Consider the following 139646-nt stretch of genomic DNA (forward strand, 5'->3'; position numbering starts at 1 on the left):
GTAGCTCATGAGTGCACTGTTCAAAATGACACCCAGAAGTAGATATTGTCAGCCACATATCAATACATCATATTAATAGGAAAAATAAGGATGTTTTTAATGATATTTCAACGCACAGGTGCAAATGTAGATGGTCTCCTCAAGTCATGCTGCACCTCCTCTTCTCTCTATAGTTACACAGCAAAGGTTTGAGAGAAATTACATCAGACACTTTCTGGTATTTCTGAAGATTTCTGAAAGATGCAGTTCTACCACTACCACTTCAAACAGAAAGACTGTTTGCAGAGTGTTAGCAATTTGACATACAGAAAAAAAACTCAGATCATACGTTAAGTATAGCGTCTCTGGCCTCCATAAGGATTTGATGGCCGTCTTTGGTTCCATTCTCCACCAATACCTGTACAAAGTACCAAGAACTGCATTTGGAAACCGTAATTCTGTTTAGATAGCAGTTAATTTAGTATTATTTATATATTTTATTATATATATAAGTATTTATTAATATTTTGAATTAGTTTTTATTTTTATATTTACAATTTTCTTTTTAATTTGAGTAATTTGGTTGTGTTTTTGTTATTTTTAGCTTTAATTCATTTTTATTTCAGTTTTAGTTTCAGTTCAATTTCCCAATTTTTTTTTACTTTATTTCGATTAACAAAAATATTTTTAGTAGTTTTAGTTAACAATAGCAACACTGCAAGATAAAAAAAAAACTATATTCAATGTCTTGGTTCCATAATTTATTAAATTAGTTTAACCGTTAATAACTTGTGCATCACTCACAAGGTAGGAGTTGGTTTTTCTCCAAAGTGTGAAAATAACGTCCAGTCGCTCATTTAGAGTGTCCAGTTCTGTCAAAGAGAAAGCGGCAACCACAAGATCAAACTGCACCTGTGGAAAGGAATACCTTCGTTTTATTCAATTGTGTAAAAGCAATGTATCATTTGGGCAAATAAATTCAATCAAGGATGTCAGCTGAAGATACCTTAGGAGAAACAGGGAGGAACTGGCGGAAATATACTTGTTTGATTACTGGATTATCCTTCTCACTGCCCCCTGTTTGATACAAACCAACATTTTGTCTGTAGATTTGTTTATATAACACTGTGCTTAAAAGTCTGACTGAATAATCTTACCTCTAAGAAGTTCTTCTGCCAAGGTGTTCATGTCTCCAGAGCTGTCTACACAAACATACTCCTTCAGAGAGTCTCCCCAGAGTGAGTGTGATGCCCTGAGTTAAAGAATCAAATATAATATCAATCACTACATCTTAAAACATGCATTTTTCAAAGCAAGTTCATTAATACCACAATAAATCAATCCTATTGATATGCCCCCAATGGGTTCTTTTCACTTTAGAATATTAAAATATTCATATCTAAATCACACTCACCATGTACCTGTTCCGAGTCCTGATCCAAAGTCCATTAGAGAATATGGTACAAATAAAGGATCTCTCTTCTTAATCTAAGATGTATAACAGAAAGACTGTTTACGACAGAAAAACAAACAAATGCAGATAAATGACTGTTACTGTGTATTAAATACCTCATTTAATGCTCTGAGGACAGCAGCATAACCACCTGCTAGTCTAGCAGCCATATACACCAACCCAAGATCTTCATTGTACCTTGAAACATGCCAGCACACCGTCAAAACAAATCCTGAGTTATCCAATACATTTGTCATCAGTCTATGACAAATATTCCGTACAGATTATGTATTTTGTACCTTAGGGGAGTCCTGTGGTATGTTGTTTTTCTCAGTTCATATAATACTCTGTTTTTTATTCGAGCCTTTAGTTTGTGGTCATTGCCATCTGAAGGAAATATTGAATAATAACTGTTATTTACAGTCTTCAGTGTCTACAGTCTCACCTTAACCCACCATAACTCACCTTTAAGGGTATCCCCCTCTTGCTCCAAATATTTCCGCTCAAGAAGGGTGGCTTTCTCTCTGAGTTGTGAGGTTTCTATCGCCCGCTTCCTGCTCCAAAGGAAGTTGGACAGCTTATGTGCCCTTTCAGTCAGACTTTTTACATCTGCCTCTAAATATCAAATAAAGGCATATAAAATCAATTACACAACCACTATAGCGATATGCGATTGATATGTGCAGAGGTGGATCAAAGTTTACTTACTTTGTAAGACAGATTGTGCTGCTACCTGCAATTGCTCTGGCAAGCGCACTGTTTTGAGGTTTGTCACACCTGGGTGCTTTCGATGAGGAGCACCTTTCAAGAAGTCGACCTGTTCCACAGGTGCTGCGGAACTTTGACACTTAAAAAAAAGGAAGAAATAAGTAAGTAAATGCTACAACTATTAAAGTCAACATAAAAGTACATAGCAGCTGTAGGCAGTATTTTGGTATCATTGAGATACTATTAGTTTTTAAGTAATATTTTAAAACATTAAAGTACAAAGACAAAAAAACTTCAAGGGACTCACGTGGTGAACGTAAAAAAGCCTTTAATTAAATAAATAGAAATTTAATTAAATAAATTCACCCATAAATTTAATTTCTGTCATCATTTGCTCACCATCAAGTTGTCCCAAACCTGTATGAATTTCTGTCTCCTGGTGAACATAAAATAAGATATTTTGAATAATATGGGGAACTATACAGTTGATGGACCCATTTACCCCAAGTAAGTAAATGGGGTCCATCACCACATGAGTGCCTTGGAGTTTTTCATCTTTTTAATTTGACTTTTAAGTTATTTTATTTCAGTTAACGTTTATTTTATTTCAAGTAATTGACAGCTAGTTGTCTAAAAGGAAAGCAATTTCTTTGGAATAATCATTCACAATGAGGCCAGGAATAAAGTCAGTTATATATATATATATATATATATATATATATATATATATATATATATATATATATATATATATATATATATATATATATATATATATATATGTGTGTGTGTGTGTGTGTGTGTGTGTGTGTGTGTGTGTGTGTGTGACAGAGATGTGATATGTGTTTTTAAAATGTATTTTCAAAATAGCCTCAGACTCAGGCCACATTCATGTCCAATCACAAGCTTAACCATTCACTGCGCAGCAATTAACAACATGCGCTCTTTTGCTGATTAATATATTTTATTCTTAAGAATTCTGTAAATATAAAAAATTAAGATATATGACGGATTTACTCACCCGTTGCGCTTCTCTCAAACATAAAGCAAAAGGGCATCTTGAACATTTAATATACACTCGGCAGCCCAGTAAATACATGTTTTATTCAAGATTAATACACATAACAACAATTTAGATATTGCATTAATTTAAAGCTGTTTATAGTCGCTATGCAGACTAACATCGGTCACTGTGGTCGCGTGCTCATGTGGTCGTCGGCAACACGACTTCAAAATAAATCCGTGCAGGAAAGAAGCTGTGATCAATTCGTTCCTAGACAACAGGTCCGAGTTCTTTCTTATACTTTTGGCGCCATTCAAAGTCTCTCAGGTTGGTATTGAAAACCGTTTAAATCTTGTGCTTATTTAAATTTCAACAAGAGGAAATTGTGGCTTTAACGTGTGTTTGTTCAAACATTTGTTTTACTTGTTGTTTTTGGCGCCATATTCATGGCTGTGTCGTGTCCCATGCAGACGATGAGGAAGTGGATGCAGACTCATATAATATATTACACCGCCTCCTATCTGAATAATTGAGTTTACTTCATACTGATACGTGAAACATTGCTGACATTTACGGGATACGTTTCCTCTCATTTTAGCAGTTTAATTGAAAGCATGCGACGAACAAGAAGTTGCCGGGGCAAGTCTGTGGCCGACTCAGGCAGTGATGCTTCAGAGACGAAGACGGGTATGATGAATTCACTCTTAGTGAACATGCCTAAACAACTCAAAGTTTCACAATCAGCAGTTAAAGTCTGTTAGTCATCCACTGAAGTCCCATTCACACTAAATGCTTTTCCAAGTAAATGTAAAAGTAGCATACGTAACTTAGCCACACCAATTTGATTGTATTTAATCTCTAAATCTCCTTTTCTGTATAGGTGTGACACAGGTTTAATTTTAGATTTTCATATTTCACATAAGAGTGATTATCTGAATACAATTCTTTATTCTTTCCAGTTTGGCAGTGGAAGGGGGACGATGGTGAGTGGGAACCGTATCCTCCAGCTGTCTGTGTCCAGCTGGATACAGCAAAGCAGGCTGGTGAAAAGTCGGTGTCACTGGCGCTTGGGCCTGGTTATGAAGTGGATCTTGTGAAAATGACTCAGATTAACACTGCCACCAAGTACAAACGAAAAATTCGCCTTCAGAAAGTGAAGTCAGGTACGCCTGTGTGTATTTGCATCTGATTATGCATCCGTATCTGGCACAGAAAACTAATCACAGCTGATTTGTTGTATTGCAGAAGATCTGAATGAAGGGAATGCTTTGAATGGGAATAATGGAGCTGCAGCTGTTGTTCCGATTAAAGAAGAGAAAGAGGAGGAAGAGGAGCAACCCGTTTCCAAGAGACGCAAAGAAGGGAGGAGTCAGAAGGCCAACAAAGCCAAGCCTCTTGTAAAAGAGGAATGTGAAGGTGATCTTCCCTCAACTTTCATTTTTGTCTGATGTTACCAGTCATTTTCAATCCCTCTCCTTAAATCTCCTATCAAATTAAGACACCTTCCACAACTCTTTATATGTCCTGTCCTACATTTTTTTTCTTGTTTATTATTTTAATAATTAATTATACATTTATATTAATTAAATTTAACGGTTGTTTTTTCCCCCCTCATGTTTTCAAGAAGAGGTTGTGAAGACGGTGGTTGTGAAGGGAAAAGCCCCGGTTGATCCAGAATGCAAGGCTAAAATTGGAACGGTAAGACCTTATGTAGCCCCGCCCCTTTTCATTGTTGCACTGTGCTGTTTTCCAGTTTGTATTTTCACAACAAGGTAAGATCTTAAGGATCCATGAAAAAACTGATCGTTTTAAAATCTCCCTAGTCTACTGACATTTGTTATGACATATGCTTCAGACATTACAATGCTCATGATAACTTTCGTGAACTCTACAATAAGTAAATCAATTTCACCAGCTAATAACTCTTTGACAGTGAATGCCATATAAATATACAGAGCGGACAGAATTCTAAATATGGCTGCACGCTTGTTTCTCTGGCGCATAAAGTCTGTAGCAGGGGTGTCCAAACTTGGTCCTGGAGGGCCACTGTCCTGCAGAGTTTAGCTAGAACTTGCCTCAAGTTTCTAGTATGCCTACTTGTCTAGTAAGACCTTGATTAGCTGTTTAGGTATGTTTAATTTGTCCTTTTCTTCAGGACAGATTTAGTTTGCTTTAATACATTCTTCTGATTAGATTTATTTTCTTTGGTTATTCACAGGCCCACGTCTACAGCGAGGGCGCCAATGTATATGATGTTATGCTGAATCAGGTGAATATTGAAGATGTTACAATACTTGTTCAAAAGTTTGGGTTCTGTATGGGTTTTTTTTGTGTTTTTGAAAGACGTTTCTTATACTCACCAAGGCTACATTTATTTGATCAAAAATACAGTAAAACTGTAATATTGTGAAATATTATTACAATTTAAAATAACTGTTTTCTATATTTTAAAATGTAATTTATCCCTGCAAAGCTGAATTTTCAGCATAGTTTCTTCAGTCTTCCGAAATCATTCTAATATGCTGATTTGGTGCTCAAGTAAAATGTATTCTTCCATATATGCTTAATATTTTTGTAGAAATCATGATAGTTTTTTTGACATTGTGTTCTCTTTTAATTTTACTTTTGTGTTACAGACTAATCTTCAGTTCAACAATAATAAATATTACCTGATCCAGCTTCTTAAAGATGACAGTGCAAAATCCTTCTGTGTTTGGATGCGATGGGGACGAGGTATGTGCAGAAACACCTAACATGTTCTTTACCAGGCTGAACTTTGTTATCATCCATGCACCTGTTTTTTTTCTCTTTAGTGGGTAAAGTAGGACAGAACAGCTTGGTTAACTGTGGAGGGAATTTAGCTCAGGCCAAAGACACCTTCAACAAGAAGTAAGTTTATCTTTTTCTTGTATATAATCAATGTTATTTACTCATTTACGATATGAGTGGAAGAATCGGCATATAATCTTCTTATATTCAGATGTTATACACAATGATATTTCCTATACAATATGAGTGGAAGAATCTGCATATCATCTAATTATTTTCAGATTCTTTGACAAGACCAAGAATGAGTGGGAGCATCGAGCACATTTTGAGAAAGTTGCAGGAAAATATGATATGGTTTTTGTAGACTACAGCACTGAAGACAAGGTAAGAAGAAAATTTGGTAGCACTTTTATTTTACAATCCTGTTTCTCGTGTACATACTATGTACTTACTATAGTAATTACAAAAATAACTGGGTAATAACTAGGTACTTACCCTTAACCTAACCTTAACCCATATAGTTACCTTATATTACCCAGTACATTCCTAGGCAAGTACACATAAGTGGATGTACTGTAAAATAAAGTGCAACCGAAAATGTAGCTCCCGATCCATTGCTCTACATTGCATTTATGTTTTATTCTTCTTTCTAGTCATATTAAGACCACATTTTTCCTTTCACCAGGAGAAGGACAAGGCTGTGGTGTCCTCATCTCTTCAAAAGCCCTGCCAACTGAACAGCAAGGTCCAGTCTCTCCTAGAGCTTATATGTGACCTCAAAGCCATGGAGGAGTATGTGCTAGAGATGAAGTTTGATACCAAAAAAGCCCCGCTTGGTACGTGTGTGTGCATTTGTGTACCAAACTGATTAAATGAATCTTGCACATTCTTCGTGATAAAGAATGCATTCAAGCCAAACAATTGCAACTGAAACAATTTAAATAATTGATTTTATTTTTTTCTAAAGGAAAACTAACTACAGAGCAAATAAGAGCTGGCTATGCCGCCTTGAAGAGGATTGAAGACTGTTTAAAGAGCAAGAAGAGTAATAAAGAACTCTTAGATGCATGCAACCAGTTTTACACTCGTATCCCCCATGACTTTGGGTAAGTTACATTACGTCTAAAAGTTTGGGGGCAGTACGATTAAAACAAAAAACTTTTATTCAGCAAGGATGCATTCATTTAATCAAAAGGGACTACAATGTTACAAAAGTTTTCTATTACAAATTAATGTTGCTCTTTTGAAATGTCTATTAATCTAAGAACCCTGAAAAAAAGTCTCAAGATTTCCACAAATATTAAGCAGGACAACTGTTTTCAGCATTGATATTGATTATAAGAAATGTTTCTTGAGATCCAAATCAGCATACAAGTATGATTTCTGAAGGATTGGAGTAATGGCATTACAGCTTTGCAATCAGAGGAATACATTACATTTGAGAATATAGAATTAATAATAATAGTAATAATTTCACAGATATACTGTTTGCTGTATTTTTAATCAGATAAATGCAGCCTTGGTGAGCATAAGAGACTTATTAAAAAAGAAACATTAAAAAAATCTCACCGACCTAAAGTTTTGAACTGTAGTATTCATGGCTTAATGACTTTACATTTACGTGTGTGTTTGTGGTTCCTGTCTACTCAAACCTCATTTAGGTTGCGGACACCCCCCATAATACGCACAGAGGATGAGTTAAAGGAGAAAATCGCTTTGCTTGAGGTGTGACATTGTAATCGCAGCTTGCCTTATAGGGATAATATTGCTGATGCTGAATTGGTAGAAATTATGTGACAATTTATATTTCACTGCGTTCTCATAGAATACTATGTTTATAGTCAGTTTTTACAGACACTAAGGAATCATTCACACCCATTTCTGTCTTTTAGGCTCTAAGTGACATTCAGATAGCTGTGAAAATGGTTCAGTCTAGTGTTCAGAGTGATGAGCATCCTATGGACAGACATTATCACTCTCTACAGTGTCGACTGGAGCCACTGGATTCTCACAGCAATGAATACAAGGTACAGTACATGGGGCTTGCCTCTTTTATGGTTGAAATAGAATCTTAATATATTCAAATGACCTTTTTTAATGAATTTTGCACATCCCAAAACACAAACTGTCTGTCTTTGCATAGGTTATAGAGAAGTATCTTCAGACCACTCATGCACCCACCCATACTGACTACACAATGTCTATTCTGGACATCTTTGCTGTGGCGAGAGAGGGCGAGAATGACAAATTCACCTCTGAGCTGGAAAATAGGTACCAAACCACATTCCTCAATTACAATTAATCACTTAAGTAATGCTTTATGTAAACAGACGGTCCCTTAGATTCTGGTCTAGTGTGTGCCTCATCCCATTTTACTGGATTATGGCAATCTTGCCATGTGTTTCAGATAGTAGAAGTTGTTTTTGTTTGTGTGGATGCAGGATGCTTTTGTGGCATGGATCTCGTCTGACGAACTGGGTGGGGATCCTGAGTCAGGGGCTGCGAGTGGCCCCTCCAGAGGCTCCCGTGACCGGATACATGGTGAGACAAAGAGATACTGAATCATACAAATATTATTATCAATAGAAGAATTCTAATTCAGTGTTTGTCTGCAAGATGTCTGTAATCATTCTTTTTTTCCACCCTCCCCCCCTAGTTTGGTAAGGGGATCTATTTTGCTGACATGTCATCTAAAAGTGCCAATTACTGCTTTGCCAATCAGAAGAACAACCAGGGACTCTTGTTGCTGAGTGAGGTTGGTTTTTCTGCTCCCATTTGCTTAAAGGAGTGATTTCTGAGAAATACTGTTGGTATCTGAAATCCACCTAAACAAACATCCCTTCATTACTCTACCCCCAAAACGCACAAACAAGCAATGGAAGAGTGGATGTCTATTTATCATATCCGAAGCAAAGCAAAAAAATGCTTTGCGAAAAATAATGCTTAGATGACGAACGACAAGGAAGAATAAAGAAATGAACATACATTACACACGTGTATATACAAGCAAGAGTTTGTTGTTGGTCGCCAGCAGCACATCAGCTCCAGACTAGGGCTGTGCGCTTAATAGAAAATCGTAATAAAATCGCAGGTGAGCAGGTGAAATTTCTAAACCTCAGAAAGCAGATTTTTCCGCCTGCCACCTCAGTGTGCAATCTGAATGCAGCACTAAATCCATATGACATGGATGAAATCACTGAAACAGGGATGGTGATTTCAGGGCAGAATAAGGACTTGGCTTTGTAAAGCCTTTATACAATGCCATTAAAGCTACTTAAATCTGTTCATGGTAAGTAAACACTCAATTTGAAATATTGCCAATATAGTCATTGTGTTGTGGTGCTCGGTCTGATCCACTTTCAACAGCGTTTCTCAGAAATCGCTGCACCTTTTAATATGCTTGTGGAAAGCATGATACATTTTTCTCAGTAATCATTGATGAGTAGAAAGTTAGATGAATAGAAAAGAACCACATTTATTTGGGAGGTTTATTTGAGTAAATAATACTAGTTTTTTTTTTTTAAAAGGTGATAATTTACAATTATTTTAAAGATGTAAAAGCAAAAAATGATCAAGATCTATTCAAGTGTTGGAGAATTAATTTCAGAGATGAGTTATTTTGTTCACTTTTCCCACCATAGGTTGCTCTTGGGGATAGTTATGAACTTTTGGATGCGAATTACAGTGCTGACCAACTGCCTTCTGGGAAACATAGCACAAAAGGCCTGGGGCAGACTGCGCCCGACCCAAACAACTATGTTGCATTGTAAGACACCATTGCAATTTGTCCATTTGATATTTTACATGTTTGAGTCATAAGCGCTGTACTTAATATTTTTTTCGCTCAGGGATGGTGTGACCGTACCCATGGGACCCTCAGTGAAGACCGGGGTGGGGCAGAAAGGAGGTTACTCTCTCCTTTATAACGAGTACATTGTTTATAACCCTGCTCAGGTACAGATGAAGTATCTCCTCCGAGTTCAGTTTAATTTCTCTTCGCTGTGGTGAGGCAGAGGGGATTCTTTACATTAAGCACACTGACAGTCTTTACCTACCCTATTGTTATACAGTATGTAGCTCATATTTCATGGATATTGTTCTGTTAATGTCTGTTTTACCCACAGTTGAAGTTCATATGAGTAATTTCCGTTCACATAAATGTAATATGGCAATTATTAATCAAAATAAAAACACTTTCTACTGATATATTATGATTTTTCATTTTTGATGTGTAAGTTGAGAAATATGATCATACATTTAGTATTTACATGATCATTGTATAAACAAGCCTTGCTTTGTGTTTGTGTGTGCAGATTTGAAATGCCGCTGAGTGTCTGTTAATGGGTATTGAATCACTTTCTCTGTGTAAACTGGTATTTCTTATGTAAATATCGCTTTTTCATTTGGAAAAGAATAGTTGTATGAGCAATTGACACAGGATTCTTGGAATAGAATGTTAGATTAACAGAATAGAACAGAACAGCGTTAACTTGGAGTAAAAACTACAAATGATTGAAACCTGCTCAAGTGTTGGTAGTGGCCCAAACCAATGCTTTTTTGAATGTAGAAAAACTGGCTCTTGGTCTAATGAACACTCATCACATTCCCAGTGTTCTCAGAAGCAGAAGTTGCCATTTGTTCCAATATCAAAAGAAAAAAATAGATGATAGTGTTTTCACGACATTCCAAACGAGGGAAAAATATCAAGAGATTGAATACAGCAAAAAAAGGTAATTTGCCATTGTATTAGAAACACCCTTGCGGCAGTGTTAATTCAGTTTTTGTGTTATTAATTTAATTAACTGCTGAGGTAATATAACACAAAGTATAGCATTATAAATGTTTACTAAATTTACTATACTTAAACTGTTACCCCAATAATATAATATATATATATATATATATACTGATTAACCCTTGTGTGGTGTTCATATTTTTGTTATTCAGCCAGTGTTCGTGGGTCTGGTGGACCCGCTGCATTTTGGGATTTTTAATTCAACACAATCAAAAATGTTATGTTAAAATAATCAACAGATGTTTACTTTATCCCAATTACAAGCAATATAAACAGCATTATATGGTTAATATTATCTCTTTACCTTTGTTAGATCACATTTAAGAATTGCAACCTCGTGTGGGAACGGCAGGGGTAGAAACAACTCACTCTTGAACTCTCACACTTACACACAATCTCTCTCACACACGCACGCGTACACACATGCACGCACACACACACACACACACACACACGCACGCACGCACACGCACACACACACACACACACACGGATATGTGGTGTATGGTTACTCTCCATAGGCATAATGGTTTTTCTAATGTACAAACTGTATAATCTATCCCCCTACCCCTAAACCTACCAATCACAGAAAACTTTTGGCATTTTTTTGAATTTCAAAAAACACCATTTAGTATGTTTTAGTATGAGGACACAGATGTCGTCATGAACCATGTTTACTTTGTAATACCCATGTCATTATACACATTTGTGTCCTCATAAACCATATACATGAACAAACACACACTAACAGCAGGCCCTGACAAAAGGAGGACAGAGTAAAGGTACACAGGACCTACAATTTCCACACTTTTATTAGCCCTGGGTCCAGTGGACCTGGGTACAGTGTGTGGTCATTGAAAATGTGTTCTGATATATATTCCTCACAGAAAATGAGCCAAAGCCAATGACTCTCAGTTTTAAAAAAAATATTAATCGTATAATTTTTCTTTTGATAAAAACTGAAAACTGGTCCAACAGACCCGAACACCATACAAGGGTTAATTATTAGATGAGCAAGTGAACATGTTTTTCATGTATTAATGTTTAAAGCCTCACCTTTGTTATACACAGGCTTTCGTTAGTTTAATATCCTCTCCATGCCTACATTTTTGTAAACAGTTTCCAGTGTTCTAAAAGGGTTCACATCATGTCTAAATGTAATGGGGGGATCTGTTTGATTGGCACGTGAATCCAACACAACACAAAAAAAGAGAAAGAGAGAAATGGTTGGTCTAGAATAACTGGTTGAAGTACAACTACACTGTAAAAAAAAATCAGGTCTCCAATTGAAAATGTTCTAGTGAACGATCACATCTAAAAAAAATTGCATCAATTCACAGAAATTAAATTTGGCCAACTGAAAAATTTAGATGTGATCGGTCACTAAAAATGTTCAATTGGAGACCTGATTTTTTTTTTACAGTGTACAGTTTACAATAGTTCACCCTAACCGTGACCATGTCGTTTCAAATTTGTATGCTGTCTTTTTATTTTTAAGGTGAAAACAAAAAGTTTTGAAGCAAAGTGGTCACAACTGCTTATAGATTTTCAAACTAAAAATGGCCACCAAAATAAACTGCATTTTTGGAAGCAACATATAAATATCAAATATTTGATTATAGCAATTTTTCCAGTAAAGGGATATTTAAAAGGATTAAACACACTTTTTGAAGGGCTCTTTAATGTGTAAAATGCAGTATTTGACCTTGAGGCAGCCATCTTTGTTTCATAAGCACATAGTTTTGGAAACAAGCCATGTGACTGGTGAATAATCTGTCACTGGTAAAACATCTATAATACAATAAAACATTTACAGTTTATATGTTGCTTAGATTTAGTCAGAATACACAATTGAATGGCTGTCAATTGGTAAATGAGCTTGTTTTTTGCATAATAGTTTATAGTTACAGCATCTACCAGTACGGGGTGGAGCTGGGCATTGAGATGAATGATAACTCCAGGTATAATATACTTGTTTAGAAGCCGTTTTTTTTATACAACTCATCTGTCAAGATCCAGAAAGGACAAAAACACAATAAAATCACCATGAAGTATAGTCTATCTGAATTGTGTGCTAAATTCCAAGTCATATGGTGACTTTGTGTGAGGAACAGACTGAAATTTAAGTTATTTTGCTGAAAATCTCCCTACCTTCCCTCCTCTTTGTTGTCTTATTTGGAACTTGACACACATGGAACTGTAAACTGTCATTGTGGGAGATTGTTTGAAGATTCTTTAGAATCTGTCTTTTGTGTTCCATGGAAGAAATAAAAGCACACAGATTTTGAATGGCATGAGGAAAAGGTGGCTACACCCTACTACTACAATGAATAATATTACCCTGCCCAACCACTTCTTAGTTCCATATTATCTTCTTCACACTATGTCAAGGCAGAGAGTCTAATTCTTTACAATCAACTCATTAATGGTGTTGAATGTAAAACAAAGATACAGTTCATATGTCAAGGACAATGCATAGACAAGATGAGTCAAAACATTATGACAATATGCTGTTAGTCCTCCACATGCTGCCAAAACAGTGTCGACCCGCTACGGCAAGGACTCCACAAAACCCCTGAAGGCATCTTGTGGCATCTAGTTATTAGCAGCAGATCCTCCGAGTCCTGTAGGTTGTGAAGTTGAGCTGCCGTGGATCGGATTTGTTGGTCCAGCACATCCCACAGATGCTCGGAGGCTAGGGCAACACCTTGAACTCATGTTTCTCAAACCATTCCTGAACAATGTGTGCAGTGTGGCAGGGTGCATTATCCTGCTGAAAGAGGCCACTTACACCAGGGAACACCAATGTCACGAAGGGGTGTACCTGGGTGTGCAACAATGTGTAGGCACGTGTCAAATTACGTCCACATGAGTGGCCGGACCCAGGGTTTCTCAGCAGAACATTTTCCAGAGAATCACACTGACTTGTCCAACACACTTTCGCCAGTTTTTTGTTTGTCCCTCCTCGGGCCACTGTTGGTAAATTCTCACCATTGCTGATTGGGACTAATCCAGGTCTTGCCATATCAGAGATACTCTGACCCAATCGCCTTGCCATTACAATTTGGCCCTTGCCAAAGTCACTCAGATCTTTATTCCTGCCCATTTCTCCTGCATCTAACATTGATTACGAGAACTGATTGTTTGCTTACCATCTAATCTACCTCGACCTTAAAGTCCCTGTAAAGGCAATTCTGAGATTTGTTTCTAAACACATTATAAATGTTAGAAACGTATTGCAGAAACACGTTACGAAGACTGTGAACTGTGTAGTACTGAATTGTGGAATTAGAGCGTTAAACAGTTTTCACCGTTGCTGTGTTCAGGATTTTTTAGGCGGGGCTAAAACGGTGTCTCGATGACGCACTGGAGCCACTGAGCCTGGCTCGTCCCTTAACATGATCATAACTAGATATAATATGTGGCCTTGTTCAGAGATGATCAACGATATTCGCTTCACCTGTGGCTGGTCATAATGTTTTGGCTCATCAGTGTATATTTAGCTTTTCTTCATGAGATTGATTAGAAACATTTTGTCAAATTGTTAATGTCTTTTGATTCTGTCATTGCAAGTGTAATAATCAAAACTAGATTAAAAAGTTTGTCGAGACGCTTTAAGTTGGCTTGAAAAAGTATAGCCAGAAACTTTGAAATAGTTTGAAAAGTTTGAAATAGTTTGAGTTTTAGGTAGTTTAGACCTGCTATGTGGTTGCTAGGGTACTCAGGTGGTTGCTAGGGTGGTTGCTATGCGGTTGCTAAGGTACTTGGGGTGTTACGGTGTTATGGTGTTGCTAGGGTACTTAGGTGGTTGCTAGAGCGGTTGCTAGGGTACTCAGGGTGGTTTCTAAGGTCTTATGTGGTTGCTAGGGTACTCAGGTGGTTGCTATGCGGTTGCTAAGGTACTTGGGGTGGTTGCTAGGGTGTTCTGGGTGGTTGCTACGCAGTTGCTAGGATGTTCTGCGGTTGCTAGGGTATTCTGGGCGGTTGCCACGGTGTTCTGGGTGGTTGCTATGAGATGGATAGAAATAGTCAGATGATAGATAGAAATAGTCAGATGGTAGATAGAAATAGTCAGATTATAGATAGATAGATAGATAGATAGATAGATAGATAGATAGATAGATAGATAGATAGATAGATAGATAGATAGATAGATAGATAGATAGATAGATAGATAGATAGATAGATAGATAGATAGATAGATAGATAGATAGATAGATAGATAGATAGATAGATAGATAGATAGATAGATAGATAGATAGAAATAGTCAGATGATAGATAGATAGAAATAGTCAGATGATAGATAGATAGAAATAGTCAGATGATAGAGATACTCGCTAGGGTGTTGCTATGCTGTTTCTAGGGTACTCAGGTGGTTGCTATGTGGTTGCTAGGGTGGTTGCTATGCGGTTGCTAAGGTACTTGGGGTGGTTGCTATGCGGTTGCCAGGGTACTCGGGTGGTAACTATGGTATTGCTATGTGGTTACTAGGGTACTCAGGTGGTTGCTAGGACACTTTGGTGGTAGCTATGGTGTTTTGGGTGGTTGCCACGGTGTTCTGGGTGGTTACTATAAGATGGATAGAAATAGTCAGATGATAGATAGAAATAGTCAGATGATAGATAGAAATAGTCAGATCAGATGATAGATAGAAATAGTCAGATCAGATGATAGATTGAAATAGTCAGATGATAGATTGAAATAGTCAGATGATAGATAGAAATAGTCAGATGATAGATAGAAATAGTCAGATGATAGACAGAAATAGTCAGATGATAGATGATAGATAGAAATAGTCAGATGATAGATAGAAATAGTCAGATGATAGATAGAAATAGTCAGATGATAGACAGACAGACAGATTAGATGGATTAGATAGAATGGAAGTTTAAGTGTCAGTGGTTTAGAGTCTAATGAGCCTCTCCAACTTTCAAAATTGGAATTTTGACAGTTAGAGTTTGAATAGTCTTGGCTAATCTGAAAATTCCGTCAATGAAAGTCTATGGGATTTTTCTGAGTTTTAATTAGCATTTTTAGGAAAACCGTAAATCGGATCAGTCTGAAAAGATAAGGCAACCCGAGTCAGAACAGTTTGAAGGTCTAGTCTGAGTTTGGTAGATGTAGCTTGAACAGTCTAGGAGGAGTAGCAATTAGTTGTTTAGTCTAAGAAGAAAATAAGTTTAAGTACAATATCAGTAAGTTGGCTCTTTCAAGCCAACTTAATAACATGTAAAGATGTATATGCTATATATAGACTAATATATTTTAGTATATTTTTCTTTAAATATTTATGTTAAACATGCCTTTTTTAATAAAACAGAATTTATTGATTTCAATAAAGCATAAATAAGAAAGAGCAGTCACATTATTACAGGGGCATATAAATGTTGAAGTATTTCAAGATTCACATCATTAGGGTGTTTATCACGTAGCGGTCTTTAAGTCATTTAGCAGACTTACATTCAACAAATGGAAACAGTGCAATTTACCTCATGATTATCTGCTAAAAAAAGAAAAGAAAGTGCAACTTGAACAATTAGAAACAACCAGATACTAGTAGTATCAGCGACAGTGAACAAGAGAGGGAGCATAGCAGACGTGCGTGAGAAGGTTGACTATATCATCCAGGCATGTGCAGACTTGGAGTGCCACAAGATGTGCACGTGTGAGTTTAATTTTTGGAACCTCCGCCCATAATCATAAGTATGTAGAGGAATATCATAATGATGTCCAGGTAGATAATTAAGGCAGCGAAGACATACTCTTCAGGATTAAGGCTGTATTTCTGCCTGCCCATCACCAACTGACAGTCCACTGCCAGGAACTACAGAGGGAAAGAGAAACATTGATATGAGAAGCCGATTATGTCATGTACTTTCTTAAACACTTACAAGTAGTTTTAGATTCATGGTCAGCATTACGGAATATTGATTATGCTTTACCAAAGCGTAAAGAAGGGCTCCCAGAAATCCGTAGAGAATTTGCAGAACGTTGGAGTAGAAAAAGATGCTGAAGAATCCAAACATGAGAAAGTTGACGGACAGTACAAGCAGAATGCCGTTACAAACGGTGAAGTCCAAACGAGTCTGAAATAAATCACAGCAAATCAGAATGACCTAACTGGAAAAGAAAAGAACTTGCAGAGCAACTAAGCTCAGGTCAGGCTTTTCTGAATTAGACTTGTTTTCTATAATCTAATGCATTTTCAGAGATTTTAAATTCATTTTTATTCAAATGAGTTTATATCAGATGAGATTGTGTCTCATTTGAGTTTGTCAGATTACTCAGATGACCCCCAAATATGATAATACAGTGCAAGGGATCTAAAATGCAGAGGTGGACAGTAACTAAGTACATTTACTTGAGTACTGTACTTAAGTACACTTTACTTGTATCTGTACTTTACTTGAGTATTATTTTTTCTGGAATTTTTTACTTTAACTACACTACATTTGAAAGTCAAATATCATACTTTTTACTCCACTACATTTCAATCAAGGTCCTCAAAGTCGAAAGTCGTTTCTGTAGCAGCTTTGAAAGTCAGTGGATGAATTTGTTCTTCTTTAAAAGGTTTTTGTTGTTGTTGTTTTTTGCAGACAGCCTATCAGTAATCACTCTTGTATAGGGTCATGTGAAGTTTCCCAACATTTTTTGAACACTGATCAGTTTATAGCAAAATGGAAGAAGGCGGTGCCTCTGCGCAGTGTGTGCCATGGCCATACTTAAAAAGTATGTTTTAGTTTTCTGAAAAGATTAAAGATTAGTTTAGTTGGCATACACTTGATGCATGTCTCATAAAATGTTACAAAATGTAAACGTCTAGGAGAAAGAGAAGATTAAACAGTTTGGAGAACATCGGATGTGTATCTGTATTGGATCCGTGCATTTGGCCTTAAAGTGACAGCAGCTTTTTTTAACTTTTATACAAGTATTGAAATTAGTTTAAGGTAGTCGTATGCTAGCATGTCGGATGGAGCATCACTGACTGGCTTAAACCACCATGGTGGCATAATGTGCATTTATACAACAATGCAACAATAATAAAATAATGCATTGGCATAAAACATTTTTTTTAACTTTTGATACTTAAGTACTTTTAAAAACAAATACTTCTGTACTTTTACTTAAGTAAAAATCTGTTTTTAGAACTTTCACTTGTAACGGAGTAAAATTTGACTAGTAGTACTTTTACTTTTACTCAAGTAATAGAGTTGTGTACTTTGTCCACCTCTGCTAAAATGTAAAAGGCAACTGTACATTTACATTTGGCAGACGCTTTTATCCAAAGCGACTTACATTGCAATATTCAAGGTACACATTTTACATTTTGTCCGGTTTTGCTTTCGCTGAGAATCGAACCCATGACCTTGGCGTTGCTAGCACCACGCTCTACTGTTTGAGCTACAGGAACGCCAACTTTAATTTATTTATAAAGAAACAATTTATACTGTGAAAAATGTAAATTATTAAAGTGTGTAAAACAAATGTGAAAATATTTAGATTCTATAGTTAAAATTCTCCTACTCATTCTACCCCCTCATTTATTTATTTTAATACATTTTCATATTTAATTTAATCAAAATTATTTATGTATTCATTTATTTATATACATTTTTGATATGCTTTTCTCTAAACTTTTCATCGGACTCCCTTGAGGGTCACTGGACCCTAGTTTGAAAACCCCTGATTTATATGTAACTCAACATACCTGGGCCGAGAAAACGATGATGGTGAATGAGATGACCAGAGTCGATCCTAAAGCGATGACCACAGCATCTGTGTCGTGATATGAGGCTACAGTTCCCACCATATAGGACAGACTCAGCGTGACCACTGACTGCAGGCAATACAAGGACATGTTGCATGAAAGGTGAAATATATGTGCACTCTGATTTATGATCAAGATTCAGATTGTACATTTTTAAAAGGGAACTATGTGTATATGATTATATTAATGGGAGGCCACTGGGTCTCATTCATCAAATTGAGATCAAATTTATTATTTAATTTATTTTCTTTTTTAATTTATTGTTTATTAAAGCTGCAGTCCGTAACTTTTTGCGCTCTAGCGGTTAATAAACAAAACTGCATGAGTTTCGCGAAAGAACATTGCAGCCGGAGCTACTTCTCTCTGTTTATGTCTATGGCGAGTCACGCAGGGACTGAGCTCCTCCGCAGCGGTTCCTACCAGTCTGGCCTGAAATAGTCCCAATATAAACACTTATTATAAGTGTACCATAATGATTCACGGTAAGACAAAAACACGGTTTGGAAAATGGATTCATGATGTACATTATCATTATATAATTTTTGTAAATCTTAAACACAAAAAAAGTTACAGACAGCAGCTTTAAACATTGCAAAACCAACGGAAACCAAATGAAAGCAAATGAAAAAAAAAAAATGTACAGCTTTTTATTCCAATTACCAATTAAGTACCAATTAAAAAAAAGTGTGAGATCATAAAGTGTGAGATAAGATGTAAGTAGCTAAACTAAACATTTCATATTTGGCAGCTTAAGATTAATAAAGAATGTGTACTTGTGAATGAATTAAAAAATATATATTTAACTAGTGTTCGTAGCCTTCAGTAAATTATCTTGTCTTAGAAAGTGATTAATAAAGATATTATCAAATATATTCTAATATAAATATAAATAAATATATTCTAAATATAAATTGACCCTAATGTTTTATTGGCTGCTTTAGGAGGGGAAGATAAGGAGAATGAAAGAAAAAGAGATGAGGAGAGAGCAGGAATTGACAAATAATCTACTGCCACTGACTTGGTTTTAAAGCTATTTCTCATAAATTTTTTGGCCTTCAAACATCTTAAAATGCACATATGTATATCACAGAAATAAAAAATGTCTTGGGGGAGCATGCCCCCCAACCCCCCAAACTACGGTGTGCGGGGGTGTGTGCACTCGTGCACGCAGTATAGGCTAAAGAAATAAAGCACCTATATGCTGACCAATTATAAGTTAGTGATCCTACAAATGTAAATTGACTGACTTTGTTAAAACTTCATGTTTCACAACATGAAACAAAAACATGTTAGCTTAATAGTTCTGTCACATGAATTTGTGATTTAAACTGTGGGGAAGTTGATTATATACACTCCACACAGTGTGTGTTTGGACCGAATAAGGTGGTACATGATCTTGGTTAGCAATTTGACAACATTGTAGTAAATATTTTCTGTGGATCAAAAAGCATGCTTGTTAAGAAACCAGCAGACAAGATAATCCAGCGCAAAATTAGTGTATAAAAAGGCACCAAAATTAAGTATTTGAACCTGGGTAAAAAAGGTTCACATTTTTACTAGGCTGGCTACGGGCCTGTAAGTTATAATGGGTGACTAAGGGAAGGAAGTTTTGTCCTGTGTAAACCTATATATTATAGAATGTCATTAAGTATTAAACTTTGGGGAAGATTCAAGAGGAACCAAGAGGAGGAACCAACTTAATAGTGCACTGAAATGCTGCCTTTCAAAGTAAGAGTGTTCAAATCCACAGCCAGTTTTCAAACTAATCCTTCACACAGAATATTGAGAAGAATCAAGAGAAGCATAGAGTGCAACAGTGTCTGTCCACTTTTTAGCGGCCTTGGTTTTGGAAGAGGGTTTTAAAAGAAATCTTAATTTAATCCGTTACATAAGCCATGAATCACCCAGCAACGAGGTGAATTGCAACATTAAAACTATTGATTTGAAGCAACAAAAAAAAGTCAAAGACAAAGACTGTGCACTATGAAGCATTGTAAATGGCATAATTTACTAAAAATACTGACGACATATTAAAACATTGATTTAAAGATGTTGAGTATATATTTGAAGTGTATTGCAAAATATGCATGTAAAACATAAGTAGTTTGAGAGTGTAGGGAAACTGGCTTTATGTCATTCGCAGTGCTTCACGGGTGAGCGATTGATGGAGATTTTTCTGCAGAATCATGGGTTAATCGTCTTCTAACTGTAGGTGATTTTTTGGGGGTGTTGCTGTAATGTTGTACATGTAATGCTAAGCATGAAGACATATTGTTAGCACTTTATTTTACAGTCCTGTTCCCCATGTACATACTAAAATGTACTATAACAGTATTTTTTTTCCTACTGTGGAAGTCAATGGCTGCTGTCAACTGTCTGGTTACCAACATTCTTCAAAATATCTTCTTTTGTGTTTAACAGAATAAATAAACCCATACAGGTTTAGAACAACTTGAGGGTGAGTAAGTGATGATGACAATTTTTGGGGTGAACTATCCCTTTAACCCATGTAGTTCCCTTTTATTACCCAGTACTTTCGTATGTAAGTAAGTACACTGTAAGTACACGACAGTACACAACATATTCATACACAGACACTCACCAGTCCCAACAGGTTCCAGGGATGTGAGCGACTGAATGTGGAGGACAAGGCAAGACATGCGCCCACCACTACAAAGATGATGTATGAACTGAGGTACACCCAGATGTTTCTCTGAACTGCTGTCTTGACTGTTTTTGAGAAGGTGAACACACAGACTACAGTGAACGTGACTAGCAACTGAATCGTTATCACACTGAACACCTGTGTGGATGGAAAGAGAGATTGGAAATGACAATGAGGACCACCGTTCAGAATCATTACATTTATGGTAGCAGGCAAATGACAGAGATGCTCACCTTTCTGATAAACGCTTTCCGAATGGTATCATCCTCAAATGATGACACAAACAGCTGAGGTTCCTCAGGTTGTAATACATCTGCATTAAAGAAGAAAAAACATTATTCTTATGATACCTTCCATGTCATTAGATGGTTATCGTACTCTAAAATATCTCAAACGTTGCTCAGATTGTACCTCCTGGATTTGGTTCTTCTGTTTTGCTGACGCCTGTCTCTTCTGGTGGCAGATCAGGTGGGATAAAGCCGATTTGTGCAGGAACAGGTTGGGGGTACATGACAGGACCCGTAGGATAAGGAGGGGGCATGTATGGAGGGGGATACATCGGTGCTGTCGTTGCATAGCTAGGGTTGCTCTGGGTCATAGAGTCACTCTGAGTTTTTTGGCTCTCTACGTCCATCATCCTAAACAAGATGTGGTTAGATGGGATTGTCTAAACAGGAACTTAAATGTTAGCATTGGGGTAGAAGTGCCACACCTAATTCCGAAACCCATATCAGATGTAAAGTTTCGCCACTTCTGACGCGTGTGCAAACTTTCATGAATTTGAGCATGTTTAGGCCCTCAAAAATGTGATTCATTTCGGAGAAGAAGAATGTTAGACTGAGCAATTCCAATAGGGTCCTCACACCATCAGTGCTCGGGCTCTAAATATGTGAAATTTAGATTTTTTTTTACAGATAGGGGACAAAGAGGAAATTGTAACATTTGTATATTTTCCTTCACAACTAACTACAACAAATTTACACAGAATCTGTTAGCACACTAGATTACAGGCAGGTGAATTTGATCAAGGTTGGAGATAACTCTGCAGGACAGTGGATTTTGAGGGCAAGAGTTGAGAACTTGTGTTAACATATGAAACATGTTCTCCAAAAAGTATAAATAACAGTATACTTTTATATAAAAAAAGTAAATGAATCATTAATTTATTTATATGGAGATATATTGACATCTAAGACTAGATAATTAATTTTTAAAAGGTGTTATATATATATTTAAAGTAATGTATTTCAAAATGATAGCCTATAATAATAATTTCACTAAAAACGAATATATTTATGATTTAATATAAACTATTAACGGCAATACTAATGTATATCTTAAGTTTGTATATTGCTTTACTGTTCACCTAAATCAGTAGTATTGCAGTTCATTTGAATTGGAAAAGCAAATTCTCCAATTTGTTGACTGAAAGTTGAGTAGAGCCATTGAGTGCATATTCAGTGTTAAAAGCTGGCTTTTAGTCTCATTTATATTTCAGTTGGTTATCACTTTAATTCCTTTCCAGACAAGTCATTTGTGTTTTTCTCTTTAGAACAAAACAGTTCTGCAGACATCTAATTTGAATATTTTATATTATTATATTAGACAAAACTGGGAAAAAATGCTTACCTTCTCAGTGTTGCCTTGCTTGATGTATGAGCACTCCGAGTCCGAGCTCTCCGATGTTTAATGCTTCACCTGTGTTTCACACGGGCTGAAGTAGGTTCCACATCCTCTAATTACATCATTTACAAAAAACCCTGTGTGGAAAATCTGCTGTGAAGAAGTTCTGATTGCGCACAACTGGCCAAACGTTGCCAATGTACAAGTTCACACCATTGGCTTCCTTTCTCAGCACATTCTCTGTACATTTTTGTGAGTACACCATAAAATGACTGATTTATATGTGCAATCGTTTAGTTTTTTGTTTAAACACAAAAGTAGACAAAAAGTATACTTTGACAAAAACTTTGTGTGTGGGGTGGGGGGTTAACAAGTTTCACAAATTCAACCACAAAGTGCAAGTGCAACAAGAGCTGTCGAAATATAGGTTATACAGGATTTTGACACTTCATAACTCAAGCACAAATGCTTCCTTTTTAACGGAATTCAAAATGTTTACCATAAAAACAGATGCAATTAATGTGCACTATAACATCCATTTAGAGACTGCAATCTTTTAAACAAAGAAAGCATGGAAGCAGAATTTCTTCCACCACGGTTACTTTCACAATAACAAATGCAAGATCAGATCACTTTCAATTTGCGTGCTCACAACTAATGTTAATATATACTGATCTGATTTATTTACATAAGAAAAGATGATCCAAAGCACAACAAATCACACTTAAGCATATTTATTGTAAAAAATACATATAAAAACAATTTGTCAGACATACAAAAGATTTAGGCATAGAAACAGCATCATGGACAAACAAAAGACAAAGCACATTTTGAAATGCGATACATATTTACACTTTAATAAATAAATACTCAATTGTTCTTTAGCAGAATGAAGGCAGATTGTCTGTTTGGGGATGAGAATATTTGCAAATCATATTGACCTAAATAACATTCCCAACTCGTCCCATTCCCAATTCATATTTGACTGACAACTGTCAAAACACAGGATTAAACGGGTAAAGACCCTTAGCACTGAATAATTACAGAACTTTCTATAGTATTTATACTGTGTATATTATTTATATATTTCAAGAAAACAAAAATCAAACACCACCTTTGGAGTTAGCTACGCCCCAGGTTTGTTTAGTAAATATGGATATTGAGGTATGGCACCACATAAGTTAAAGGGCAAAAGCTAACTTGCAGAGCTTAAAAGATTGTCAAAATATTCTGACAATACCTCCCTCCAATCCAATATGCACTACACCAACACAAAACAAAACATAAGTGTAACTGTAAAAATGACTCCTGCCTTTGACTCACACACACTTGGCATTTCTTGTTTTCAATGGGAAAGAACCGTTAGACTGTCATGTAAAAGGAAACGCATTGCAATACTTTCAAAATTGACGCCTCTCTGAGGCAAGGAAATCTCCATTCAAAAGGTCTTACCACTCAAAATATGAATCCTTGAGCTAAGGCAAAAAGGTAACAGACCAACTGACCGCTACAAGACAATAGAATAATGAACATAACACTCACCCACAATCAAGGAACCCCATAAACCTCCCTCAAAACATGAAAAAAATCCTCTCAAAATATTTAACAAGCATCTCTGTGGAGGGCTGTCAAAAAAAATTACCTTTCCATTGTTCATTCCAAGGGGGTCGATGACATTGTCATAATTACCCATCATCTGTTCTCAATCACCATCCTCAGGCAAAGCATGCGCCATATGGCATTACTGCACCTGACATACATCTCCGCACCACAGATGGCCTCATTCAATGTTGAGAAGGCCTGGTGTAAAGAGCGTAAAGTGACTGGATTTCTATATCAGACAGACCACGTCTGAGATGCAGAAAAGCAATTTCCTCTACTGCACGCAACTTTCCCACCAAGAGCAGTACATGCGGTCAGGTCATCCGCGTCAAAATCTTCTGCATTTGAGTACACACTTGAACACAAACACTTCACTGCAACCAATAACACGTCCAATAATCTAACTAGTGGAAGTATTGCTCTGATCTGTTAACAATATACAGTTCAGTTGAGTAAAAGCAATCAGATCAAGAGGTTAAAAGAGCTTGATGTGGTAATAAGAGGGAGTTTTGCCTCAATAGAGAAGTCAAAATTCATGGTAGATTAAATCAAATGAATCTATTGGAAATTTCACTCTGCCTCTGAAATGTTCCTCTAGTAACAAAAAGGGAAAAGGGTAAACAGAAGATTATCCCCAAAAACATTTTGTATAATTCGAAATATAAAACATCATGCCTCATAAGTAATCCTGTGCAATATTTACGCATGTACAACTCATTTGCGTTCATTCGGGATCTGCCCAACAAACTCAAGTAGTTCATTCAAGCCAATGCAAACCCAGCAGGCTGCACAAAACCAAATGCTAAGCCCAGCATAAATGGCAGATCGCCACGTGTCCATGGTAAGAAGAACCCAAACACCATCCCACTGCGGGAGATCAAGATGTCCACGCGGAGAGGCGTTCCATGTGTAACTTTCCTCTCCTTTTACGTTTGTTTCTTTTCCAAAGTTCTTTTCAGTTTACCAGTTTCTAAAGTTAAAGAGTTAAAGAGAAAAGGCAAGCAGAGCAAACCTGGAGTTCACGCAGGTGCTGCAGAGCAGAGAAAAGCCAAGTCTCAAGAGTCACATCAGATAGTTAAAGCCAGGCTCACTCAGGGCCAGACTGATTAAGCTGACCACAAGTGTTGATGCTTGTTATTTGTTTCTTTCTTTGAATCCTCTCATCAGAAAAGATATGCTTCTGCCGGTGGGGTAGGGGGTGGGGGGATAGTCTCCTAAAAAGATACAACAAAAAATGAAATCTTAAAGTTATAGTTCAGTCAAAAATGTTGTATGCAATTTTTTTCTGAAACAAAATACAAATATATTCAATACAATCCAACATTGGGGTCCAATGTTGAAACATTCACAAAATCTTTTATACAAAAGAAATAGTCATGTTTGGAACAACAAATACAGGTTTGGAACAACATGACGGTGAATAAATGACGACATTTTGATTAATTTTACTTATTTTAATACATCTTTTAAAAAAATTAATGTACTTGAAATAAACAAGCTCACCTGAGTCATTTTCATTGCACGTGAACATGAGTCAATCAAAAGGATGCTCAGGGCAGCATGGCTTCACTTTGCTCCAAGTGTCAATGCAGCTATTTAGAGAAATATCAGCCATTACAAATTTGAAAGCATTCATTTGCACAGAAAAATTATGATTTTTAAAAATGTATTTAGAATGAACAGTGTTAGAGATGCTAACGATTAATAGACAATCGATTAGTTGTTAATAATGATTTAATCGATAAAACACAGATGGACGATTAAGCAAGGTTATCAATAAAATGCATAGTTTTGAAGTACGTGCAGCAGACATGCATGGAAAAAAAGAAGTGAGCGTCCGTAGTTGCGCATTACGCCGTCTGCGCTCTAATCGCTCTCACGGTACTTCACCGTCATACAATATATATAAACATAATTAACCAAGGGTCCAAAAAACCCTCCAAACAAGTTATTTTACTGAACATAAGAACTAGTGTAAAAGCCACAATAAAAACAAACATAGAATAAACAACAAGCAATAATATCCTGGTTAGGGGTGTAATGATACACTCGTGTCACGATTCGATATAAATCACGTTACTGAACTCACAATACGAAATGTATCCCGGTATTTTAAGCCAAAATAAACATCTTTTTTATTTTTTTTATTTTTTACTATTATTAAAATATTATTTTTATTTGTGTATTATTATTATCATCAGGACCCACAAATATTCCCCCACTGCATTATTATAGATTATATTCAACATTATATATAGTCTTTTAATGTAATAATGTCACTGAAACTCTGTAAACTTTCATTTTTTTCCCTCAGGCATTACTCGCCCTTTCAATGCAGGCAGGATTCTCTCCCCATGCTTGCACCTCTTCCGGTGCTCGCTATGTTCCGCCTCTCCTGCTATTAATGCACTACACATATAGAATAAACCATCATGCTACTAAAACTAAATGTGATCTGGTAACTTAAAGGTCCCATGGCATGAAATTTTCATTTTATGAGGTTTTTCAACATTAATACGAGTACCCCTAGCCTGAATATTGTCCCCAAGTGGCTAGAAGTTTTGATCGGTGTAAACCGAGTTCTGGCTGTCTTTCTCTGCCTTTGAGAAAATGACAGCCCAGACTGATATCACTCAGGTTTCATAAAGAATATCTTAATTTGTGTTTGGAAATTAAACGAAAAACGACATGATGGTGAGTACATGATGACAGAATTTACATTTGTGGTACATTTGTAAAATTTGTGTTTGGGTGAATTATACCTTATAAATAGGCCTGCTACAGCAAGTTGAGCCTTGGATAAAAAAACTATATCGCAAATCATTTAGTTTCCATCAACTATACATATCGTCACATTTTTATATCGCTATATATCGTTTAACGAAATATCGTTACACCCCTAATCCTGGTTGATGAGTGATGATCTTCCAGAACAGTTTCAACTGTGGCTTCTATTCCATGGCTCATGGTAAATTAAGACCTGTTAATCTAAGCGATCAAAACAATCTAAGCGCACTCCAGCTGTAAAACAGTGTCCGATTCTTTCTACACACCCGCTATGCTCAGAACACGAGATCTAGTTTCCATTATTTGAACATTGAAATGATGTTGGAAAACACTGCGTCTTGATCGCGATGCGATCGGATCCTCTAAGTCCTATAGCTTTAGCCAAGTAGCATGACATGTCACTCTGTGATCTATGCATTGTCTTGTGTTGTAAACCACTATGGTTTACTGTTTTGCGAACAAACAAAAACGTGGCACAAAATGTGTATACCATCTACATGTGCATCGGCGGTGCTTCTTCATACAAATTCATGCTTCAAAAAAATAAATGCTTCTTGTATTCAGCTAGTTGAGACCTTTCAACGATTTATGACAAATCTATCCGTTATGTACAATGATTTTACAGATCACATTGTCGTGTAAAGCAGCTATTTTTTTCACGCTATAAAATCAGAGCACTTCTAATATGTCTGCAAATTTTAAAGCACTTGTTAAGTGATGGTCATATTCCCTATATTCACTGTAAAGCCAAGCTTCTAGGCTTTAAAACAACACCTATTGGTTAAGAAAGTGGTTAAGTAACATAGTGAGTAAAGAGGCTTGTTAACGATTAATTGATTGTTAATTTAAACAATGATGGATTATGGGAATTTATGTAAATTGACATCCCTATTTACAGTAATTTACAGTTACCTCTTATGGTAGACGCACAGGCAAGCCAGTCGAGCAATGGTTTCTCCCTGTAGTAGGTCTTCGAGACAGATTGAGCATTCTCCACTATCCTTAGTAAGCACATCCGCTGATGAACAAATAAGATACAACATAATTAATAACTATTAATAGATATTAGCAGACGAAAGAAAAACAGTGATGAAAAAAACTAATTGGACGCTCACTGTTATAAGGGAGAGGTGGAGAAGTCAGACAACTTAAAAGGTGTTCCTCGATCCGCCCTCCAGGGAACGGCTTGGTGCAGAAGGGACAGCGAATAGCTGGAAAGGAGAGAAAAACGATCATGCAAGCAACCTAGCATTGCAACTCAAAAATCAGAAAGCATTTCATGACATGTAGGCCAGTCAGAGTAATAAACAGGTGAGTTTGTGCACATGTGGCCCACTTTTCTGAACCTTCTGGCTGGACTATGACCAACTGACCAATATGGTGTAAAACAATTACACAGACATCATTAGTAAACTGAATTTACCTTTGGTCTTTGCGTTTCAATCCATCATGGATCATCCTGTCAGGAATGGCCGAAATGTCTATAAACCCCAAGGCCTAATTACACCACAAGCTCATTAGTCTGGTGTAGAACCATTCATCTCTTTTAATCACCTTCCATGTTTTATATGCTTTAACATACCAGTCAACTTGGATTTGTTGTCTCTTTTATTATGTAAATAAACTTACAGTAACACTTTACAATAAAGGTCCTTTTAGTTAAAGCATTAACTAAAATGAACAGTGGGCAATGTATGTTACAATATGTTTTAAACTTTGTTAAACTTAGTTATTAATACAGGACAACTAAATAATATGAAGAGCTACAACTTTTTATTTGAATAATGTAGTAGTAAATGTTGAAATTAACACTGAAAAAAATGAATAAAATGATAAGTATTATTCATTGTTAGTTCATATTAATTGATGCCAACAAATGGAACCGTAATGTAAAGTGTCACCAAACTAACTAGTTAAAAGCAATATAAGATGACCAGTAGAGACTGGCAATTTAAGTCACTTTCTTTGAAAGTATGAACATAAGTGACTGGGGCTGTCATTCTACTTTTTAGCTGAACTATACTTTTTGAATAACAGTACATAACGGCTTATTTTGTTTAAGTCATAACATGGTGAGCTCCGATTAAACCTTTAAACTGCACTTTTGGTTTTCGCTCACTGTAAAGACTGCAGGTTTAAATGACAGAACTACCTGCTCTTTAACTTACCACCGTGGCGGTTGTTAAGTCTGTACAGGCCGATCCACGCCTCGGAGACTGGCCGTGCGTGGGTGCCTCTCACCCGGGCGGACCTCGCTGTGACGCCGCTGGTGGAAGAATGGCGACCGCTGGGCAAACGCTCCGAGAAAGTGCGCTGCGGTGCACGGCCTATTTCCTCCCCGCCCACAGGGCCTCCGGGGCTGCCATCCTCCTCGCGTTTCTCATCGGCTCCGTTCTCGTCCGTCGGCGAGGCCTGGCTGCTCAGCGACGGAGATGTGTGGCGGTCGGCGGGACTGCCTTCGCTGCTCGCCTGCTGCCCGGTATCCGAGTCGCTACCCTCCTCCGACCGGCTGCGGTTCGTCTCGGCGTCATGGTCAAAACTCCCGGAGAACTCTACCATGAGGCTAGTGGGCCTGGTGCTCCGGATTCTTCGGCAGGATTCTCTCTTGATGCCATCTTTATCGAAAGGTGACGAAGCAGGTTCCTCGTGTAAACGGCTCGATCTCGTCCCCATGTTCAACCGCGCGCACTCCCTAATACCGATCGATCGAAGACTGATCAGCTAACCCGATTGCTTCCGTCACAAAGCCCTTAGGCCATATAACCATATGCCACATTTATTTGTTTTAAAGTCGTAAAGATAATACTAAGATGTGCTGTGGTTTTTTTTCGCTTTCAGTTATGACAACTGCCTACCGCATTTTCCTGGCAGTTATGTCCTATGGTCCCTGTTCAACGGGCAACGCACCATACCGGAAGTTGATCTCGTTCCTTCTTCGTCGTTCAACCGATAGAGTGACGTCACGTTCTAAATTAACTTTTTATCCAATCGAGTTGCAGGCGCATGAATGTTTGAAAAGTGTGTGATTTTATTTCGTGAGAAATAATGAGAATTAAATATTATGCTATAGATCACTCGCAATAAGTTATGTTACGCTACCTTTTTAGTTAATTTTAATCAAAGGGTGCAATACATTTTTCGATATGTAAAGTTATTATTATTATTTTAAAATTGATGCTTTTCATTCCTGGTTATATGTAGCCTACCAGCTAATATATTAAGTAGGCTATGTATATTTGTTTTTTATTAATGTATGTTGTGTGCTACCTTATGGCAATAAAAAGAGAGCATGGACTTCACTGCAATCATTTATTCAAAGTGGCAAAAGACTTTAGCCTATATTTAAATTAATGGTCATACCCTCTTGGGTTGGGAACTTGGGAGACAACAGTGAACACTACATGCAATAGTCTTCATTTAATAAAGTTATGCAGCTCAGTTTCATATCACTTATGCTATATTAAACAATAGGCTACATTTTGTGTTAATACTAATCTAATTAACTATTGAAATAAAAAACTGCCACTTGTTTCTGAACAAAGCACTGGTTTCAAGCAAACTGGGAATATTTCCATTTACAATGCACAGAAATCCTACATTAAGGCATTTGCCTATATAAAGAATATGCCCAAAACAAATTTGAAGTTTGCACTTGCAGGTATTGCGGCAAAAGTTATTATTTGTGACATTTGATTTTCTCACTTAAATACACATTAAAGCTCTTCTGAGTCAGCGTTGAAGGTCCAAACAATACAAGGGTCATATTTACTTTTACAGCATCATGTGGTTCAGAATTGCCCCAAACGGTAGACAATTCAACACGCACCATAAATAAGCCATACAAGATGTTGGCAGCTCAAAAGATGCTTGTATTGCTTTGTGTTGGTATCTCACTGGCACATGATTCAATTACACCAGCACAGTTAAAGAACATCGAGGAAACGCTGAAAGAACTGAAGAGAGAGAATGAAGGTAAATATGAAGTTTTTTTTCATCTATTTTCAAGACACATTGATTTATTGAATCATTTCCAGTCCAAAACTTTGTAAAAACCAATATGGCATTATAACGAAATTCTGAAATGTTCATTCTGAACAGCTTTAAGGAGTTTCACAAAAGACTTAAGTGATAAACTTGAATCTATCCAGGCAGATAATAAAGGTAAATTAAAATAATTGATGTATTTTTTTTAAACCAAGTCTATATATGACCAAAAAACAAAACAATTCCACTTACCTTTTCACAGCCAAAAAGGTTGCCTTTTCAGCTGGACTTTTGGCATCTGGATCACAACAATTTGGACCCTTTGATACTCGGGAAACCCTGATCTACCAAAAAATTTTCACTAACACTGGAAATGCGTATGACTCCAACACTGGTAACCTGTGCTGTTTACATTTCTTTATTATTATGTTAATTGATATGTTAAAGTAGATGTTTACGCAAATATTCAACTTAAAGGCATTTCTTTACCGTTTCTGAATTAATATGTGTATGTGTCTCACAGGTCATTTCACAGCACCAGTGAATGGAGTCTATTTCTTCAGATTTTATGCTCACGGTCACCCTTCTAAACAAATGGCAGTCAGTCTCCATAAAAATGATCAAATCCAATGCTCTGTGTTTTCTCTGAAGCCTGAGACCAATGCTAATGGCAGCAATGGTGTTGTTCTCTCGCTGCAAAAGGGTGATAAAGTGTACACACAGCTGTGGGAGAACAGCTGGGTTTTTGATGATGAAAGCAGCTACACCAGTTTCAGCGGTTTTCTGCTTTTCCCTTTGTGAGTGTCCACTGAATTCAGAATTGGATGTGACAAAAATGTTACTAGTGTCATAATAATAATATTTGTGTGATATTTACATCAATGGAAGAATCATTGTATGACCCTAAACTCCTCTTGAATTTTAACATGATAGGTTACATTTGAAAAAAATTAAAGTCTAAAAGTTTTGCTTCTCTAATGACATCGAACTTGAAAACATTTTAGAAAACTATATTTATCTTTATTCTTTTTTCCCATTTCAAATGCAAATCCATGTATCAGTATGCAGTAAATACATTTTTAACAACCACAAAAAAGCTGGTCAGTGTGTCATTATTTTAGTCTTGATTGTAATTGGTATAAATACACATATTTATCATACAAATCCAGACAGCAAATAATCACCTCAATGTTGAAAATGTAGAATATAAATGGATGTTTTTATGTGGCTAATGTTAATAAGATTTTCTTTATTTATGAGAGCAATAACAATTCATAATCTGTTTCACAGTTCACACACCACATGCCACTCTGAATTACAGTTAATATCATTCCATACACCACTTTTGTAAATAACTGTACAGTCCTCTGCCCCATTATAATCGTTCGGCTCCTTTGCTTTCCAGTTGGTGAAAGTTAAAGGTTGGTTGCTCATATCTACAAAATGCCCTTCTTTCTGTCTGTCTGTTGCCCCAGCATATACGTAAATAGACTTAAGGGCAGCTTGCAGAGATGTTAGAACTTTATTCTCAGCTTCACTTCTTGGCAGGACAATTTTAGCTCCAGCATCAGAGCAGAACCTCTGTGCCTTTTCAAAAGTTCCATTTAGCCCATCGGACACGTAATATTTCTGTCCCACTTTCCTGAATATGCGAAATCCTAGCACTAAAAAACAACAACAAAAATATTCTAATAAAGGATTTGTACTAGCATTTTATTAGAGGTATAGTTTAATGGTAATATTTTACCTTTCTCTACTACAGCGAGTCTGTCTGTTAGGTATTTGACATCTGATTGAAGTTGCATTACTAATGCACTTTGAACACCGGTCCCTGTAAAAGAATACCAGAGTTAAAATCAGAAGCAGAGTATGTGGAAAAAACGAAGAAAAACTATAACTCAACTAAGATATGGTTAGAAGAAAATACTTGATCTTCATTCAACATCATTCATTTTACCTGGCAGACCTGGATTTCCTTTGTCTCCTTTAGGGCCAACAACACCACTGGGTCCTATTTTCCCTGGGGGTCCCTGTGCACCAACTCCTGCAGAGAGAGAAATGATCAAATCTCATTTCTCTGATCTGAGCATTTCTCTCATTTCACCATTAGAACAAATGTTCTGCCACTCCATCAAACTTGAACACAATAAAGCCAACAACTAGAAAAAAGGCGCAAACCTTGATCTCCTTTTTCCCCTTTCGGTCCAGGAAACCCATCTCTTCCATCTCTGCCAGGGCTGCCGTTGTGTCCAGGTATGCCCGGCACCCCAGCATAAGCTGGACAGCTACTTTCAGATGCAGCTAATAGCAGAAGCACAAACTCCATCAGGAGTAGCGCAGCACAGAGGAGATGCTTTAACAGCGCCATCTGCTGCTCACTGTGGAGATGGCAAGATTTCTGTTGCTGCAATGTTGTGTTCAGACGTCAGAGAAGAAAAAAGTCACAATATAATAAATGATATTTAATAACAGCGTGGTTTGATATAGCTAATCTAGGTATATTGAGTGATTTCAAACGAGTTTACTTGGTTAAAGTAAAAAATAAATTAAATTAGACATAGGCCTACATGTCTCACATTGTTCAGTTCTCTTTTGAATGTAAAAGCGATTTTGCCCATTGGTTATGAATTCCCTTTCAACGAAAACTGGACAGCAATAAAACAATATTTACTTCAAAAAGCCAACCAGGAGCATATAAATCTTACCAACAGATCAGACCTGGCGATCAGTGAATACAACTGTACGCAGACCATTCACCAAATTTCAGTGACGTAGTTACCCAGATCAGAGTTCGATGACAAAACAAAAAAAGAAACATAGACGATGTACATTTAGGTTTATTTTGTGTGAATTTTAGATCAATCTCATGTTTTTCTTTCCCGTAATTTATATGCGTGTAATGAAAATAAAATAAAGGGGAAAAAAAACATATCCTGCCTGATTTATGACATCTAGGTCACTTGAAACGGATAACAGATGAGAGGATCCCCGATAGGAGCTCAATGTTTGCCTAGTGCAAATACTATTTGAACATTTGAAAGAACATCAGGAAATCAAATGCTTGAGTTCCAAAATGTACAAAAATAAACTTTTCTCATTAATTTATACACTTTTGGTGTGCACACTTCAAGTTAAATATTGAAGGACTCACTTCCTACTGACTGACTGAATGCAATTAATTACTGGTTGCTTAAATGAAGTTATCCTACTAAATGTCTGTGGTTATATTCAAAACAACAAGATCCAACTCTTGTTTAAATATTAGTGATTGATTTTCTTAGGATAATCAGGAGTGAAGTCATGGGTTTGCATATTCCATACAAAGGCTAAAGTTATGAGGATTTTTACTACCAATGAATAAATAGACAGGATGGTTTGTTATTTTAGTAAAATAAAACAAAAAACGTTAGGCTATACTTAGCATGTCTATAATGATATGAACAGATTTTGTGCACATACAAATCTCATCAACAAATCAGCATGCTAGCCAGTAAATTGTATTAGTTTCAGTTATTTGGTATTCCATTAGTCACACAATTAATGTCAGATTTGCAATGAAATGAGACATGACACATGACAAATAATCATAAGAAATATTTTATTCATTCATTTGAAACAATATAATTTGTATTATTTCATACATTTCATAAAAGTATTTAATGTACTGTGCATTCTGTGTGCATGTTAAATACATTGTTAACAGATCTGTATATTTCTTAATATTGTATCACTGTAAAAATCTTTTTTTTGCTGCTTTACTTAATTAAAACAAGTTAGACAACTCGCTGAACAACATAATTAACTATGCCCAATCTACTTAAACATGTAAAACAGATGTTTACTTAATTTGATCTGGAACTTTAATATTCTTTTTTTTTATGATTCTACATTAATACTTTTTGTAGAAGCGAAAATTAAAATTGGGTTGTTTGTTTTAGTTCCCAGCATGCTTTGTATGCTGGATCAGGACAGTAAATGTTGAAATTAAGTGCTATTTTATGTGTTTTTGAGTAAAAGGAAAGACTTGTTAGTGTTTAATGCCCAGTTATGTTTGACACTTGAAAGAGTTTCTTTTTTATATATATATATATATATATATGAACTTATGAACATGAATTAAAGGGGTGGTAAACCACGATTTCATTATTCTAACTTTAGCTAGCGTGTAATGTTGCTGCCTGAGCATAAACAACATCTGCAAAGTTACAACGTTCAAAGTTTAAAGCAAAGGGAGATATTTGCTTTTAAAGAAATCAGTTTCTAAGAACTACAGCAAACGGCCAGTAGGCGACTACAGACATTCCTCCAGGGTTGGTGACATCAGCAGGCTCAATATTTACATAAACCCCTCCTCCGAGAATATTAAATAAGGGGGGGTGAGGCCATTTTGTATCGCGGCGCTGTTGTGGTAGGCTATAGTTAGGCTGGAGTGTTGTTGCCGCGATGCCAAGGAAACGCTGTTATTTTCATCCGGATTTCATCTGGGGTACTTGCTTTGTTCAGCCTTCCTTGGGACAGGGGTGCGTTGCAGAGCGTTTAACACACAGCATGTTATATGCACGCGTGTATGAGACAGAAGGGAACAGGCGCGTGCGGGGCTCCCGCACCACATTTCACGGAGGAAAACTTCCACAATGTTCGCGAGTTCAATGCAGGATATGCACAACGGCTTGTCCTGAAAGCTGGATTTACAAAAAGAAGCTGTTTACGGGCCACAACCTGTAAGTCTGATTTATTTTTCATCGATGTGTTTTCCTGTAATAGGTTGTAGCAAGGAAGTAAACAGATGACAACGCTATTCTGCAAACCAGTCTGTTAAATGCTCATTCATACTTAATGTTATCCGACGAACACCTAACGTTACAAACACTAACGTTAAAATCTCAACAGCGAACTTGGCATTAGTGTAAATGATTCTTTGATTAGAGCTTTTATGTATTATTTATCTACAGGCTTGCTAAACATGGTTCTGTGTGTGATTTGGCTAACTTACTAGTAAAGCCAGTGTTTAGTGTTCATTTTGGGTTAATAGTTCTTGCGACAGATATTTGGCTATAATCGTTCTAAAAATACAAAAGTAACAGTGCCATTCAGTAGCGATCACTATAGATCCGCAGTCTTTACTCTTGAGGACTGAACAGGTTCTGCTCGATCATCTTCACTAAAATGTTCTGGGTCTGATTCGGGCTCAGATTGGTATGGTTTTATTGACGCCATTGTTTCTAATACTGACCAAAGCACAGCCTACCGGTAAAGGGAAGGGGCGTGACGTTTCCGACAAACGTGCACTGCGGTTAGCGAATCACAACACACTGGGCCAGCTAACCAATCAGAGCCCATCGCGTATTTTTGAGGGACCGGCTTCATACAACCCGGAAACCATCAGACCGTTTTACAAGGAGGGACAGAGCAGTGTAGAATAAAGGTCAAATATATGAAAAATAATGCAATTTTTTTTTAAACGAAGCATGAACACATGTTAAAGTGCACCCCACAAACACAATCAAGCCTTCAAAAGAATGTTTTACCACCCCATTAAGTATAAAGTGTTTGTTGCTCCACTCAATGAGCTTTAACTGTACTTAAAATTACAGTAATTACAATTACAGTAAGTGACAAGTACTTATTTATTCATTGCAAATGTATGTTTGCAACAGAAGCTATTATAAAAGTAAATAACAATCAAGAGTTCATATTACTCATTTTTTATTATCAGATAGACTTTTCCTAATTTCTTTTAGTGTTAAAAAACGAATCATTACCTCAATTTTATTGAGTAGATTATAGGTTTGTTTTTACAGTGTATATTCTATCCTATTTCTATTTCACATATAATAGGATGTTGACCATCACAACCGACATCATCCCAAAGGCCAGAGTCTGTGATACTACCACAGTCTTGTACTCCTTTGTAGTCATCAGGCTGACCATTATGCCAATTGATAAAAGCCAATTGCTTCCCCTCGGTGTCCACAAACTGTCCCTCGGTTTCTTTGTCTGTGACTCTAATAAATGGCTTATTATTACTTAAACCACTGGATACTAACACTTTCAATAGTGCCTGGTTTTCTAAAGCAGTACTTGGCAAAACTATTGCTCCACCAAAGTCCTTGCAGTACTGCATCCCATTATCAAAAGCTGCCTTAAAACCATCAGTGACGTAGTATTTCTGTCCAACTTTTCTGAATGTATCAAAACTCACAGCTTTTTCAATCATAGCTATCTTGGCATTAAGATGCTGGATCTCAGATTTCAGGGAGTCAGTGTTTTCACGTCTAGGCAAGCCTGAAAACAGAATAATTACTATTATAAATTATTTACAGGACAAAAATAAAAGACTTTGCTGAGGTATACAAATCAACATTTCCACACTTGCTGAAACTCTACAGTAATTTCAACATGAGGAGCTTTGAAATATTTAAATGACTTATAAAAAATGCTTCATACCTGGTAGACCTGGGGATCCCTTTTCACCCCTGGCTCCAGCTGGGCCAGACGGTCCTGCTTTACCCGGCGTTCCCTGCACATTCCCTCCTGAGACAGTAAAGTAGGTGTGAAAAACATAACTGCATCTCACAAGAAGGTGAGCCACTGACTCATTCATTCATTCTCTCTCACAGACACACACAAACCTGGCTCTCCCTTCTCTCCTTTGGGTCCAATTGCTCCGTCTTTACCATCTCTCCCATCTCTTCCAGGCAGACCGTTGTGTCCAGGAGTCCCTGGAACGCCACCATAAGCAGGACAGTTCAGGTTCTGAGGTTCAGCTCCATCCAAAAGCTGCATTGCAAACTGAAGGAGCAGAAGTGCCCTGATGAACAACTTTAACAGCGCCATCTGGTGGTAGACAATGGGAAAACTTCAGAGAAAACTAAATTACATTTAGTCGTGTCTTGCCTTGACTTACAGAAATAAAACAAAACAAAAGCTCCAAATAGTTTGAATAGCCTTTTTCTTTACAGTTTGTCTTGTAATGACTCATCAAATACATTAATGTATAACTTACAGGTGTATATTATATATCTTGTGTTATGTGTATTAGTATTGTATTTGGGTTTTGGAATTGCAGTCCATGATTCTTTTTTCCTGGTCCTTATTTGTGTTTGCTCGAAGCCCTTCATTCCTAGCAGAGAGCTTTCTGAATTGCATCTTAAATTGAAGACTTTTAACTGCTCTCTGTTGTTTATTCATCTTTAGAGATCGGAGGAAAATTTGTCTATATTTAATTGTGTGGCAGGATAAAGTTACAAAATGTTGTGAATGAACATTGATGAACCAGAACAGTCCGTTATGCTGAACAGTTGCATATACATTTCTTGTAGGTGTGACTCAATCCCACAATTTTCCCCTAACAGAAACACATCCATAAAACCAAACTTCATTAGTCTCATGAGAATATAAAGGAAATGATTTGTATGCAAACAGGAAATATTTGCCTTAGGCGGACAGACAAAAGTTCCCACTTCCCATACAGTCTTTTCATTAGCCAAATGTTAAAGCTTGCCCAAATGAGATTTTGAGACAAAATTGCCCTGATCAGTTTGTAAATCTTGATTCAAATGAATTTAATTTCCTTGTACAATGCACAATAACGTTAAATAACTATTTATGATCATTACCTTTTAAAAGTTTCTTCATGGGTCATCTGGATAAAGTGGAAGTTATTATTGCACTAATGTAAAATAGCATGAAGTGTTATTGCCATCCCTTTAACATGCCTTTTTATTGGAGGAGTTCAAGCCATTTTTGTGCTTCACTGCTCCTGTTGTTTTTACTTTCTTTCATTAATTTACTACAATGGTTCTCAGCTATTTTAAAATAACATTCAGTACTTACCAGTTTAATGGAGGAGTCCAGGTGACAGCCAATGTATTTTGCCCCAAAAAAATCACAAAAGTGACTGAAGAGAGGAAGGTCTTCTTGCTTTAAATCTGAGGGGCTTGTTCTTGTGAATCTGAAAAACTGATATGCTGCGCATGTGCAATGTGCTTTTAGGGAGATACCTCCCATATTGACACCCTGGTTAACTGGTTGTGTTTAGGGATCGACCAATATGGATTTTTTAGTGCCGATGCCGATACCGATACCGATTTTTGTTCATCAGCCTTAGCTGATGACCGATACGGGCTGACAATTTTCTTGAGCCGATATTTGGAGCCGATACTGCTTTTGCTCTCTCAATTTACATCATAAAAATGACACAATGATCATGATGATAACAATTTAAATTTAAAAAAAGGAACATTTATTGAACTAAAAAAAACTATATTTAACAAAAAGTAAAAACTATAGGGCTGTCAAAAGATTAATCGCGATTAATCGCATCCAAAATAAAAGTTTGTGTTTACATAATATATGTGTGTGTACTCTGTTAATTATTATTTATATAAATACACACACATTCATGTATATATTTAAGAAATATTTGCATGTATATACTGTATATACATTTATATAATCTATAATATATATAAATGTTTTATATATAAAACATTTATTTTTTTCTTAAATATAAACATGCTTGTGTGTGTATTTATATATAAATAATAATTAACAGAGTACACACACATGCATCTTTGGTATGGAGAGGACCCAGCCTGTCCCCTGTGTGCAGGTGCATCCCCAGCAACCCTCAAACACATCCTGGTGGGTTGTAAGACAAGCCTAACTCAAGGAAGGTACACCTGGCGCCACAACCAAGTGCTGAGCTGGCTGCCGAACTTGAGAACAAGAGGATAACCACGAATGCCGTGCCTCTAAATGCCCAAATTATCATCCCGCGGAGAACAACCTTCATGCGGGAAGGGGAAAAACAGTGGACTAAGCCATCACTCCCAGAATCTGGCCCACTGAACGCAGCCCGGGATTGGGAAATGCGGGTAGACCTTTACCAGAGGCTCACCTTCCCACCCGAAATTGCAGCAACCAACCTGCGCCCAGACCTTGTCATTTGGTCCAAGTCCTGCCGGCGTGTCTTCATCGTTGAAATGACTGTCCCATGGGAGGATGCCATCGACGAGGCATTTGAGCGGAAGAGGCTGCGATATGCCAATTTAGCAGCTGAAGCAGAGGGGCTGGAACGTGAAGGTGTGGCCAGTGAAGGTAGGATGCAGAGGTTTTGTAGCCAGTTCTACCACAAGGCTCTTGAAGGAAGTAGGGATCAGAGGGCAGTCCCAACGGAGGGCAATCAAAGAACTTGCCACTGCAGCGTAACGGAGCAGTCACTGGCTGTGGCTGAAACGTATGGACGCAACATGGGCTGACAAATGATTGCATGGTGCCACCACCGTGCGACACACACCCGGGTCTGATCAACTCGTGGTGGGCCAATCCCGGCAGAGGGTGTCTTGTGATAAGTGGCCGAAACACCCAATGAGGTCGGGCACACAACTGAAGATGTGTCGCACTGGTGGCACCATGAGATCTGTGCCAAATTTCACCCCACACAAGTAGACATCCCCATTCAATTGTTGTGCTGAAAGTTAGGGATCTTTAACACCCAGTCCTATTAAAAATCCTGTAAACACAAACTTTTATTTTGGAATGCGATTAATCGCGATTAATCTTTTGACAGCCTTAGTAAAAACAGGTGAGGTAGAACAAGAAAAAAAAGAGTTCAGTGGTGAAAATAAATTCTGAACATAAATATTTAAGCATAAATAAAATAATTACACTATTTGCACGCAGTATCAACAAGCAAGCAGCATAATAAAGTGCACACTGACTGTACTATACTTAATTTTAAAACTATTTACAACCTAGTAATTTAATGGTTACACTCTAAAAAATGCTGGTGGTAAAAAACACGATGGTAAAAGGTCGAAAGACCGAAGTTTCACGTGGAGCATTGGGAGATTTTTTCCTGAATTACCACTGGTGTTGCTCTACAAGATATTAAGTTAAGTACACCTACACTCTAAAAAATGCTGGGTTAAAAATAACCCAAGTTGGGTTGAATATGGACTAACCCAGCAATTGGGTTGTTTTGACCCAGCGGTTGGGTTAAATGTTTGCTTAAAACAACCCAATTGCTGGGTTAAAACAACAGTGGTTCATCTCACAAATATTTGTTAACTAATTGTGTTGCAATAGCTTACATACAGCGCAAGGAAGCTTGATTTCAAATTGAATTTAAAAAGACGAGTAAACAGTAATAAAATTACAAACAATAGCAGAAAATCAGGTAGGTCTACCAGTATTCAGGTAAGAAACTGAATATAAAAAAAAAAACTAAGTAATCAAATTTAAAGGTCCTGTTCTTCGTGATCCCATTTTTCAAACTTTAGTTATATGTGTAATGTTGCTGTTAGAGCATAAATAATACCTGTAAAATTATAAAGCTCAAAGTTCAATGCCAAGCGAGATATTTTATTTAACAGAAGTTCCCTTTCAAAGCCTACAGCGAACGGCCGGTTTGGACTACATCCCTGTACATCCTGCTTTAATGACGTCAATAGAACAGTTTGTTGACTAACCTCCGCCCACAAGAATACACAAAAAAGGGGGCGTGGTCTTGTTGCTCTCCCACGTGGAGAAGAGGAAGTGTTGCGTTTGTAGAGTGTGTTTGTCGCCATTTCGCATGCATCTCATATTGACGCATGCATCTCCCCATTATGGTAAGAGGCGTGACCTTTCCGGGCAACGTGCGCTAAGCTGCTGTCGAATCACAACTGGAACCGCTGGCACAATCAGAACTCGTTACGTATTTCTGAAGGAGGGACTTAATAGAACAAGGAAATCATCAAGACGTTTTTAGGACAGTGAAAACAGCGGTATACAGATAAGTAAATTGTGTGAAAAATAATGTGTTTTTTTACACGCGAAACATGAACACATGTTATATTGCACACTGTAAACACAATCAAAGCAAAAACACAGGAAAAATGGGACCTTTAAAATAACATTGGATAATCTTCATTGTAAAAAATGAAATACAGATGAATCCATTAAAGTTACACAAGCTAATCAGTCATGAGCAGTACATGATCATTTGTCTTTTTGTATTTTGAATAATAAATAACTGCTGTCCCTTTAAGACCTAACGCACGCATGGATCCCAAACACTGTTCCTGTTACACATTCTTCCTGAACTGGTTACGACTGTGTTTATGTTAATACTCACCAAGATGGGCATTGAGATATTTTTTTGAGTGCATTTGACCATTAATAAGCTGGAAAAAGGACCTAATTTTTGCACTTGTCAGAGGCGGCTTTATTAAGGTATGTGTGTGCGCTTCAGATGAAAGCACGAAATCCGTTGGAATTAGTAGAATTAACTTTGTGTGCAAAACCCCCGCGAAATTCAGACCGGTCACACCAATACTAACACGCTGTCATAAAGAAAAAAAAGTGTTCAGAGGGTTAACCGGACTGAATGAGAGGCGGTGTGTGTCAACTCGCTGTCCGTCGGAGAGGAGAGGAGAGCAGCTGGTATCGATACTGTAGAAAATAAGTATCGTATCGTTTAAGATATTTCAGTATTGATACATATCGAAATATTGATATTTTTGACAACACTACTGTCCTGTGGGTTCCTGGTGTTGCCTCCGTGTCTCCTGGGTAGGGTTGGGAACCGAGAACCGGTTCTTATGCAGAACCGATACTGATTTTTGAAAATACCAGAACCGCGCGAAATTACTAAGTTTCGGTTCCGAAAACGGTTCTGGTGCAATGTGTGTGCGAAGCGCTGGTATCCTTTCATAGCGAGCGACAGCTCACCTCATCATGAATATTAATTACGTTGCCTGCCGCTTCCAGGAGTGCAACCAATTAACGCAGTTCAGCACTGAAAGCCCTCGCACTACACATTCACGGTTTTGCGTCAGATATTTTCGCATGGTGAAGAGAAAGTCACAAGTATGTAGACATCCCAAGTCTACCGGATGTTCCTAGAGGCCATGAAAGGTGCCCCATTTGAGCCGCTTCAGTCTGTGAGCCTGAAGCACCTTTCGCTGAAAACGGCAATCTTGCTGGCACTACCGTCAGTCAAGCAAATTCGTGATTTACATGCGCTCTCTGTGAGTGCTTCCTGCCTTTAGTTTGGGCCTAACGACTCCAGAGTCTTCCTCAAACCAAGACACGGTTATGTACCCAAAGTGCTCTCCACTCAGTTCAGAACACAGGTAATTTCGTTATCAGCTCTTCCATCGTCTGAGTATGAGACGCAAATCTACTCTGTCCCATCAGGGCTCTTAGAGTGTATTTAGGGCGTTCGGTCGCATCTAGGCAGTCAGAACAGCTGTTCATATGCTTTGGTGGCCGCACCAGAGGGTGCACGATCACGATGCAGAGATTATCGTGATAGATTGTAGATGCTATCTTGCTGGCTTACAAGTCAAAAGGTCTCTGCTGCCCCTTAGGCGTCAGAGCTCATTCCACTAGAGGCATGGCCTCGTCATGGGCTTGGTCCAGTGGAATACCACTGGAAGATATCTGTGGCGGCAGTCTGGGCTTCTCCGTCCACATTTATTAGATTCTATAACTTGGAGGTTCCTGCTTTGCAAGCTAGGGTTCTTTCCATATTAACAAATGTATAACACATTTGCAATAACTATAAGGCTCGACTCTGTCCGGTAAATTTTTGGTTTAATTCCATCTAAACAAATGTTTAACACATTTGCAATAACTATAAGGTCCGACTCTGTCCGGCCTTGTGGACCAATTCTGGCCCCATCTCTCATCGACCTGTTTGCTGCTGGTGTCGGCAGTGATGATGACGAGGTGGAGATTGATGATAAACAACTATGATGATCATTGATCCATTTAATAGTGATCAATTTAATAACCTTGCAATTGTTATAACAGATATAAATTAGTTTTATGTGACTACATTTGCAAAACAATAAAGCAAAAGTTACGTCGTTATGAGCCTATAATGTGTTATTTACCTGTTTTTCACCAATAGAGTGATTGTACCATGTCCATTTGATTCCTGGTGTCAGAATTATATTAACAAGTGGGTTCATTTGTCTTTGTATGTTGTGTTTCAGGAGTTATGAAAATCTGCGTTTTTCGCCACTCGCGTTGACATCAATTCAAAATGACCACCATTAGAAACCATTAGGGTCCCAAAAAACAGATTACAAAGAACTGCCAAGTGGGTACATGGGAAAATATTTCTCCTGCTAGACTACTTGATTAATCAAAGTTTAACAATGTGACCTAAACATTTTGCAAGAAATCACACGTTTTATGTGTAATTTTACATGTAACGTTACCAAAAATGTCAGGTAAAATCGAATTCTTTTCCATTTCAGTTAATACAGGTGGAGCTGGGAAAGATGGAGGGTTTCTAAAAACACGCTGCAACTACAGCAAATGCTAACAAAGTATTTGAAGGTTGAGCATGACAGCTCATTGGCTACTGATACAGCAATAACCAATCAGCTGTGCTCTAAAGAGAATGATGTGATTGCAAGCAGATTGAGTTTAAGGTGCAATTTTGATAGCGCCCCTCCCTGCTGATTGGCTACGCGTGTGTTTAGTGCTCGGTCCGATCCACTTTCAAGAGCGTTTCTCAGAATATACGCTTTCTGCACCTTTAAGGACCTATCAGCCTGCGCGGCGCCATCTAGAGTTTCAGGACATAACTTTTGATTTGTTTTGGGAAACTATTCCTATAAGCTTCAAGATTGACCTAAATCATTCTAAAGGCCAGAGTATACAGGAGGGTCAGTGTACAGTGCGCATGTCGCAAAATGGTATTAGTAATTAGTTTATCCACAATGTGGCAACTGTGCCCTGGGTGCGTCTATTCACAAGGTAGGCGAAGAAAAACTGCATAAACAGAACAGACCGGAACACATGCAAGCTACAGCAACAATGGAGGCCTATACAGACGAGAGACTGTGCAAAGAGGTTAGAAAGTACCCTCATTTTTACAACTCTAGCATTAAAGAAGAATACAAAGATATTTACATGGGTCGTAACTCGCGGCGAGAGATTGCTCAAAACTGCGCATGTGTCAAATGCCTGTGTAAGTGTACGAGTCAAAAGAAGTATACTTTGCAAGGCTTTGCATTCAACAAAAAATATATACTTTTATTCTAAGGGGTCATATATACAGATCATATATACAGGTCATATATAAAACACTGTATAAATACAGATGAGTTGTCTTGACTTTTAAAAACAGAGCAAAAGAGGCTGTGATGACTTCTTTCCGGTCTTCAGTCTCTCATGTTCTTGCTCAGACGTGGGCCGGCTCTGATCTCTGGTGCGGCGGCTTGGGTTCCTGTCAGGTTGGGGTTGGACTTCAGGCTTCGGGTCAAGTCTCGAGCTCAAGCCCTCCACCAAGGACAGCAAGTGTTATTTCCTATCCAATACAAAGATTATATGAACATGTGACATATGAACACCGTTTCATTGGATCCCGGGCTATGCACTGGCTAATCAGATCACTGCATTCTGTACAAATTTTATTAAGGAGAGAGCTGGTTAGTCATGTGACACGAATGTTGGCATCTATGAAAACAGCATCTGATGAAGAATAATCTGAATGTATTTAAACTTGAAAAATCTTACATACTTCACCTTTACCTGTTTCTAAACAGAGCATTTGCTTTATGTGTGTGTGTTTATCAATGTTATGAATATTTTTCACTCACCTTTGGATAGGTTGGAGTTCTGAAATGTAACTTTGGCTTGTGTGATTTCCGTTCTATTGCCAAAGGGACAACATGCGTTCACCATCTCGTACAACAACACTCCTAGAGCCCAGACATTTGTTGGGACGGTGTGGAATCGAGATTCTGTGAAGACTTCAGGTGGGCAGTAATCCAGTAATCCTGTCAGCAAGACATTTGCACATTGTTGAGTAATTTTTTCAAAGTATCAAATAATCAGAAAGTCACTACATCTAGGTTTCCACCCTCCAAAAATACTCACCACGGTATATTTTGCTCTCGTAGCCATCACCACACTCTAAAAAAAAAAAAGGTTCTATATGGCACCAAAAATGGTTCTTGGCTCGTAATTATAGGGGAACCTTTTTTAGTGCTATATAGCACCAATTTTGGTGCTTCAGTGGTTCTTCAGCGGTTCTTCAGTGGTTCTTCAGCGGTTCTTCAGAGGTTCTTCACCGGTTCTTTGACTAAGGTGCTATATAGCACCTCTGAAGAACCGCTGAAGAACCACTGAAGCACCAAAATTGGTGCTATATAGCGCTAAAAAAGGTTCCCCTATGATTACGAGCCTTTTTTTTAGAGTGCACTAAGTAGCTGACCGCAGCCAAAGTCTATCAACTTGAGCTCTAACGTGTTTGTCTTCACCAGGAAATTCTGTGCATGAACGTCATTATGAAAAACGCCATGCTCGATGCAGTGTTGCACTGCCAGCAAAGCCTGTTGCATGAAGACCCGTGCTATTGTTTCATCCAGTGGAGGATCACGAATGATGAAGTCCAGCAAGCTCTCGCAGGGTTCAGGGAACTCCATTATGAGGTCGAATGTCTGAGGATGTTCAAACCAGTCGTACAGTCGGATGATGTAGGGGCTTATGGGTTCTTACCTCATCATTAGCAGCAGCGCCACTTCAGTAACGAGAGGTTTGGGATGCCCAGGCTAGAGAAAAGTAGTAGACAGAAGGTTAGCTGGGTAAAAATCTGAAGAAAACATATCATGTTTAAATGTACTTTTCTTTGATCTTTATAGATACGATCATCAGAGCCTTTCCAGGTTTACTGATCTATTACATTTACACCTAATGCTTCCTACAGGTGTTTTGACTACAGTAATCAGCACTTAAACAACAAATACACATTCAACTTTTGACCAACTTACAATATCAAGATAACAATCATTGTCAATCTTGCGCAACTGTTTGATGGCAACCTGGGGAAAAAAACAGTGTTCAATAACAGTAACAGTATTCAAGCGCCTGACTTTGCACATAACATTTACGATTTGAGCATCTAAGTATTAACCCATCTGTATTAAATATGTTTTGATGCATGCAAGAGCAAAAATGTTTGTACAATTCAGCAAGATTGCTTTACCTTTTTGCCATCAAATTTCCGTGTTCCCTTGAACTCTCTTCCGAACCCTCCGGATCCAATCATCTCTCTCATGTTATAGAGAGTCTCAAAGGAGTCTGAAAAACAAAATATGAAAAATATATGAGCTTGCTAGATCCTTTGTTTTAAATTAAAAAAATATCAGTGCAAACAAGACAATAATATACTGTTTAAAACAATGTTGGAGAAATAATGTCTGCAGATTGACCGTTATTTGGCTTGACGCCGGAGTGATCTGGATCAGGTGATGATGGACCAGGATCGGGCTCTGGCTCCAGATCCGCTGGAGGAACAAAAGCAGAGGAACAGCAGAGGAACGAGCACCTCATAGCCATACACATGTTCCTGAGGAAAGAACGAAATCCTTTCCTCTTCTCACATTCAGTAGGTTTTTCTGAAATGAAGAAAACAAAACGGAATTATTAGAAACATCTCTGACGTCAAATTAGGCAATGATATAATGACATAACTTACAGTTTACTGTTAAATCTAGAAAGAAAATTTCAGCAAAAGGAAATTAAATGTAACTGTACTGTGACTGGCTGACACATGAAATAGCAAAATCTCCATTTGTACTCTTTACACTGCCCAGCTTTATTTCAGTCTCACCTGTTGAGCTCTCGTTCAATGATGAAACCTCCATAAGGCCATATGAAGTCTCTGTTGACTCGAAGGGAACTTGACCTGGCAGATTTCAAACAAGTTTACTTAGCTAAAGTAAAATTAAAGTAAATTAGTAACTTTTTGTCTCACATTTTCAATTCTCTATTGTTCTCTAAGCGATTTTGCCCAACATTACTGTAGTTCAAGCCGTTTTTTTCTTTCTTTCATGAATTTACTGCAATGGTTCTCAGCTTAAAATAACATTCATGTACTTACCAATTTAATGGAGGAGTCCAGATGACAGTCAGCAGATGTCGGTTGCCCAACATTGGGCTTGTTGTTGTGAATCTCATATTATGAAATACAGATCGTCCTCTCTGGAAATGCTGCGTATGTGTAATGTGCTTTTAGGGAGATTAGGCCCTCCCAACCTCTCATATTAACTGGTTTTGTTGTACTATTCCTTCAAAATAATATGCTAAATTACTGAATTGAAGTGTAGGCCTATATATTTCAATTATGAATTGTATGCATTGTTCTTGGGATAAAACTCTATTTATTTGTGAATATAAAATATAATGTAACATGTTACATGGAATAAACTGCTTCACAATCAAATTTAAACAGTCAATTTTATAAAGATAATATCACATATTTAGTTAATGAGATGACTCCAACTCCTGCTAGGACTTCAGATGACACAAACTCTGAATTAACATGCACCAATGCTACATTTTCTAATATTGTATCATTATATTCACAACATTTAATCATTACTTCAGTGAGCACATTGTTTCTGCTTAAAATTAATACATGATGTTGTAATGCATTTTCTGTACAGCTGCTTTGAAACAATATGTATTGTGAAAAGCGTTATACAAATAATTGAAAATGTAATCAATAGAATATTGAATTATATTCTTCATTTGTATACATTCTATTTGTTGTCTATTTCACATATTATAGGACGTACATCATTACAATTGCCATCATCCCAAAGGCCAGAGTCCTCTATAACACCACAGTCTTGTACTCCCCTAAAATCATCAGGCTGACCAGGACCCCAGTTTGTATAAGTCAAATGCTTCCCCTCAGTGCCCACAAACTGTCCCTCTGTTTCTTTGTCTGTTGCGCCTATATATGGCTTTTTACCACTTAAACCACTGGATAATACTACATTCAATAACGCTTGGTTTTCTGCAGCAGTTCTTGGCAAAACAATTGTTCCACCAACATCCTTGCAGATGTGTATTCCTTTATCAAATGTTCCCTCAATACCATCAGTGACGTAGTATTTCTGTCCAACTTTTCTAAAGTGGCTGACACTTGCAGCTTTCTCAATCATGGCAACCTTGGCGTTAAGATGTTGGATCTCAGATTTCAAGGTCTCCAGAACACTTTCACATCCAGGAGATCCTGAAAATAGAATAATTATTTACTTGATGTTGTTTGTGAACAATTTTAGACTCTGAAGTCTTCACATTTCCACTTAAGGAATTGTAAACTGAGCATTAAAATATCTAAATTACTACAATGTTTAATACCTGGTAGACCTGGTAGTCCACTTTCTCCCTTGGCTCCAGCTGGCCCAGGGGGTCCTGCTTTACCTGGCGGTCCCTGCACGCTTACCCCTGTAAGATAGGAGCAAAAATAATAGGCAATAAGGTAGGAGTGAAATAAACCACTATCTCAGATCCCCTCACTTCACTCATTTCAATTTCTCTCTCATACACACAAACCTAGCTCTCCCTTCTCTCCTTTGGATCCAGGGGCTCCATCTCTTCCATCTCTCCCATCTCTACCAGGCAGACCGTTGTGTCCAGGAGTGCCTGGAACTCCACCATAAGCAGGGCAGTTCAGGTTCTGAGGTTCAGCTCCATCCAACAGCTGCAGAACAGACTGAAGGAGCAGAAGTGCCCTGAAGAACAGCGCCATCTGTTGGTGTTTAACGACAATTTAAAAGTTATTCTCAACAGCAAGGTGTATAGCCTACTTGTTTAGCTATCCAATTTTAGACGATAGGCTAGTTTAACCACTTTTTTTCCTTCTTTTTTTTTTGCAAACATAGCCTATAATTGATTCATGAAAAATCTTTTTCCTTCACATAGGGTTCAATACAAGAACATTTCCCCCAGTGTGTAATTTTGAAGTTTTTACTTGTATTATAGCCTACAAATACTAATAATAATAATAATTTGATGAAATAATAATGCCCCACAAAACAAACAAATAAGAAAAGAACTTCCCCCGTCTTATGAAAATAGAAAACAAGAAAACACGTATTTTAAACAGGAAATATGCCTCAGGATAAAGTGGACAAATGACACAATGACCTTATGTAAAATATAAAAGCTTATTCGAATGAGTTATTTAAAATATGAAATTTTGACTGATAAGATCTAAATTCACTTGTATTTACTTTTCAAAGCACATCGTTGAAATTAGTTGTTGTACCCAGTACAGAAACAATTTGTGCCAAACAATGGCAGTCAGATTGTGGAGTCAGATTGCAGATTTTGTGGAGTCAGATTGCAAAGTCTGATTTCTGTAACCTGCTAGTCTTTTAAGCCTTTTTATAATTGTCTTATATTGTAATAAAACAGACATTTAACAAATATATCAACATAAATAACCATTCAAAATTACATATTACGGCATTAAATGGCAACTTTACACATACAAATTAGCATTTTGCCTTCCAAACAAAGCCAGCAAAGCCCAGCCCATATATTGCTACTAGGTTTCCGCATATATGTATACCGTTATAATTCGTGTTTTATCGTTGTTATATTGTAATATTAATGTTTTTAACTGAGCTGATATACATAGCATAACATGACATAATAAAAACACAAGTATTGTCATCTGTTGCTTTTTGTCCCATTTTATGCCTTTGTTGCATGGTGTCCACATACGTGGACAGCTAAATAATTTTTAAATAAAACTGAATTTTGTAAAAAATGAAAATGGATTTCAATTTTAAGGTCATATTAAAGTAATAAAAAGAATCTTTAAAATTCTAGATAATGTTTTCCATAATTCATGCATGAAGTCTACGTTGAGTAGCTAAAATCTCATACTTGTCCATCCTACATTAAAATGTTAAAATGTAAAAAATTAAGCATCGCATTAAAGAATGCAAATATGCAACGTCTCAATCCACCAGTGGGTCACTGGATTTGAATAAGTAAAACAATTTGAATATGGGTACTATTCACTAGTTCTTGTTTTCCTTTTAAAATACATGCTGTTATTTTTAAACAACGTTCAATTGCTTACCAGTTTAATGGAGCCACCCTTGTTAAAATGTCGACAGCCTTCAAAACAAAAATCACTCATGTGATTTCCTCACTGGCAGACCCCAGGCGGTGAGAGTAGGCCAGTTCACCTCCACCTCCATCACCCTGAGTGTGGGAGCTCCACAGGGCTGTGTGCTGAGTCCCCTGCTCTACTCTCTCTACACCCATGACTGTTTGTCCACACACAGCTCCACCTCGATCATCAAGTTTGCTGATGATACTGTTGTCCTGGGTCTCATCTCCAACAACAATGAGACGGCATACTTGGACGAAGTGGAGCAACTGACATCATGGTGCCAGGACAACTGTCTCTCTCTGAATGTTAACAAGACCAAAGAACTGATTGTGGACTTCAGGAAGAGACAGCATCGGTCATACTCCCCTCTCATGATCAGCGGGACACCGGTAGAGAGAGTGAGCAGCTTCAAATACCTGGGTGTGAACATCTCCGAGGATCTGACCTGGACTACACACATCCAGACACAGGTGAAAAAAGCCAGGCAAAGACTGTACCACCTGCGCCAGCTGAGGAAATTCAGGGTTTCACCAGCCATCCTGAAAACTTTCTATCGAGGGGCGATAGAAAGTGTCCTGACTCAGTGCATCACAGCGTGGTACGGGAACAGCACCAGTCACGACTGCAAAGCCCTGCAAAGAGTGGTGCGCTTATCCGAGCGCATCTCAGGCTCAGCTCTCCCGTCTCTGCAGGACATCTACACCAAACGCTGCAGAGGTAGAGCTACCAAAATCATCAGAGACATTAATCACCCTGCAAACTCTCACTTCACCCTGCTGCCATCTGGTAAGCGCTTCCGTAGCCTGATGGCAAAGACTGAAAGACTCAGGAGGAGTTTCTTCCCCCAGGCCATCAGACTCCTGAACTCAGTCACGTGACTTCACTTCACCCCGCACACGCATAAACATACGGTTTTTTAACATTAACATCCACATACTGCAATTGCACTGCACTTTACTTTCCTATTGTTACTGCGTAACAACCTGTAATAAACCTTGCACATTATACTTCTTTATATATACATATATATATATTTTATGTTAACCACTTATTTTTAAGTCTACAGTTTATCTCACTAATCATATCCACATATTTTTTATATTTTTATTTTATCTTATTTCCTATTTTTATCTTTACTTGATTTATTTATAATTCTACTTATGTTAATACTTTTTATTCTAATTTTATTCTATTTCTATTTTAATTTCTTGTAACTATTATTTGCACTGTCCATGGAGCGGACCTGTTTACATTTCACTGCCAGTTGTATATTGTGTATATAACTGTGTATGTGACAAATAAAACTCTTGAATCTTGAATCTTGAATCTTGAATCTTGAATCATGTGACTGGAGAAACTCTAATCTGAGACGCCTCACTCTTTTATATTGCATCTGTATTCGGTTCATTACGGTAGTGACATAGGCTACGCATAACATGACAGGTGAGGAAGTTGTCAAGTTTCACTGTACAACCAGCAGCTCACCGGTTTACTTCACTTTACACCCATACCTAGTCATAAAGCATTAAAGGTGAGTTGCTGTCTTTATTTTTTAGTCACACCACTGAAAAAACCGTGTCGCACGTAAATATAGTGCAAGTGTTTATTTACAACAGTGTTACTCGTCAACTTTTAATGTCTGTTTTTTGCTATCTGGGATAATCACTGTTTAAGCTAAACGTGTGTGTCTGTCGTCATGAAGAAGGTTTTTTTTATTGCACTTTAACATCAAATTAAATGAGGGGGTGGTGATGAATTTGTACATGCGTGGCAATAAAGAACTGACATTGCGCAAACACATTATTATTGTTCTTCATTCATTATCAGCTAAGATAGTGGACTTTGTCCTGCACTCCAATCGATAGTAAGTGCCCTGCGAAGTGGACTTTATAGCATCAATCAGAAAAGGAGCAGCCTACAGGTCCAGTTCGAAGACACTACAATAAACAGCATGAATAAGCAGTAGGAACATCACATTATTTCATATGCACATTATGCAGTGGAGTGTGGACGATAGGGAGATTTACCCACCAGTACTTAAAGCTTAAATAACCTCTGTGAAAGGGTGAAAAGGAGTGGAGAAAGCTATTGTTTGATTTTTCAGGTGTGTCTACATTACGTTTGTTGTTTGCATAAGACACACCCATGCTTGTCAATGCTAGTGATTGTGAATTGTCACTACATTCAGACAGAACATCTCAGAAAATTTGACAGTTGACAGTGTAGAGTGTTGATGGAATAACCATATTATTATTATTATTAGGCCTATTATCACCCATGCAGTAGATATTTTGTTTTTCTGGCGTTGCTTTAGCTAGAGCCTAATTAAAATGAGGCAAATTATCTAAAATCACAAACTATTTCTTTACAATTTGTGACAGGGTTGACATATAGCCAATTGGGGTAAAGTCTTTCCATGGCAAGGGAAGCTGCGACGGGAAGATTTTGACCCCCCCTCTCTATAGCAAAACAATTCTTAAGATTATCTACAGAAACATACTCACCAGAGACTGCGTGATCTTGTTGAAGAGGACTTTAGGATTTAGAAGATTATGACAGACTTTGGCCATATTTATGTGTTCATGTGATCCTCTCTGATTTGTTTATTTTCAAGTTTCTTATTTTAAAATCCAATGTGCAGGTAAAGTTGTGGGGCATATTTTGTTGCATAGCTCAAGAATTAGTGATTAGAATTGTATTTTTAGCATTTGCAATGTCTTTGGACAAAAACACATTCTATGTTTCTCCTTTCTTCAAGCAAGCAGACATGAAGACTCCGGCTCCTCAGTCTGATTTGAAGGTGAATACGGATGCCAGGCTACAGCAAAACGTTAGCAGTCCAAGGCTGGAAAACCGGTTTCTGGCTCAAGCGCCCTCATTATTGTCTCATCATCAGTACACTTGTCCATCCTGGGTCAATCAGACCTCCACCTTCTCACCATGTCCAGCACTCCAGCCAACCAGCCTGTCCTCCACCATTGCCACCTCATCTCTTTTGTCGTTCACAACGATGAGCTCAACCTCCTCTCATACTTCTCTGCTGAGCACCAAGAATACCCTCCTAATGGAGCTTCCACTCCACCCTTCAGTCTCACCTTCTGTAACCTCTGCCTATTCCCATAATCCTTTACTCTCTTGCTCCCAAAATTCCACTGCCAGTGCCATCCCACCACTCGGCCCCTATCTGCCACTTTTAAAGGAGAATAAAGTTGGCACAAATGAAAAGAGAGAAGTGGAAGACATGCTTTTATCACCTGAAGGCCTGCTGGGATATAGTGAGGAGCCCAGACAGGTATAGAGTGATTGCCTCTGTATTGCTTTATAAAATTGTATGTGAATTAATGTAGCATCTTTTTTTCAGATACATTTTTACACAAAATTCTATTAATATTTTATTAATCAATCATTGCTACTAATTCAACACAACCACTAAACATACATGATTTATTTTATTAATAATTTAATCTTTAGATCTGTTTATCCAGCTATGATCACTACGATTAAGACAAATCTGATGTAGCATTTCATTTAAAACTTTGGTTCTGCATAAATGTGTAGAAGACTTACTTTATTCAGGAAATACAAATGTAGTTAATTATATTGTCTTTTATATTGTCTCTTAACAGGATGCCATTTTGGTGCCTTCCAAGGAAAGCTTGGAGGAGGAAGACCAGATGCTGTCCTCTGAGATACCTGTTTTGGATATGGATTTAGATAGAGAAGGGGAGCAGACATTTGCTCCTTGTGAAGAGTTTGGGGTGATTGAAGCAAGCGAGGATGAGAAACTTGTCGAACTGAGGGACCGGAAGGTGAGGTTTAAATAATGATTAATAATTTGCCAGCCCTGTGTATTTATTTATTTTTAGCTTTATTTATCTCTTATGCTCACCATGGTTGCATTTATTTGATCAAAACTACAGGGAAAACAGTAATATAATTTGTTTCATATTTCTGTTTTCTATTTTAATATGAATGTGCTTTACATATTATATATTATAAAACATATTTATTATATATTTTAAAATGTAATTTATTCCTGTGATGGCTAAGCTGAATTTCTCAGCATATTCAGTCTTCAGTGTCACATGATCCATCAGAAAAATCTCACTGACCAAACTTATTTGTAATCATTCTTACACCACGTAATGGATAGACAAAGTGGTGAATGTGAAGTCGAGGAACATTTCTACATCGTCAGTTCTTTTGTTTGTCCTTCAGAACAACCTGCTGAATATGGTGTGCTGCTCCCTGGTTAATAAGAGCTGTACCCCAGGCCAGGAGGACTGGGATGCGAAGACGAGTGTGTGGGGCATCATTAAGAACCTGGCCACAGAGATTACCACTGAAGACCCAGAGTTTCTCCTTAAGGTTGATTTTGATTTTGCAAGTATGAGTGCATGTGGGTTATGTTGTCAGGTGGTTATGTTGTCAACGTGTGTGGTTTTGCATATTGCATTGGTTTTAGGTTGCAGTCTATACTAGGCAGGAACTAAACATTCGTATCACAGCCAACTTCTTGCTAGCGCTGGCGGCTCATCTGCCTGCTTCTAAGCCACACTTGAGAAGGTACTTTTGTGCTGCTGTGCAGCTGCCATCTGATTGGCTGGAGTTGACAAGAATCTATAGCATGGTAAGTGTTAATATAGTAAATATCTTGCTGTCCTTTATTTTATGCTGTCCTTTATTTCATATTCATATACCATTATATGTACATGGTACTTCAAAGTACTTTAAAGAATAGTATGGTATTAGCATGGTAGATGATATTTTATTTTGGATTGTTTTTGTTTGTTGAGATTCTTGTTTTTTCATGCTTTTGAAAATGTTCTTGTGCAGTGTTTCAGTAAATCTTTACCCTCCTGCCTGAAAAAAGCTCTAGTGGATAAATTTAAGCAGTTCACTGAATATCAGCTGGCCAAATACAATACACGAAAGCATCGCTGCAAACACAACAAGAAACGAAAGAAAGGACAGGTAATATGTCAAAAACACCTAATATTTAATATCACAATATTGAAATCAATTAAATAAAAAAACATACAGTGGGGTTCTCTGAAAATGGTTCTTTGAAAATATTTGGTTTTGCTTTTATTTTTGTTGTTGTATTGTTTTAATGTACTTTTAAAATCTTTAATTTATCTTTATTTTCCATATTATTATTTTCCTTTTTTTAAAATTTTTTTTTTAGATATTTTGAATCTTATATTTTCAGTGTTGTCTAATGCTTTTGGATACTATCTTACATCTTTAGAAAAGCACACATCCTACCATCATACAATAGTGAACACATTATTTCTTTCAGATTTTTTTCTTTTCACATACAGTTGTGGTCAGAAATTATTGGCACCCCTGGTAAATATAATCAAAGATGGCTGTAAAAACAAATCTGCATTGTTTATCCTTTTGATCTATCATTAAAAAAATAGCAAAAACCTAACCTTTCATTGAAGTAAAATAATTGAAACTGGGGGGTAAATCACATTATGAAATAAATACTTTTCTCCAAAACACGTTGGCCATAATTATAGTCGTCTTCTATAATGCCTGATGAGTGGACAACACCTGGCAAGAGATCAGAGACCATTCCTTCATACATAATCTCTCCAGATCCTTCAGATTCCCAGCTCTTCTCTTCAGTTCAGCCCACTCATTCTCTATAGGGTTAGGGTCAGGAAACTTGGATGGTCGTGGCATAAGCTTCATTTTGTGCTCAGTGACACATTTGTGTGTTGATTTTGATCTTTATTTTAGATTATTGTCCTGATGGAAGATCCAACCACGGCCCATTATAAGATTTCTAGCAGTGGCCGTCAGGTTTTGGTTTTTTATCTGTTGGTATTTGCTAGAATCCATGATACCATGTATCTGAACAAGATGTCCAGGACCTCCAGCAAAAAAATAGGCCCACAACATTATAGATCCAGCTGTATTTTTAACCGTGGACATGGGGTACTTTTTATCCCTGTTTGCACCAAACACATCTGGTGCGTTTGCTGCCAAAAAGCTCTTTTTATAGTTTTATCTAACCACAGAACCAGGTCCCTTTTCAATTTCCAGTCAGGAGTTTCCAGCTGGAGTTTGTTTCTGGATGAGCAAGAAGGATTTTTCTTGAAACCCTCCCAAACAACATGTGGTGATGAAGGGGTTGTTTGATTTTTGTTTTTTTAGGCTTTCTGACCCCAAGACTCAACTAATCTCTGCGATTCTCCATCTGTGATCCTTGGAGAGTCTTTGTCCATTCAAATGTTCCTCCTCGACGTGCATTGAGACAATATAGACACGTCCTCTTCCAGGCAGATTCGTACCATCTTTAGTTGATTGGAACTTCTTAATTATTGCCCTGATGGTGGAAATGGGGATTTTCAATGCTTTAGATATTTTCTTACAGCCAATTTCTCATTTGTGAAGCTCAACAATCTTTTTCTGCACATCAGAAATATATTCATTGGTTTTACTCATTGTGATGAATGATTAAGGGAATTTGACCTTTGTGTTTCCTCATATTTATACTCCTGTGAAACAAGACGTCATAGCTAGACAATTTCATATTCCTAGTCACCCTGGCTGCTAAAAAATTTAAATAAAAATGGAAATATACTTAAGAGATATTTTGCTCATTAAAAATTCTAGGGGTGCCAATAATTGTGGCCAACGTGTTTTGGAGAAAAAAAATTCTTTCATAATGTGATTTCCCCCCCCGACTTTCCATTATTTTACTTCAGTGAAAGGTTAGGTTTTTGCACATTTTTTGAATGATAGATAAAAAGGATAAACAATGCAGATTTATTTTTACAGCCATCTTTGATCATATTTACCAGGGGTACCCATAATTCTGACCACCACTGTAACTTTTAAAATGCGTTTGTTTTCTATCCTCGTCTTTCAGACAATCTCTGCTGCACAGTGGAAAACGTGGGGTGACCTCGTCAGAATGGACGACTCGATTCTCAAAAAATATGTGAGCTTTGCCATGTTGAGTTTAATTTGTTGGATGTAACATTACAAATGATTATTGCACATCAAAAGGTCTTCTGAACATCTTTTGATTCAGTTTTGTATGTTATGATTTAGTTGGAGAGCCAGAATCGTGCTACAAAGGATAAAAAACAGAGTGAATTCAACCTCAAGAAGATGATAAAGCGCCTTCACATCAAAGAATCTGCAGAATATGTCATGGCCATTCTGGGAAAGAAGTAAGTCCTTCAAACTGGCATAAATATTTTAGTCAAATTTGTTTAATGTTAGTCAACTGATTGCTCAGTCCAGTGTAATTTTCCATTAGTGACTATGTTTGTTACCTGTTTTTGCATGCAGATACCCGAGCGATCTGACGGCCTTCAATCGCAGTGGTCTTAGTGGGGTCTGGGAGAGAGAGAGAGCTGGAAAACGGATGAAACTTAAGCAACCCGACACATGGGAGCACAAACTAAGTCAGGAGGGAAACAAAGCTGCCACCTGGGAGAAACTCATCGGTGTGAATGAGGGTCCAAAATGTACTTAATTCTCTAACATCTTCTCATACTTAAGTATAAGTTTTTTTGTGATTGCAGATGGGAAGTCTCTTCCTTTTATGGCAATGCTGAGGAACCTAAAGAACATGATTTCTGTGGGCATCAGTGAGAAACACCATTCTATAATCCTTAACCGACTGACCTCGAAGGTGAGCATTTTTCATTCAGATTTACGCTTACTGGAACGCAAATAAGAAGATAAAGTCATTTACGGATTTGAATTCAACTTACAGAATGCTGTAATCCAAAGCAGACAGTTTCCCTTCCGTTTCCTGTCTGCTTATAAAGTCATTTTGGAGCTCTGTAAATTTGGTAAGTTTGTGTAGCGTCATCGGTTTCCTAATTTTTGTTTATCAGGAAAAATACACTGATTCAGAAACTGGTCCTGCTTGGCAAAAATGTTAAAACGATTACTTTGATTTAACAAGGGTATATGTAATTGATGAAAAGGGACAGTACAGACAATTGTAATGTTACAAAACTTTTCTTTTAATCTTTGTATTCATCAAAGAATGTATCATGGTTTCTACAAAAATATTAAGCAGCACAACTGTTTTCAACTTTCATAGAAAATAGGTATGTTAGACTGATTTCTGAATGATCAGAACTCATTCATCAAAGGGATAAATCACATTTAAAAAATCTTTTAGAATAGAAATCAAATAAATGCAGTTATTTTCTTTCAAATCTTAGCGAACGCAAACTTTTAAACAATAATGTACAGTTAATTCAGTAATTATCAAATATTTGTTTATGGTGTTTTAGGGATTTCTAGAGTGTTTAAATCTACAAAACATGTAGTCTTATTGGTTTTCATATACAATTTCATCAAGAATCACAATGTAATAATGTAAATGTCTTTTATAGACGTGTTCGAGGAAGTTTGAGTGACATGTTCTCCCCTTTCAGCTGGTGGGCCTGCGGTCAAGGTGCCAAGCTCCAGGGTGATGCTGCAAGACATTCTGAAGAAATTGCCAAAGAGCAAACGATTCAGCCAAACCAATTGGGACACAACAGCACGCAAGAGACTGAGAGTTACAATGCGAGTGCCCTTCGTATACCGCATATTCAACGTCAAGCGCAATCTCCTGAGAAAAGCAAAGTGTGTATTCACTATTAAAGAAACACATTACATAGCATAAGTGGCATAATATAATAAATGATTTTAGTTTGTTTCACTCCTGAACTGACGTTGTTGTTGTTTTTTGTAATGTAATTTGTTAGTCAGAGACTGTACACTCAGGAGCTTCTGAAGAAGTACTGCTGTGCTTTGGAGAAAGCTGTGCAGATCTCCTGCAAGTACAACATCCCCCCTCTCCCTGGACGCACTCTTGTGATCTGTAATGCTCAGTTTTCAGAGGAACGAGACTGGAGTGGTGCTGAGGATGTCTGCTTGCCCCCTGAAAGCACCGATAACATTGACAATGATAAACTCTCAACATCGGTAAGATATGAACATCTGTGACTGTGGATTTATATTTTTGTATTACATGTTGTATAAATGATTCCTATAGTTTGTTATGAAATTAGGTTTCTAGTCAAAATGAAACCTATTGTGAAGTATATTTCTTTTGCTTCTGCAGGAACAGGAAGCTGCACTGCTTTTATGCATGATGATTAACTACTGCAGCGAAGATTGCCAAGTCATACTGAATAGATACCAAGACTTTGAGGAGTTTAAGTTGAAGTCTGACGTCCTTCTGGATAATGTGAGACAAGCAATGAAGCAAGTGAATGTAAGAATTTCCCTTTTATTGTGTATATACCTTTAGAATCAAACAGGATTCTGCTATAAATAAAATATATGTAAAAACACTCAAACAAACGCCAAACCTAAAATGAAAACAAGACAATAATAAAACAAAAGAATAATAAAAACAATTAAAATATCAAAGTTATTTATAAAAATAAAACACTAGAATATAAAATCTTAAGATAAAAATTTGAGATTTGCTATAGATGACTTTTAACACTGTTATTAAATTATTCGTTTTTTAAATTGTAAATGCACAATTAAATATCCAATATTGAATAATAACATATTTTTGGATGGTGTCAACCTTTTTTGTGTTTTATCCTCTGTCTCTCTCTGTCCCTCTCTCTCTTAGGATAAGAATGATTGCGATGAAGAATCTGAATGCATATCTTCGTCTACATTCTTTGCTAAGCTGACTGAAGAGAAGACAAAGGTGTGAGCCCCTTTTGAATTTATGGTTATTCCAGAGTGCATTAAAAAATGTTTGCACATGGGGTTAAAATAAGTGGCATGTCTGTAAAAACCTCTCTCCCCACAGCTGGATCGTATAGTTGTGCTTGAAAGTAACTACATCAACGACGATGTGATTGCGGGTATCAATAACTATCGGCAAGATATTAACCAGGATACTGTTGTGATAGAGGTGCTGCTCGGAAAAGCGTATGTTTTGTGAAACTTATTCTATCTCCAATTTCCAAAATTGAGTCTGATATGTTACTTCTATAAGAAAAGCTGTTTATGTTTCATTAAAGAGTCTGCTGTTTGGAACATAAATGTGGCAAAAATTTGCATCGTTGCAAATAAATCTTGTATTGTCTGTTTTTAACAGGTCTTCGCAAGATGATATGAAATACAAACTGCAATCCAACACTGTACAACTTCGGGGGTTTAGCGAGCAGATCCTAAAGTAAGATCTTTAACTGATTCCTATGTTGTACTCAATATATATTCTCTTTTGTGAATTTATTTAAATTTACGATGATTTTCTTTAAAACAACAACAACAAAAACGTGCAATTGTCAGTAAGAGCTAGTGTTGGATCTACCAAATATTAACAATATACAGTATGTTCAAAAGTTTGGGGTTGGTAAGATTGGTAAGAGCCATGGGTGTGTTTTGGGTGTAACGTGCAATAAACCAATCAGAGTCTCATCTCCCATTCCCTTTAAAAGCCACTTGCGCTTGCACCATGGCGGATTCGCTATTTACATGGCGAAATATAGACACCCGCAACCTGAACCAGTTTAAATACATGTGTGTATTGCCACGATTGGTTAAATAAGTATCCAATTTCATTCGGCAAATAGGTCATTCTGATACATGCAATGACTATCCATTATGACATCTAGGCATTTTTATCTTTATGTACACAATAATAATCCTTTACATTGTAATGCTTGTATTTTTTATATTTGACATGTTTGTGTGCTGCTGCGCCTGTGTGTGTAATAAGCAGAGTGTACGCGCGATGTAGACCCTTTGTAAACTGGCCTTACTTTTCCTCTTCGTCTTCCAAAATAACAAAGTGAATATAAAAAGAAAATGAGATAAATTAAATAACATAATTAGATAGCAAAATACTTCATATGCTCCAAGATCTTTTGACATATTTTTTTAACATAATTGAACATGATCCATGTGTTTAAGAATCAGAACAACTTTCGTTTGAGCTTCACAAGTTTTATCATAGCCTGGAGTAGAGATCCAGGAGCTCTCAACTCGTTCGCGATTAAAAACAGAAATGAGCTCTCCGTCGAGTGCCAGCGGCGTCCTCATAAAGACCACACCACGACTGAACAGCCAATGACCGTTGTACACTCCATCATCGGACAATGAAAGACTGAACAAGAAAGAAAAGGGAAAGAGAAAAAGAACACTGCGCAACAACACAAATAAGTGCAGGTCGCAACACAATCTTGATCAGTTTAATGCATCCTTGCTAAATAAGCCTTCATTTCTTTTTTAAAAAAAAACCTCACTGACCCCAAACTTTTGAGCTTTTGAATATTACAATGATGTTAATATGTTTTTGTTCATTTGTTTCTCAAAGAGTGTGTAATTATTTTTAAACTTAAATTGCAAAAACAGATTAGAGTAAGTAAGTTCAGTTAAATTCAAGTCATGTTCACACAAATTTTCATAAAAGCCCCCATCTCACATTTTGCATATAATAAGAAATTATAAACATTGTTCCTTGTGTTTGATTTCTAAACAAAAATGTATTTTATTTTTTTGCATCAAACATTCTACAACTTTACATTCTACTCTTGAATCTTTTATGTGAGATAATGGCGATAATGGAGTTGTTTCAGATGTTCATTCAGAACTTTTCTGTGACTGTAGGTTTGTCTCCGAGAGAGGCTCCTCAAGGATGCTGCAGCACGTGGAGCACATGGACAGAGTCTATAACATCCCTCCACCACAGGGGCGTAAAACTGAACCCGAGAGAGCTGCTGAAATCATCCCACTTCCAGCGACACCAAAGTTCAGGTATGACCATAAAAATATCCATATGTTACTTGTATTAAACAAAATGTGTGTCAATCACTTTAACCCCTAGGAGTCTGAGCTGTTTTGGGGTCCTTTAGAAGTTTTGACATGCTCTGACATTTGTGCATTTTTCAGTTGTTTAAAAAAACATATTAATGGCAAAAGTGTATTTACACTGTATTCAGCACAAACTGGGCTACCATAAAATGTGAGCAACATGTATGTACATGCTTGTATTTTTGAGAGAATAATGTTTATGCATCATTTTTGAAAAAACAAAAACAGATTTTTTTTTAAATTAAGGCTTCAAAACACACAATAAATATGTGTTCACGAGGCCTTTGATTATTGGGTGTTTTTGTTTAGAGTTTTTGCTTTACACTGATGTGAGAATCATTGAGCCTACTCATTCACATAAAACAATATATTCATTTACATTTTGTAAAACACTTTTTCTTTACTCAGGCCTTATGCGAGTAGGTGTGAACGAACCATGAATAATAATGTGATCACTCCTGAGAAACAAAGACCTGCATAATAATGAGCTGCATATTAAATGAGCTTTAGGTAGGCCTACTAGATTTTAGGTTTAGTACAGTAACAGTAAAAAAAAAAAAAGTTTTCTGGGGGGAAAATCAAAATGTTTTTTGCTTAAACTTTTTACTTAAAGCAAGCTAAATTACCTGCCAAAAAAGAAACAAGATTTCATAAAATATTTGGGATTATGCAATGCAATTATGATTTCAAATAGTATCTGGTGACTTTAGGTTGATTGGGACACTTTTTCCCATTCATTTCAATAACAAATATTTTCTGAATCATTTGTAAACGATCAAATACACAAAATACTCAAATATCATTTCGAGCTTCAGTCAGAAACACGTGAAATGCATGAGCCAGCGCTAAGGCTATTGTCTGCTATATTGGTATCAAATATACTAATATATGTATTATGCCAGTCTGTTATATTTTATCAAATATATTAAAAACGTTGATTAAAATTAAGATACAATTTATACAAAACAAAATTCAGTTTAAAGAAAGCAATTCACTTTCTAAAAAAAAAAAAAAAAAAAAAAACATAGGGTATAATATTTAAACATCAATATGAAGCAAAATTTGTTTTAAAAACATTGATTAAAATTAAGATACAATTTATTCTAAACGAAATTCACTGTAAAAAAGGCAATTAATACTCGAATATCATTTCCATCTTAAGTTCATTTATGAGACGCTTGCAATGCAGCGCTAAGGCTATTGTCTGTTATATTGACTTCTAATAAAATAAGAAAGCAACTATATTAAAAACATTGATTAAAATGAAGATATAATTTATACAAAACGAAAACAGGCCAAATAAATCTTGTCTAAACAGTCTTGCGTCATGTTGCATCAGGATTTATATTTAAACAGTCTTTTTGCGTTTAATATTCACAGATGCTAGCTGAGCCTTTTAAACTTAGCCTACCTTACAATGAGCTCTGAATCAGCTTTCCGTGAGGAGAATTATTCCAGGATTATTACTCAAAGCGATGTATCTGAACCATAGCTTCACTAGTTGTGTTTGCGTGAGCTGATGTGTGTGTGGGCGTTGACGCATGGATTGCCTGTATTTCAATCTGAATGAGCACACGGTCCGTGGGCGTGGTAATGAGTTAATTGATATCTCCCACTTTTCACACAGATTACATAAACACAGAATATTTGTTTTCATTTTGATTTACATGATTTAAAACCTGACATTTCAACGTTTCTTTAGACATTTGTCTCATGTTTGTGTGTCAAGTTCTCACTAAGCTAGAGGTCATTTTCTGAAGGGAATCAGAATAGACATCATTGAGAGAGAGGCTGAAGATTGCGAATCATGTTTGTTTCCCTTATTTTGCAAAAAGCACAACAATTTGTTCTTATTGTGACTGTACACAAAAAAATAGAAACTTAACAGATTATAATGATGTATAACACTTGCCTGAATGATAAAAAACGACAGAGTTATTTGAGTCTCTTTGGCACTGATAAGAAAAAAAGCAAGCCAATCACGCCGGCGCTACGGCCGACTCGAGAGGGTTAAGTCTAAGTTGGGTGGTTGTGGTCCAGAATAGATTTCATTGTAGACCACGCTAGATTTAAGTTAATTGGATAAATAATTAACTAAATAAATAATAAAATACAAAAAAAGTGTCCTTGTCAATTCCTTTTTTTCTTTCTTTTCTCTCTTCATAGATGGAAAGGTGTGCGAGTGTTCATCTCTTCTACGTTCAGGGACATGCATTCCGAGAGGGATGTTCTTGTGCGTAGTGTGTTTCCAGAGCTCAGAAGGCGGGCAGCAGCACACTATCTCTACCTGCAGGAAGTGGAGCTGCGCTGGGGCGTTACGGAGGAGGAGTCTAACCGTGCTGTGGAGCTCTGTCTATCAGAGGTCTGCCGCAGCCAGCTGCTGCTGGGAATTCTGGGGGAGAGATATGGCCTAGTGCCACCTCGCCCCACCCTATCTGAACTTCCTCAATACAGCTGGGTAATAATTTCATTTATTTGTCTGATAGATACTTTTATCAAATGTGTGATACAGGTGATTAGTTATGTACACTCTTAGAAGTGCAGCACAACTTCAAGTTTAAAGGTGCAGTAAGCGATTTCTGAGAAACGCTGTTGAAAGTGGATTGGACCAGAGGTGGACAGTAATTAAGTATTTTTACCTTCTACTCAAGTACATTTTTCAAGTATATGCATAAGTGTTTTTTTGTGTGTTATTTTTGTTTTTACCTTTAATACTTAATTACATTAAAAATGTAGTACTTTCTTACTTACGTACTCAAGTAAAACTTTGAATTACTTTTACTTGAGTAAAAGTAAGAAATACTATATTTTTTATGTAAATAAGTATTAAATGATATTCAATATGAAACACAGTGCAGTAAAAGTACAATATTATGTTTTGGAATGTTGTGAAGTAAACGTTTCCCAAAGAAGAACACTGATAAACTACATATACTTGAAAAATAAAATTACTTGGAAAGCAAAAATACTTCACTACTGTCCGCCTCTGGATTGGACCGAGCATCACAACACACTTGTAGCCAATCAGCAGTAGGGGGCGTGTACACTCATGATGGGGGAGGAGAGAGAGTGAGCAAGAGGGAGATTTAAAGAAAGACTATAGAATGGCTGAGAGACGTTACATAAGAGAAAAGTTCAGAGGAATATCACTGAAAAAAAAGGGTTATGATCTGGCTAGAGCTTTAGGACCCGTGTTAATATTAGAAAAGTTTTACAGCACTGGAGAGACCTAAGTGGGAAGGCGTGAAAACGGACTGCGAGGTTGCATTGTTCCTGCTTCATATGTGCATAACATTTCTATATTTCACAGAACCAAGATATGCTGTTGTTGTAATTTTATCTATAGTAACAGGACAGGTTTTTTTTTAGTATCATTGTTTGTCTGGCGCTGGTGTGCTGCTGGGGACTAACAACAAACTCTTGCTTGTTTATATACTCCTGTGTACTGCATGCTCATATTCCTTGTCATTCGTTCATCATCTTCACTTTATTTTTCATGAAGATTTATTTAGCTTTGCTTTAGCTATGAATCCACTCTTGCATTGTGTTTGTGCATTTTGGGGGCAAAGCAATGAAGGGAGAGGTGGGTTTGATTGGGTTGATTTCAAATATCAACTGTTTCTCAGAAATCACTTACTGGACCTTTAATATTCACCTTTTATATTAGAGTTGGAGTTGACCAGAAATGTATGATAAGAAAGGTGAAAAGTAAAGATTTCTATTTCTATTAACTTTCTATTCATCAAATTGTGAAAAAAAAATTAAGCGACAGCTTGGTCAGAAGTTTCAAGTAAGGGTTAAGTTTCAGTTATAGCCTTGACCTTCATGTTCAGATTCAGTCTTTTAGAAGCATTAAAATGACAAGGGATGCACAATGTATTAGTGTTATATCAGCTGATATATCAATTTCTTTTTAATTGCTAATCGATATTGGATGTTTAATTGTCATTTCACCAATTTTTTTAATTCATATTACTTTTGCCGTAATCTAACGCTCACTTAAAGTAAACCTTTAAAAACATTTTAAAAACAAAATCTTTAAAAAACAAAATAATTTACTAACACTCAATGTAATATTTAGCAAATCTCAAAATGAATATTAATTTGTTACTGTACATTATAATGATGTGATGCCTATTGCCTACATTCACTTGTAGTTTTAAAAATGTTTTTAGTTTTTTATATTTAACTTTTAATTTTAAATGTATTTTAACAAAATAGTATAGAAAAAAATTTATTTAGACAAATCATAGAATTTTTAAATCACCATTTATCGGTTATCAGCCAAACGTTATTACCTTTAACATTATTGGTATCAACCAGAATTTGAACTAGATTGAATTAGATCATCCCTTAATTACTAATATGTAGCCAAAGCAATATAACACAACTGTATACTGGTTTGGCTCCTTGTCCTAAAGTTTCATGAATTGCTTTCATGCTTCACTCTGCCAGCTGAACTCTGCGGCTGATGGGTTATCTATTACTGAAATGGAGATTCGACAGTTTCAAGCGCTGTATCCAGACTCTGCCCAGAGCCGCATGTTCTTCTGCTTTAGATCACCCCATCTCACCAGGTATACAGTCATCTATCATTTGTCAGCGGATTAATTTTGTTTCTTGTTTTGATGTATGGTAATGAAATGCAGCTGTAATTCTTTTGTCCTTTATTTCAAGCTAATGTGTATGAGGCTCTGTGATTTGAGTATAGTATGTCATATCATCTACATTTTGTGTGTTATTTTGTTAAGTTCAGTGCCAGTGGCATGGAGAACAGACTTTGTGGCAGAATCCAAAGAAGCTGAAGCTAAAATGAACAGCCTGAAAACATGGATCCAGAACAACGAGTTTAAAGTGACAGAAAAGTGAGTTCTGTACATTTGTTTTGCCATGCACAGTGATGAATGACACCGTATTTATTCTTTGTGCCCTGCTTCATATTCTCCTAGTTATCCCTGTGAATGGGGTGGGGTGGTGGATGGAAAGCCCCATGTGAAAGGACTGGAGGACTTTGGGAGGGCAGTACTGGAGGATATCTGGGAAGCTGTACAGCAGCTCTTTGTGGAGGTCAGTTTTCATATGTTCCAATTTATAGTTTCACAGTTTGAAAAATAAATCGAAAGATAAATCAATTAAACAATGAGTAAGGATGATGTGGATAAATATGAATATGTCTGTACAGATATGTCTGCAATTTGATCATTAAAAAAATAAATTGAAAATAAATTTTAATTCAGTACTCGCTTATATTTAGTATTCTACTCAATATTATATAAAGATTGGGATATTCTGCAGTCTACATATTGGGGTTTTCTGCATTATTTGCTAATGAATAGGATTGTCCAAATTTGTTAGCCTTTAGGTCCCGATTAGGTCCCACCTTCATTGATAATAGTGGATCATAGCACCAATCACTTCATAGTCACCATTATCATTTATCATATTTCTATAATATCAATTTGGTCAATTATATTTTCTATTTGATTATTTATCGATGTTTTATTACATTATTTTTGTATTATCAAATTGTTCTATATTTTAACCTCATGGTTACACATTTCATAATTTGTTTTTGTTTTTTTCAAATGTCTTGACGTATGGGCCCTCATACGCCCCAGTGATTATTTTACATTTATTAATTAGCGGAGTGATTTTTTGAATTTTTTCCTCTCCTTTTTTTGTAGGAGACAGATGAAGATTTAACCTCAGAGATTAAAGAACAGGAAGTCCATCAGGATTCCCAACAGCGGCAGTTTCACGGCAGGGCAAAGCTTATTTCTATGGCAACAGAAAAGGTTCAAGAATGTCAGCAAAAAGGAGGAATTCTGATGGTTGAGGGAAAACCTGGAGAGGGCAAAACTGTGTTCATGGTAACTGTACATTTGTACAAATAACCATCTGTATCTTCATGTATTAATGCCCAATGTATGATGAGTTACTAGCAGTACAAATTAAGTTCTTCTGAATATCTCTCTGTCTCTTCTGTTTTATTAAGGCTGCCCTGGCCCAGGCACTCAAAACCTCTGTCAAAAACAAGAAAGCCCCTCTTTGTGATGTCATATCCTACTCCACAGATGCTAGCCAGTCAGCTTGCAGTGTTGAGCAGCTTCTTCGCTGCCTTGTTCTGTGGCTGAGGAAAAGAAAAGATGATGAGGAGTTGCCTCCAAATACATCTTATAAGTAATGAAGGATCTGACGTAACATGCATTGTCATATGCGAACACAAGCAAACTCATTTCATAATTATTCTCTTGCTGCATTACAGAGACTTGTTGTCTGAGTTCCACTTGAACTTGAAGGACCTGAACAAAGAGAAGCCACTGGCCTTGCTTGTTGATGGGGCGGACCGTGTCCATGACGGTCGGGGTCAAAGGGTGTCAGAATGGATACCACAGCACGTCCCTAAGGTGTGAGAGAGAAACGTGCACACTTAAAGGGGTAGTTCACCCAAAAAGACTTTTGTTCATCTTAAAAACACAAGTGAAGATATTTTTAATGAAATCGGAGAGATTTCTGTCCCTCCACTGAAAGTCTATTCACCCAATACTCCGATGCTTTAAAACATTCGTAAAGAGATCATATAAAAGAAGTCCATATGAATCGAGCAGTTTAATCCAAATCTTCAAAAGAAACACAATTGCTTTATATGATGAACATTTTATTTAGGCTTTTATTCACATATAAACATTGATCAGCGGATGTACATAGAGCACTCAAATATGATAAACGGAAGCTCAAGCACGCTTGCCAGTCAATGTTTCTATGTGAATAAACTTTCAAATAGACTTTCAGTGGAGGGAGAGAAATCACTCAGATTTCATTAAAAATCTCTTTATTTGTGTTTTGAAGATGAACAAAAGTCTTATGGGTTTGGAACGACATGAAGGTGAGCAAATGATAACCGAATTTTTGTTTTTTGGGGAATTAAACCTTTAAATAAGTGTAGTTAAAAATTATGGAAGCTTCTCATCAGCCAGTTCCTGTGTTCACTGTCCTCTCAGGGTGTCTGTTTGGTCCTGAGTGTTACTTCAGAATCATCCCTACAAAACACTATTAGCAAAAGGAAAGCTGCCGTGCCATTTCCACTGGGGCAATTATCTTTACCTGACAAGAAGGAGATTGTGCAGAAGCAGCTTGTTGGGTTTGGAAAGAAACTGAGCGATTCTGCTTTCAATAACCAGGTGAACTTTCCTTCTGCTTTCTTGCTGCTGGAGTACTATAAGAAAAAATTGAGAGCTGTTTTTGCATGGCTAGTTTATTTATTGTTGTGTTCCCCTGTAGCTTCAGACACTGCTGATGAAGAAAGGCTCTGCGAGTCCATTCTACCTCCATTTGGCCTGTGAGGAGCTCAGGAGTTATGCCTCCTTTGAGAAGGTAAATTATTGTTCAATCCCTTTTATAGTGATCCACATAAAGTTTTTTAGCTTTATAAATGTAAAGTTGAACATAATGTTGATGATGAAATTTGTCATTTAGATGAAGGACAGCCTCCAGTCTCTTCCTCAGTCCCTTGGTGAGCTGGTGCAACACAGTCTGCTGAGGATGGAGACTCAATATTGCAGAGCAGGACTGGGATGGGCATTAGCCACTCTTGCCATCAGCTCCACCGGTACAAGACATATATTTATTGCTGACTTAGTGCAGTGCACTTCTGCAAGAACTGTTTTAATATAATCCTGTTTAACAGGATTATAATTAATTATTTAAGGTTGTCTCTACAGGGGACAAGCCCAAATTAAATTGTCCAGCCCTTCTCTCTTAAAAGGGTTAACATGGTAGATTAGTATCAAATATTAATATGGCACTGAATGATTCACACATCATGGTATTTGCATGGTACATATCTAGAAAGCATGATATTATCATGTCCAAAAATTCTACTTGTTTTGCTTATTTTTTCTGTTGCCCAAAGATCTGTTGCCCAATTGACGTCTTAAAGCACAAATTAAACATGAATCTGTTTTTAAAAAAAGTTTACTTGGTTGCACCTGGGGACATTTTAGAGGTTCTGTTAAATATAAAAAATTATGATAAAGCTTAATTATAAATTGTATCCCATATTAAGATCTTATATAGTTTTTATTGAATAATTGAATGATTTAAATAACATTTTCGTTTTTATGATGTATTGAAAATAATTATTTCTCATCACCATTCTGTTTCTTCCACAGGGCTGCGCGAGTGTGATCTTTACACTATACTGAACATGTGCAATGATTTAAACTCCAGAGGTGGACCGGTGTCATGGCAGGAAATTCTCCATATAGCAAGGCATCCACAGAGCCGTGTTCCCATGGCAATATTCTCTCAGCTGGCACAAACTTTGCACAGGTACAGCACGGTGAAATATGTGGACATAAATATTAGCTTCAGTTTTTGACAATTAATACTTTATTCTTATTGGACCGCCAGTGTAATTGGACAGTCTCACGTTCAGGGGTCAGATGACCTCCTGATTTTGACCCATCCAGAGGTGAGGTCAGCCTTTGAACATCTGTACCTGTCTACTGAGGAGAGTAGAACCAGAAGTCATTTGATAATTTCAGGTAAAACTATTTTAAAGCTACACTGTGTGATATTTTCCCCCATCTAGCGGTGAAAAGTTATGTGACCATCCAGTGAATATTAGTTTCTGTTCCTCTCAATTCCGATTTCGTTTTAACTCCTACGGTGGCCGATTTAGTCCAAGATTAACATGGCTTCCAGTTCGACCTCGTCCACATTCGACACGGTGCCATCGAGTGTTAAAACGCGAAAGGCGAAGCTTGAATTTACGGGTATGTCCCTCTTTGGCTAATGTACTTTCAAGATGGAGGAGCAACATGGCGACCCGCATTAGAACCCTTACCCGTATGTATTTTTAATGGCATATTATAAACTTACGAGAATACTTTATTACTTGAAAGAAGTAAATATACATTAATGAGCACATATATTTTTGAAAGAACTAAGTGTTTTTAGCTAAGAATAAACTAAAAAAGTTACACAGTGTAGCTTTAAAGAAATGAATACTTTTATGCAGCAAGGATGCATTAAATTAAAGTGACAGTAAAGACTTTTATATTGTTACAGAAGATTTCTTCTTTAAAATAAATGCTGTTCTTTTGAACTTTGTATTCATCAAAGAGTCCTGAAAAAAAGGATCAGGGTTTCCACAAAAATATTAAGCAGCACAACTGTTTTCAACTTTGGCAATTATAAGAAATCTTAATTAAGTACCAAAACAGCATATTAGAATAATTTCTGAAGGATCATGTGACACTGAAGACTGTAGTAATGGCCATCAGAGGAGTAAATTACATTAGCAGCTTTTCCACCATTGGGCCGAACTGTAACTGTAAAGCATGGTAGAGAACGTTCCAGTTATATTTCCACTTGAGCTTGGTTTTTCTTTGTAGCTGGCCAAGCATGATATTTGAGCGAAGTTAACACAAGTTAATAATAAAATTAGAAGTAATATCTGATCATCCTTCATGATGCATTTGTATTACATTCCAAAGAGCTCTGTTGTCAACCCCACAGTGGAAAATTAAACCACATAGGCACAGAATGGAACGGTTAAGCAATGAGAACGGCTATTTTAAAATGTATTAAAATAGAAAAAAAAGAAAATTTCACAATATTATTGTTTTACTGTATTTTTGATCAAATAAATACAGCCTTGGTGAGCATAAGAGACTTTATAGACTACATTAGTGTATGTGTTTTTATATATTTATTTCTACTTTTTCTTCCCAGCTCACCTTTGGGTACGGTCAAATCCACAGGGGAAGGACACATTTCTTCACTCTGACGCTGATATTCTGTCTCATCTCCCTGCCCACCTGGTCAGTGTTCCCCTACTCTCTTCTTCAACCATTCAGCTTCAGTGACCAATGTGAGGTTATAAACTCATAAGAGATGTCTATTATCTCTCTCTCTCTGATCAGATGGGCAGTAATCAGTGGGAGCCTTTGTGTTTTCTGCTATCGAGTTACTACTTCCTCTATGCTAATGTGCGGCATGGACTTCTTCACCAACTTCTGGAGACCTACATTTTGTTCGGTAAAGCATCGGATGTTTTGCAGTACTTTATTTTTCTTTTTTCTGTTTAGCTCACAGGTTCTCATATTGATTGTTTTTCATTGTATCCATTTAGCCCAAAAATATGGGACGAATCAGATGCAATCCAAAAAATCAACAGGTATTTTTCTTTTATATTATTGTATGTTTATGAAAACCCAACTACTCTGACATTAAAAAGGACTCAAAATAGATTAATGATCTTAATATGTACTGGAACTACAAATTACAGTTTTTGCAGTAAACCTATACCAAATTCATGTGCTTTTTCAGATAACCTGAAGAATTTTGAAGACTGTCTCAGTTTTCTGAAGCGCCACAGCCTTCTCCTCTCTCAATGGCCTGCTCTCTTTGTACAAACAGCTCTTAATGAATCATGTGACAGCTCTGCACATTTGTGGGCTGAAAGCATATCAAAAAATGGCGGGGTGCATGCTGTAAAATGGCTAAACTTCACAGATGCAGCACAAAAAGAAGTCAGGTACTTATATTGTGTCTGATTAATAGCATATTATTCTCAGATTCAGAGTTTAACCATTCAGTTATAAGTCTAAATGAATGCTGGCTGATCTATAAAAACACAGTTATATACTTATACATCCTTTAATTTGTTTTAAATCCTAAAATCTAGTTTTATTAAGGTTTAGAATTTAGAAGTAGAATTAGATTTAATTTAATAATGTGGTTTCAGAATTACTGTACACTACTATGTGCAAAAGTTGTTTATCTAGATTTTTCTATGCATGTTCATGTTGTTTTTTTCTGCTCAGTGAACTGGTTTCCACCTTCCACTCTGAGCCAAGTTGTGTGGTGGTGAGTCCTGATGGAAAACTTGTAGCAGTTGGAACTGTAGAGGGAACAATTCACTTTCTGCATACAGAGACTGGACAGGTAACAGTTGTAAACATAGATAAACATACACCGATCAAGCATAACATTACGGCCACTGACAGGTGAAGTGAATAACACTGATTCATCACGGCACCTGTTAGTGGGTGGGATATATTAGGCAGCAAGTGAACATTTTGTCCTCAAAGTTGATGTGTTAGAAGCAGGAAAAATGGGCAAAAGTAAGGATTTGTGGGAGTTGGACATGGGCCAAATTGTGATGGCTAGACGACTGGGACAGATCATCTCCAATGTTGCAGCTCTTGTGGGGAGTTCCCAGTCTGTAGTGGTCAGTATATATCAAAAGTGTTCCAAGGAAGGAACAGTGGTGAACCGGCGACAGGGCCATGCGGCCAAGGCTCATTAATGCACGTGGGGAGCGAAGGCTGGCCCGTGTGGTCCGATCAAACTGACGAGATACTGTAGCTCAAATTGCTCAAGAAGTTAATGCTGGTTCTGATAAAAAAGGTGTCAGGATACACAGTGCATCGCAGTTTGTTGCGCATGAGGCACCAGTCAGGGTGCCCATGCTGACCCCTGTCCACTGCCGAATGCACCAACAGTAGGCTTGTGAGCATCAGAACTGGACCACAGGGCAATGGAAGAATATGGCCTGGTCTGATGAATCACGTTTTCTTTTACATCATTCTTTTACATGCGTGTGTGTTACTTACCTGGGGAACACATAGCACCAGGATGCACTATGGGAAGAAGGCAAGCCGACTGAAGCAGTGTGTTGATGTTACTTTGACACATACCACCTACCTAATTATTGTTGCAGACCATGTACACCCTTTCACGGAAATGGTATTCCCTGGTGGCTGTGGCCTCTTTCAGCAGGATAATGCGCCCTGCCACAAAGCAAAAATGGAATGGTTTGAGGAGCACAACGAGTTTGAGGTGTTGAGGTGTTGACTTGGCCTCCAAATTCCCCAGATCTCAATCCAGTCGAGCATCTGTGGGATGTGCTGAACAAACAAGTCCGATCCATGTAGGCCCCACTTCGCAACTTACAGGACATAAAGTATCTGCTGCTAACATCTTGGTGCCAGATACCACAGCACACCTTCAGGGGTCTAGTGGAGTCCATGTCTTGACAGGTCAGGGCTGTTTTGGCAGCAAAAGGAGGACCCACCCAATATTAGGTCATAATGTTATGCCTGATCGGTGTATATCTACTATGATTTTGGCCATTTTTAGGATAATTCAGTGAACATCGTAATTGGCTTTTTTGACATAATTTTTTAAAAACAGGAATTGAAGTCATTGACGAGCAGTGGTGATGGCATCTCTGGATGTATCTTCCTTGGGGTGGAGCTTCTGGCAACAACCTCGTTTGATGGGCAGGTGGAGGTGTGGGATGTTGCGAGTGGTTGCAGGTAATGGTTTTCTATCTCAAATGTACAATTTACTTAGCAAAAAAATGAACCAAAGATGACAAACCTGTGCAAAATGTTCTGTCACTTTAAGAACTGCCCACATGAATGCCCACTCCAACAAGATCACAGGATGTGATGTCAGTCCAGACAGAAAACTCTTTGCCACAGTTTCATTAGACTTAAAGTTGAAGGTAAAACCAAGGAAAAATCATTTTGTATCTGAACTAGGTGTGATGTTGTACTGTACTGACATATTCATCATTTATTTGGCCGTACTCAGGTGTGGTCAGCACAGAAGAGCACAGAGGTGGCCTCTCTCATGAATCCCTCCCCCCTGAACTGTGTGAACTTTGACCTTGAGGGCCAGCTCTTGGCAGTGGGCTGCTGGGATGGAGCTGTTCGTTTGTGGAACTGGCTTGAACAGAAAAACATTACGGTGAGGAAAGACCCCAAAGATATGTAACTATGCCTGATATACTAAAGCTTAATTTCCCTCCTAACGGTTTCTCTTTTTCAGACTCTGTTAGGTCATCAGAGTTCAGTGCGGAGTCTGTCTTTCTCTCCCTGCTCCTCCATATTGTGCTCAGGCTGTCTGTCAGGAGAAGTGCGGCTCTGGTCAGTGACAGCAGCTGCTTGTGTGGGCAGTTATCATGCCCACCGTGGCTGCACGCAGTCACTAAACTTCCTGCAGGGAGGAAACCTTTTACTGAGCGCTGGACATGACAGTGTGGTGAGGACTATGATCTTACAGTCTTCATTTTCAATTGTTCGATTTTTTTGGACTCTAAAGGCATCCTAAAACACTATGTCTCTTTTGTTGTATAGATTAATGTGTGGTCTGGTGGTCTTGGGCGATCTGTCACTGTACTGGGAGAGAAAAAGGTACTTTTTAATGTTTTTTAAATTAGAATTGCTACTTATAAGCATTATAAGCAGTATAAATAGTTTAATAAGTATTAAATTCAACAATGAATTCAGCCTGAACTGCTTGAAGTACAGATTCCAAGGTGTGCTATCTGTTTTTTGTAAACTTGTATACTTGAATATGTTTAAATGATATTTAGGCCTATTAATATAACTTTTTAATTTAGTGGGAATGTATTATTTTAATTTATGGGCCTAAATGAAGATAATTAAAATATTAAATCACACTTTTTTTCTTTTTTTTGTTGTTGTTGCAAATAGCAATAAATGGGATCAAATTAATAATCATGTCATGTAATTGGATTATATTTTCTACTTATAATATCTATCTCAAAAATGCATCACACATCTAATAAAACCAACGATAAAACTCTTTACACTTTAAGACTGTCACACTATATTGATTCTCACGCACAGCCAAAGCAGCACTGGTGTGTTTCATATATGCTGAACCAGATCTTAAGCTTTCCTGAAACATCAACACTATTCTTTTGCCACCTTAGAAGCATGGATATTTCCTTCAGGAAATGCAAATGTAATTTTTTGGTATTGAGTCCCTATAAGGATTAATTATGATTAATCCCATTATTAATTAATCATCATTTGCAGGTACCAGTGTTGCAGCAACAACAAAAGCGCACCAGACATGGAAATGAAGATGAAGCTAATGCTCTGTGTGTGGCTGTGGCCAGTGGGTACGCCGCTGTGGGTTACCATGGAGATGGTATCAAAATGTTCAATTTGAAGTCAGGTACATAAATATTTGCATCCAGCATATACAAATGTGCTCATCCAGAAATACTCACATTCTCAAAATGCTTCTCAATCTTACTTGTTCTCAAAAGCCATAACATGAACAGAATAAAGTGCAAAAAACTATCCACTTAAAAATGATGGCGAGGACTGTGAGTAACCAGAAGTATAACCTATTTCAAAATGCTTTGTGCTGCAGGAGAGAAGGTCTGGGCCAGTGAGAAGCTGCAGGTGTCCATGCTCTGCCTCATGTGGATGGAGGGAGGGGGAAGAGAGCTGCTGCTGTCTGGGGGCATGGACCACCATCTCAGAGTCTGGGAAAAGAAAGGAGAAAATTCGGAAAGCCTTGTTTCGATAGGATCTTTTGGTGTGCAAAAAGGAGCTATTCTCGCCTTGGCTCAAAACTCCACTTGTGTGGCATCTGCATCTGGTCAGTGAACACAAAACATTTTGTCGATTGATTTAGGTCCATATTGGATATTACATTTTTGCAAACTTGTTTCAACCTATTTTTACATTCAAACGACCTTTCCCATCATCTAACACTCACTTAAAGTTCATCTTTAAAAGCACTTATAATTTAATAACACTAATATGTCATTTTGTTTTAGAGGACTTCACTATTGCTCTGTGGTTGAAGAGTAAATTGACTTCTAAGCCCTGGATCGACCCTAAGGTGATGTGTATTCTGAGAGGTCACAATGGAGGCGTCACATGCCTTGCCTTCAGTCCTAATGGGAAAGAGTTGCTGTCAGGAGGGAAAGATCAGGTACTTGGTCCACTCCACATCTGTCACTGGAAAAAATACACAATATCTCTCTCACTCAATTTTTATCATAATCTCTTCCGATAGGCTTTGATGATATGGAACGTAAACTCCTCCCCTCCAGTTCTTTCCCAGTCTTTTCCCCATTGCCATGGAGACTGGATTACGGGATGTGCCTGGACATCATCTGCTGTGGTAAGAGAGCCATTTGCAAAGTGCAGTAGTTCATTTTAATAACATCTTATTCTGTGTGTCTGTAACCAAATGCAAAACCTCTCTCACACCTCAGCTTAGCTGCTCCAGTGACTGTAAGGTGAGGATGTGGAATATCCAGACAGGAAGTTTGCTGAGAGAGATCCTGTCTAGTTCATCTTTGAGCACATTGTGCTGTTGGGTAAGGCAGTTGCACCTTAAAGCAAGGTCAAAGTGGACCACATGCCACAATGTCATACAAAAAGTGGAACTGTTGATATTTATGTGTGTTTTAATGTCTATAGGAGGATCATGTAATGGCAGGGACTACAGATGGACTGCTGATGGTTTGGAAGTGGGAATCAGGTATGCAAGTCACCAGGATCCAGGCCCACAAGTCTCGTCTCCATCACTGCACCGTTGTCTCTCAACCAGGTACAGTGACTAAAAAACAAATATACACACAAACAGCAGATTGATAGCCAAATAGTCTATCTTGCTCACATAGCAAAAAAATTTTTTTGCATACAGACCTGGGAGAGAATTTAAAATCAGAAGACTTATTGGTAGCTTCAGCATCAGAAGATGGTACTGTCAAACTCTGGCATCCACTGCAGGTAACCAACTCTCACTTCTGTATCTTTTTCATTAATCATTTAAATAAAATGAATTGCAAATCAGATATTTTAAATAATTCCCAGAGATTAATTCTGTGGATGCATACTATATCGATACCATATTGTTGATACTGGATATTGAATTATAAAGGGTCCCCTAATTTTACCTATATTTAGATGATCTTTGCAGCCATTAAAATAAAATAAAAATTAAATGTATTTATTATAAATTAAAAATTTAAACAAAATAAATAGCTATTTTCATAATGTACATTTTATAATGTTGCGATTCCTAAATTCACTTCTAGTTTTTAAAACAACTGGTTTGAGTTTAGTGGTTTATTTTATTTTACTTTATTTTAATAAGATGGTATACAATTTTAAAATATTGGCCATTTGTTGTTATTGGCCATAAAATTTAAATATCTCCATCAGCCAGATTTTTAATATCAGTGCATTGCTAATTGTAAGGTGGAAAATAATCAAAGATATTTGAAATAGAACAAAATCATCTGCTTTACTGTTAGACCAAGATATTTTAAATTGACTCAACCCCCTTCCCCCCTTAACGCCATCAGAAGGGCCATTTGGGATTTCTAAGGACAAAAGAATGGCTGGCTGGCCAAATGCTTTTCACACCTTTGGTACAGTGGGAGAAGTTTCGTCTGTTTGGTTACTTTCAAACGTCTCACGGTTTGGTCTGATTGGTCAGTTTTGAAAGAGTCATATTTGAGTTTGGTGAAATCAGGGAAGAGGATAAAAGAAGATCCGAACTGTAGCTCGGCCTCTTTTGATTCTCTGCTCTCTCTAGAGAGAGCTGCTCTTTGGCTCTCTCTCTCTCTCTCTCTCTCTCTCTCTCTCTCTCTCTCTCTCTCTCTCTCTCTCTCTCTCTCTCTCTCTCTCTCTCTCTCTCTCTCTCTTTCTCTCTCTCTCTCTCTCTCTCTCTCTCTCTCTCTCTCTCTCTCTCTCTCTCTCTCTCTCTCTCTCTCTCTCTCTCTCTCTCTCTCTCTCTCTCTCTCTCTCTCTCTCTCTCTCTCACAGATAACATTCTAGGCAGAGGCCTACTGAGTATAATTAAGGGTTTAAGTTTACATATTTTAAGTGTAACCACAATTAGAATGTGTGTTTCCTTTTAAAAGAGATGTAGGTCTATTATGTAATTGACATTTTACATTTACTTGATTGTTAATAAATTGTTACATTTTTTATCCTTTCTGAATTAATCTGTAATTATTAACCATCTCCAATACAGAACGGTATAATTGCAACAAAGGGTTAAAACGGAATGATTAAATGTATGATTAACTATCAAAAATAAATGACCAAACCACCAGTTGGGATTCTCTTCTAAATTCGACAACTTTAATAAATGGAGTCAGATAAAGAATATTATAATTATATTCAGAAAGGATAAAAAATGTAACAATTTATTAACATTTTTCCAGCTGAAACACTGAACGCGCATGCAGCCTTCACCGCGGTTCGCTACCGATCCTTGGAGCGAATTCATGCGGTCTTACACTAATTTATTCACAAAAATTCTGTTTTCATAGGTACATCATCATAATACTCTGCATGGTCACAGTGCAGAAATCCAAGCTTTAGTGTGCAAAGAGGCCGGACTGCCGGAGTTTCTCACTGTCTCTATGGATCGCTCCCTCAGGTCATGGAGTGTCACCACAGCAATGGGTATGGCAAAATGGTCATTCTTAATTAACTCAGCTAAACTGTCACATAAATCCACAGATTAGCATTAGATCAGCATTAATAACATAACACATTTTTATATATACAATCATCCACAGAAGCTCCTCCTTGCCAGAAGGGCAGTGTCAGAGCTGTGTGTTTCCTTGATACTGATGAACACATGGTGTGTGGTTATGACACAGGCAGATTGGAGATATGGCATCAGAATTCAATGGTTTACTGGAAGAAGGTAATCGTCGGTTGGGAGTTTATTAATTGTTGATCAGTTGGCAAAATATAGTGTGAGGGCTCTTTACCTTCTTTCAGTTGGAAATGTCTGAATGAACAGCTCTCTGTGTGTTGCACTAAAAGGTCAGTGATGGCAGCATATGTGCAGTCACCGGTATGCCAGACGATCAGCTAGCAGTGGGTTGCAGCGACCGCTCTGTATTGGTCTGGAAACTGGAGAAGGACACCAAGAATTGCATTGTGAGGTATCAACTTTTAACCGTCTTCACATTAAAAGTTCCGTTTTGCAAAATTGTTGCCTTTCATAATGTTTTACACATCCTGATTTACAAATACATTCATTGTGAGAAGAGGGTCAAAATTTTACAAAAGACTTGTCAATATACGACCACTCAAGATTTTTAGAATTGCATGATGTATATTTATTCATCTTCATGTCAGTCTTGAAAATGCATTTTGCTTCAGCAGCATGATTACATACAGGCATAATAATATTATTTTATTTCATAATAATTTGATTTTGGATTAGATCACTAAAAGGTTGTCTTTAAAATCTAATATAGTTATTATTTATTATCTTTAGCAAATCTTAGAATGAATATCTATTTTTAATACTGGTATAATGTTCTAAATATTTTTCCACACTGTGGCTAAAGAAAACTTTGCTCTTTTTAAGAATAATATAATATTTGCTTAACCCCTGAGTGGTTGTCTATAGCTAATTTAATGTTTGTCAATTTCACAATTTTATTTGTGGATTTTATTTTGTTCCAGACTCGATAAGATGTCTTCATACACAGTAGAGAATCCCCTGAGATTTTTGTTCTACTGTAGAAGTCTGTTTGCAGTTTGTGTGAATGGAACAGTCGTCGATGTGATCTCCACTACTTCATCAACCAAACAAACTTATTCGTAAATAAGCACCACATCATTTTAACATATAAAAGATTTCTGTTAAAGGTGCACTGTGTAAATTTTAGCGGCATCTAGCGGTAAGGTTGCGAATTGCAACCGCTCACACCTCCCTTTCAAAGCAAATAGAGAAGCTATGGTGGCCGACACAGAACAAAGATGTCGTTGTCTGAGACCGCAGAGAGTAGCTAGTGTTCTGTAGAGCAGTTTGTCCGTTTAGGGCTACTGTAGAAACATGGCGGCACAACTTCACTGTAAGGGGACCCGAGGTGTATGTAGATAGAAATGGCAGATTCTAAGCTAATAAAAACATTATGTTTTCAGTGGGGTATAAAGACCTTACATATAATGAACCATTGTTATGTATATGATATTGCATTTCTGTCAATAGATCCTAATAAATATTACACACTGCACCTTTAAGCCTTTTTCTGTGCAAGGCGGCGCATGCGACAATGCACAGTGAATGAGAACATTACTTCATTGGGTAATAAAAAGTGAATGTACAGTACGTGTGTTTTGTTGTAGCTGGACAGACGAGGTACGTCCTATCGGCATGATGGAAAATGATAACAAGAGCTTTTGGCTGTTGGGACAGAAAAAGAGTGTACTGTATATTGGCTTCCTTGTAAGTTCATCATCTGTCATCATCATGTGACACTGACATTGTAAAAATGTCTGAAAACTAAATGATCTGAAACGGTCTGTCTTTCAGTTGTCTTTGAATCCAACTCACCCTCACTTAACCTTTTGTGACGATGTGGTGGGTAAGAGGCCTGAGACATTGGAGCAGGAGGAGGAGATGTGGGAGAATATGGAGGAGGACCAGCAGCAAGAAAAGCAGCAGGCAGAGGGGCAGGAGGAGGGGCAGCAGGGGGAGGAGCATCAGCAGGAGGAGGATCAGCAGCAGGAGGAGCAGCAGGAGAAACCTAGCAAGGAAGAGATTGAACAGCTGCAAATTGCAAACCGGAAGAGGGCGCAGATTAGCTCCTGGATCACAGCTGCAGCAGTGGAAAACGGTACACCTGTTCTTACACTTCAATATACAGTCAAACCAAAAATTATTTTTTACTAGTGGGTGCTGGACACTAGTTCATCTGTAAGTGAGGATAGGAAATTAAAGTAAACTGTTACATATTATACCTCAAAATCCTTCCTACAGTGGACTACCAGTAAAATTGATCAAATTATTTAGACACTTTGACATGACCATGTTTTGCTTAAGTGTTTTTTCTTGAATTGCTAATGTGGCCTTTTACACCACAGACTGAACAATAGTAAGCATTGCTTGGTCATTGCTTGACCTAAATTGTTATTATCTAATTGTGTACTTAAATTTAACAGCTGATTGGTTGATTGTAAATTGTAATCCATTACATACCTTTCTATCAAAGTTATCTGACATTATCAAGATGAATTTGTTCTGGCAGTTTAACTTGTCATATTTTATTACCATTTTCTACACTAAAGCGAATAAACTGTCAGTAAAACGTGTAGCAAGTCATCCGTTCAAGTCCATTCCAGAATAAATTACTATTCACAACTGTTTGAGGCAGTTTGCACTGGACACATCAAAGTAAACATAAACTTTCTGGTACATTTGTCTTTGCAAACGAGTGCATGATGTTGTATCAAAGCGTCCATTGTGCTCTGTTTCTGCCTGCTACAGTAGCCACGCCTCAAACACTCGCTATTTGCTGAGCTAGACAGAGACTGACCGATCTGAGCGGAACGCTCTCATCGTTTTGATAGTGCCTGGAAGGCTCAATGTTTACAATTTTGGGGAAGATTAACCGATGAACGGCATATAAATAGTAGTAAAAAAACTGATTTAAGAGAAATGTATTTTAATAAAAAACAAAACAAAAAATCGTAAATACATCAACTTTATCACAACAAAAAAATCTAAACAATGACCCATTGACCTTTTAGTGGTCATTATGTGAACATTGTGATTTTTTTTTTCTACAGACTTTTTTGTGTGCGGTGATTATAAAGGGAACATATGGTTCAACCAGCCTCCTAATCTGTCCACCTGGACTAAAAGAAAACCGGCAAGTATCCTTTAGCTTTCCTCATAGATATAATGAATATATGTCATGAAGTCATGGGCTGCTGATAAATTGGGTGGCTGTTGACTGGTCTCTATAGGCACACACAGACAAAGTGAGTGTATTGCGGCTTACCAAGAGCCTCATCATCTCAGCGTCTTATGACAGATCTGTCAAACTGTGGGACAGACACACTAAGAAGCAGGTATATTCATTCATTCTTTCTTTTATTCACAGTATATTGAAGGGGTGGATTTGCAATCATATTCACTCCTCCACCATATATACCAGTGTACATTCCATTCCTTTCTGTTTCCCACTCATTTTCTGTATTTCACAGGTTGGCATGTTTGTGTGTGGAGGCCCTGTCAAGGTGCTGGAGGTGAACCCCCGTGACCCCAAGGAAATCATTTGCGGAGATACACGGGGTCAATTGTACTTCCTATCCTGGAAAGGTTGATTTCCTCATAGTCCGTACATTCGTATTTTTTAATCGGTTATGATTAATGATCAGTTATAATCAGTAATGTTGCATTCTGCACATTTTAATTTTCTTTACATGCATAAAGGGGTTTGCACTAATGATACTATTGCCTTAAACTAAGCCATGATATGAAGAATATTTGCTTTGCCTTATTAGATGAAATTGATTTACATTTAGTTATAGTCCGAGAATTGTTTTCTTTTAAGGATTGTACATCCTTTATGTATGAAAAGCTTTTTTGGGTGAATAAACTGTCAGCAAGATCACATGGGGAAAAGCAGATGTCCACTGAATGTGCTGTGATGGTGTTCTCCATTGTCAAAAATCCATTGGCCAGGATAGAGATTTACCTTTACTTTATCCCCATCTTCTAGCAGCAGAGAGACTCCGTTTGAAGAACTGATAAAACCACCTTGTTGGTGTGCATGTGTAGAAATGATATGCTTGTCATTTTTAAACAGGCCTGCGGTAACCGCTTTCTGTGGATGTCCACTGCCCTTTGAGAAAATCCTGAATACATACACTCCCTTCACCGGTGCTGTAAAGATTCCTGTATCAAACAAAGGTTAATCAGATACAAATGGGAGCATTATAGAACATTGCAGAGATATTAACACTATATGAATTGATTCACCTGTATTTGCATCATAGGCGTTTCCAGTGTTGAGGAAGACGTATTTGTAAATCAGGGTTTGTAAACCATTATGAAAGGGTCCAACATTTTGGGGTCCAAAAGAGGTCAACAGAGAGGCTGAGAAAGCCACTTTAGGAGCTAAAACATAGACATATACATTGGATTAAAAATTATATCATTTATTTACTCTACAGTTAAAAAGGTTGGGGGTAAGATTTTTTTTCCACAAAAGCTTTTGTCATTTTCTGTAAAGCTGCTTTGAAACATTAGTGTATTGTGAAAAGCACTATACAAATAAATGTGAAATGAATTAAAACTGCCCTTATTTGATCAAATATACTGGAATGCAATATTTATCAAAAACATTAACATTGTGAAATATTTTTGCTGTTTAAAATTACTTTTCTATCTTAAAAATTTATTTATTTCCGATGACAAAAGCTGATATATTATAAATATATAATTAATATATGATACATATACTGTATATAGAAAAGTTACAACAGCCCTTACATTTTTTTAAAAAGAGACTTTTGATTTGCAAATTGTAATTTGTTACCTTGATTCTGCTTTATTAGTTCATCCATTTTGATCTTTGTGTCAACTGTTGTATTATACAAGATCTTCAGTTCTTTTGCTTGTGCTAAAATAATAATAATTCAAACAGATGTTCAGGGCATACATGGACAGCAAATGAAAGCTAAAGAAATATATAGATTATTGTCATGTATATAGGGTCCAGTTACGTTACCTTCGTTCTGTGTTCTTAGTTGTTCCATTTCCTTCTCCATAGATCTCATCCTTGTTTCCATGGCCATTATTTTCCCTAGTTCTTCACCAATGTTTGGTGAAAGTACATCGTCTGCTGGTATAGCCCAGACATTTAGCATTACAACTATTATAAGAATCCACATTTATATTGGAAAATGCTTTCATTCTATTTCCGATCAGTCTTATGTTGAATTCAGATCACTGACTCCAGAGCTCAATCTAGGGCCTTTTAACATTGTTAAACATATTGTACTTTTACCATATAGGCCTATTTTGATTTCCAAATGCTTTAGAGAAATATATTGTATACATATATTTGTTTTGATCACATGGGGAAAAGCAGATGTCCATTCCAATATCCAATAATACAATATTCAGGATAAAGATATACATGCATTTCATTCCCTTTTTTTCAGCAGAAGAGAAACTCCATTCGAAGAGCCAATAAAACCACCGTCTTAATGTGCATGTAGAAATTTCATGCTGGCTGTTCCTAAACAGGCCTGCAGAAATCATTTTATATCGACTTCCATCAGCTTTAGAGAAAACCCTGAAGTCATACACTCCCTTATGGGTACTGTAAAGATTCCTGTATCAGACAAAAATTGGAAAAAGTCACATTCACAGTATATAAAGTGATTTACTGCACCTGTGTTTGCATCATAAGTATCTCCATTAATAGTTAGGGTTAGATGTGTTTGTAAATCAGGGTGTGTGGACTGCAGTGCGGTCCATTAGAGTACGACAGAGAAACCGAGAAAGCCACTATTGAAAACAAAACAAAATATGTTACAAAGTACAAATTATTTAATTGGATTCCCTTTTAAGATTTACCTTAGTTACAACAGCCCTGAAAAGGCAAACCATTTGAGTCTTGTATGATTTTTATTGAACAAAATAGTAATTTACAGTATATATATACACACATACTGTTACATTACATTCATTTTTTTTTATTAGTTCATCAATTTTATATATTTAGGTCATTATTTGTTCCACACAAGACACTCTTTTGCTTTTGCTAAAATAATAATAATTGTGATGATTATGAAGTGAATGATGAATCAATTTACACAAATCTTTTCTGATCTATGGTAAAATATTTATAACTTGAACACTTTGATAGGATGTTATTAAATGTAGCCTAATTTGTTACTGTACCTTCATTTTGTTTAGATGTGAACATCAGGTCCTCCAGCTTCTTTTCATTCTAAAATACAGTCAAACAAACAAAACAAAAAAATTCAGACACCAGATATATTTTTTTACTTGTGGGTGCAGGACACTATAGTTTATTTATGTAAGCAAGGATAGCAAAGTAAAGTAAACTGACACATTATACCCAAAAAGAACTCGTACAGTAGACAGTAAAATTGATAAAAATCTGGGACCAAAATTATTCAGACACTTTGACCTGACCATGTTTTGCTTATGTGTTTTTTCTTTAATTGCTAATGTGACCTTTTACACCACAGACTGAACAAAATTAAGCATTGGTAATTGTTTGACCTAAATTGGTATTATCTAATTGTGTACTTAAATTTAACAGCTGATTGGTTGATTATAATCCATTACCTTTCTATCAAAGTTATCTGACATTATTAAGATGATTTTGTTCTGACGTTTAACATGGAAATCATTTTTATGGACTTGTTAATTTATGTCTATTGGAAATGGAAACCAACCTACCTTTTGAGTAAGAGTTTTTGTTGGAAACTACTTTATCAAATTGATCCTTGTTCATCTCATTTGTCAGCAGTGTCACATAACCTGTGTTTTCTGTTTTTAGTCGCTCCATTTCCTTCTCCATATTTCAGTCTTGTTTGTCAGTCAGAAGATGAAGATCATGGAAACAAGACTGGAATCTGTGGATATATACACTCACCTAAAGGATTATTAGGAACACCTGTTCAATTTCTCATTAATGCAATTATCTAATCAACCAATCACATGGCAGTTGCTTCAATGCATTTAGGGGTGTGGTCCTGGTCAAGATAATCTCCTGAACTCCAAACTGAATGTCAGAATGGGAAAGAAAGGTGATGTAATTTTGAGCGTGGCATGGTTGTTGGTGCCAGACGGGCCGGTCTGAGTATTTCACAATCTGCTCAGTTACTGGGATTTTCACGCACAACAATTTGGGTTTACAAAGAATGGTGTGAAAAGGGAAAAACATCCAGTATGCGGCAGTCCTGTGGGCGAAAATGCCTTGTTGATGCTAGAGGTCAGAGGAGAATGGGCCGACTGATTAAAGCTGATTGAAGAGCAACTTTGACTGAAATAACCACTCGTTACAACCGAGGTATGCACCAAAGCATTTGTGAAGCCACAACACGCACAACCTTGAGGCGGATGGGCTACAACAGCAGAAGACCCCACCAGGTACCACTCATCTCCACTACAAATAGGAAAAAGAGGCTACAATTTGCACAAGCTCACCAAAATTGGACAGTTGAAGACTGGAAAAATGTTGCCTGGTCTGATGAGTCTCGATTTCTGTTGAGACATTCATATGGTAGAGTCAGAATTTGGCGTCAACAGAATGAGAACATGGATCCATCATGCTTTGTTACCACTGTGCAGGCTGGTGGTGGTGTTATGGTGTGGGGGATGTTTTCTTGGCACACTTTAGGCCCCTTAGTGCCAATTGGGCATTGTTTAAATGCCACGGCCTACCTGAGCATTGTTTCTGACCATGTCCATCCTTTTTATGACCACCATGTACCCATCCTCTGATGGCTACTTCCAGGAGGATAATGCACCATGTCACAAAGCTCGAATCATTTCAAATTGGTTTCTTGAACATGACAATGAGTTCACTGTACTAAAATGGCCCCCACAGTCACCAGATCTCATCCCAGAGCATCTTTGGGATGTGGTGGAACGGGAGCTTCGTGCCCTGGATGTGCATCCCATAAATCTCCATCAACTGCAAGATGCTATCCTATCAATATGGGCCAACATTTCTAAAGAATGCTTTCAGCAACTTGTTGAATCAATGCCACGTAGAATTAAGGCAGTTCTGAAGGCGAAAGGGGGTCAAACACAGTATTAGTATGGAGTTCCTAATAATCCTTTAGGTGAGTGTGTATATATATATATTCGTTACATTTATAGCGCTTTTCTAGGCACTCAAAGGGCTTTACATATAGAAGGGGGAATCTCTTCAACCACCACCAATGTGCAGCATCCACCTGGATGATGCGACGGCAGCCATATTGTGCCAGAACGCTTACCACACACCAGCTGATTGGTGGAGAGGAGACAGAGTGATATAGACAATCTGTATATGGGGATGATTAGGATGCCATGATGGGCCAATGGGCAAATTTGGCCAAGATGCCAGGGTTACACCCCTACTCTTTATCGAAGGACATCCTGGGATTTTTAATGACCACAGAGAGTCAGGACTTCGGTTTAACGTCTCATCTGAAGGACGGTGCTTGTTACAGTATATTGTCCCTATCACTATACTGGGGTGTTAGGACCCACACAGACCACAGGGTGAGCACCCCCTGCTGGCCTCACTAACACCTCTACCAGCAGCTACCTGGTTTTCCCAGTTGGTCTCCCATCCAGGTGCTAACCAGGCTCAGCCCTGCTTAGCTTCAGTGGGAAACCAGTCTTGGGCTGCAGGGTGATATGGCTGCTGGTTTATATATATATATGCGCACTGTATGCCCAATCCTTCTTTTCTATATTGTTCTGCACTTGCATTACAGTTTTTTTACGATTGTTTACACACTAAAATTAAAATTTCCACACAATTAGCAAAACTTTACTCCAATGAGCAAAACACCTCCACAGATTTGCTCAACATTACACACAATGTCTGCTTCACCCTTTTTGCAAAACATTACACACAGTGATTTGTAAAACTACACACATTTTCACACCTTAGACACGGATAAGGATTGTGAGGTTACTTCCTTGTAATTACAAAGCACCGGATTGCCAATTACCACACTAATGAACGAATTGGATAAACACATCTACCAGGTGTGGAAGCACACATGTGCTAATTTGAAAACGCAGCACTCAGGTGTGCTATAAAAGGCAGCAGGTGAGTTCACCTGTCTTCAACAAAAATGGAAGGAGTTAGAAGAAGAAGAAGAGTGAGAATGAGAGGGGGAGCTGGAAGAGGAAGAGGAGAAGGAGGTAGAGGAAGAGGCATAGGTAGAGGAGGAGGAGGAGAAGGAGGAAGAGGAGAAGGAGGAAGAGGAGAAGGAGGTAGAGGAGGACACCTAGGTAGAGGAAGATATATATATCTTTTTTTTTTTTTTTACATAGGATTGAGGGTCGAGGACACCAAGGTGGAAGGGGCCCTATGTTTAGTTGTGCACAAGAGGCCGCCATTGTGAACATGGTTTTGGCCAATAATTGTATCAGGCTATGAGAAATCCAAGCCAATATCATCAATGATGACAATATTTTCAATAACATCCAACGAGTCTATCTGTCAACATTAGGTCGAATCCTAAAGAAAAATCAAATAAACATGAAGCAACTGTATCGGGTAACATTTGACAGAAATTCAGAGAGAGTGAAACATCTGCGCAATGAGTATGTGGAGGTATGCATTGTTCATCTGACTATGGTGTGGTATCATGCACTGCTCATAATGTTCTGTCACAAAAAAAATACTGTGCTATAGATATTGAATAGCATCCTATTTTCTTTAATGTGTTTCAGAGAGTCTTGCAAATGGATGCTGCTGAAATTCAACATGAATTTATATATGTGGATGAGGCTGGATTTAACCTTGCAAAAACAAGAAGAAGAGGGAGAAATGTAATTGGGCACAGGGCAATCACCAATGTGCCAGGGCAGCGAGGGGGTAACATCACCCTTTGCGCTGCTATCACACAAAATGGGGTCCTCCACCACCATGCAAATCTGGGACCCTATAATGCAAATCTGATACTTGCATTTCTTGACCGATTGCATGAGATTGTCACAGCATTACACCAAGTGGACCAGATGTGGTACATTGTCGTTTGGGACAATGTCTCATTTCATCGGGCTGCTCTGGTCCAGAACTGGTTCCATGATCACCCTGATTTTGAAGTTTTATACCTTCCCCCATACTCCCCCTTCCTGAGTCCTATAGAATAATTTTTTTCAGCGTGGCGGTGGAAGGTATATGACCTGCGGCCTTATGACCGTTTGCCCCTCATTCAGGCCATGGAACAGGCATGTGATCTTATTGAAGCAGCTTCAGTGCAGGGGTGGATTCGTCACACAAGGCGATTCTTCCAACGGTGCCTTGCCAATGAAGACATAGCCTGTGATGTTGATGAAATCTTATGGCCTGATCCAGCCAGACGGAGAGATGGATAGTTGCAGTATTCTTGTTGCTTTGAGTTTTCTTTCATTTCTGTTTACTTTTACTTTACTTTTCTTCAGAGTCAAAGTGTATGTACTGTAATTCATGCAGTAATTTTTATTTGTCTATAGATTTTATTTGTTTACAGTAATTGATGTCATTGTTGGTTGATTACTGTAACTTACAATACTGTAAGTATTGAAATAAATACTTGAAATATTCAGTCTGCAGCATCAAGTGTTGTGCAGTAAGGTTATAGTAGGCCTACAGTATTTGTCTACATTCTCCTATCTCAAAACAAATCATGAATAATGTTGTGAGTTTCTCACTATTTTTTGTCACCTAAATTATCTCTTACATACAGTAAGAATGTCTGGCTAAAAATCTATTTTTTTTTTTTTTTTACAAATGTGTTTTTTATTTATCACAGCAGTGTGAAACTGGCTGCAATAGTGTATGATCATTGATGACTGTGTTGGTTAAATGAAAACAAATAGCATTTTCACAAATATGTGTATATGTTTTGACTGAAGTGTGTCATTTTGCAAACAATCTAGGAATTTTGCTAATTGAGTGTGGTGTTTGGATAATTGTGATTATATTTTGACAAAAAGAACTGTTTTCAAAATTGCGTGTAAACAATTGTAAGTGAGTGAAGATGAGTGACTAGAAAACAGTAAAAGAGCATTAGATCATGGAATAATGTCACACCCAAAGTTTACTATTTGATAAAATGCTTTTATGGGTTACATTTGACACATGACACACATGTGGTTCAAATATGGCCTTTTAACATAGATTTTAGAGAAAGCCCTTCATTTGAAGTACAATTTATTTAGACAGAAAAAAATATTATTGAACATCTTGATTAGTCTAGATGTACAAAAATGTGCTATGTTGGTTATGATCACATGGGGAAAAGCAGATGTCCACTAAAGGTGCTATGATGATATTCATTGTCAGCAATCGCAGAACCACCATAGAGATTTACACATATTTTATCCCCCTTTTCCAGCAGCAGAGAAACTCCATTTGAAGAGCCTATAAAACCTCTGTCTAGTTCTGCAAATGTAGAAATTTCATGCTGGCCATTCTTAAACAAGCCTGCGGAAAGCTGCTTATCTTGACTTCCATAGGCCTTAGAGAAAACCCTGAATACATACACTCCCTTCATGGGTGCTGTAAAGATTCCTGTATCAGACAAAAATTACATAAATCACTCAGGATTAAAATTAAAAAAAAGTCACATTCACAGTATATGAAGTGATTTACTGTACCTGTATTTGCATCATAAGCGTCTCCAGTATTGAGGAAAATGTGTTTGTAAATCAGGGTTTGTTCATTGCTGTGTGGTCCATCAGAGGATGACAGAGAAGCTGAGAAAGCCACTTTTGAAACTAAAACGTAAATTATGTAAATTAAATTACAAATAATTTAATTGGACTCACTTTTAAGATGTACCTTCTATGAGACGGTACATAATTTAGATTCTTGAAAAATGGCAGTACATTAGGGTTATAAAGGGTTATTCTTCTCATTGACAAAATTATAATGTGTTACTTTACCATTGTTTTGTTTAATTAGTTCATTTATTGTAACATGCAACTCCTCCAGCTTCTTTGCTTGTGCTGAAAAAAAAAAATAGTCATTAACTTTTCAGTGCATTCATGAACATTGAACAAGAACAAATATTTACCAATTTACTTATAAATCATTCAGTGTTTCAGATGAGTTGTGTTTGAAACTAAGACGAAACATGTTACAAATTACAAATGCACTGGAAATCATTTTTATGGTAGGAAATCTACGCAGATGAAACCATACCCTTTTATTTGGAGTTTTATTGAAAATGTGTATACTGTACTGTCTCTCTCTCTATATACTGTATATTATATTCTTAAAAACAAATTTGTCAGCAGTGTCACATTACCTGTGTTTTCTGTTCTTAGTCGCTCCATTTCCTTCTCCATAGATTCCATCCTTGTTTCCATGATCTTCATCTTCCCCAGTTCTTCAAGGATGTTTATGTTTGGTAAAAGTGCATCATCTGCTTGTATAGCCCAGACATTTAGCATTACAACTGTTATAAAAAGCAACATCATTTATTGTTCTGTCAGATTTTAGTGGTATATCAACTGAATTGTCGTTCTCCTTGTCTCAAAGACCACAACTTGTGTAATTGTTTGAACTGTCCAATAGACTTTGCACTGACAAACTAACCAATATTTATTCTAGGGAGCCACAATAAACTGGAAAAGGATTTGAGTGCTTGTAAGAAAACCATTAAACAATATTGTGCTCAATCCTTCTTTTCAATATCTGCTTTAATGGATCAAAGTCTCTATTGATGTTGCATAAAGATGAGTGACTCCAGAAAATAGTAAAAGAGCATTCAATGACGAAATAATGTGACACCCAAAGTTTACTATTTTGATAAAATGCCTTTCCTTAAAAATAAAGGTGCTAAGAGACATGGGTTTTTCACGGCGATGCCATAGAAGAACCATTTTTGGTTCCCTGAAGAAAAGTTTTGTGAAAGGTTTTTTTTTTCTAACCATTTTTTTCTAACCATTTAGTCTAAAAAACCTTTCTGCGCTACAAATAACCTTTTGTGCAATGTTCATTAAAGGTTCTTCATGGAACCATACACTCCGCCAAAACAAAAAACTTTTATTTTTAAGAGTGGGGTTAAATTTGGCACATTTTCACATGTAACCCAAAATGTGTCAAGTGCCCTAATAAAACATTTATTTAATTTTAATTTTTTTTGCACATAATCTTTTTTTTTCTTTTCTTAAAAACATAAAGTGTAAATAATAAACATTCGTATAAAGTCAGAATTGCGTATATAAAGTTAGAATTGCGTGTATAAAGTCAGAATTGTGTGATAGTCAGATTTGAATTGTGTGATAGTCAGATTTGAATTGTGTGATAGTCAGATTTGAATTGTGTGATATAAAGTCAGAATTGTGTGATATAAAGTCAGAATTGTGTGATAGTCAGATTTGAATTGTGTGATAGTCAGATTTGAATTGTGTGATATAAAGTCAGAATTGTGTGAATAAAGTCAGAATTGTGTGTATAAAGTCAGAATTGTGTGATATAAAGTCAGAATTGTGTGATAGTCAGATTTGAATTGTGTGATAGTCAGATTTGAATTGTGTGATATAAAGTCAGAATTGTGTGATATAAAGTCAGAATTGTGTGTATAAAGTCAGAATTGTGTGATATAAAGTCAAAATTGTGTGATAGTCAGATTTGAATTGTGTGATAGTCAGATTTGAATTGTGTGATATAAAGTCAGAATTGTGTGATATAAAGTCAGAATTGTGTGATAGTCAGATTTGAATTGTGTGATAGTCAGATTTGAATTGTGTGAATAAAGTCAGAATTGTGTGATATAAAGTCAGAATTGTGTGATATAAAGTCAGAATTGTGTGATAGTCAGATTTGAATTGTGTGATAGTCAGATTTGAATTGTGTGAATAAAGTCAGAATTGTGTGATATAAAGTCAGAATTGTGTGATATAAAGTCAGAATTGTGTGATAGTCAGATTTGAATTGTGTGATAGTCAGATTTGAATTGTGTGATATAAAGTCAGAATTGTGTGATATAAAGTCAGAATTGTGTGAATAAAGTCAGAATTGTGTGTATAAAGTCAGAATTGTGTGATATAAAGTCAGAATTGTGTGATATAAAGTCAGAATTGTGTGATAGTCAGATTTGAATTGTGTGATATAGTCAGATTTGAATTGTGTGATATAAAGTCAGAATTGTGTGATATAAAGTCAGAATTGTGTGATAGTCAGATTTGAATTGTGTGATATAAAGTCAGAATTGTGTGATAGTCAGATTTGAATTGTGTGATATAAAGTCAGAATTGTGTGAATAAAGTCAGAATTGTGTGTATAAAGTCAGAATTGTGTGATATAAAGTCAGAATTGTGTGATATAAAGTCAGAATTGTGTGATAGTCAGATTTGAATTGTGTGATATAGTCAGATTTGAATTGTGTGATATAAAGTCAGAATTGTGTGATATAAAGTCAGAATTGTGTGATAGTCAGATTTGAATTGTGTGATATAAAGTCAGAATTGTGTGAAAGTCAGATTTGAATTGTGTGATATAAAGTCAGAATTGTGTGAATAAAGTCAGAATTGTGTGTATAAAGTCAGAATTGTGTGATATAAAGTCAGAATTGTGTGATAGTCAGATTTGTATTGTGTGATATAAAGTCAGAATTATGTGTATAAAGTCAGAATTGTGTGTATAAAGTCAAAAAAAGAGAAAAAAAGGAAAAGAAGGGGGGAAAAAGAAAAAAATTGGCTTTTTGACATTGACTTGTGTTTATAAATAGCCCCTTTCTTTTTTTCTTTTTTGTTCTGTTGTTGTTTTCTGTTTAGTTATTAACTTTTGTATTTTGACTACATTTGTAATTACATGTATGTGTATACTCTCTTTCCCCTACGAGAGTTTTGTATTTTGCAGTTTTTTGTCAATAAAAATAAAATAAAATAAAATAAAATAAAAAGCTTTTCAGATCTTAATTTGTTTTACAAATATTCTTAATGCCATAAATGGTTTACAAACCTAAGTTGTTCATAAAATGTGTTTATTACTGATTACTCTCTCTCTCTAAGCCCATGGGCCTTGCAACATTGCTAAAAAAAACCTATAGCCTACTATGATGTTGAAATTTCATAAACAAACCAGGAGTTTGTTTATTTTTTTATTTTTTTATTTTGCAGTGTACAGTATAAGAAGTTGTTGTCAGTACAGTGAAAATTAAGTCATATATTTTCACCATATATTTAAAGCCTATTTTGATGTCCAAAGGTTTTAGAGAAAGCCCTTGTTTACAGTAGGCTATACTGTACACTGTAAAAAAAACATTGTTGGATTAACTTAAAGTAAGTCATCTGGTTTGTTTAATCTATTGGTTAAACAAAATTTCCTTAAATTAAAATTAAAATGTATGTTAATACAATGAAGAAAATATTGTTTAATCAACAGAAACTCAATATATTATGTTATCTGAATAACACTAATTATCTAAATTGATTCAACAAAAGAAAAAATGTAATAACGAATCTTGAAAACAATTTTTTACAGTGTAGGTGCCATAAAAATAGGTGAAACATAGTATTGCTGATCATTTGATCCAATTCATCCACTCCAAAAAAAAACAATAAACATTTTGTGTCTTGCATCTTACAGTCTTTCTTGCCTACAATGCTCTACATATGATCACATGGGGAAAAGCAGATGTCCACTAAACGTGCTGTGATGGTGTTCATTGTCAAAAATCCAATATCCAGGATAAAGATTTACACATATTTTATCCCCCTTTTCCAGCAGCAGAGAAACTCCATTTGAAGAGCCGATAAAACCACCGTCTTGACGTGCATATGTAGAAATTTCATGCTGGCCATTCTTAAACAAGCCTGCGACAACCGCTTTATCTCGACTTCCATAGGCCTTAGAGAAAACCCTGAATACATACACTCCCTTCATGGGTGCTGTAAAGATTCCTGTATCAGACAAAAAATAGATAAATTACTCAGGATTAAAAAAAAGGTCACATTCAGAGTATATGAAGTGATTTACTGTACCTGTATTTGCATCATAAGCGTCTCCAGTATTGAGGAAGATGTGTTTGTAAATCAGGGTGTGTAAACTGCTGTGTGGTCCATTAGAGGACGACAGAGAAACTGAGAAAGCCACTTTTGAAACTAAGACGTAAAATATGTAAATTAGATTACATCATTAAAAGATATTTAATTAGATTCATGATAAAGAAAGTATATAACTGAGATTCTTTATAAACGGCATTACCTTATAAAGCTTAAATGAATAAAGATGTATATAAATCACAAAATTCAACATTAAGAAATACATTTATTCAACATTTAAATATATATACATTTTTGTGGCTATTTAGTTACAGCAGCACTGTTAGTAACCTACATGCTAATGCTAAAACATTTAGAAGTCTTGTATAATTGTTAATAAACAAAATTGTTTAGTTGCATTACCTTCATTTTGTTTTATTAGATCATCCATTTGGGTCTTTACGTCATTTGTTGTTCCACGAAAGGTGTCCAGTTCCTTAGCTTGTGCTAAAATAATAATCATTGATCAACAAACATTCATTTATTTACATAAAACATTTCGGATCAAGCCTTGAACTTTTTAGACTGTTTTTAAAAGCCTAAATATGTGAGATTTGTCAATGATGAAACAATTATCTTTTGTTACCTTCATTTTGTTTAATTATTTCATCCATTTTGATCTTTCTGTCATTCATTGTAACATGAAACTCCTCCAGCTTCTTTGCTTGTTCTAAAATAAAAATAAAAATAAAATTAACTTTTCAGTGCATTCATGAGCATTGAGCAAGACCATTTTACCAATTCATTTTAAATCATTCAGTTTCAGATGAGTTGTTAAAAATACTTATTGAACTAAAGATTATTTATGGATGTTAATCTATCTATGTCTAGGAAACCAACCTATTTACAACTTATGAAGGTTGTATATGCTCTTCAAAGTTGTCAGCAGTGTCACATTACCTGTGTTTTCTGTTCTTATTCGCTCCAATTCCTTCTCCATAGATTCCATTCTTGTTTCCATGATCTTCATCTTCCCCAGTTCTTCGAGGATGTTTATGTTTGGTGTTAATAAATCATCTGCTGGTATAGCCCACACATTGAGCATTAAAACTGTTATAAAAAGCAACATAATTTATTGTTCTGTCTGTACTAGTGATGTATCAACTGAATAACATTCTCTTGTCTTAAAGACCACAACTTGCGCAATTGTTTAAACGGAACAAGAGACTTTGGACTGCATTTTGAAGCAATAAAAAATGCAATGGAATTTCCAGAGTGACATAGCTGACAAAACACTGTGAAAATGCTGGATGATAATTCCCTATATCAAAGGCAACTTAAAAGCTTGTATAGGTGGTAGTAAGTAACCACTGTACATTGTTTTGTTTGATCATGTTTAACCCTTTCATGCGTGAATTATAACCACAGTCACAATTTCTTTTATGTTTTTATTGCAAGAAAAACAAGATTTGAACTTGTTTTTTTTTTACACACATAGCCTACTGCATTTTACAAAGACATGTCAAAGACACTGCATTTGAGTTAAATTACATGATGGGCAGTGACTTTACATGGTAAAAATAAGGTGTCCACTGAAGGTGTTTCTTTTCCACATATCTGTGTAGATACGACGGTCTTCTGGGAGCTGAAGAAGTATCCGGTCCCCTTGTTCCAAAAGAAGAGTGACAGAGTTGCACGTAGTGTCCTCTGTGTCTTGCCCGGGAGGGTTATCTGATGCTGCGACCACAAGATTGCCATTCTTTAGCAGTCTCACAGCGGTCGACATGGCATAAGGATTGAAGACCACAAAGTTGAAAAAGTAAACTCCTTTTATTGGTGCAGTGAAGATTCCTGTTAATAAAAAATATAAAAGATAGATACGTTTAAAAATATGATACAATTGTTAAAGGTGCACTATGCAACATTTTTTCAGTAAAATATAAAAAAAACACAAGGCCAGTGTTATATATTTTGTTCATTTGAGTACTTACAATATCCCAAATGTTTCCAACTATTTGTAAATCGTGAGAAAGTTGCTTTTTTAACCAAGGAACCGGGACGTGTGAGGGAGTCGCCTGTCAATGGCGTCATATCTGCGTTACCCTCGGTTTTATTTTGCAGAAACGCTCTACTCTCACTGCAGTGTGCAACAAGTGTCATAGCAGACGCCGAGCGAACGCACAGAGTAACGTCATAACTTAATTTTCAACACACTCAGATGTGCGTTACCTCATACTCATGACCGGAAAAGCGGAAATGGCGGCGGCGACTGTGGCATAATAAAAGTCCCGCTGCTCGCGAGGCGTGTGTTGCCTTCATTTTATTAACAATCGCTCCAGCGGCCTTGCTCAGCTCCACAACACTCGATCCTGCTCTGCTTCATACTACAGTAACGTTAATAATTGCATCCATGAACATGATTTCTGCCCGAGCCCGAGCCCTATCCCAATTCTTTTTCACCGGCTGTGAGGTGAAGACCACATGTCCCAAGATTTGCGCTCAAACTTGCCGTCATCAAACTACGCCTTTGTTTTGAATAAGTGACCTCTAGCGGACAGAAAAGTTACATTGTGCACCTTTAAAGCATTGTGTTTAGAATTTCCTTGTGCATTGTTATGATACCTGTGTTGATGTCATAAGCATTTCCAATGTTAGTAAATGCATTTTCATACACAAGAGTGGTTGCTTCTGCATTAGGGCCCAAATATTTGACGTCCGTTGAAGTTGACAGTGAGGCTGAAAAGGCTACTTTCACCCTTTCTGCAAAAAAGGAATGAGGAGAAAAATGATCAAGCAAGCAAACAGAAAAACCTTTAAGTATCTTTTCATTTGATGAAACTCTTCAGAGCGGCTGAAATGCATACAGGTTTGGAACAACTTGAGGGTGAGTGATTTAGCTACTCACCCTCAAGTTGTTCCAAACCTGTATGAAGGTACTGAATGTTGTTGTTGTTGTTATTATTATTATTAAGAAACTGACTGACTGACCACACTGGAGAGACGAGTTTGTTTCTAACGGAATAGTTCATTCAAAAATTAAAAGTCTGTCATCATTTAGCTTAAAGGAATTTCAATTTTTGAATGAATTATTCCTTTAAGCTTAATGCTCTAAGAAACAAACTGGTCTCTCCAGTGTGGTCAGTCAGTCAGTTTCTTAAATAATAATAATAATAACAATTGCAATAACATTTTACAGTATACCTTCGTTCAGTACCCTCATTCATGTCATAAATTACCTGTGTTTTCTGTTCTTAGTCGATCCATTTCCTTCTCCATAGATTTAATCCTTGCTTTCATCTTCCCCAGTTCTTCAAGGATGTTTATGTTTGGTGATAATAAATCATCTGCTGGTATAACCCACACATTGAGCATTAAAACTGTTATAAAAATCAACATTATTTAAGCGTATTGTTTTGTCTGTTGCTGATGTACTGAATAACATTCTCTTAAAGACCACAACTTGCGTAATTGTTTAAATAGACCAAGAGACTTTGGACTACATAAACTATAGGCTACATTTTGAAGCAATAATTTGTGTAGTGACATAGCTGACAAAACACTGATAATGCTGGATGGATTATAGTTTTATGTTGACTTTTTTTGGTGTATAATTTTCATAATTGAGACAATGTTAAATAACAATTACCTCGCGAAATAATGAAGAGTAAAACAACACACAAACACTTTGGTTTAGGCTATTGTCTTTGTGGGGACTATGCGTAATGATTTTTATACTGTACAGACCATAGACTGTAAAAAATAGACTGTATATTCTATCCCCTTACACTAACCAGCCTACTCCCAAACCACAGAAAACTTTCTGCGTTTTTACATAAAAAAATAAAAATAAACACTAATTCTGATTTTAAGCTTGTTTCCTCATGGGGACCTCAATTTAGGTCCCCACTGTGACAGGTTGAAGACCCCACCGGGATAGAACACACACACACACACACACACACACACACACACACACACACACACACACACACACACACACACACACACACACACACACACACACACACACATCACACACACTCACACACACACACACACACACACACACACACACACACACACACACACACACACACACACACTCTCTCTCTCTCTCTCTCTCTCTCTCTCTCTCTCTCTCTCTCTCTCTCTCTCTCTCTCTCTCTCTCTCTCTCTACTCTGATTAGCAGCAGAAATCGCCCCCTAAACCTTCATTCACTATTCCATACGTTAGTCCACTAATACAGTTCACACATAGTGCCCTATTTAAGGGTATAGGGGGCGATTTCGGATTCAGCCCAGTGCAGGAAGCCTGAAGAATAGCACCACCTGACTGCCGTCCATGGATTTACGGAACGGGGACAACAAACACAGCAAGAAAGGGCGGAGTTAAAAACATTTCGATACTTCACATTGCGAGGCAAACTACTGCACGTCAAAAGAAAATAACATGGAAACAATTTAAGGTACACAGTTGTCTTTCATTTCATAGATAGATAGATATGTTTATTTTCCTTCTCGATACTCTAATTTTTTCCCTCAGGGAAGTGTGCGGTTTGCGCCTTTGCGGTAAGTTGGGCAATGGGCATGTCTTTGCCCCAACGTTTAACGACACATTTGCAATGTTTATTTATAAAAAAAATTGTAAAAATTAATATGTATATTGGAAAAGCACTGGCATGTTCGAAACGACCGGGTGAGGCATGGATGCGTTTGTTTGTTATAAATCCTGTGAACTGACTTGACTGAACTTGATTGTTGACTTGCTCGGGGCGAGACTAACAGCAGTTAACTTTGATTTAACTGTTCAAATGATTTTGTACTGCGCTGTCACCCCTCTATTTGTATTCGCAAGCTTCATATTTTAGGTGTTACTTAATAGAAGTTGCTGTTCTGGGGTTTGTTTTGCCCCGCAGCATTCAGTGTTGATTCATGAAGGTCACATTTCAACAAAAACGCCTTTCTTTCTCTGTCTCAAGATGACCTCAGTTCAAAGTGAACCTTCAGCATGTGATGTTTGGTCTGACCGCATCATTATCAGTGTTTAATAGTCCTGTTTGTACTTTTCTGACTCTAAGTCCTTTTATCTGTTTCTTGGTTCTCCACTAGGACATTTTTTATAATGGACAGAGAATTTTTTAAAATCGATGACAACTGTGGCGAGCACTCCACTTCTGAAGTAAGTCTGCTTTGATACTCTTATATTTCACTCTGTCCCTCTCACTTTCTGTCACCTTTCTAGGTATTGTATGTTCCTTGTATTGTAAGTTTCACAGACTTTTTCTTTTTTGTAATGTCACTAGTTCTGATAGGTGATAAAACATGTTGTAATAGGAAGGCATATGCTTCCCCAGCAGGGCATGGACAAAACACAAGAGTTCTTGGAGCCCACGGATAAACCTGACGTTAAACAGTCGAAATCCATACAGGTGAGCATACTTTTAATTTTTAAGACCCAGTTTAGTAAATTATTTGCTCAGATAAATTACAGCTCAGATTTATTACACACATAATTAGATAGATCAGGAGGACTCCCTTTAACCATTGAATCTTAAAAGTCAAGGGCATTGTCATCAAATTATTGTCGAGGATGTACTTTTCTCTTTTATATTAGGATATGGGTTCTGGTTTAGATGCAGAGGAGCAGGTTGATGTTGAGAGCCAACCAACTCATAAGCAGGTAAATACGCATTTTCATCTAGGGCACTGGTTTATAATTATGAGGAACGTTTAAAGGTCCCATGGCATGGATTGTTTTTATTATTTTATAATGTTTCCTGAGGTGTACTTATATTGTTAGTATGGTTTTTTACATCAAAAAATAATTTAGAAATAAAAAGCATTTTTTCTATACTGATATTAGCCCTCTGGCTTGAATGCTCTGTTTCAAGGGCAGGTCTGATGTGAGACTTCAGTGAAAACACACACTGTTGTGATTGGCTGACATCTTTGCATTTGAAATGAGTATTAGATTATGTGGCGGAGGGGGCATGGTTTAGCGAGGTCTGCAAGCGCTGCCAGAGAAGGAGACGGACTGCATGTGGACCATAGAAAAAAAATATGGACGTACTGTCCAAGACGTCACCCACAGTTTTGAAGCGTAAAGAAGGGACGAGCTGGCTGTTGCCATCTTGGCAGCGTGCCATCGCGGGTCAATCCCGGATAACAGAAAATGGGCAAAAAGGCAGGACGTGGGCGGAGCTGAAGTGACACGATGACTAACAGACAGTAGATAAATGGCTATCCACCTGTCACTCGAAGTGGCCACGCCCTTAATTATGCAGAACTTTAATGCTTTATATAATGTAAACAAATGAGTTATAAAAAAAATTCACCCCCCTCACAGTTGTCATGAAGGGCAGAATGACCCGTATAGACAAAAAACACAATTTGTACCAGGCTGTAAACGTGTTTTATTTTGCTGTAAAGTTGGGCATTTTAACATGGGGCTCAATGAGATTCCGCTCCCTTCTGGAGCCTGTCCCTAGCGGTCAGTCGATGAATTGCAGTATATGTCACTTCCGTATTGGCTTCAAGAGAAACTGCGGGAGGTTGCCGCTTGTTGTGGACCAGAGAGACCTGGAGCAAGATAGCTGAGAAAGTTTTATTGTACCGAGTTGTTGAGAGCGTTGTGAGCGCGATTTTATTTAGTTGGTATCTGAGAGTTCTGAATAAACATTAGTCCCAGTCACACCGACCCTGTCGTCTTCCTCCTTATTCTATGAACTTTGTATCATGTGGAACCCCTCTCGAATACTTTTACAAAGTTTTTTTCCATCACAGCATAACAGTGTCATTCATATAACGGCAGTTTGGGCAAGTGTGCAGATACACTTGCGACGTGGGATTGACAGATCCGAACATTATAAAGAGAGTGTTCTTTGATCGCTATTCTAACGTCTAATCAAAATTGAAATAAAATATTTGTTTCATGCTACTAACAGAAACGATGTGAAGTTTATCGTTTTAGTCACTGGCTTGATTCACTGATGCATTACGTTTAGGGCTTAGACGGCCAGCGGCGGGACTGACAGTATTAAACGATCTTGAAAGAAAGTCTGCGTGAACTTGAATGATTAGCTACACATCAGAAATCACTGATCACAGATCAGGCATTAATGAACACTGTTACTCACTGTTTGTGGCGGTGCTGTCGAATCCATGTGGTGAAAGTCTGTTTGTAAAGCATGTGCTGACATCGCGACTGATAAACGGAATCCATTTTCTCCAAATTCTCTGGGCGGGCAAAGCAGAGGAAGGGGAGGTAACCGTTCCCCGTATGACGGCATAACAGGGAAGATTCCAGATCGGCTCGTCTGAGCTTTCATTATCTCAAAGGCAGAGCAGAACATCCAGAACTTGGTTTACACCTGTCAAAATGTCTAGCCACTTGGGGACCATACACAGGGTAGGGGAACTCATATTAATGTTAAAAAACCTCATAAAATGAACATTTCATGCCATGGGACCTTTAAGTGCTTTCACTACTAAAATGTAATGGAACATTTTATTTATTTTATTTTAATTGTATTGTTTTTTTTATAATATTTAAAAATATTATAGTCTTTCTATATTAAGTTTTTTTCATTATCATTTCAAGATGTCATTCTGGTGATATTCCTGTATTGTTTGATTAAAAAGAGCATATATATATATATATATATATATATATATATATATATATATATATATATATAATATAATATAATATAATATAATATAATATAATATAATATAATATAATATAATATAATATATATATATATATATATATATATATATATATATATATATATATATAATATATATATATACACACACACACACACACACACACACACACACACACACACACACACACAGAAGCATCACCCCTAAACTATGAGCTTCATTGAAAACATGTTGAAACAGACTAGTTAAGTTGCTTCCTGTGCAAGTCCAACTTGACGTGGAATCTGTTATCTGAACATACCTTTGGGCTTTTTCAGCTATACGTTTTGGTTTTTATTGGCCTAGCCTAAATCGCTATAACCAAACATAAAAGACAAGCACCTGCATGCACATTAGAATGCCAGGTGGAAAATTACTTGTGCAAGATCTAGACAGGCTGAATTTTGTAGCTCAGTAACAAGGCAAGTGGTTTGGCTATAATTTAAACATTTATCTAAAGCATGAAGCAATTGCTGCTATTTTGACTGGCAACCATGATAGGTTACCTGAAGTTTTTTTTTTAATGGCACTTCTGTTAGTTTAAAATTTGATATTTTCTTATAATTTTGATTCCGTATTCTCTTTTTCTTTTTTCTTCAACACAGATTATAGGCCAAACACTTTTTAAAGTCATTTTTGAACCATAGGCTTAGGGTTATATGAATTCTACTCATTATTGCAGGGCGATAGCAATGAGGTCCTGGAAAAGATTCCTGACACAGTGGCTGAGACACCCGGAGAAGAGGAAAATACAAAAGTAATTGCACCCATCTTATGAAGTGAATACTGATGGCCTTATTAGTGCATGTTTCCAGAGAACCAAAAGGTTCATCCTAGTTGATCAGCTTTATATCATATGACATTTTCACAGCAAAAAGGACAAAGGAAGAAACCCAAAAATCCCTTTATGCCCCAGGCTGCTGGAAAGGTAAACAAGAATTTTTCATGCTAACTTTTTTACATGAGCACAGTTGTTATTCAATGAAGTGATGTGCTGTTATTACAGAACAAAACAACGCAGAAGAAGAATGAAAACCAAAATGGAGGCGGAGGCAGTGGCAGTGGCAGTGACGTTGCAGAGGTGCTGAAATGTCCTAGCAGTTCTTTTAATCAAAATAAAACTTGTGACACTGAAAACAAGACTCAACCAGGCAAAGAATGAGAACCGAGAGACTGTTGTGGTATCCTAAATATAAAAACCCCACCTACATGAACTGTTTTATGCTACAGGTCAGGTGACAATAACATTTGTTACTATTATACTAAAAACTCAATTACTATTATTTTAGGAGGGAAAAATGATCTTGCAAATTTTATTTGGCCCCTATTTTTTATTGCCCCAGGCACAAGAAATAGTGTTTTTTCCCCAACTTGTGACAAAAACAAAACCACATGAACAAACTACCTTCCTATTTGACTCGCAACTTCTGCAATTTCTGTTGGTTTCTGCATTGGAGTTTTCCCATCAAGTTCTCTTTTACACATTATTGTCCAATCTCCGATTGCAGAATAACCTGAAATTACTTTTGTTTTCTTATCAGACTAAAGGCCACAAGAAGTCCCTCATGGAATGGCTGGATGACTTCCGTTTAAGTGAAAATGAGAGAGAGGATGAGGAGGTTTGGTTCAATACATATAGGTCCTTGCCTTTGTTTTCTAAAATAGACCATTATTTAGTTATCCTAAATGTATCTATCACAGGATCTTGATGGCCTCATGGATTGGTGGAACACTGTGGAACGTGAGTTTTTCCCATAATGTTGGCATGAATGTTTGTCCACTTTTAGAAACAATCCCTCCCATCCTTTAACTTCTTAATTTAAACAAACTAACATCAACTTAACCAAGTTTGGACAGATGGTCCATCTTGATCATGACTTAATATTCATAGCTCTTGTACTCCTGTTTTGTTTTTCCCATTCAGAATGGGAGGACATGCCCAAAAGTGACAACATGACAGAGAAAGAGGAAGCCAAGTAAGTCCTAATGCATTCTGCGTGTGTGACATGAAAATAAAGAGAATTTGACTGACCAATGGTCTTTTTCTCAGGGCTTTTGCTGTAACTGCTGAGAAGGTGCAAAAAGGCATACGCGTGTTTAATAAACTTTTCTCAGAGAGAGCTGAAGGACTATGGCAGCATGTGATTGACCTGCATGCTATAGCTGACGGCCTGGACCGATTCAACAAGAAGACTAAAATTGCCCAGATCACCGGTGGCTCCACCAGCGCTGTGGGAGGTGTTGCTACCATAACCGGCCTCATCTTGGCACCTTTCACCATGGGAACCTCTCTGATTGTTACTGCAGTTGGCCTGGGTGTTGCCATGGCAGGTGGGCTTACTTCTGCATCCGCTGGGATATCCAGTACTGTCAACAACTCTATGGATCGCAAGAAGGTGGAGCGCATTGTGGAAGACTACCAGGCGAAGATGGCTGACCTTAACAAATGCATGAAGTTCATCAAGCAAGGCATTACAAACCTACGCAAGTTCAATCTGAATAAGATGAAAAAGCATGCCTATAATCGAGACTTCCCTTGTTTTGACAATATCTATGAGGACGGAGCCATGGCCGGCAAAGCTATTCTAACTAACGCCAATGAGATTATGCGTGTAATGCAGATAGCCAATGTGGCGGGAACCACTGCAGCACGCGCTGTGCAGATTGCTAGTATTTCCACAGGTGTTTTGACTGGGCTTTTTGTCGGGATGGACATCTACTTTGTGGCCAAGGACTCTCATGAGCTTAAAAATGGTGCAAAGTCAGAATTTGCTGCAAAAATCAGAGAGGTGGCAGACCAGCTACAGGAGGGCTTGGTGGAACTCAACTGCATCCGAAATGAGTTGCAGTTGACCACCACTCTGAAAGAAGACAAACCTCTGTAAACACTCCTCTGGGTTTATTATCACCTTTAAACTAGATGTTTAAAAATTATATAGTTGTATAACTATATTTGGCATAACTTGTTTTTAAGGCTTTATATCCACTGATTGTTAGAGTATATTTTCTGCTTTTATACGTCTAAAAGAATATGAACTAATGGTCCATATGGTCCTGAACCCATGGTTATCCCTTACTTATTTTGTAAATATTCTTTCCTGGTAAAGAACATTAGTTATTTAATTTTTTTTTGCAACTTTTGCAAAACCCACATGAACAACTACCATCCTATTTGACTCGCAACTTCTGCAATTTCTGCCAGTCTGTTACCACAACTGTACAAAAACACCACACATTTTATACAATGAATTTTTCACACAATTAATGTTGTAATGGTTTATGCTTATTTCCTTTTCTATTTAAATGTATTTAAATTTTAATGTGAGCATATAACAAAAATGTTAAAATTTGTTATAATAAACCTGGTCTGAAGAAACACATGTATTCTGTTTGTTTAAAAAATATTTTTTACTGGATGTAGAGACATGCCTAACTAACGTCATACTGTACTGTCACCCTGTTAAACCGTCTCGCTGTGATTCTGTTATTAGGCTACTTCCCACAGACCGGGCGGAGCCTGACAAAGTTTTGACAGACCATTTCTCATTAGCTGTGTACGCGTGGGAACACAAGGTAGGCAAAACAGTACGGTGAAATATGGTCGCGAAATATCGTGTCAATTCTATATGTTTATTATAAACTATAGAGTCAAGTTTCGGTGAAGTCAAGTGTCTTCCTGTGTTTGGCTCGCATGCGCAGTGTCATGATAGTAGATCATAAGACGCTCGCTCACAGACTATAAAAATCCACAATAACAACGGAATTCTACATTCATTGTTGTTTGAAACAATATTGTATGAAAGTATAAAAAGTGAGCAAACCAACAAATAACATTTAATGAAGCGTCGTGAGCACTATAGGCGTTGACGCGTGTGATGTTGTTTGTGTCAGATCATGACATGAATTATGTCAGTGTTTGGCGTTCTTTAGGATTGTTTTACAGTGCATTCCTGCGTGTGAACACTTCATAATATCCATCATTGTCGTTCCTTTGCTGCATACATTGTGCAAACTTGTTTTTTAGTTAGAAATGGATACGTGCTGTGGTTGATTCCTGAAGGAAAATTGAAGAAGAACCCAGACCTCCCACACTAAAATGAGGCAAGGAAGAAGTCACATGAAAAAAGAAATGATAATTATTCACTCGTTGTCAGTTCCAGGGTGACTTTGCTAAAATGATTTATTTAAAGATTTGGCTATTTTAAAATGTATATGAAGTAATATAAATAATTGTATAAATTAAAGAAAATCTAAAATTATAAATAATATTTGATACTTGATACTAGATAATTTGTAATCTGTCAAGATTAAGAGCTATGGATTATTAGATTTTCACATAATTGGAGTCAGTGAATTATCCGAGGGTCTTTGTGTGTTAGCTCTGTGATGGACTGGCCACCCGTCCAGTGTGTTTCCCTGCCTTTAGGCTCAAGTTTCCCACGACCCTGACATGAAAAGGCAAGGCAAGTTTATTTGTATTGTACATTTAATACACAATGATATTTCAGTGTTTAATAAAGAGAGAAAGTACAATTTACGATCAATTAAGAACAAGAAAAACATGAAAAAGAAAGTTTAATTTAAATGAATAAAAAAGCAAGCATAAAATAACATATAAATTACATGTAGGTTTAAATGAACAAGAAAGTAATTAACTAGAACCTCTTAAAAATGTCTGGAGCTGAATGCCCATTTTTGAAGTTGGTTGGATGTGATGATTAATTTTAATCTCTGTGGGCCTGGTCTGACAGAATAACATCCATGGACACAAGTCCTGAATTTTAGAGTCCATCCCAGAGAATGACAACCTATGCTATGACATTGTTTCCCCTTTCAGGACTAAATAAGATTACCTTTCAGAAAATACTTAAAAGAGAAGCAGTGTGCCTTCAAGGTCATTTTAAAGTATGATATTTAAAAAAGTATGATGCATAAAGTGATTTGTAAATAGTGAATATTCCTATGTAGGTGAAGTTGACAGTGACATGATTCAGAGGACAATTATTCAGGTGAGTAATCTGTCATTGTCACAGTTAAATACTCAAATACATTTTAGCAGCCACATACATAACTGATGTCACAATTTGTGTATTGCTTGTGTGTATTTGTGTTTTTGTATCTGCTTGTGCTAATAGAGAAAGCAGATTCAATGTCCCGGCGATCAGACGCAGCTGAGCACTCATCTGAGACGAGACAGTACATGTTTAAGGGTGTAGGAACTGGAAGCATTCACGCTAGGGTAATTACTTTGATGTAGCCTGACTCTTGTGTAATATCCGTGCTTTCATTTGCAATGGTTAGTTAACTATGTCTTTGTTCTCTAGGATGAAAATATTGTGCGTGGTGGACTCACTGGCAATAATGACGGTCTGTTAGAGAACAGCAAAATTAAGGTCAGTTTCCAAATGTAGGTTCTATCTTTAAAGCACTTATAGAGTTGATGTTATAGTTTGATTTCTCAGAATACTGCTTTTTTGGAATATAAACAGAATGCAAAAAAGGAAGTATCTGACTTAGTATTGTAATGTGTAGAATATACAAATATAGCAATGGTATTTTCTCTGAGAATAATCAGCTAACATCTTTTCCCAGAACATGCTACCTAAGAGTGAGCTCTCGGCTCTCAATGATCAACAAACAGACAACAACCGACCTAAGGTCTGTCATCAAATGATATTCTTGATGTTTATCATAAGTGGTGTATATTTATATCCAATTCATTTTTTACAATGAAAATGTTAGTAGAACATGTACATTTTCTTTATGTGTCAGGGGAAAGCTGCTGTTTTCAGCCAGTTGTTTAACAGAACTTCTAAAAAGTTGATGAGTCTTCCTGCACAAGAGGTAGAACATTAAAATAACAAATTTAAGCCAATATGTTTATTGATGACATACAAATAAAAAATTCATAGTGTAATTTAAGTAAATGGCCTGACCATGATATTGAACAGCATTGAGTTATCAAAATGTTGCTAGCATCCATTGTGTAACACAGTCAAATTTAATAAATTTAAAATTAGGATGATATGATAAAATTAGATTTTTGCCTGTAGAGTTGCATATACATTTTGAGCTATTGATTATGATCTGATAGGGAAGATAATGCAAGCTTTTTAGAGATGATCTTTCCGTTTGCCACAGGATGGCTTCACTGCCACCACTGACAGTCTGTCCAACCAACACAGCAATAAGGTCTGTTGGGTCTGTTGTAAACACAATAGGTTTGGTTTGGATTAAATTAAATTAGTGCTCTATGGACACCACAAAAGCTCAGGTGGCCCATCCTGTGTCCACAAAAATCACTGTTCAGTCTGTAAAAATCACCCTTTGATATTACACATTACACAGAATAATGCTACCTGAAATTTTGGTTTAGCTTACAAATACTGTGTCTGATGTTTCCTTCCTCTTTCTTTCTTAAAAGGAAGAACTATCATTACAACATAGAGAACTCTCAGCCTCAGCTCTCAATTACAACCAAACAGAAAACCACAGCACCAAGGTGTTGCAAAACTGCAATCTTGTTCATGCAGTCATTGATTCCTAAATTAATGTCTTAAAGTTTACATTTTGCAATACTGTCTAAATTATTATATAATTTGTTTAGCTTTGTGTAATATGCAGATCTTCTGTCCATTTACAGGAAGAAACGCCATTGAAAAATGCAGCCAGTGAGAGTCTTGTAAGCTGCAATCTCACTGAAGTTCATTGGGACCAATCACATTGGCCATATATCATGAATTCAAAGTCAAACAAAATGCAAAATGTAATTCTAATTCTCAGATTCATTTCATTAGGAGGGAAATTCCCTGTTTAATTTTCTCCAAACATTTCCTAGAGGAACTGAGGACACGTCTGAAGAGGTACTTTGCTACAACAACATAAATAAATAATTAGCATATGTATGTATATTTATTGGTAGTGTTTATGTGTGTATTTTTTGCATTGGTACCCCTACCTTCCAGATGATAATGCACAGTAGTTACAAGCTTTCTTCTTGTAGGACAGCCCACCATTACACATTAAACTGCTGGGCAGAAATGACGACCTCTTGTATCTCTCTTCCAACAACTTAAAGGTGCTTATGACTGCCCTTTGTATTGTAACAGAATGTGTGTGTGTGTGTGTGTGTGTGTGTGTGTGTGTGTGTGTGTGTGTGTGTGTGTGTGTGTGTGTGTGTGTGTGTGTGTGTGTGTGTGTGTGTGTGTGTGTGTGTGTGTGTGTGTGTGTGTGTGTGTGTGTGTGTGTGTGTGTGTGTGTGTGTGTGTGTGTATTGTAATTGCTTAGTCATTTGCTATTCACAATTACTGTCCCTTTTGTGCAGGATAACTCAGGGAAGCTTAGTGGCACTTTCCGCAGTTCCCCAAAACCGGCATTACGTTTCTCTGCTGAGACGGTAACGCAGCCTCCCCCTTTTGTTACTGTATTTTTATATTGTTGACAGTCTTTACAATACATTTTTTATTTTTAATAAAATTAAAATGACAGTTAATTCCATATGTAGGATCCGCTAAGTGAGCACAGTAAATGTGTTGACTGGGATTATAGCTTCTTTGACACTGGCACTGAAAAGGTACTTTACCAAATCGATAATGATCTTAAGTTACCTGCAAAGTAGATGAAGTCGTGCAACAAATGCTGAACTGTTTCCTCTATGTCCTAGAAATCTATTGCAATGCCCAGAAAATGCATGGCAAATAATGATATAAAACTCTCTAACAGTAATACCAAGGTGAGCCTCTCTCTGTCTTTTTTTATATAGAGCATCACTTGATTTCTCGTCAGTATACACAGGCGGTAATACTGTAGGAAATAGAAGCCCATCAGTACAATAAACTACACATATAACCAATGATAATTTTCATCATAATGCCGCAGACAGTAGTGGAATTGGGCTTTTTGTTTGCACTTGAAATGTTTTATAGTGTTAGTTCACATATTCTGCTTACTCTTCTTTGCTGTTCACTTCCTTTTAGGTTGTGTCATTTAGAGTGAAGAGAACTCTACGTAAAAAGTCCACATTTTCACCCAGTATGCAGGTATCGTAACATATTTAAAAAATATATATATAATTTCATAGTTTACATCAAAAGAATAATCATACTCTAAAATCTTTCTATAGTGTTCCGATCAAGAAGATGTAATTGAGGAGCCAGTGGAAATGCAGCAACTTCAGACAACTGAGGTGAGTTATAATTGCAAAGAGTATATAGTATTATATACATATTGCAAATGATTATACTTTATTCTTATTTTACATATTTTTATGTGGCTTCTATGGTGCATCGATATTACATTATGCCTTCACATTATACTTGTATAATATCTTATTCTCTGAATGTTAAAGGACTGTACTTTTGAAATCCTGCCAGTGGAAATGGCTGCCTACCCAACTGATTTAAATTCTTTAGAGACAGATGAGGTATATTATATATATATATGCAATATTGTTACATTTGGCTGGTTATATAATCTTTTTAACCTTTATTTATCTCTTGTTCTCTGTTCATAGGATGATGGCCTGATGGACTGGTGGAAAACTGTTGAGGGTGAGTTGAATCAAATTATTGAAGCGCATTATGCATGTGGAAAAACTACATATTTTCCTAATTCACTCATCATGGGTTGCCTAGAAGACTAGTCTGCTATTCTGTTTAACCCTTAAACGCATACCTCTGGTCTTTATCGACCCGGGGCGTCATTTACTATCCTTATACATCATCCGTCTTAGTATTCCTCAGTCTGTTTTGTTAAAAACAATATAACAAGAAAAAAATTATAAAAGAATGTCTGTTTTCGAAATAATTTAGTGTATAGGGTCACTATAAACCCAAGGTATTTATTTTTTCTGTGCAACAATAATCAAGTACACCTGGCTGCAGCCTGCAGAACAGGGCGGGGTTACATGTGTCGCTCCGCCCCATATCTACTCTGATTGGCTCGATTGTCTTTCATAGGCAGACATGATAGGAAATGTGTTCGTACTGTAGTCAGTGTAGGACTGAGAATATGTCATTTAAATCTATATGAACTGGAAAAGCTGTGCAGTTTCACAAATCCTTCAAGATGTCACCTGAACAATAAATACTTGATTTGGTATTGTCCTGTTCAAATGAGCCAAGATCCGGGAGTAATATGATATTCTCAGATCAAGTCTGTATAATTCATAATAATGTCTGACTGAGCTCTAACCAATTTTAGGTCTATCATATTTGTGTCGCATTACAAACCTATGATAATTTATTAGTTTACTCTACTTTAACTTAAGTTAAGGGTTTGTGTACACCATCAACCACGAATAAGCATTTCAGAATTAATTTCTCTTGCCATTATGGGATGTAGGCTAATGTTGTCTCAACATTAAACTTTAATATTAAGAATGTTGCTTTATAGTGAAGATAACTCCAAACACGTTTCCTATGCCTATAAAAGACAACCAAGCTAATCAGAGTAAATTTGGGCCGGAGCGAGACCTGTAGCCCCACCCCATTCTGCAGCAGGTTGCAGCCAGGTCCTTCTCACAATTAATTGAATCTCTGATGGCTCAATAAGTGCAATTGACCTTTATTCCTCAAGATGGCAATGTCTGATACTCAATGACAATGGGATGTTTCACTCATAATTACTGCAGGCTTAAAACAAAAGAATACACAAGTATCTTTTGCGAAATTTGAAATTGCTCAGTGATTTATTGCAGAGCAAGAACTGTAGGCAATCAAATCAATTTGTCACTGTCATTTGATGGTGGATCTGGTGAAGAAGATCAGCGATCAAAATATTGTTGAAAATATATTTTTGAGAATATGGTTGAGACGGCGAATATGAGCCACATGCTAAATGTACTGGGGAAATGAGCTCTGATGATGGGAAAAAGCATCCGTTTAAACTGAACCCTTCCAAGTTCCAAAAGATAATGAAATATGCCTTATTTTATTCTTTTATAATTGTTATTAAAATATTCAGAGAGGTTTATACTATTGCAGCAGTTAGAGAGCCATATGGGTTATATCTGGGTCACAAAAGACCCGAAAATGTAATAATGATTAGCAAAAGTTTCATGCATTTAAGGATTAAAGAAGTCCTTGTATAATTAGGCTAGTTTTTGATTTACCTGACCCGTTTCTTAGGGGGCAATTACATAAGACATGTTCAGCTGCACAGACCACAATTTAATACTATAGTACAGACACATTGTTAAAAGTCAAGCATTTTAAACACAGCATCTAAAAAACATGACTTAATGGCAGAATACTATAAAACGGTATAAGACATGACACATTGGCCTATAACAGCCATCTGTATGTGTGTTTGTAGCTGCAGTGCACCATTTAAAATATAAAATAATGTCCTCACTAATTTCATATGAGTTACTGACTTTTATCAGGTTGGAGCGAATGGAATGAAACAGCTAATTTTCAGGAGGATAATGACGAACTGTGAGTAAATTTGGATTTAAAAAAAAAACACAAAACTTGTCTAAATGCCTCCTATGACCACTGATCTGTTTTGTCAATGTTTGTCTCTTAGGGCTGTCGAGGCTGTTGCAGACCGTGTGTTCATGGCAGCCCGTCTCTTTGTCAGTCTGTTCAACCAGCGTGGAGCCTCTCTGCAACGTCGCATTGTAGAGTTGCTTGCACTAGCAGACACTGCTGACAGTTTCCATAAGAAGGCTGTGAGCGCAGCTATCGGAGGAGGTGTGGCTAGTGTGGCCGGGGGCATAGCCACCATTACCGGCCTCATCCTGGCACCCTTCACCTTTGGCACCTCTACTATCGTTACTGCGGTGGGTATCAGTGTGGCAACAGCTGGGAGCATCACCTCAGCCACAGCTAACATCACTGATGCTGTTCAATCCAAAATGGACCGCAAGAAGGTGGAGAAAATAATCCAGGGCTACCAGAATGAGATCAATGACATCAGAGATTGTCTGGAATTCATGCAAGTATGTCTGTCTGTCTGTCTATCTGTCTGCCTGTCTATCCCTCTGTCTGGCCCTGTTTACAGCTGGTATTAAGATGTGTTTTGGTCAATCGGGTCTTTCGATCTAATGGACAAAATAAGCTTGTGCAATTTACATATGAACGTGCCCAGAGACAACAGAAACACACACAGAGGGCATCAACTTTTGTTTCTGCTCTTATTTGACATATTATTATGCTGCTTCTATGGTGCATCGATATTATACCAGCTGAATGCTGAAATTAGAAATTAGCAATGGTGAGAGAACATTGTGCTTGGTGCGTTTTTCGTCTTCCAACCAAACCTGGGTCTTGAAGTTTAAATCCCGTCTGGCTAGTGCACTTCCCATAATGTTTGCACATTAGTTCAGTAGGCGGAGAGTAGACGGTCATTTGCGGCTGTTCCAACACATTTGACCACATGAGCGTTTACACTACGAAATCGTTTACACTGTGGACAAGCTCAAAACCTTTTAGAAAGTGGACAAGCTCAAAACATTTTAGACCCTGTTTACACCTGTATTTAACGTCGTCCACTTGTGATCTGATCGACCAAAACGCATTTTCATACCAGGTGTAAAAAGGGCCTCTGTCTCGCTTGTGATTTTGTCTGTTGTGTATCTAGGAAGGAATGATCACCCTGCAAGAATGGGATTTTAAGGAGTACTCTGAGAGTGTGGTCAACACAAGTCTTAGCCGTAACATAAAGCATGTGATGAAGGAAGGTGGACGAGCAGGTAAAGCCCTCTTGATTAACACTGAAAGGCTTATAAGCACTGTCAAAGTTCTAGGTGTTGCTGGAGGTGCAGCCAAAGCCGCCAGGGCCATCAGTATCACCACAGGGGTCATGTCTACTCTCTTTCTTGCCTTGGATGTCTTTTTTCTTGCCAAAGACTCCAATGAACTCCGCAAAGGTGCCAAGACCAAATTTGCCTCCAAGATCCGAGAAGTATGCACAGAGCTTCAACATGGCCTACTGGAACTGAACAAAGTGAAGACTCAGCTTCAAAAGACCATGGATGGAATTGAAGTGGAAGAATATGAAGAAGAGGAGGAGGATGAAAGCAAATGTGAGTCAGATCCTATTAAACTGGCTCTACTTGAACAAGAACTTGATCAGTTGGAGGAGAAACTTGACCAGAAAACTACACAGGAGCAAATGAACAAAAGCAAGACAGGAGAGGCTGAAAAAGAGACCAAAAAGAAAGAAAATCAGCATTCAAAGAGCAAAAAGCAATTATAAAAAATTATATTAAAAAGTGAGTCTTAACAGTGGGCTAACATATGGAAACAACAAAAGCAGGATGGTTGGCAAATCAAATTTAAAGATTTTCAAGGAAAAATTGGAAAGAAACAAAAATGAAGAGGAATAATGAAGTTGATTTGGAAAGACCAGGAAAGATTCAGAATGTGGTAAAAGAAGACATGGTACAGGGGGTGGATCATAGATTATAAGAGGAACTGAACACGTCTGGGTTAAAGAGACAGAAATTGGATAATTTAAGTGAATTCAACGGGGATAAGAAGTCTAGAAACCCTTATGTGTTATTCAAGCAAACACAAAAAAGTGACAGATGATACAGCATATTGAGAAGTAAGATAGAGGATTGCACAAACTAGATTTGCGTTTCCAGAAGTAAATACCAGTGGATGCAAGACAACTCAAGTTTCATGTTTAAGTTTTAAGTAGGGCTGTGCGATATTGAAGAAAAATGCGATATGCGATATCCTTGTTAAATAATGCTATATGCGATACGATATTGCTTTAAGTGTGTAAAATCTGTTTCTTTCCCCAACTGATATCTTTCCCTTAAAGCATAAGCGACTGTGTTTACATGAATACTCATCAAGACAGCCATTTGACAGTTCGAGTGTGTAACAAAACAAAAAAAAGAACGGCTTGTGCGCACGTTTCGGTGTGTGTGTCAGAGCAGACAGCGCGAGACAGCACAGAGTTGTTTTTCGCAAGTTATTGCATTTAATAACTCTTTTTAACGTCAAGCAAGTCACATAAGTAACAGTCGTGTGCTCGGTCTATTCTCTGCTATATGCATCAACCTAAAACGGACACTTTTCACAATGTTGAAGTAGCCTATTAAAATCATTCAGATATTGCGTGTCCTTGCGATATGCATATTGCAATATGTACATTCGCGATATTTCGATATATTGCGCAGCCCTAGTTTTAAGTAATACTATGTTTCAGGCTTCAAATCATTAGGGGTGGGCGATATGACCATAACCTTATAGTGTGTTTATGTCATGATAATGATATCTATCACAATATAGTTATTTTTATTTAGTTATAATAATGTTTTTATGATATCAACATTTTTTGATCCCATCGAAATTTCATAATTCTTGTCACCATTTTCAATGTCACTAAAAAAATACTAGCCTAAGTACAAAAAAACCTCTCAAGCTTACTGAAGACAAGTAAATAGTGATAAAGAAAATACAAAGAAACTAATTACAAGCAAATAGGAAAACAAATTGCAAAAGAACAAATACACAAATGAAATAGCTTGATAAACTTCAAGCACTAGAAATAAGAAATAAATTGTATGAAGTAATCAAATGTATAAAAAACACTTTTATACCGTGTAAATTATACGACAGCAGGTACATTTGGATGCTGTCACTTTAAGACCAACTGCATGGATCCAATATACTTGTGCATTTTCTCAACGGTTTACTTTCACCTAGTACATAAATGATTGTTAACTTGCAAAGACATGGTCATTTTGACTCATAAGTATGTGTATTTAACCGTTCAAGCTCAATTAGTCGTCAAAAAGCACTCAGTTCAGTTCTCAAGCACTTTATGAACAGTGGCTTCATGTGTGCACGTCTCTCAGTCAGCTCTGAGAAAGGTCTCTCTGAGTCTGACAGCACACGAATATAGCAAAATTAGTTATCTTTCACTGCTTACTGCGCTTCAACTATTTAAAATAGCTTATAAATACTTAATAAGCAATACTTAAAAGCGCATGCAAGCAATACGCTTTCATAACTGTGTAGCACAGCAACGCCATGTGAGGGTAACCGCGATAGAGACAATAGCCCAAAATCTATACCGGTTGACAAATTTCTAGCAGTTAATCGTGTCTACTGGTATATCGCCCAACCCTACTATCATGAATGAATTTTGTTTTCTGTGTGCTACACACAAGAATCAAAATGGAAACCGCAATTTAATCTGAAAGTGTTAACATGAAAATGTCTAAATTAATTTCTATATTTAGGGTTTTCGGCTGAGAACAAACCACTGAACATTGATATTTAAGGTATAATCTTGTCTTGCAAGCACTATAAACCTAAATTCTAGAGAATTAGTGTGAAAAAAGCAGACCAGAGTAATGAAGAATCTGGACTAACAGTATGAATCAGAAACTTTATTCTCAACCTGTTCACTGCGACCTGTAGTCTATAACTGAGACTCAGAATTTTGTGGTGTGGTTTTAAACGCATATACACACAAAAATCTGTTTGTTTCAGTTCCTCAGCATTATATATGGGAAGTATTCTTCAGTGACTTTACATTAATCAAACACCTTAAACCAGTGCTGGCAGAGTGCACTAAAGATCATATAGGTACAAAAGCATTTAAAGATTGTGGCTTCTCTTTCTGAGTGTGAAAACTGTAAATGAGCAGTTGTTGGAGCCAATCTAAACTCTGTTTATCCCCCAAAAAATTGGATTCTGATCCTATTTCATCCTCTCTGCTCCCTAAATTAAAAATAGCCACACCAAAAAAAAAGTTTTTATGCATCATAGTTGTAATATATTTTTGATATGTTCTTTATTATTTATTTTTGTACATGGTTTTAAAATCTTTGGTCACACTTTAGATTAAAGTCCAACTCTCACTATTAACTAACTATTAACTACGACTTTTGCCCCAATAAACTACTAATTACTGCTTATTAATAGTAAGGTAGTTAAGTTTAGGTACTGGGTAGGATTAAGGGATGTAGAATATGGTCATGCAGAATGAGGCATATTAATATGTGCTTTATAAGTACTAATAAACAGCCAATATCTTAGTAATATGCATGTTAATAAGCAACAAGTTAATAGTGAGAAATGGAACATAAACTAAGTGTTACCAAATCTTTTACTACACTTTTACTGCTTTTAGCATTTTTCCACAACATGGTTTGGGATGGTTATTTTTCTATGGATTTATGCAATGCATAAAAGTGGTTTATAAATAAAATTTGCAGACTCTGCACTGGCTGTGTGCGTTCATGTGTTTTGGAGGAGGCGTGGCTTTGGAGAGCTCTCTGAAGGGAGGTGGGAAAGGATCTTATACTTTAAAAGCAAACACTATAGCTTGCCATAGATAGATGTAGGTATGACATCAGAGCCCAGAAGACTAATTCGCTGCTGGTTCCTTCGAGATTTTCCTATGGGGTTTTATACTGGAGTTTTTCGATTTATGTGTAAAATAACACCTGTGGTCAACATAACTTGACTATACCTTGGCGTTTTGTTCTACCACATAAATCACACACTCACATAACGAAAATGCTAATTTTGAAGCAGTTTATATCTCACAATTCTGACTTTATAACTCGCAATTCTGATTTTATATCTCACAATTCTGACTTTATATCCTTTATAACTCAGAATATAGAACTCAGAACTCAGATATATTCAGAATATAAAGTCACAATTGCAAATTATAAAATCAGAATTGGGTGATGTAAAGTCACAATTGCGAGTTCATATCTCACAATTCTGACTTTATATCTCACAATTCTGACTTTATAACTCGCAATTCTGACTTTATATCTCACAATTCTGATTTTATATCTCACAATTCTGACTTTATATCCGTTATAACTCGCAATTCTGACTTTATAACTCGCAATTCTGACTTTATATCTCACAATTCTGATTTTATCTCACAATTCTGACTTTATATCCGTTATAACTCGCAATTCTGACTTTATAACTCGCAATTCTGACTTTATATCTCACAATTCTGACTTTATAACTCGCAATTCTGATTTTATATCTCACAATTCTGACTTTATATCCGTTATAACTCGCAATTCTGACTTTATAACTCGCAATTCTGACTTTATATCTCACAATTCTGACTTTATAACTCGCAATTCTGATTTTATATCTCACAATTCTGACTTTATATCCTTTATAACTCGCAATTCTGACTTTAACTCGCAATTCTGACTATATCTCACAATTCTGACTTTATAACTCGCAATTCTGACTTTATATCTCACAATTCTGACTTTATAGCTCGTAATTGCACATTTATATCTCTCAATTCTGACTTTATAACTTGTAATTGCACATTTATATCTCGCAATTCAGACTTTATAATTTTTAATTGCAAGTTTATATCTCGCAATTCTGAGATGTAACCTGAACAATTGTGAGATCAAATGTCACAATTATCTTTTAAAATGTTTTATTCTGTGGCGTAAACAAGCTTCCATACATACCTGCACCACTCTATTGCTAGCCTTTCCAAAATTGCTTACCTTACCTTTAAAAGCAGCCCAATTTCAACAGCAGAGACACTGCCTGAGATTGAAAGAAAGAGAGAGAGAGAGACTGCCCTCTGCTGTTGAAATAATAGTATAGGGTTTTTAAAAATATTTTTTAAAACCTGTGTCAGACTAGTATCAGGCATCATCATCTCTGGCAAGATTTTAGATTGTATGAGGATGACATACACATCCAGTCCTAAACATATCAGCACCAAACATAAGTAAACGTGCATTCTTCAAATGACGTAACTCTTGACTACTTCATTAGGGGACAGCAACAGTAAAACTGTTAGCTGTAAAACTAGTTATAAATATTTGGGGTTATCCAATAACTACTTATTTTTTACTGTTCATTTCACTTTACACCTGCATTAACTAGTTTAGATCGAAGGTTAAAAAAAATACTACTGCAACAATAATTATTGATGTTGAAATATGCTTGAAAATTCAATATGTTTGATGGAGAAAAAGCAAACTAATGTTATATAATGTTCTGTACTTTATGTAACCATCTACTCACTGCCCCTAGTACATACAATTCAGGTCAGGACATACAATTCTTTCTATTGAAGCACTGAGTCACACTGAGGAAAAAAAAGAAACAAGTGTAGGAAAGAGCACTCAAGCACACACGAGCACACACACAGAGGAAAAGAAGTACAGGGCAATACAGGAGGAGATATATATATATCTGACCAACAGTCAAATGTGTCATAATTTATATAAAATGTACAGGATAATAACAGATGTATTCAATAATTGCATTGCCAGTGGTTATCTGAAAACGATCAAGTGCAGATGACATTTTCATCACACCTATCTCAATGCAATTACAGACATCATTTGTCCCATTAACTGCAAGATAATCATGAGTCTCTATATACTGCTCTCATTATTACGAGCTATTTTGAGATATCTGTGGAGACCACTTTAATTATAGGGGAAAGAGAAAGACACTTAAAATAGATCAAAAAGTTACACTTTCCTTGATAATCATCTTCATTTGAGTCACCAGTCTCAAAAATTCAAGGATGTCACTGCATGCCTGTGACTTCTGGTATTAAAGCAAAAATTAAAGGAATTAATGCTCATTTAAGTGAGTATGACATGACTTAAAAAGGTTCATGACCTTGTGCTAAATTCAGCTACAGTAAACTGAACAGAACTGCTATTCAATTTTAAACTTCAGTGTGTCTTGATTCCTGTTAAAAATGCATAAATATGCAAGATATTGCTATTGCTAATTCTTCTGAGAATATCAGGTTATAATATTTTTTTTCTGTTATCAAATAATCATTATTTGATCTGCTGTTGATATAAAGATTTCTTAATTTTTTTAATCACTTGTCACTTCAACAAAAAACAAAAAATAACCGTACACTCTAAAAAAAAAAAAAAGGTTCTATATTGCACCAAAAATGGTTCTTGGCTCGTAATCATAGGGGAACCTTTTTTAGTGCTATATAGCACCAATTTTGGTGCTTCAGTGGTGCTTCAGTGGTTCTTCAGCGGTTCTTCAGAGGTTCTTCGACTAAGGTGCTATATAGCACCTCTGAAGAACCGCTGAAGAACCACTGAAGCACCAAAATTGGTGCTATATAGCACTAAAAAAGGTTCCCCTATGATTACGAGCCTTTTTTTTAGAGTGTACTCTAAGAATAGATTTACAACTAAGCTACTTCATATCTATAATACTGATACTATAATACACGCCAACATGTTTTACTGTAAGTGCAGTCAGTGCAACATTTGGTCTGCCCTTTGAATTCTTAAGTTAATATCACTTACATTTGTTCTGTTGCATCAATGATACTAAATACATTAAATGACAGATGTGTGTTGCACATATCGGTAACTGACGATTCCTATATTTATGTCTACAGGAGAGGAGAGGATGGAGACAAATCTAGACAAATATAGTGAGAAAAGAATCTGCCATGTCTTTTAAAGTGAAAATCCTTCCCTATTCTTATGTCCTAAACTCTAATCTACCCAGCATGTTGATGCCACAGGGCTATCATTTGTTTGCCAAACCCCTAATTTCCCACCCACACTTGACTTTCCTGTCTCTTCCTTATTAATTCTCTTTCCATTGTGAACATTGTGGAAGGCGTTTTTGTCCACCGATTCCTCTCGTTCAGGCTTCCCATTTCTACTTCTTTTTCTTCTGGAAGCGTCTAAACTGATTCTGTATTGCCAAAGCTGCTTTCTCTGTCTCTGGCGCCTCCAGATCAATGTCGATCTCTTCTTCGGGTTCTTGCGTAGGAGGCTTCCCCGCTTTGTCCGCCGGTTTCTCCTGGGCGGCTGAGGGGCACATGACACGCAAATATTGACAACATTAATGGCATAGTAAACGAAACGGAAATATTTCTTGCATTTTTGAAGCCACTGCGTCCCAATTCAGGTCTTAAAGCCCCCCCTGTAGTCAATAATTTAATCCCTTGACATATTTAGTTTTTTTCCTGTGAAAAAAAAACTGTCATGCCTTAAAATAGCTTGATTGTAACTCTACACCCTGGCTTCATTTAGTATATATGGTGAGCAATGAATATACAAATTAGACCCGCCTCCACTCACTCACACACTCACACCAGCTATATACACTCAGTAGGGTCAAGTCAACTTTACTGTAGTAAACTCTGCACAATGGTAAAACGGCGCACACATAATGGTAATTAATATGATTAGCCTTTTTCCTTGTCTACATTATCAAACAGATGTGTTACTAAGGATACACAAACCCGTTCACTATCTCAGTCTGCTTTCTAAAAATCAGTGTCCTTAGAAACGCTTTGAAAAACTTGGAACGTCAGTGGAGAAAGGCGTATAATTCATCATAATATGCGTCATATAGTTGAACATAATTCACCTGCTAAATGTACACGATTTTTCATATCAACAGAAAAAAATACCAGGATAACCTGGCTTCTCTTGAGAATCACCTGCTTCAGAGTGGTTAGTTAATGATATGCTAAAGCCTGCCCGCACGTTGACCTGATTTCAAAATGCAGTCAAAAGAGAGAAAATTTTTAATTTTACCGTCACTCTAATAGACGCTGTATTAGAAACACCCTCACAGCAGCGGTAATTTGATGCAAAAGTAATATAATACAAAGTATTAGTGTTATAAATGTGTGTGTGTATATATATATATAATTTTATTTTTTAATGAAAATACAAAAACGTTGTAGGATTTAAGATATTGATGACCGTTAAAACGCGTCATCACAGTGAAAAGGGTCTATGGTAATGTCTTATGACTTTGCTCATGGTTTGTCTTAAAGCATATTAAAAACACCATAGACATATAGGCTAAATCATATTAAATTGTTTTACATATACATAAATTGTTTATACATTTTCATACCACAGAACTGTAAAATGTGTATTTGTTCTAATATCTCTAGCAGTACAGTGCATTTTGATGTCTATTTGTTTCGATGTTATAAAGTTTTCTTGTATCTCAGCTTACAGAGACAACTATTGGTCTTTTAGGGATGATGCATTTTTGTAGACCAAAACCCAGAAACTATAGTATTTTAGCACTTCCGGTTCCATCGTCCCGAAGTCAGTGGGGTTGTTTTTGTTTTTGATTAAATTCCTGAAATACCGTCTGTGCTCTACACAAGCTCAAGATATTTCCACATGTTATTTTTTGGACATAAAATTCATCAGTAACACTCTCTTGTGTTTTTTATTTAAAGCTTTTACTTGTCTTAAAAAAGACAGTTGCAACCAAGTAAATGGGACTACAGAGGTTGTCGAGAACATTAAACATCACAGAGACAAAAAAAAGCTTTTACAGCCTCGTGTTTATTATTCGCACTCTTGCAAACTAACTTTTTTATGATGCTTAATGGTGGTGACCATGGTGTTGTTCGTTTTTAGCATATGTTTAGCTTTTTATTTCTGGTGATTAGTATTTCGGCTTCAAAATGCATTAAAGTTCTGTTGGTCAGAGCCTATTTTCCGCAACTATCCAAAAGCCAAGGGAAAAATCCTATTAGGTTTTGTTGAGGAAACCAGGATGATTGGCCTACAAAAATACGTCATCACAGCAGCGCTCTGTTTGTAGTTCTCATTTATTCAACCAGTAGAGATTGGGGGGCGTCACTAGAGGTGCACAAATAAATTACGCACTTCAGCTTAAAGGGATAGTTCACCCAATTGACTTCCACTGCATGGACAAAACCAACTGAAATATTCTTTTAAAATATCTTCTTTTGTGTTTCACTGATGAAAGTGAGTCATACAGGTTAGGAATAACATAAGGGGTGAGTAAATAATGACAAGTCTCTTCTGAGCTAATTTAATTAGTCGGATGGGGCTTCCATCAGGGCTTTGGTGAGATGAAACCATATGTTGGCTGAATCTAACCTTATGGGAATAACCAACCTTCATTAGATATGCAATAAAGAAGCGAACGCTGAGTGAACACATGCTTGAGATCTCATGGGTATGCATGTGCAGTTGTTGTTGAGATGTTGGAGAGAGAACTGAACCGATCCTTTAAGGTAAAATCAGCTAAAAGAACTGATCTGTTTTGTGGTAAGCAACAAATGTAAATGTGACCAGACAGTTCTGGTAGAGAACAAAATGTGGAGGAGTTTTTAAGAAGTAAATCATGAAAAATTGAAATATGCTGTAATATGCATAAACAAACCTTTTCCATCTGCGGCGGGCCCCTGGGTGCTGTTGGGAGGATCAGATGAACTGTTCTGCAAGAAAGAGGCAGCAGCTTTCAGGTTGATCAGGTTTATTGTGAGAGCATGCAGTAAAAACACAAATCACAACAACTCTGAATTTTTTATTTGGTCTGCCATCAAATTAAAACCTGATATGGGCTTTATCATGTGTGTGTAAGGACACAGAGTGATAAAGACCCCTTAATCCCCATCGGTTTAATCCCCCTTTTTTCAATTCTGAGTGCAATCTGGTACAGTGGCACTCAGCCCTGGAGAGGATCCCCATGGCATGCAAGCTTCGTGTGTGTGTGTGTGTGTGTGTGTGTGTGTGTGTGTATTTTTACATTTTATATATTCCTTAAATTCATTTTTCCTTGATTTTATCTGATTTAATCAAATTAAGGAGGAGCAGGGAGAATCCTGGAGCTGTGCTGGTGTTGTCAATCCACCCCCCAATTTTTATTATTATTTATACTAATTTCTTATTTTATTTTATATTATTTTTGTATTTATTATTATTTTTATTTTACTTTATTTTTCACAAGCAAACCCTGGTTTTGTACATAGTTATTTATGGTCACATATGTGGACCTTGTTCAAACCTGCAATAAATAAATAATCATAAAAAAAAATTCCTTTATCCTTGTTGACATTTGATAGTTAAAGTACGGGGTTATTACATGCTTATGTTTCTGAGGCACACAAATGTCAGGTATTTGTTCAATATATGTTAAAGAGTGTGGTTGTATAATGTTAGAGAGAGAATACATCACCATCCTTATGTTCAATGTCTACAGCATGAGTAAACTACTTGAGGCCAAAATACATTCAGCATATCTGTGACCTTGCTTCTTCAATTATGAGAACAAATTAGCCTTGAGATGATGCCCTAGATTTGAGTTATTCATATAGACATTGACATCCAAAATGTGTCAGTTTGTGTCCATGTATTTATTATGTTAATCCTTATAATTTCAGCAGTGAATTGTCATTTAAGCCTGAGAAACACTGTGATATTTGCATAAGCTGCTGATACTCTATAAATACTTCTCATACATTATCTTTTGAAAACAGAAAATGTCATCAACGGAGATGAAATGGAACATTGCCTAAACACATACACACTCACATATACACATATTATTCACTCTCTCATGCTGCATGCAAGAGACTCTTTCAAATGCAAATCGCTGCAGCCCTTTCCCCGTTAAGCCTTTTTTTTGGAATAAAAGCATCTTCACCTTATCCTGAACTCTAAACCAGTCTCAGCTTCCTCTCTCCTGGAAGTTTTAATGCACCTTATACATCCACCACACTCTCCGAGCTGTCAGACAAAATCTCTTTGAGCATAAAACGACAACTTTGGTCTCAAGAGATGGCTTTTTTTTGTGTGCGTGTATGCCATTCTGTTGTTTATTTTCTCTTAATTTTCCAAAAGTAGGTCATATGAGTGTTATGGAGGTAAGACTTTTCACACTTCTGGCTTTCACACTTAAAAGACGTGATGATGAGGGGGGAAAAGATCCCATCCTGCCAGCTGGCTCTCAGTGTGTTGGCCATTACTTTTTCTCTGCTACATTACCTCAGCCAGCACTTTATTTTCACTCACACACATATCTTGATACACACAAGCCTCACGGCACAATCTCCATCTGCTAATTAGCCAAGCTCATATCAGCAAGGTCAAGCTCCCATGAGCCACTTATTAATTGGCAATTAATGAGACACACAAAAAGAATGTAAAGCATCACTTTCATTTTAAACTAAGGAAATCTAAAGGTGTATGTTTTCTCATTGAGTAAAAAGCACTTTAAAAACCATGAAGCGATGGTTTAGCTGTCAACCAACCTCTAATTTCAGTAAAGATAAAAAATATATAGGGTTGTAGGCTATTTCTCATCTTTAGGCTACTGACGAGAAATTAGACGTGGGTTGACAGCAAATGATTTAGTCATTTTTGTCTCAACAAATAATTAATTTACATTGAACTGTATGCTATAGATTTATATAATTGTACGAACTTTTAAAGTTAGCCGGGTTTATTAGACAGTCTTAAAATAGCAAACGAGAACTCACCTCACTCATAGTTCTTTCTGACAGATGCAGAATGTCCTTTTCGGTCCGCGGTATAATTTGTAGCGTGACTTTGAAGCCACAAAGAATATAATCAAAATGTCCTTTTGTGGTTGTTGTTTTTTGGGGTTTTTTTGGCAGAGTGCTTTGAAAATATGTCAGAACAACCGAACCGAGAATATTATGCAGAGGACTGTAATCTCTCATATAGAAAAAAGAAAAGAAAAAAACACGCCCCTGCTCTCTCTCTCTCTCTCTCTCTCTCTCTCTCTCTCTCTCTCTCTCTCTCTCTCTCTCTCTCTCTCTCTCTCTCTCTCTCTCTCTCTCTCTCTCTCTCTCGTTCAGGGCAGCAGGCTAGCCTATTCCTTGTCATAACTTTAGCTTATTTTAATAATATGCTAATAATTATAGCCTAATAATAAAAGTAATTTGTATTTTTATCTTGAATACATTTTTGTCTATTTTTAAATTATGATTTTTAAATTGAAACAATTATTAATTTAATATGCTATTATCAGCTATTATCATTGTTATTATTTGCATGTTTGATTATTATCAGTAATTAATCAAATTAATATTTTGATTAAATATGGTCAGATATTGGGCCATATTTGTACCTAATCAGGCTGTAGTTTTTTGTTTGTTTTTATTACTGAATAATAATAATAATAATAATACAACTTTTTGTAATTATTTTCAAAATATTATGAAATGTTCGTTATTATTATTATTTGCATTCTTGATTATAGGCCTAATCATTAATTAATCCAAATAATATTTTCATATATGGATATTGGTCCATACTTTTATGATAAATATGCAATTGCCATTTGGCATAATAATAATAATAATAATAATAATAATAATAATAATAATAATAATAATAATAAATACAATTATATAATAATAAAATGTTATTCTCATTATTATAAATATACCAAATGGCATAGTCATTCATAATCAATATTCATAGAAAAAAAAAATCCTTGTGTTTGTATTTTTTACGTGAACATAATTCATTAGTATCACATCAGTGGGTACTGTAATATTAAGCTCCTCTTTGTTTGTGAATCCAGACCAACTTCCGGAGAACGATCGTCTTGCCGGAAAAAGAAAGAGAAAAAAAAGGAAAGAGAAAGGAAAAAAACAGAAGTGCTAACGAAGCAGATCAGTCAAAACATAAACACTGCGGGCACGACCAAAAACGTAACATAAAACTGCGGGGTTTTTTTTGGATCGCCCGCGCGTGAGTGTGTTGAGGACACTTCTCCCTGATGTATCGAGCTTTTGTTTGCGCGTGACTCGAAGGTGAAGGAAGGAAAATCTGCGCAGAGGATTAACAAGTGCGGAGACTTTGGGCCTACAGTAGAGGTAACACCGCTCGGTAGTTAGCTCTCCATTTTCTCGCTACGACCAATGTTTACATGTTGTCAGCTTGAGCCAGCACTCGTAACAGACCCATTACTGACACGCTGAACTCGTGTTTCTTCTGCACGACACATTACACGATATCTACTCGTCGGTACGTCGTTGTAATCTTGATAATATCTCTCTCTTTGTTCAAAACTGAAGAGCTACAACTGACTGTCAATAGCCATGTGAGCTTGCAAAACTATCTAGCAGGTTTTCTATTTTTGACGAGGGCAATGCCACTAAAGCATTTGCTAAGATTAGTTAGCTCTCTTGCTAGTCGGAGCCAGTTTACTGCGTCAAGTTGTTATGGCTTTGCCACTAATTCACGAACAGTACCAAGTTGCTATCTAAATGCCGTTTGCAATTGGACTCGGTTGTTACTGTACAAGGTAATGTTATGGGTATTGCGATTAGAGGCAGGTGTATACCATGCCAGCTATTTACCATGCAAGCAGGCTTATTTTGCCACCTTTAGCTGATGTCAGGGATCCTGTCAGCTCAACTGAGTCAATCCGAGAGCTCAGCACCTTTTAAATGTGTCAAAATGGCAATGATATCTTTTTATGTTCGTCAGTTTGAAGGCTTGCATTTTGATTAGAACTCTAGTAATCGTTGTTTATAGGATATATGATAGTTAAGTGATCTCTCAAGCGTTTCAAGGAAGTTGTAAGTAAAGTATATTGTCTTTTTGAGCATCGAGTCTGTTTGAAGATAGCTCTTTTCTCTTTAATTTCTTTAGGGTCTCTTCTGTTAGAAGAGACAGTCAGACAGAATGAGCGATACAGATGGTAAATCCAGTGTCCCAAATGGTGAGTAAACAACTTGTTTTAGCTTTTAGTTTACTGAACTAATAAAGTAATAGTTCTCCCAAAACTGAAATTTATGTGGAGTTACAACCCCATTGTATTTTCACTCTTGAGTGAAATATAAAAGATCTCCGCACGAGGACAGTAAATTGTGTTATACTGCCATGTTATCACCATATAATATTGTAACAATAGTCTGTCTTCTGAAGTCATAATAGATTTGTGTGAGGCATAGACCAACATTTCAGTTATTATTAACTGATAATCTTCCCCTTCCCCTGTTGTAGCTGTATTTTGCATGGTGCTTTTCTGTCAGCATTCACTTCTGTTTTATGGTCAATAGCAGCACTGACAATATTTATAGAAAATAAAGTGGGGTCAATACGACGAGAGTGAATAAAGTTTTGGGTGAAATACTCAAAATCTCTTTTTCAAATTATGGCAAATACAACTAATGCCCGGGGCTTCATTTACCAGGTGGTTCTGATGATCCAGAACCTGGAGAAGGAAGAGGGGAGGCAGATACATCTGCAGCGCCAGAGACCCAGACCAGTCCTGAGTTAGGTATGGAAACAAAGAGAGTCCAAACTTCGTCATACACGTTTCCTTTCATAAGTTTGGGGTCTGTAAGATTTCTTAAAGTTTCTTATGCTCTCCAAGGCTGCATTTATTAGATCAAAAATACAGTAAAAATTGTAATATTGTGAAATAATTATATTATTAGAATTTAAATAACTGTTTTCTATTTAAAAATGTAATTTATTTCTGTGATGGCAAAGCTGTCGCATCATCCTTCAGAAATCATTCTCATGATTTGTGCTGCTTAATATTTTTGTAGAAATGTTTTTTCACGATGAATATAAAGTTTAAAAGAAAATATTTATTTGAAATAGAAACATTTTGTAACATTACAAATGTCTTAATCTTAATTTAAAGCATCCTCACTGAATACAAGTATTAATTTCTTTCTAAGAAAAGTCTTACTGACCCCAAGCATTTGAATGGTAGTGTATATGTGGTGGAATATTAGGATAATGTTGGAGTCACCTTGACCGTGGGATATGTAAATAAGCAATGCTCCACCAATTTTTCAAGTTTTCTCTTGACAGCAAATTTGAGTTCAGCTCCAGAGGGAAGTGAGGGTGGTCAGGACAGGCCAATGGCAGACTCTGAGCAGAAGCAGGGGCCGGGAGAAGAGGAGGACACTGACAGCATGGATGGCAGTGGGCTGTACTCTCTCACTGAAGATGGAGAGAGAGAAAGTGAGGGGGGAGGAGGAGGGAGGGGAAAAGATGAAGGTAAGAGATCTGCCAGGAAGAGGAATCGACCCAGCGGTGGTGCCACACGTCACTCTTCCAGTTCAGACGATGATGATGACGATGACGAAGAAGATGAAGAGGAGGAGGACGTGGAGGAAGAAGACGAGCAAGCCATGGAAGCGTGGCTGGGAGCAGACCTATGTGACTTGAGTCGTCCTTCATGGTGTGCGGTCCCCTCGCTGCGTGCCAGAGAGATCGGCCGTGATTCGCACCAGTTCTCGAGGAGGGTGTGTGGGGCACGGGGTCTGGTGCAGAGGCTGGAACTGCAGGGCCGCCTGGAGAGACACACAGGCTGTGTGAACACCCTCCACTTTAACCCCTCCGGCACCCGTCTCGCTTCCGGCAGCGATGACCTCCGCGTGGTGATCTGGGACTGGGCTCGCAGAAAGGCGGAGCTGGAGTTTGACAGCGGCCATAAGAGCAATGTCTTTCAGGTGAGTTGATGGGAAAACTGTTCCTTTAACATTTTCTTTGAAGTTACTGAAGGCGATATTTAGGGCTTTTGAAACGCTTCTTTGATTTTGACACTTGCTCAGGCTAATGTATGTGTAGTGTTTTATGAATACACTACCGTTCAACAGTCTTTTATGCTTACCAAGGCTGCATTTATTTTATTTTTTTTTCAATAAAATGCAATTTATTTTTGTGATTGCACAGCTTAATTTAAGAGCCATTACTCCAGTCTTCAGTATCGCATGATCATTCAGAAATCTTTCTAAAATATTGATTGGTTTTCAAGAAACATTTCTTATGATCACAGTTGAAAAACAGGTGTTTTTGTGGAAACAATTATATAATTTTTTTTATCCGTTTTAAATGTAATTTAAAAAAATCTTACTGACCTCAAACGTTTGAACGGTAGTGGGGTTTTTTGTTGTTGAAGTGTATAGTGTTTATTATTCTGTCCCCAGGCAAAGTTCCTCCCACACAGCGGTGACTCCACATTAGCCATGTGTGCCAGAGATGGACAGATCAGAGTGGCTGAGCTTTCTGCCACACAGCGTTGCAAGAACACCAAAAGAGTGGCCCAGCACAAAGGTGCAGCTCATAAGGTATGATTAAGCATAAAAGTATTTTGTATTTGATTTGAATAATTGATGATGGACTGAAATTAATGATAAAAGTGCTTCAAGTTGTGGCTGTCATTCTGGTGTGTGAATTTAATTGTTCTGTAAATCTGTTATTTTGATGATTACCTCAAACCAAACGGGTTTAAAATCTTTGACTAGTTGGAGCTTTACAATCACACATGTTCATTAATCAACAGCTTGGAAAATCTGTCAACCAATTCGAATCAAGCATTCAAACATGCGGTGGTGTAAGAACAAAGAACATATTTCTGTGTAATATCAGAACTGATAGGTTTAATGGTAACGTACAAAAAGAGATTACAATCAAAGAGTGAGTCACATGTGAATGCTTGTGAAAAGTAAGATTTAAAAAATAAGACTTTTTTTTTTTCTCTCTCTCTCTCTCTCTCTCTCTCTCTCTCTCTCTCTCTCTCTCTCTCTCTCTCTCTCTCTCTCTCTCTCTCTCTTTCTTTCTTTCTTTCTCTCTTTCTTTCTTTCTTTCTCTCTTTCTCTCTTTCTCTCAGCTTGCACTGGAGCCAGACTCTCCCTGCTCTTTCCTCTCCGCTGGTGAAGACGCAGTGGTGTTCGGCATTGACCTGCGTTTAGACAGACCTGCCAAGTGAGTGCAAAGTCATGTCACAAATGTCACAGACAGCCGCCTTAAGATTGGCAGAGAAAAAGAAAACACTGATGGCAAAAAAATAAAGAGTATAACAGTAATGCTATAAAACTCATTTAGTAACAACATGGTATACCCTTCAATTCAAATGTTTGCCAGTAAGATTTAATAGTAAAAGTAGTAATACTTTTAAGCAATGGAAATGGGAATAAAGACATTTATAATGCTACAAAATATATGTTTGAAATAAATGCTTTTCATTTTATTAAGAATGCTAAAAAAAAATTATCACCATTTCCACAAAAATATTGGGAAGCACAATTATTTTCAACATTGATAATCATGTTTCTTGAGCACCAAATCGGCATATTAGAAGAATTTCTGAAGGATTTGAAACCAGATTTTAACAACCAGATTCCTCTGTAGATTTAGGTGGGCTTTAGGGGTGTAACAGTACACAAAACTGACGGTTCGGTACGTACCTCGGTTTTGAAGTCACGGTTCGGTACGGGTTCGGTAAAGCAGTTTTACAAAATTGCTTTTTATTTATTTTTATTAAACAGTGGTTTACTGAAAGAAAGAAAAAATTGTCTGTCCTTAAATTAATTAAATTATGACTAAAAGATTATTGAAGATAATGCTGTAAAATATATAGGGAGCCCTTACTTGCACATTAATATTAAAGGTTAACAACAGAGCCCAAACTATTAGCCTAAATTCAGTTGCTATTTATTTTTAGGTATAATAATCAACACTCAAATAACATAGTTCTCAAATATGTATACTTCACATAAGACAGTTTTTGCAATAACTTCTAAATCTAATTATAAAAAAGTTTTCTCCAATTCGTTGTTGAAATATAATAATTTATAGCCTACACAGTGTCTGTCATTTTCATGACAGGTTGATTTAAACACGCATGAAATAATCAAGACATCACTAACAGGTTAAGTAGAATATAATGAATATATAGGCTAATATGAATGACACTGAACGACTGTGATGCTAACGTTACATGACATTGTTTAGTTTACAAGCATATTGAGGTCTTTCCGCCCTTGAAACACTGATGAAGCGATTACACCACATATGATACGTGACAGTAAGTTGTAATGTATCCTCAACATACCTTCAGATGTTCATTCATGTTTATTCTTTAGGAAGAGATGATCGATCGCGTTCACAGATGATCTCGTTCACGCGCGTGCGCCACACGGCCACTTGAACTGTGTTCAGTGATCAGTCACGCCACATTAAAGAGCGTCAAAACTGCATTTATCGTTTGAACTGTTAAAGATTGCATTCGGAAACCGTTCGGTACACGCGTGCACCGAACCGAAAGCCCTGTACCGAAACGGTTCAATACGAATACGTGTACCGTTACACCCCTAGTGGGCTTGCAGTATTAATTGTGCATAGTTTTAGAGAATATAATAGGTGGTATTTCATATGATACTCTTTTGTGCTATGTGAAGCATTAAATCGTTTTTTTTTTTTTCTCCAGCAAACTGGTGGTGGTGAAGGAGGGCGAAAAGAAGGTTGGGCTGTATACCATTTTCGTGAACCCAGCCAACACGCACCACTTTGCTGTGGGTGGTAGAGACCAGTATGTCAGGTGAGATACACATCTCCACTGACACGTCACCTCCTTTGCACCAAAGTCGTGCTTCTGTATTTGTCTGTAGTTTTATAAGTCTTATGAGTTTTGAAAACATGTCTTAACATCCAATGTCATTTTATTTCTGTGTCTTTTATATCACAAGCTGCTTCTGATGCAACTGCCAAACTTTGTACCTGTTACAATTGTTTCTCCAACAGCACCCTGTCAGTAGACAAAGGGCAAGTGTTGTTCTGCATCACTGTTTCTCTCTCTTCCTGTTATTATATGTGATAGGATCTATGACCAGAGAAAGATAAATGAACACGATAATAATGGTGTGCTAAAGAAGTTTTGTCCTGCTCACTTGGTGTCCAGCGAATCCAAAACAAATATCACCTGTTTAGTGTACAGCCATGACGGCACAGGTAACAAGTAAACTTATAACATTCAAAATGTGACCCTTGTATGGTTTCATGGCTTTGATTAAAAACGTCACGTTACATGACCTGTTGTAGAAACATTCAAAGTGTGTCATGATTGAACTGTCTTTCAGAACTGCTGGCAAGTTACAATGATGAGGACATTTATCTTTTCGACTCCAGCCACAGTGATGGGGCGGATTATCGTAGGAGATACAAGGGTCACCGCAACAATGCTACAGGTACTTAAATGCTTTCATTTAGAGCCCGACCGATAAAGAATTTTTAAGGCCGATACCGATACAAATATTTGGTCACTTAAAAATCCGATATTCCGATATATCAGCCGATATATATAAAAAATAAAAAAATAAAATAACAGAAACGCGTAAAAAAACACAAACAGATTTCCCTTATACATCAGTTATTTGTAGTTATTCATGATCCCTCAGCCTCTCTAAAATAATATGATAATGCAGTTTAAAAATAAACTTGTTTGTTTTATTGTTACAACAGAACAGAGGAACATAAAAATATATTAAAGTTCTGATAAATAAAATGTATAAAAATACAAACTTAAGATATGAAACTTAAAGTCGTTTGGACGAAAACACAATAGGCTAACAAAAACAAAAAATCAAAGTTACCAGTATTAATAGATGTGGTAAGCTTTATAAATATAACTTTTAGCAAGACTGGAAAAAAAAATATTCAGTTAAGTTCTAGAAGTTCTGATAAATAACAACAACAGCAAAACATAAACTATATACAGTATAAATATGAGCCACCTTATAATTACAATGTCAACTTGCTTATCCCTTTACATGCACTTTTAATTCTATCCATCAAGCTACCACAAACCATTTTCAATCATCATTTGCTGCCTGCCTTCTAAAATCTACTAACGTTACTGATGATGACTCGTGTAATCCATTATTTGACTCGTTAATGCGGCGTCTGAACGAAGTCACGCACTTTCGTTCACTCTTCACGAGCCTAACTTACGATTTACAATGCAGAGACTGGAACTACAAATATACTAGTTATAAATACAGTAATCATTACTTTATTTAGGCAGAATAAGTTTGTTGTGTTTTTCAAGGCGCATTAATGTTAGCGGTCTCCCACTGATAGCCATGGCATTAGCTAGCTTTGTGGTTAGCGTCTATGATAAGTTATAATTTAGAAATATGTATACTTTTTCAAAATAACGGGCAGGGGAGAGATGATACGTCTCATGATGTCAAACTGTCAGACTATTAAAGAAATACATTTTATTCAGTCACATTGTCCGAGGTAAAATAAGTCAGTCAACTGTAACCTAGCGTAATTACCAGCTCTCTTGGCTTACATGTAACAGCAAAACTGGACTTGGCAGTTACAAATTGTGTCATGTTATTTGAGTTAAGAGAACTGATGGGGATGTTCTTTTAACTGTTATTCAATTCAAGCAATGTATGTCTCGTTGCCAACTTACATGCATTTCGCGGATGATCTGTGTTGTGAATGCAGCGCTCAGAGCGCTGAAGCTCAGCATGACTCTGCTGGATCAGCTGGTGGTGTTGCCAGCCGGCACGTTGTAGAGCGCCCTCTGGTGGACAAACTATGAAACGCCAACACTCAATGTGTTTGAGCGGTGTTTCGTCCGGTTTTTTTATTTTTAAAAAAATATTCATTTATCGGCCATCATAAATGCCGATACCGATAGTTTGGAAAAAGCCTAATATCGGCCGATAATATCGGCCCGCCGATATATCGGTCGGGCTCTACTTTCATTTGATTTAATTGCAGTATAAGGCACCAGTGTTGGGGAAAGTTACTTTGAAAAGTAATGCATTACAATATTGCGTTACTCCCTTAAAAAGTAACAAATTGAGTTACTTAGTTACTTTTTAAGAAAAGTAATGCGTTACGTTACTTTTGCGTTACTTTTGCGTTACTTTTTCTCACCTGGGCTGGGCTTGCTTTTGTTTTTTTATAACAAAAAGTTATATTTTTGTGCAACGGTAAAGACCTCTTGATACCAAAATTGAAATAATAAGCACCATTTTGAGGTAAAAATGCAAATTCCTGCATGAACAGTAGAGGGCGCAGCTCTGCTGTGCTGCCATTCTGGATAATGGTAGAATAGGATGCAGGAGAAAAAAAAAGTTTTACCAATAAAAACAAAAAATCTTCATCAATTTTCATCATCAAAGGTCAGCAGCAATACATTGGTAAATTAAATTAGTTGTTTTATTTAACATTTAATTATTGGAGGTTTGCACAGTACTCTGATTTTATTAATTTTGAGGAGTGCAGAATCTTTATTGTGCAAGTGAGATGAATAAATGCTCACATTTAGTCTAGAACTACAATAACCATCATGTGTACACACAACGCCTCTGCACTTATTTTTCTCAACTTTTTCTCAGTCAAATTAATGTGAAAAAGTAACTTGCGTTACTTTTTTGAAAAAGTAACTCAGATATTTTGTTGTAAATTTGAAAAGTAATGCGTTACTTTACTAGTTACTTGGAAAAAGTAATATTATTACGTAACTCAAGTTACTTGTAATGCATTACCCCCAACACTGTAAGGCACGTATAAATGTATGTAAAACAATATAGATTCAGTTTCTGTGAAACCATCTCCCTCTTTTTTTTCTCTTTCCATCCGCTATTGGAAAATCCAGTGAAGGGGGTTAACTTTTATGGTCCCTGTAGTGAGTTTGTTGTCAGTGGCAGTGACTGTGGACACATCTACCTTTGGGATAAGAACTCTGCTCGTGTGGTTCAGTTTATGGAGGGAGACCGGGGAGGAGTGGTAAGACACTTTCACTTAAATAATCTAGACTAGAACCTTTAACTTCTGGTTTACAAACTGAAACAGAAGTGTAGGAGTATTCTTACCCATCCCAATAATATTATTTTTCTATGTTCAGGTGAACTGTCTGGAGCCACATCCTCACCTTCCAGGTTTAGCCACCAGTGGTTTGGACCATGATGTGAAACTGTGGGCGCCCACTGCTGAGAATCCCACAATACTAAAGGGACTTAAAGAGGTACATAGTATTGTTTAGCATTATTCATAAACATACATTTTTATTGAATTGATAATAAAAAGAATATCTGAACACCAAATCAGCATATTAGACTAACATTTTAAAATATATTACATTTGAAAACAGTTATTTTAAATTGTAATAATATTTCACAGTATTACTGTTTCTTTTACTGTATTTTTGATCAAATAAATGCAGCCTTGGTGAGCAAAAGAGACTTTCAAAAACATTTAAATCTCTTAGCGACCCCAAACTTTTGAACAGAACTGTAGCTAATAAATATTTTTTTAATGCAATAAAACATAAATGTTTGACATATTATTGTGGCTGTTTAGGTAATGAAGAAGAACAAGCGAGAGCGTGATGAAGACAGTGTTCGTCATGGTGACCAGTATGACACACAGCTCCTCTGGTTTCTGATGAGACACATGAGAAACCGAAGACCTCAGCGGGTGAGAATTTGCTCTTCTAAGATATTTTTCATTACTTATATAGTGTGATTGGCTTGACTATGTAGTTCATTTTAATATACTTACAATATAGTGCAGAAAAAACATGCTCCTGTATAGGGATGAAACAATTACCGGTTTCACGATAAAATGTAGTGATGGTTAGTAATATTGTATAAAATTTAATTATCATTATAACCGCGTGTGATTATCACGATTTTTAAAATGCGCGGTAAATCTTATCCAGTTAGCGTCAGTCTGGTGCAGGCGCAGTGCAACGCTGTGTTTGAATGAGAAGAGATGGCAGTGACCGCGCCGGGAGATTTTTCAGCCTTCTAAAAGGATCAAATCTGAGGTGTGGTCATATTTTGGCTTTTACAAAAGTCCTGAGTGAAACTTAATTGAAGAGGGTCACCCTGGCTGCAGAACATGCAAGTAGAAAGTCGCTGTAATAGGGGGAAACACTTCAAATCTACGAACACAAGGCAAGTGGACTTTGATCTCAATACCAAAACTACGTCTGGGAAATGATAACGTGAAGCTTGAGCCAAAGACGAACTATCAAGTTCAGACAAGACTAGGGTGACATTTAAGGGATAATAATTAGGGCTTGACATTAAGAACCGCCATTTGCGGGTATATTTCGGCTGCACACTAGCCACTTTGGCGGTTGAACTTATTATGGTCTTCTCAAAAGCCATCTGTTATAATCGCGTTGCGCATTATAACCAATCACATGTGTTTCTATTGAGTTTGTGAATGCAATGTCTCATAATCAGAGGCATTCAGATTAGCTGGAGTTTTGTTCAGAGCGTGCTCTCAGTCACTGAAATCTGCACTCAAAGCAGAGATGAACATGCAATGTACGCAGGAGATTCACTCATCATACAGTGGTTGACTGTTTTTGTTCTATTTCAGCAGCGAAAATAGTTTCAAACAAACACAGTAGAACCACAGCGCATCTGTTGTGACTGGCATAAAGTTGGTGAATTTTGGGACCGTCTCTAAAGTTACATACAACATTGGTAACGTTATACACGTTTCTAATTTCAATAGCATTTGAAGAGAATGACTTCCAGTCATAAAACTGACTGTAAAGTGTTCATCTAGGTGTCGAGTAGGATGCACACCTTTTGATATTTAATAAAATAAACTGTCAAATCATATGAAAATATGGATATGCATTATTTCACTAGGATACTGTTTGGGCTCCTACACAAAATATGCTAGATTTAAATGCGTCATAGCTGATAGAACACTGGTGAGATTATTGCTTGAGAATATATTTACAGAGATAATATTGGAGATTATATTTACACCAAATTATTATTTATGCGTTATGCGTTGCTATTGACGGAGGCCACTATAAGGAAGGAAATCCCACAGAATAGAATATATTTACAGAGATAATATTAGAGATTATACTTACACCAAATTATTATTTATGAGTTATGCGTTGCTATTGACGGCGGCTATTATAAGAAAGGAAATCCCACAGAATAGAATCTTTAAAAAAGTGCATAGAGCAGCTTGATTTATTTGTTGTTTGTTGATTTTCAAATATAAAACTTGTTGAAATGTTTTAAGTGTGTGCATCTGAAAGCAAACTTTCATCTCATTTGAACATTTGAACATTTTTGCACTACCATGACATTTGCACACTTCTAATGTTAACAATGACCAAACTGTCTTTGCACTACATGCCACTTACTTAATTTTAATTTAAATGTCTATTTATTGATGCCTATATATATATATATATATATATATAGT

The 139646-nt window shown here is 36.9% G+C and overlaps 16 protein-coding genes across 26 annotated transcripts in view; 6 read left to right on the top strand and 10 right to left on the bottom strand.

The window, feature by feature from the left end:
- Window positions 1-3371, bottom strand: part of mettl17 (methyltransferase like 17) — a 4142-nt gene extending 771 nt beyond the window's left edge. The window contains exons 1-12 of the mRNA XM_079820221.1: window positions 3162-3371; window positions 2141-2279; window positions 1898-2047; window positions 1732-1819; window positions 1549-1630; window positions 1394-1467; window positions 1137-1231; window positions 986-1056; window positions 784-891; window positions 329-397; window positions 117-167; window positions 1-16 (exon numbers count right to left, since the gene is read on the bottom strand). The exon at window positions 1-16 is cut by the window's left edge and continues 77 nt beyond it. Coding sequence (XP_079676347.1) covers window positions 1-16; window positions 117-167; window positions 329-397; window positions 784-891; window positions 986-1056; window positions 1137-1231; window positions 1394-1467; window positions 1549-1630; window positions 1732-1819; window positions 1898-2047; window positions 2141-2279; window positions 3162-3239 — 1021 coding nt within the window. The 5' untranslated portion in view covers window positions 3240-3371. The remainder of the gene's footprint in view (window positions 17-116; window positions 168-328; window positions 398-783; window positions 892-985; window positions 1057-1136; window positions 1232-1393; window positions 1468-1548; window positions 1631-1731; window positions 1820-1897; window positions 2048-2140; window positions 2280-3161) is intronic.
- A 15-nt stretch (window positions 3372-3386) lies between these two features.
- parp2 (poly (ADP-ribose) polymerase 2) lies at window positions 3387-10560 on the top strand. 2 transcript variants are annotated; one of them, XM_079820222.1, is made up of 18 exons: window positions 3387-3470; window positions 3742-3830; window positions 4103-4306; window positions 4389-4559; window positions 4768-4841; window positions 5362-5412; window positions 5780-5876; window positions 5957-6032; window positions 6194-6296; window positions 6598-6748; window positions 6880-7018; window positions 7574-7637; window positions 7805-7939; window positions 8056-8183; window positions 8354-8453; window positions 8569-8667; window positions 9554-9678; window positions 9761-10560. In XM_079820222.1, the coding sequence occupies exons 2-18, from the start codon at window positions 3758-3760 to the stop codon at window positions 9918-9920; spliced, it is 1950 nt and encodes a 649-aa protein (XP_079676348.1). In that variant the 5' UTR covers window positions 3387-3470; window positions 3742-3757; the 3' UTR covers window positions 9921-10560. The 2 variants fall into 2 exon arrangements, with proteins under 2 accessions (XP_079676348.1, XP_079676349.1); XM_079820223.1 differs by lacking the exon at window positions 3387-3470 and having other exon boundaries at window positions 3619-3830; window positions 4771-4841.
- Window positions 10561-16018: 5458 nt separating this feature from the next.
- Window positions 16019-22850, bottom strand: LOC307127908 (protein lifeguard 1). Its single transcript, XM_079819409.1, has 7 exons — window positions 22771-22850; window positions 21553-21779; window positions 21375-21454; window positions 21079-21279; window positions 18417-18545; window positions 16651-16794; window positions 16019-16532 (listed from the first exon to the last, which is right to left on the bottom strand). Exons 2-7 carry the CDS (start codon window positions 21776-21778, stop codon window positions 16380-16382), a joined length of 933 nt encoding a protein of 310 aa, XP_079675535.1. The 5' UTR covers window position 21779; window positions 22771-22850; the 3' UTR covers window positions 16019-16379.
- Window positions 22851-23483: 633 nt separating this feature from the next.
- On the bottom strand, window positions 23484-30090 carry LOC307128504 (uncharacterized protein). Its single transcript, XM_079820413.1, has 5 exons — window positions 29322-30090; window positions 28269-28364; window positions 28066-28171; window positions 25870-25958; window positions 23484-25580 (listed from the first exon to the last, which is right to left on the bottom strand). Exons 1-4 carry the CDS (start codon window positions 29824-29826, stop codon window positions 25901-25903), a joined length of 765 nt encoding a protein of 254 aa, XP_079676539.1. The 5' UTR covers window positions 29827-30090; the 3' UTR covers window positions 23484-25580; window positions 25870-25900.
- Window positions 29496-32228, top strand: cbln13 (cerebellin 13). The gene is made up of 4 exons (XM_079820414.1): window positions 29496-31125; window positions 31252-31314; window positions 31400-31531; window positions 31661-32228. The coding sequence occupies exons 1-4, from the start codon at window positions 30999-31001 to the stop codon at window positions 31936-31938; spliced, it is 600 nt and encodes a 199-aa protein (XP_079676540.1). The 5' UTR covers window positions 29496-30998; the 3' UTR covers window positions 31939-32228.
- On the bottom strand, window positions 32140-34214 carry hbl4 (hexose-binding lectin 4). Of its 2 annotated transcripts, none has more exons than XM_079820409.1 (5): window positions 33843-34214; window positions 33316-33541; window positions 33095-33181; window positions 32885-32968; window positions 32140-32801 (listed from the first exon to the last, which is right to left on the bottom strand). In XM_079820409.1, exons 1-5 carry the CDS (start codon window positions 33888-33890, stop codon window positions 32422-32424), a joined length of 825 nt encoding a protein of 274 aa, XP_079676535.1. In that variant the 5' UTR covers window positions 33891-34214; the 3' UTR covers window positions 32140-32421. The 2 variants fall into 2 exon arrangements, with proteins under 2 accessions (XP_079676535.1, XP_079676536.1); XM_079820410.1 differs by having other exon boundaries at window positions 33316-33515; window positions 33843-34115.
- Window positions 34215-35615: 1401 nt separating this feature from the next.
- On the bottom strand, window positions 35616-39113 carry LOC307128503 (mannose-binding protein A-like). Its single transcript, XM_079820412.1, has 4 exons — window positions 38974-39113; window positions 37770-37974; window positions 37585-37671; window positions 35616-37422 (listed from the first exon to the last, which is right to left on the bottom strand). Exons 2-4 carry the CDS (start codon window positions 37972-37974, stop codon window positions 36947-36949), a joined length of 768 nt encoding a protein of 255 aa, XP_079676538.1. The 5' UTR covers window positions 38974-39113; the 3' UTR covers window positions 35616-36946.
- A 6040-nt stretch (window positions 39114-45153) lies between these two features.
- Window positions 45154-52468, bottom strand: LOC307127501 (mannose-binding protein A-like). Of its 2 annotated transcripts, XM_079818755.1 has the most exons (12): window positions 52417-52468; window positions 51032-51099; window positions 49492-49687; window positions 49297-49383; window positions 47759-47833; window positions 47358-47543; window positions 47132-47226; window positions 46917-46967; window positions 46349-46697; window positions 46024-46059; window positions 45744-45923; window positions 45154-45451 (listed from the first exon to the last, which is right to left on the bottom strand). In XM_079818755.1, the coding sequence occupies exons 2-9, from the start codon at window positions 51089-51091 to the stop codon at window positions 46641-46643; spliced, it is 807 nt and encodes a 268-aa protein (XP_079674881.1). In that variant the 5' UTR covers window positions 51092-51099; window positions 52417-52468; the 3' UTR covers window positions 45154-45451; window positions 45744-45923; window positions 46024-46059; window positions 46349-46640. The 2 variants fall into 2 exon arrangements, with proteins under 2 accessions (XP_079674881.1, XP_079674880.1); XM_079818754.1 differs by lacking the exons at window positions 45154-45451; window positions 45744-45923; window positions 46024-46059; ... (3 more) ...; window positions 47358-47543; window positions 47759-47833 and adding an exon at window positions 48294-49168.
- A 5-nt stretch (window positions 52469-52473) lies between these two features.
- On the top strand, window positions 52474-84810 carry tep1 (telomerase-associated protein 1). Its single transcript, XM_079818756.1, has 56 exons — window positions 52474-52598; window positions 53826-54359; window positions 54694-54876; window positions 55286-55435; window positions 55533-55697; window positions 55904-56041; window positions 57954-58025; window positions 58139-58260; window positions 58382-58539; window positions 58618-58727; window positions 58812-58890; window positions 59488-59680; window positions 59803-60022; window positions 60162-60314; window positions 60687-60767; window positions 60873-60994; window positions 61164-61241; window positions 62678-62824; window positions 65048-65339; window positions 67337-67458; window positions 67633-67746; window positions 67831-67948; window positions 68566-68751; window positions 68877-69061; window positions 69147-69288; window positions 69883-70062; window positions 70163-70255; window positions 70358-70490; window positions 71053-71212; window positions 71294-71427; window positions 72620-72708; window positions 72811-72925; window positions 73020-73064; window positions 73217-73424; window positions 73714-73834; window positions 75086-75210; window positions 75302-75401; window positions 75491-75646; window positions 75728-75940; window positions 76036-76092; window positions 76744-76885; window positions 77087-77317; window positions 77499-77656; window positions 77741-77848; window positions 77943-78047; window positions 78151-78280; window positions 78377-78462; window positions 80016-80151; window positions 80268-80398; window positions 80521-80642; window positions 81172-81309; window positions 81838-81937; window positions 82025-82328; window positions 83281-83363; window positions 83461-83565; window positions 83701-84810. Exons 2-56 carry the CDS (start codon window positions 53835-53837, stop codon window positions 83818-83820), a joined length of 7983 nt encoding a protein of 2660 aa, XP_079674882.1. The 5' UTR covers window positions 52474-52598; window positions 53826-53834; the 3' UTR covers window positions 83821-84810.
- Window positions 84811-90980: 6170 nt separating this feature from the next.
- Window positions 90981-93311, bottom strand: LOC307127529 (complement C1q-like protein 4). The gene is made up of 4 exons (XM_079818797.1): window positions 92506-93311; window positions 92141-92203; window positions 91853-91972; window positions 90981-91766 (listed from the first exon to the last, which is right to left on the bottom strand). Exons 1-4 carry the CDS (start codon window positions 92675-92677, stop codon window positions 91483-91485), a joined length of 639 nt encoding a protein of 212 aa, XP_079674923.1. The 5' UTR covers window positions 92678-93311; the 3' UTR covers window positions 90981-91482.
- Window positions 93312-94976: 1665 nt separating this feature from the next.
- LOC307127524 (complement C1q-like protein 2) lies at window positions 94977-97538 on the bottom strand. The gene is made up of 5 exons (XM_079818791.1): window positions 97148-97538; window positions 96834-96917; window positions 96611-96694; window positions 96188-96307; window positions 94977-96106 (listed from the first exon to the last, which is right to left on the bottom strand). The coding sequence occupies exons 1-5, from the start codon at window positions 97314-97316 to the stop codon at window positions 95823-95825; spliced, it is 741 nt and encodes a 246-aa protein (XP_079674917.1). The 5' UTR covers window positions 97317-97538; the 3' UTR covers window positions 94977-95822.
- cbln9 (cerebellin 9) lies at window positions 97304-100147 on the bottom strand. The gene is made up of 3 exons (XM_079818798.1): window positions 99424-100147; window positions 98810-98947; window positions 97304-98038 (listed from the first exon to the last, which is right to left on the bottom strand). Exons 1-3 carry the CDS (start codon window positions 99581-99583, stop codon window positions 97755-97757), a joined length of 582 nt encoding a protein of 193 aa, XP_079674924.1. The 5' UTR covers window positions 99584-100147; the 3' UTR covers window positions 97304-97754.
- Window positions 100148-100376: 229 nt separating this feature from the next.
- apol1 (apolipoprotein L, 1) lies at window positions 100377-107276 on the top strand. 5 transcript variants are annotated; one of them, XM_079818776.1, is made up of 11 exons: window positions 100377-100653; window positions 101297-101366; window positions 101542-101616; window positions 101802-101867; window positions 104580-104654; window positions 104769-104825; window positions 104904-104978; window positions 105439-105516; window positions 105599-105638; window positions 105822-105873; window positions 105948-107276. In XM_079818776.1, exons 2-11 carry the CDS (start codon window positions 101310-101312, stop codon window positions 106780-106782), a joined length of 1410 nt encoding a protein of 469 aa, XP_079674902.1. In that variant the 5' UTR covers window positions 100377-100653; window positions 101297-101309; the 3' UTR covers window positions 106783-107276. The 5 variants fall into 5 exon arrangements, with proteins under 5 accessions (XP_079674902.1, XP_079674905.1, XP_079674903.1 ...); XM_079818779.1 differs by having other exon boundaries at window positions 100554-100653; window positions 101545-101616; XM_079818777.1 differs by having other exon boundaries at window positions 100605-100756.
- Window positions 107277-107386: 110 nt separating this feature from the next.
- Window positions 107387-119087, top strand: apold1a (apolipoprotein L domain containing 1a). Of its 4 annotated transcripts, none has more exons than XM_079818767.1 (23): window positions 107401-107470; window positions 107922-107998; window positions 108277-108360; window positions 108866-108906; window positions 109033-109136; window positions 109222-109290; window positions 109490-109555; window positions 109670-109741; window positions 110039-110089; window positions 110322-110399; window positions 110541-110579; window positions 110695-110760; window positions 110901-110975; window positions 111222-111293; window positions 111402-111470; window positions 111561-111629; window positions 111874-111936; window positions 112020-112082; window positions 112245-112319; window positions 112410-112446; window positions 114282-114333; window positions 114425-114839; window positions 115481-119087. In XM_079818767.1, exons 5-23 carry the CDS (start codon window positions 109047-109049, stop codon window positions 116096-116098), a joined length of 2139 nt encoding a protein of 712 aa, XP_079674893.1. In that variant the 5' UTR covers window positions 107401-107470; window positions 107922-107998; window positions 108277-108360; window positions 108866-108906; window positions 109033-109046; the 3' UTR covers window positions 116099-119087. The 4 variants fall into 4 exon arrangements, with proteins under 4 accessions (XP_079674892.1, XP_079674893.1, XP_079674894.1 ...); XM_079818768.1 differs by having other exon boundaries at window positions 108277-108355; XM_079818766.1 differs by lacking the exons at window positions 107922-107998; window positions 108277-108360 and having other exon boundaries at window positions 107387-107470.
- Window positions 118673-127324, bottom strand: pcp4l1 (Purkinje cell protein 4 like 1). The gene is made up of 3 exons (XM_079818799.1): window positions 127139-127324; window positions 125041-125095; window positions 118673-122681 (listed from the first exon to the last, which is right to left on the bottom strand). The coding sequence occupies exons 1-3, from the start codon at window positions 127145-127147 to the stop codon at window positions 122530-122532; spliced, it is 216 nt and encodes a 71-aa protein (XP_079674925.1). The 5' UTR covers window positions 127148-127324; the 3' UTR covers window positions 118673-122529.
- Window positions 127325-128209: 885 nt separating this feature from the next.
- dcaf8 (DDB1 and CUL4 associated factor 8) overlaps window positions 128210-139646 on the top strand; it is a 15598-nt gene continuing 4161 nt past the window's right edge. Inside the window, exons 1-12 of the mRNA XM_079818772.1 lie at window positions 128210-128506; window positions 129288-129357; window positions 129832-129918; window positions 130464-131107; window positions 131585-131725; window positions 132268-132362; window positions 133867-133977; window positions 134257-134387; window positions 134516-134623; window positions 137056-137186; window positions 137305-137424; window positions 137760-137876. Of these exons, the coding sequence (XP_079674898.1) occupies window positions 129321-129357; window positions 129832-129918; window positions 130464-131107; window positions 131585-131725; window positions 132268-132362; window positions 133867-133977; window positions 134257-134387; window positions 134516-134623; window positions 137056-137186; window positions 137305-137424; window positions 137760-137876 (1722 nt within the window). The 5' untranslated portion in view covers window positions 128210-128506; window positions 129288-129320. The remainder of the gene's footprint in view (window positions 128507-129287; window positions 129358-129831; window positions 129919-130463; window positions 131108-131584; window positions 131726-132267; window positions 132363-133866; window positions 133978-134256; window positions 134388-134515; window positions 134624-137055; window positions 137187-137304; window positions 137425-137759; window positions 137877-139646) is intronic.

This window comes from Gobio gobio (assembly GCF_949357685.1).
Source record: "Gobio gobio genome assembly, chromosome: 6".
Classification (NCBI taxonomy): domain Eukaryota; kingdom Metazoa; phylum Chordata; class Actinopteri; order Cypriniformes; family Gobionidae; genus Gobio; species Gobio gobio.

Coding starts and splice junctions, on each gene's coding strand:
- parp2 (XM_079820222.1), top strand. CDS start 3,758: ATGCGACGAACAAGAAGTTGCCGGGGCAAGTCTGTGGCCGACTCAGGC. Junction 5,877..5,956: donor TTGGATGCGATGGGGACGAG/GTATGTGCAGAA, acceptor TTTTCTCTTTAG/TGGGTAAAGTAGGACAGAAC. Junction 6,033..6,193: donor AAAGACACCTTCAACAAGAA/GTAAGTTTATCT, acceptor AATTATTTTCAG/ATTCTTTGACAAGACCAAGA.
- LOC307127908 (XM_079819409.1), bottom strand. CDS start 21,778: ATGATGGACGTAGAGAGCCAAAAAACTCAGAGTGACTCTATGACCCAG. Junction 21,455..21,552: donor AGAAGAACCAAATCCAGGAG/GTACAATCTGAG, acceptor TCTTTAATGCAG/ATGTATTACAACCTGAGGAA. Junction 18,546..21,078: donor CCTGGAACCTGTTGGGACTG/GTGAGTGTCTGT, acceptor TATTGCCTGCAG/TCAGTGGTCACGCTGAGTCT.
- LOC307128504 (XM_079820413.1), bottom strand. CDS start 29,826: ATGGGGACGAGATCGAGCCGTTTACACGAGGAACCTGCTTCGTCACCT. Junction 28,365..29,321: donor ACTTAACAACCGCCACGGTG/GTAAGTTAAAGA, acceptor TCTCCTTTCCAG/CTATTCGCTGTCCCTTCTGC. Junction 28,172..28,268: donor TCCACCTCTCCCTTATAACA/GTGAGCGTCCAA, acceptor TTTGTTCATCAG/CGGATGTGCTTACTAAGGAT.
- cbln13 (XM_079820414.1), top strand. CDS start 30,999: ATGTTGGCAGCTCAAAAGATGCTTGTATTGCTTTGTGTTGGTATCTCA. Junction 31,315..31,399: donor TATCCAGGCAGATAATAAAG/GTAAATTAAAAT, acceptor ACCTTTTCACAG/CCAAAAAGGTTGCCTTTTCA. Junction 31,532..31,660: donor TGCGTATGACTCCAACACTG/GTAACCTGTGCT, acceptor TGTGTCTCACAG/GTCATTTCACAGCACCAGTG.
- hbl4 (XM_079820409.1), bottom strand. CDS start 33,890: ATGGTCTGCGTACAGTTGTATTCACTGATCGCCAGGTCTGATCTGTTG. Junction 33,542..33,842: donor TCGCCAGGTCTGATCTGTTG/GTAAGATTTATA, acceptor ACAACATTGCAG/CAACAGAAATCTTGCCATCT. Junction 32,969..33,094: donor AGGAAATCCAGGTCTGCCAG/GTAAAATGAATG, acceptor ATTCTTTTACAG/GGACCGGTGTTCAAAGTGCA.
- LOC307128503 (XM_079820412.1), bottom strand. CDS start 37,974: ATGGCGCTGTTAAAGTTGTTCATCAGGGCACTTCTGCTCCTTCAGTTT. Junction 37,672..37,769: donor AGGAGAGAAGGGAGAGCCAG/GTTTGTGTGTGT, acceptor TTACTGTCTCAG/GAGGGAATGTGCAGGGAACG. Junction 37,423..37,584: donor GGGATCCCCAGGTCTACCAG/GTATGAAGCATT, acceptor TTCTGTTTTCAG/GCTTGCCTAGACGTGAAAAC.
- LOC307127501 (XM_079818754.1), bottom strand. CDS start 51,091: ATGAGTGATTTTTGTTTTGAAGGCTGTCGACATTTTAACAAGGGTGGC. Junction 49,688..51,031: donor AGGGTGGCTCCATTAAACTG/GTAAGCAATTGA, acceptor AAACACCAACAG/ATGGCGCTGTTCTTCAGGGC. Junction 49,384..49,491: donor AGGAGAGAAGGGAGAGCTAG/GTTTGTGTGTAT, acceptor CCTATCTTACAG/GGGTAAGCGTGCAGGGACCG.
- tep1 (XM_079818756.1), top strand. CDS start 53,835: ATGAAGACTCCGGCTCCTCAGTCTGATTTGAAGGTGAATACGGATGCC. Junction 70,491..71,052: donor TCTTGCCATCAGCTCCACCG/GTACAAGACATA, acceptor TTTCTTCCACAG/GGCTGCGCGAGTGTGATCTT. Junction 77,318..77,498: donor TTGTGTGGCATCTGCATCTG/GTCAGTGAACAC, acceptor ATTTTGTTTTAG/AGGACTTCACTATTGCTCTG.
- LOC307127529 (XM_079818797.1), bottom strand. CDS start 92,677: ATGATGTTGCTTTTTATAACAGTTGTAATGCTAAATGTCTGGGCTATA. Junction 92,204..92,505: donor ACTAAGAACAGAAAACACAG/GTAATGTGACAC, acceptor TTTTTTTTTCAG/CACAAGCAAAGAAGCTGGAG. Junction 91,973..92,140: donor ACTAATTAAACAAAACAATG/GTAAAGTAACAC, acceptor TTTACGTTTTAG/TTTCAAAAGTGGCTTTCTCA.
- LOC307127524 (XM_079818791.1), bottom strand. CDS start 97,316: ATGTTGCTTTTTATAACAGTTTTAATGCTCAATGTGTGGGCTATACCA. Junction 96,918..97,147: donor AATAAGAACAGAAAACACAG/GTAATGTGACAC, acceptor TTTTTATTTTAG/AACAAGCAAAGAAGCTGGAG. Junction 96,107..96,187: donor CGCTTATGATGCAAATACAG/GTACAGTAAATC, acceptor TGTCTGATACAG/GAATCTTTACAGCACCCATG.
- cbln9 (XM_079818798.1), bottom strand. CDS start 99,583: ATGTTGATTTTTATAACAGTTTTAATGCTCAATGTGTGGGTTATACCA. Junction 98,948..99,423: donor ACTAAGAACAGAAAACACAG/GTAATTTATGAC, acceptor CCTTTTTTGCAG/AAAGGGTGAAAGTAGCCTTT. Junction 98,039..98,809: donor TGCTTATGACATCAACACAG/GTATCATAACAA, acceptor TTTTATTAACAG/GAATCTTCACTGCACCAATA.
- apol1 (XM_079818776.1), top strand. CDS start 101,310: ATGGACAGAGAATTTTTTAAAATCGATGACAACTGTGGCGAGCACTCC. Junction 101,367..101,541: donor GCGAGCACTCCACTTCTGAA/GTAAGTCTGCTT, acceptor ATGCTTCCCCAG/CAGGGCATGGACAAAACACA. Junction 104,979..105,438: donor GTGGCAGTGACGTTGCAGAG/GTGCTGAAATGT, acceptor TTTTCTTATCAG/ACTAAAGGCCACAAGAAGTC.
- apold1a (XM_079818766.1), top strand. CDS start 109,047: ATGTCCCGGCGATCAGACGCAGCTGAGCACTCATCTGAGACGAGACAG. Junction 110,400..110,540: donor CAGAAAACCACAGCACCAAG/GTGTTGCAAAAC, acceptor GTCCATTTACAG/GAAGAAACGCCATTGAAAAA. Junction 111,630..111,873: donor TCTCTAACAGTAATACCAAG/GTGAGCCTCTCT, acceptor ACTTCCTTTTAG/GTTGTGTCATTTAGAGTGAA.
- pcp4l1 (XM_079818799.1), bottom strand. Junction 122,682..125,040: donor GCCCGCCGCAGATGGAAAAG/GTTTGTTTATGC, acceptor TGTGCCCCTCAG/CCGCCCAGGAGAAACCGGCG.